At 38.0% G+C, this 131,998-nt stretch overlaps 1 protein-coding gene across 6 annotated transcripts; it reads right to left on the bottom strand.

Moving 5' to 3' along the window:
* Nucleotides 1-19,473: 19,473 nt before the first annotated feature.
* On the bottom strand, nt 19,474-112,151 carry ANO5 (anoctamin 5). Of its 6 annotated transcripts, none has more exons than XM_023239650.2 (22): nt 111,680-112,151; nt 99,406-99,452; nt 95,830-95,880; nt 87,660-87,701; nt 84,603-84,716; nt 81,972-82,040; nt 80,380-80,664; nt 75,103-75,216; nt 71,925-72,040; nt 56,677-56,811; nt 56,222-56,327; nt 56,064-56,124; nt 42,127-42,278; nt 39,835-39,909; nt 37,730-37,952; nt 35,780-35,949; nt 35,007-35,104; nt 31,207-31,337; nt 28,769-28,974; nt 26,190-26,368; nt 24,575-24,680; nt 19,474-21,601 (listed from the first exon to the last, which is right to left on the bottom strand). In XM_023239650.2, exons 1-22 carry the CDS (start codon nt 111,717-111,719, stop codon nt 21,380-21,382), a joined length of 2,742 nt encoding a protein of 913 aa, XP_023095418.1. In that variant the 5' UTR covers nt 111,720-112,151; the 3' UTR covers nt 19,474-21,379. The 6 variants fall into 6 exon arrangements, with proteins under 6 accessions (XP_023095418.1, XP_023095419.1, XP_006937205.3 ...); XM_023239651.2 differs by having other exon boundaries at nt 95,830-95,877; XM_006937143.5 differs by lacking the exon at nt 111,680-112,151 and adding an exon at nt 108,832-109,168.
* Between the last annotated feature and the right edge of the window lie 19,847 nt (nt 112,152-131,998).

The following is a 131,998-nucleotide window of genomic DNA, read 5'->3' as shown; positions in this document are numbered from 1 at the left end:
AAGGGCTTTTAACTCTCTTTAAACTCTCAAAAATATTTTCTTAAAGTAAAAGTGTGATTGTATAAAAGAATATTGGGAGAAATTAGGACAGAAAAGAAATGCGACTTGTAAAGAGAATAAAGGAAATAAGCACTTCAATATAAAGAAGACCAAGGCAGAGATCACCATGACTCAAGATATTTTACAGATAAATAAAGAGATTAAGTGATGAGTGATATATAACATTCTTAGAGTCTGATGAAATCTTACCTAATTGAAATGTCTTTCTCTCTCTCTGGATCCTATAGGGATCATCAGCCTAGGTTACTGATTCCCTCCCTTTGAATACCATATGTTTGTCATTCTAGATTGTGGAATATTATCTTCCTTCAAGGAAAGCATCTAACATTATTGATATCTTCCACGTGGCTTCAAACATCTAGATATTTTGTTTTTAAATTATTCATATTTTCTAAGTGACTTAAGCTAACAGAGGCAGAAGGTAGGGGAATTTCACTTCTAGAATATGTAGAGTGACATTTTCCAAAATAAGGATATGAGTACACAGTTTTTAATAGGACAGAATATTTAAAATACAGAATATTTCATTGTTGTAAGCATACCCTATCACAAGTTTGGAGAAGTAAAAACAACAGCAATAACAATAGCAACAGAAATGTAAAGAAATACAGTGGGGGCTATTTTTCTAAGCTCTGCCCTCTAGTGGTGAAAAAGAAAAAGATTTCTTTGAGTTAAAAAGGCTAACCTAAAGCATGCTGATTTAAATTATTTTAAAGTCAGCCGGTAAACATGTCTTAAATAACATTAATAGTATTTGTGTGGGGGTTTTCCCTAGTACAAAGAGTAAAATGGCACCGATTAGCTAGCACTGAAAAATTGTGTCACAACTTAAACAACATTTTTATGTCAGCCTATGGAAATATGGTGATGGTAAAGACACTATTATGCTGTGGTGAGGACGGTGGTGAGTAGATCTTATTGTGTAAAAAGAAGAGGCTACAGTCATTTGCTGACACTTTGGATATTCAGTGCTGATCCCTTTGCTCATTCATTGTGGAGAAACAGAGTCAGAGATCTGATCAAACCACACCTGAAGCTTACTCTCTATGTAGACCGACTTTCCAAAATTTGGAGCCACTGAGTTCCCTTTAATTAATATTTAAGCCAGTTTGAATTGGGGTTTTCATTACTTATAACTGAGAGAATACAGTTTAAGATTTATCACCTTAAAAGTACTTCATAGATAGATAAATAGATGAATAGGAAAAAAAAGGATGAATAGATTTGAGGTCTAGAATATAAATAAAAACACTGGAATGAGAAAGGGGTCATATAAAAGTAATTAGAGAACAACATATTAGAAAGGCAGAATAGGGTCGGCTTTAGCTCAAGCGGTTACTTCGCATGTGGTTACTAGAAAGGCAGAATAGGATAAGACAAAAAAGTCTCGCGTTTCAAGTTAATTCCATTACATTTTTTTTCAATATTTCTAAGTTATGATTATGTGCTAGGTCTTTTGCTGGATACCAGGGAAGTGGAAAAATAATACACAGATCTTGCTCTCAGAGAACTCAGATTTTAATTTAAAAATTTGTGTTTTTTTTTCTTATAAATAACCAGGGTAACATTCTTAGAAGTTTAATCAGGCAATGATGTGGTAAGCTGTGGAGGGAAGATGCAAGTAGCATTCTCAGTTCAGAAAACAATATTGCAATAGTGTATCTGGTGAAATATTCTAAAAATTAGTCTTTTTTTTCCCATAGCATGATCCAGCTGTTACTAAAAATAATAGCAGCCAATATTAATACTTTCAGAAGGCTGTTACTATTTTTAGTTTCCTCTTTGTCTTTGTTTTTCTGTTAATTTCCTCTTTTTCACTCTGTTTTAGACTCTTTTAGACTCTTTCCTTAAACAGCTAAGGGTCACCAGTGGTCCACTTGTATCCAAAAGTAAGGCACTGTGGGTATGGGGCTTACCAACTGAGTTCACACAAAACCTCCCCCCTTCAGTTGTGGGTTCTGGATAGCAACAATATGCCTTTTTTCTTGCTTCCATGAGCTTCTCTATATAGGAGTCCTCCAATATTTTTCCTAAAGAAGATTACACATCTGGCAACCAGTATTCTAGAAGCTGAGTAGACAAAGGAGACAGATATAGAGTCTTGTTATTCAGTATGCAAACTTTCATCTTCCTCCTGATTTTTGTAAGACATTTCACCTCAGATCTCAGCTGTGCCTGCCTTCACTGAGGCCCAATTCATACTGCAGAGATAAATTTCCATATTCTGAACAGGTGAGGTATATTTGCCTATCTGTACAGGCTGCGGTAGGTCTATATCCTCTTTATATGGAATTGCAGCAAACCATCTATTTTTTTTTCAACGTTTTTTTATTTATTTTTGGGACAGAGAGACAGAGCATGAACGGGGGAGGGGCAGAGAGAGAGGGAGACACAGAATCGGAAACAGGCTCCAGGCTCCGAGCCATCAGCCCAGAGCCTGACGCGGGGCTCGAACTCACGGACTGCGAGATCGTGACCTGGCTGAAGTCGGACGCTTAACCGACTGCGCCATCCAGGCGCCCCCAAACCATCTATTTTTAACCCTAGGCCCAAAATCCTGCTTTCAGAGTTACCTGGTCACTCCAATTCCCAAGTTTTTTCCAGGGTTTGCCTCCTGTTGGCTTCCCAGGGAAAGGCATTTAAACTTCATCTTTCCCCACTATCTGGACCACTTTCCAATTGTCCATCAGCTTTCCATCTTCTAAAATCTTGTTAATATCCCCTAACTATCAGAATTTCATGTTTCCTTCTCCTTCTCCTTGGACACCTTTAAAAAAATGCTTTACTATCATTTCAGAGAAATCCTAGGAAAAAGTGGACATAAGCTATATGTTCAACCATCTAGACTTAAACGGAAATCAGTGTCTATTTTATAGTTTTTAAAAACTCAATTGGAAACTTATGTCCACACAAAAACCTACACATGGATGTTTATTGCAGTGCAATTTATAATTGCCCAAACTTGGAAGCAACTGAGATGCCTATAGTGGGTGAATGGATCACCAAACTGTGATAACATTCAGACAACAGAGTATTATTCAGAACTTACAAAAGAAATGAACTATCAAGCCGTGAAAAGACATGGGGGCACTTTAAGTGCATATTACTAAGTGAAAGAAGCCAGTCTGGAAAAACCACATGCTGTATGATTCCAATTATATGACATTCTGGAAAAGGCCAAATTATGAAGAGAGTGAAAAGATCAGTGGTTGCCAGGGGTTGTGGGGGGTGCAGGGCAGGGAGGGGAGGGATGAATAGGTGGGTCGTGGAAGATTTTTCAGGCAGTGGAAATATGATACCACACTGATGGATACATGTCATTATACATTTGTCTAAATGCACAGAATGCGCAAGAGCAAGAGTCAACTCTAACATCAACTACAGACTTTGGGGTATTATGAGGTGTCCATGTAGGTCAGTTATAACAAATGCACTCCTCTGGTTGGGGTTGTTGATATCTGCTGTGGGGAATGGGGGCATACACGAGATCTCTGTATTTTTCCTCAATTTTGCTCTGAACCTTAAACTTCTCTTAAAAAAATAGGTCTTAATTTTTTTTAAAGAGACTATAGTGTAAACCTTGAAGCAGGTCTCATGTTTCTCTTGTTCAGGAATAGAAAAAACATATTTATCATGGAAAAAACTCTAATATTTCAACTTACACCATTCTGATCAAGATTAGCTGAATCTTCCCCAGTGAAGCCTGTCTCTCAACCTTCATCTTAACTAATCTCATTCTTGTTCTATATGCACCATGAACATAGTGTAACACAAGTTACATAAGTCCGTTTTTGTCTTAGGGACTATTCACTGGCTTACTATCATATTATCTTTTTTTAAAATTCTCTTCATTCCTGATCATATCACTACCAAAAGCTATCTTACTTAATTTTCTGCTTACTCTCTGTGTTTTTTTTAGTTCCCTATTACCACCATAACAAGTGACCATAAGCTTAGTGGCTTACAACAGCACACATTTATTATCTTAGAGATCTGTAGCTGGAAGTCTGACACAGGTTTCACTAAGCCAAACTCAAGGTGTTAGGAGAGTGGCATTCTGGACACTATAGGGGAGAAGGCATTCCTTGTCTTCTCTAGCTTCTAAAAGAAAACATATTAACAAGTTCTGTGGATTTTGACAAGAACATCTTTCAATTGGCCTGTCATAGTATCCACTGGTTCTTTGTTTTGTGTTTTGTTGTACCTTTCTAAGCCAGCTAGAGAAAACTCCTAAATGGCAGAAACTGTGCCTATTTTATTTTCAATTCTATTCCTGGCAACCAAAATACTCCTGCCACAAAGAAGGTCCTCAATAGGTTTTTTTGTTGTTCTTGTTATCCATTGTTTTTAAAAAACATGTTTAGTTGGCGAGGATGCGGAGAAAGAGGATCTCTTTTGCATTGTTGGTGGGAATGCAAGCTGGTGCAGCCACTCTGGAAAACAGTATGGAGGTTCCTCAAAAAACTAAAAACAGAACCACCCTACGACCCAGCAATTGCACTACAGGCATTTATCCAAGGGATACAGGAATGCTGTTTCGAACGGGCACATGCACACCAATGTTTATAGCAGCACTGTCAACAATAGCCAAAGTATGGAAAGACCCCACATGTCCATCTATGGATGGAATGGATAAAGATGTGGTATATACATGAGTAATACATATATATATATATATATATATATATATATGAGTAATACTCCATTGTGTATTATGTGTATATATATGTGTATAATATAATATATATGTGTACATGTGTATATATATGTGTGTATAATATATGTGTATAATATAATGTGCATAATATAATAATATATATATTATGTGTATACACATACACACACACACACACACAATGGAGTAATACTCGGCAATCAAAAAGAATGAAATCTTGCCATGTGCAGCTACGTGGATGGAACTAGAGGGTATTATGCTAAATGAAATTAGTCAGAGAAAGACAAATATCATATGACTTCACTCATCTGAGGACTTTAAGATACAAAACAGATGAACACAAGGGAAGGGAAACAAAAATAATACAAAAACAGGGAGGGGGGACAGAATATAAGAGACTCTTAAATATGGAGAACAAACAGAGGGTTACTGGAGGGGTTGGGGAGGGGAGATGGGCTAAATGGGTAAGGGGCATTAAGGAATCTATTCCTGAAATCATTGTTGCACTATATGCTAACTAACTTGGATGTAAATTTAAAACAATAAATAAATAAAGAGAAAGGAAAAAAACAACAGCATTTATATTCAGTCAACCACATTTTTATTTTTCTGCATTAGAGCCTATGGAAGAACAGCTTAAGACCACACAGTGCTGTCCATATCCATTCAGTGGCCTACAGACCAGTTCCCAGTGGCAGGCTGAACACTCCAGTCCTCACCAGGGAACTGCTTGATAGGCACAGAGGGCACCTGGATGCCTTTAGACCTTGGGTTGAATAGCAGTAAACTCAGGAGCTGGAGAAGCACACTCACCCTGAACTTCCTCCTTGGGCATAGCCTTTTTAGCAACAACTTGATCTTCCTTTTCAATCTCTTCAGGATACATGTAGAAGTAGGGATCAGGCATGACCTCCCATGGGTTCTCACAGGGCACTACATGTACTTGGAATTTCCTGGGTCAGCATTCCCCACATCAGAACTTCTGTTGTTGCACAGAATGGCATGTCCACATAGTGCAGAGGGTCGTCTATGTTGCATAGAGTGATGTAGACACGTTGGCATACACATGTCTTTGAGAAGGTGGTGGTCATCCCTGGGATCAGTAACCATCAAGACGACTTATCTCCTGGAAGGCTGCCTAGATCTGGTTTGTGAGGTTCCAGAAGCCAAGCAGCCAACAGTAGAGTGGCTGCGGTAGCAGCAGCAAACTTCAGCCCATCCCCCTGGCCAGTATTCCTGGAGGATGTGACACCAACATCAGCCGGATTTTCAATGGCAACAAAGTCGAAAGCAGACCTGTTTCCAGGTCCTCTTCAGATTTATGATATAGATACCATCACATCACGTCATGAATTTCTTTCCATAGATGTATGGTTATTGGAAGTCAACATTGGTGCCACTGGAGTGGGCTCCTGGGGCAAGAAATTTGAGGACATCCTTCTTCACTCATAAGCTATCTGGGCTCCACACATTGTGAACATTTCCCTTTAAGTGGGGACGGAAACCCAGGACATTGCCATATAGACAGAGTGCTGTTTGGATAGCACAGAAAGATTCAGCCAGTATTTTTGAATAAGTGAGTAAATGGTGTTTGAACTTAGAGTTGTTTTCTGAGGAATATGAATGGATTCTGCCCTCTCTTATACAATGGCTCCTAAATGGATCCTTGGTCACTATTCTTTCTCGGTCTCCACTCCATTTTTCACACTCCTATGGGACTTACCTGCCTGAAGCAACACTCAGAGCTTTCCACCTGTTTTAGCAAAGTCTTTCAGAACTTCAATTTCTTTTAAAAATCATTTCATAGTTCCTCCTGAAATTTGCTCATTAGTCAATAGCTGGTCTGAATCTGCCTTTCCAAACTGATTTCTCACTTTTCCTTTTTAGTGTTCTACACACTCCAACAAATTGAAGCCCGCTATTACCCACAAGAGCCCCACTGCCTGCTCTTCTGGCTATATGCTCACTCCCACTCACTCATAATGCCATTTCCCTTGTCTCCATTCACCAGTTGCCCAGCATGGTTCATCATTCCGTACCCAGATCAAATGCATGCTTTTTAATGAAGTTCTTCCTTTCTCCCCTAACTGGCAAGTGAGATCCAGCCCTGTCATTGGAAGAAATGAACAACCTCGGAGAAGGCAATTAAAACTCATCAAGCCTTGGGGTGCCTGGGTGACTCAGTCAGTTAAGCATCCGACTTTGGCTTAGGTCATGATCTCTCACTCTGTGAGATCGAGCCCCACATTGGGCAATCTCGCAGTCTGTGAGTTTGAGCCCCACATCGGGCTCTGTGCTGACAGCTAGGAGCCTGGAACCTGCTTCAGATTTTGTGTCTTCCTCTCTCTCTGCCCCTCTCCCGCTTGCACTCTGTCTCTCTCTCTCAAAAATAAATAAATACTAAAAAAATAAAAAAAAACTCATCAAGCCTCGGTTTCGTTATCTTTCAAATGGAATGAGCTATACCTGCCTTTTGTAAGTGAAATTAAATAATTCATGTAAGCCATCTCTCACAGCACCTGGCACATGAAAGTATTTATTAATATGGTGATGATGATGTTGTTGATGATGATGATTTATCTAAAACTCTTATATGAAATGTCATTTTCAACCCTGCAGTCTTTTGAAAATGGAGCTCATATTTGCATTATATGCATTTTCCATAACTCTTGCCACACAGGCAAACAGTAGACAAGGTTGAATAAACACATACTCCTAAACTTTATTACTAGGTTCTGCTTGTGGCAAAGGTACTATATTAGTTTTCTGGGGCTGTCATAACAAAGTACCACATACTGAGGGGCTTAAAATTCCAAAAATTTATTCTCTTACAGTTTAGGAAGCTAGAAGTCCAAATTCAAGGTGTCAACAGGATTGGATCCTTCTGTGAGGGAGAAATCATCTCGTGTCTGTCTCCTAGCTTCTAGTCGTTGGTGGCAATCCTTGTACTTTCTTAGCGTGTAGATGGGTCACTCCAATCTCTGCCTCTGTCTTCACAGTGCTTTCTTCTCTATGTCTCTGTGTCCTCTCTTCTCACGAGGACTTTGGTCATTGGATTTAGGGCCTACCCTGAAGTCAGAATGATTCATCTTAAGGCCCAAATAAGGTCACAGTCTGAGGTTCAGGTAGACTTGAATTCAGAGGAGACACTATTCAATCCATCACAAGTATGTTCAAGTCTCATTCTTTTTTATAACAAATTTTAGAACCATGCTGCATTGGCACAGGCCCTGTCCTTTATGGGATATGTGGCTTTGGTTACATTACTTAGCTATGCCAAGTCTCATTTTCTATATAAGTGAAATGAGGATAATAATAATATCTATATTAAAGAGTTTCTGTGTGGAATAAAATAAAGAATCCTTACAAAGGGCTTAATATAGTCTGGTTGTCATTAATCAATCAATAAATGTTTGCTTCTTATTTTACTGATCTATTCTTTTAGTTTTATAGGGCATGTCTCTGCCTGGAAGGCTCAACCACCTTGCCACTTTCTACCTAACTTCTAAACACTCATGTCTCAGCTTAAGGTTTACTTCCATGGGGAGGCAACCTCTAACATCCTCAATGGAATTCAATAGCCCTCCTTTTCTCAGACCTTATTACAATTTATAATGATTGACTATTACAAACAATAGTTGAATGCACTTTAGGGAATTAACATTTGATAGCTGGCTCCCCTTGGAGGTATATGCTCCACAGAGACAAGAACTCTGTCTAGTTTGATAGGGCCTCAGATTGCCTGAGATAAAGATCTGGCCCCTTCACTCTTCCTTCTTGGCCAAGCTCTTCCATCTGCCCAAGTGTTTCCTCACATGAAATGACTTTAACAACATGAATCACCTCAAGTAATTGTTGTTGTGAGGTTTCAGTGAGATGCTGTATGTAAAACACATAGTTTATATGCTAGGTGCTTAAAAATTGCTAATCAGTATTTTGTTTTTTCAGCTTCTGGCATTTAGTTAAATGAAAGAATGAGCCATGAGCCAAGTCATTCATCAAATCTAGGAATACAATCTGTGCCACAGAATAGTGTGGCAATTCAATAGTTTCCAGTGACCTTGTCTTCATTAGAGATTTTCTCTAACCAAAGGAGCTAGAAAGCCCAAGGGAAGGGCTGCCTAACATCACTGCCCTCAAATAATTTCCTCTCTTATAGCCTTCACAATCCCATTTAGAACCAGAATTAAAAAAAAAATGTTCAGAGAATCCAATTTCTTTCTAGCCCTAGGGTGGTCTTTTGGAGGTGGAGCAAGGCCTCTGGAAGGGCAGTGAAAACTCAGGGTAAAGCAAGCCTAAAGCCTAGTTCCTTATCAGGTGAAGGGAGGCTGGAGGCAGCAATGCTTTAGAGTAAGGAGGAACAGAAACCCATCAGGACCTTGCAGCTTTTAATGTGCTTCTCTATAGTCTAGGAAAACAACAATGCTGTGTGAACGTAAAAAGGCAGCTTTAAAGTTTTAAATAAGAGTAGTCACTACCCTAAGAAGAAATTGGCCTTTCTCAATGGATATGCCCATTGAAGAGTATGCAGTATTATTTTTGCCTTGCCTTTACAGCAGTGGAGACAATTTAGTGGTACAGCTTTGCCATCAGACTGGCCTGGTTTAAAACTCTGATGGAAATGTCACTTTTTTTTTTTAAGTGAGTCATGAATCACACAGGTTTTAAATCTACTTTTTAGGGGCTGACAGTTTGAAGGCTGAAGTCATTTATATTTCCTTAAATAGAGGGAGCTGAAACAATGACAATTCTTTTTGCTGAGAAATGTAATTTTAGAACTTGAAGATTGTTTAGTCATTTTCCAACCATTCATTAAAATGTATTTTTATGTTCTGACTTTAAATGCTATGACCTTTGCTAAATTCAAGTATTAATTTGTTGACTTTTTTGCATATTCATTAAGTTGTTCTACATACACAATCATGCCACTGACAAATAAATATAGTTTTATTATTTACTTTCCAATCTCTATTTTCTTTATTTCTTTTTGATTGCCTTATACACTGATTAGGATCTTCAGCACAACGCTGAATAGAAGTAGATTAAAGCAAAAACCCTGGTTTTGTTCCCAAAATTTTTCCCAAGTTTGATGTTAGTGTAGTTTTTTTGTTGATTCCCTTTATCAAGTTGTAAAAATTCTCTTTTGTTACCAGTGTGCCGAGTGTTTTTGTCATGAATACATATTGAATTGTCACTTTTTCCCCTCCAAAATTTTAAATAACACGATTGCCTGATTTTTCTCCTTTATTATTTAAATGTGACCCATTATTGTAATTAAGTATCAAATATGAAACCAAATTTGCTTTGTCTCTTTGGGATAAACCCCATTTGGTCTAACATCAATTTAAAGATTTTTGTGTTTAGCTTCATGAAGAATATATGCTTGTGCTTTTACTTTCTTGTGATATTGCCTTTTGATTTTGGTATCAGAGTAACGTTGGCCTCATAATGAGTTGGAAGCAGACTCTCCTTTAAGTCCTCGGATGGATGGATGGATGGATGAATAGATAGATAGATAGATTAATGATAGATGGATATAGATAGATAGAGAGAGGGATGGATAGATACTACAGATATTAGCCATTATAAAGTCAATAACCAATAATTTAATCATCTGCATCATTTCTGCTTCTGTTTCTGTTGACTAGGTTGACTTTTGTTATGGATCATGGTTTCCCACTTCATTACATGTCTGATCATTTTTTATTACATGCTGAGCTTTGTAAATGTTACACTGTTGAATGTCTAGATTCTTCTTTCTTCCTTTATACAGTGTCTTTGAAATGCAGTTATTATAAATCCATGTGATTCTTTCATGACTTATTTTTAAGCATTGTTAAGTTGGCTTAAGAGTAGCCTATAATCTAGGGCTAATTTAAATCTGTCTCACATGAGACAGCTCTAAGGCATCCTAGGATCTCTACTGATTGCCACAGGTGTTCACAAATTCTTTCCACCCTACACAGAACTCTGCTATCTCTCATGCCAACATGAGCTTTGAGAACTGTTCAGTTTGCAGTTGTCTGGTAATTATTTGCCTGATCTCACACACAATTTTGAAGTTGGCAACAGAATCAAGCGAGTTCCGGTACAGATTTCTGAAACTCTCCTACATAAATCCTTCATTTCCAGTATTACATCCTACAAATATCAGCCTCCCAAGCTCCCTGGCCCCATGTGTTGCCTCCAATCAATAAGCCAGGCCCTGCTTGGGCTTCCTTTTCCTATTATTCAGCTGTGTAAGTGCCTCTGGGTGGACAGCCCAAGTGATGGGAGGGTTGTCTCTATTCCTTCCTCTTCTAGTGAAGGCAGTGAAGTCTAGTTGTTTACTGTTTGCAGACAAGTCAAGGACCCGTTACTCTGATCTGCCAGAAGCAGAAGTGCACCGCATAGGGTCTTAATTATATGTGAGTATTACATTGGAATTTAATACTCACATGTGTGAGTCTTCTAGCATAAAGTCATGAATGGTGGTGTTGATAATTACTGTTCTCCCTCACCTGCCCACCTTTCAGTTTGCCGTGGTAATAATTCAATGTTTAGCAAATTATTCAGTCATCATATATCTGTGAATGTACTAAAAAGCACCGAACTGTACACTTAAACGAGTTGTATACTATATATTTATATTTCAATAAAACTGTTTTTTTAAAAAAATAAACACATTTGTCTTCATCGGCAAACCAAGAGCTAAGCTTAGAGGTGTCACCCATAGAGTTCTTCTAGTGCAAAGAAAAAAGTCTCTGTTTGCTATTTTAAAAAATCTTCGACAAGAATCGATTTAGAACTGGGGAAAGGCAAGGTATGACAGGTGGGAAATCTCACTGCTTTGGAGGATCGTGACAAAAGGACGAAATCAGAAGAAGGAAAGCATATAAATCAGACATGAATTTCAATTTCCTCTTCCTAGGCTTCAGTCCAGAGAGGAAAATTATCCTAATAAAGTGAAGGGATGCAAGCAGGTGCCGCTGGTACCCCACCCACTGTTCCTCACTCACCTACAGTTTACCTGCAGCTTCAGTGGACAATTTCCATATTGTTGGCATCGCACCCCCAATGTCTGCATCTCTTTACTTTTTTCAGAATGATTTTCCTAGCTGCAGGAGTGTTCTCGGCTTGCAGGGGCAGGTAGAACTTCGTAAGAGTTATTTCTAGAAGTAACCTTTAATCAACGAGCGATGGGAGTTGGTAGAGAAAGACCCCATCTCGTCCCTCCCTCAGTGTAACAATTCTGAGCTTTGTTTTCAACGGTCTGAGGATTCTCAGTGAGTCTGAACTCTGGTTTCTCATAATGGTAGCCCACTGATAAACATATGCTTTATCCCCAGTCTTATCATCTCACTCCCTCGAATCACATCCTAAAGACAGTACGTCACCCAAATCCTTATTGCATTCTCTGCAATAAGCAGGGGAACATTGAAAGCAGGAAGTGCTTGCCCCGATAGCCAGAGTCTCCAGGAGGAAACTAGGAAGTTATATAGTGGACTCTGCCCTAATGTGGACCAGCCCAACATAATAACCAAGAGTGGATGAACGTGATCAGACAGCTGTCCTCCTCAAGCCTCCCTCATTTGTTATGTATAGTGGATCCTAAGCTGAGAATCTGTGAAGCTGCCATGTAGTGCACCTGGAAGACTGAGGGCACTATCCAGCAGAGGTTAGTGGGCCCCTGGGCCAGGATCTAGAGGGCACTATGACAGAAACTGAGAGGCAGCCAGCAAAACCTGAGAGCAAACAGAGCTGGCAAGTGTAAGATAGTTGCTCCTCCTGAGGTGTATTATACAAGCCAATATCACAGGTTTACTTGCCATAGGATGCCACCAGTGCTCCCAGGGGCCAGACCTATGAGGTTTATTTGCCAAAAGACAGTAGAGAGCAGCACACACACTCCAAAATCAGTGTGAGACCAGAGACACTTCTCCCATGCCACATTTCCTTCCAAGAACAAACTGGGACACCATCTTTGCTGTAGAAATAAGAGGGGAAGACAGGCTCCCTGAGAGGCTGAGCATTTTTATCCAGGAATTACTGAGACTCACCTAAAGGTACTGTTTACTTCTTTGGATCCAACTAAGTTGGAAACTGGATACTGGTTAAAAATTCTATTTCTCATTGCTACCAGCAGGTGGCGATCAAGCTAAGAGTAATTACAGACAAAAACCATATTCTTGTTGCTTACCTCAGCTTCTAATGTGACTCAAATTGTGAACTCAACTGTATAAAATGAAAATACTGTTTTGTAGAATCTCCATATTAGTTTTAATATAAATACTGTGCTATATCCCATAATGTTAACTCATTTAATCTTTACTAACTACTTTCAGGTTATTTCTAATTTTTGCCTCTCATAAACAGTGAATTATATTATCACATTATATTTCCCAGTGAAAAGAATATACTTGAACTATCAACTTTCGAAAAAATTTCTCTCTCTGCAGTTTACAATTTTTTTGTTTTGTTATTTCTGTACATAAATTTCTAGAGTTAAGTTGCTGGCTGGACAGTTTGTAGTTTGTTGTTTTTGACTGTTAATTGTGAAAATTTTTCAGATATATACCAAAGCAGAAAGAAGAGCTCTCAAAACATGTATGTTCTCACACCTGGCAATCTTGTTTTACTTATATCTCCTCCCATTCAACTTCCCCTCCCCCATCAAGGATTATTTTGAAGGATATAATAATTATGTCATTTCACCCACAAATATTTAGGATATTTCTCTAAAGAATATATACTCTCAAAATTATAGAAGTAATATCATTATCATGCCATATCATCCATTTTAAGATGAAAAAGGTTTTCTGAAACTTTTTATTATGAATGGGTATTGGATTTCATCAAATGCTTTTTCTGCATCTATTGATATGATTATGTCATTTTTCTTCATTAACCTGTTGATCTGAAGTGATGGATTAACTAATTGTTTGTGAAGATTGAACCAGTCTGGCATTCCTGGGACGAGTCCCACTTGGTTGTGGTGTACACAATTTGCATCCTAATTTTCCTGCATAATAATGAAGTTGAGCACTTTGCCACGTGTTTATTGGCCACTTGAAGATTCTTTTTATATGTTCAAGCCTCTTCACCATTTTCAATAACAGGTTGTCTGTCTTTCTCTTATAAATTTGTAGCAGTTTCCCAAACTATTGTGGATATGTCTTTGTCAGAAATGTATGTTGTAAATATCTTTTCCCATTCCATGGTTACAATTTCAATTTTTTTTATTGACGTATAATATTCATAGAATACAGTGAACAAGTATATACAGCTTAATGAATTCACAGTTATGTATACACCTGTGTAACCACAACCGCAACCACAATTACAACCACAGGTGTACTCTGTATGTACCTGTGTAACCACAACTCGAATGAAAATAGAACACATTTTCAGTAGCACCGGAAGTTTCTTCATGCATCTTCCCAAATGACACCTCCCCCCAAAAGTGACCATTATTCTGAACTTTCTATCACAGGTTCATTTTACCATATTTTTAAACTTTATGTACATCAAAAACATGTCCATTAGACATGCAAGTGTGCTCCTTTTGGTTAAGCTTCTTTTAAGCTCTGTGAAATCTAATCAATGATACTGCATTATTTCATTGTTGTTAGTATTCTATTTAATTAATACAGCATAGCTTAATTCTCCATTGCATTGAAGATTTTCAGATTATAGCTAGTTTGGAATACAATGAATAAGGCTGCTGTTGGCATTCTTTACATGTCCTTTGATAGACAGAAGTGTTTAAAAATTGTTCAGTCATAGGGTAAGTCATAGCGTAATGCTTATAAGGTTTAATCGCTCATGCTGAACAATTTTCAAAGTGTTGGTAATAATTTTCAGTCCCATCAGCAATAGATGAGAATTCCACTTGCTCCTCTCCTTTCTAACACTTGTATTATCAGTCATTTCATATTTGCCATCAGGTATGGGTGTACTAGCGTTTCTGGAATTTCTCTTATGACCAACAATGCTGTTCACCTTTCTATAGTTTATTGGTAATTTGGACTTCTTTTGTAAAATGTCTGTTTACAGTGCTTTGCCCACTTTTAAAATAGGGCTGTGTTTTAATTTCATTTACAGAACTTATTTATATATTCTGGGTATGAGTCATTTTGGAACTACTTTCTCTTTATCTGTGGCATATGTTTTCACACTCTTAATGTTGTCTTTTATTGAATAGAATTTCCTAATTTTGAAGAAGTTAATGTATCTATCATTTCTTTAATGGTTATTGTTTTGCCTAGCCTGAGTCATGAAGATACTCTCCTGAGTTTGGTAATTTGTGATTTCTTTTTTTCTTTATCATTTCTTGCAAGGTAGTTATCAATTTTGTTAGCTTTTTCAAAGAACAGACTTTTGTCTTTGTTAGTTTTCTCTATTGTATGGTTGCTTTCTATTTAACTTTTGTTATTTTCTCTTTCCTCCATTCTTTGGGTTTATGTTGCTTATTTTCTTCCTATATATTTGAGATAGAAGCTTAATTGATTTTTATAATTTTGTCTAATGTATGCATTACAATCCATATATTTTTTTCTTAAAGCAGTGGTTTAGCTGCCTCCCACAAATCATGAAATGTCAATATTTTCATTTAAAAATGTTATCTAATATCCATTGAGTTTTTTTCCCCTAATCCATATGGCATTGAGAACTATGTTGTTTAATTTCCAGATATTTTTAAAATTTCCTCAAGGAGAAAAATCACCACAAAAGCAGGCTTACGTCTCCTAAATACTGATTCTAGAAGGCTGCAAGTCCCCCTCTGCTTTGCAATTTTCTGATATTTTCAATTTTTTAAACATTTTACCCAATTTTTCTGGTTGTTCTCAGAGTTTCAATGACTTGAACAAAACCCAGGCTATTATTACTGGAAGTGTAATTTCTTGTTGCTGAATATAAAAGGGGTGAGTCTAACATGTTCCCATTAATAAATGTTTTCTGTTAAGTTTTTCATTAATTTCTCCACTTAAATTCCTTTTCCTTTCTTTTTTGTTTATATTGCCATTCTCTAACTTCTTTGGATGCTTAGCTTATATTCCTTTGTTCTTTTTGAATAGCCAAATGAAGACTATACATTTCCCCTAAAAGCAACCGACAAAACGGGAGCTTGGGTGGCTCAATCCATTAAACTCATGATTCCTGGATTGGAGGCCTGCTTTGGGTTCTGTGCTGACAGTGCTGAGCCTGCTTTGGATTCTCTTTCTCTCCACCTCTCTGCCCCTCCCCCACTCCCCTGGTGCTCTCTCTCCCTCTCAGAACTAAACTTAAAAAAAAAAAAAAAAAGAATTGGGGCACCTGGGTGGCTCAGTGGGTTAAGTGTCCAACTCTTGATCTTGACTCAAGTCATGATCTCACAGTTCATGAGTTCAAGCCCTGCATCAGGCTCTGTGCTGATGGCTGGAAGCCTGCTTGGGATTCTCTCCTTCTCCCTGGCCCTCCCCTGCTTGTGCATGCTTTTTCACTCTCTCTCAAAATAAATAAATAACTTAAAAAAAAAAAAAAAGAACCCATAAGAAGTATTTAGTGTACTCACAAAATGTGAGCTGCACAGTACTTTTGGTTCCATGTAATTAGAATTATCTTCTGAAATCAACTTTGATAAATTTTTGGATCCATAGTTATTTGAAAATTTCTTATTTTAATGTCCTTGTATTTGGTCAGATTTTGTAAGAGTTTAGAATGTTCCTGAGAAAAGATTCCTATTCTTAGTTATTGAATACAACATTTTATGAAGGCAAATTGGCTCTATTCTTTAACCACATTGTTCAAATGATCAATAGTTTCATTAATTTTGGTTTTTTTTTATTATTTTTTTTTAATTTTTTTTTCAACGTTTATTTATTTTTGGGACAGAGAGAGACAGAACATGAACGGGGGAGGGGCAGAGAGAGAGGGAGACACAGAATCGGAAACAGGCTCCAGGCTCTGAGCCATCAGCCCAGAGCCTGACGCGGGGCTCGAACTCACGGACCACGAGATCGTGACCTGGCTGAAGTCGGACGCTTAACCGACTGCGCCACCCAGGCGCCCCATAGTTTCATTAATTTTGTAAAATTTTGTTTATATGGTAGTTTTGGTTAAGCTGGAACTGTATTTCCCAGAAATTTTCTTTTTTCCTTATAGGGTGTCAGGTTCTATTTGCAGAAGAGGCAAACATAAGTGAAGCAGCAGCTAATTCTCTGTGGAGGTCTTTGCAGCCAGATATATGGACACACAGACGGGGCTCCAGTTGGGCTTGTCCTCACTCTGTTCCACTTCATTTCCAGATCTTCCTGACCAGCGGTGAAACTTGGTTGCAAACTCACAGAAGTAGCTATACAGAAGCAATAGCCTTCTATAGACTTCTTCATGAGTCTTCCTGCCTAGTCTCATTTCCGCCCTTGAATATCCATATGTGCTCCAGTTTTCCACCTATGGCAGTGTTTCAGGAGAGGTGAATAGTGCCTTTCTCTGACCCTTCAGCCCTTCCAGACCATGACTTCCCAGTTTCTTCCAGTTTCAAAGGCCTATTTCCTATAACACACCCTTTATTCTACAATATTCATAGTTTTGCTGTCCTGATTAAACCCTGAAAATCTGTTTATTCTTTCAACCTAGAATGTGTCTTTCACATACAGAATGTGATGTATTCATCTCAATCTCTGGCCAGCATGCACTTTTGTTTTCTTGAATATGTTAGTAAAAGCAAATATATCTCTCTCACTCTCTCTCTCTTTTTTTTTTTTAATTAAATAGAAACTATAAGTCTAGGGCTCTTAGGGTATAAGATTTCAGTTACCTCTGCACACTGCAGAATTAGGACAGTTCTACACATTTGGAAATCCTGAGTTCACATACCCTGACATACTTCCCTCATGGGTTGAAATGATAAGTTTGAGAGTTAGTATGAAAATGCTTCAGGCTAGGAATTTGGCATTCTTAGGAAATTGTCAATTCTTATACCCACCAAAACATTACTTGGGAGATTTCACCTTTATCACCTCCCAAAGGAGAAAAAAAAATAAACAGACAAAACAAAAAAAGTACCACCTTCTCCAAATTTTCTGGACCATAACAGCCTCTTAGTTTAAGGAATTTGCATCTCTAAATGTGACAAACATGGAATTTTGTGAAGTAATCACTTTACATGTAATGCATCTTAAGGATTCTAAACAAAAACAAGACTTAAAAATCTCTTAGGGTACTCAAATTCAGAGGAATCATATCAATGTTTTACTGGAAGAATAAATTGAGTTCATGTCAAAGTATTTATTCATTGCATGAGTTTGAATCTCTTGAGATTGATGTACAGGTTACTTAAGAGCAACTTTTCCTGTATACCTCCATTCCTACCTCCTCGGGGGAGGGAAAACAACAGACAAAAGAAAAGAAAAAGGAGTACTCATTTGCTTGGTTAACACCATGGCACAGAATCACTCACAGGAAAGATATGCTAGTCAAATATGGGGGTGGGGGAGTTGAAGCTAGAATCTCATATACTTTGAACTATGCTATTCTTTTTAATATTCTTATGAATTTTTGCTATTCTTTTTAATACTCCCATGAATTTTTACATAATGCTGGACTAGCTGACATACCTGAATTATCATACATAAAGCAGAAGAGTAAAAATCTGTCCAGAAAAAGAATAACATAATAGTTATAGTCAATGACGGTGGCAGACTTCAAAGTCTAGTCAATGGTACTCTGGCAATGCTCTGTTCCCTATTAACATTCTTTGATAACATAATAACTGTTGCTAATTAAAAACAACTATTATAGAGAGGTTCTTTCAAAACAAACAGACTCCCTTGTTGAATGAGTGATACAAACTCCTCACCCTCAACTGGAGTCCATCAACAGAGATCCAGGGCTACCCATAGCAGCTGATGCTACACAGGCACTTTGGAATCCCAAGTTTTACTCTTGACACCTAGTAGTTTTCAGCTTGAAACTTCTTTGGCTTTTCTCTCATCCTCACTGAGATGGCTTAGGAGAGACATTCCTCTCACTACCCACAGCTGCACCATGCTGCCTCACTGCGCCTCTCCCCATGGAAGCATGCACAGCTTCATAAGGAGAGAACACTATTTTATCTCCTTCTTCCTCTGTCCCTCCTCTTCATTATCATCTTCTTTGCATCTTCTCCTTGATAAGCTGCTTAATGGCTTAGCTGAGAGAAGAATGTTAAAGCCAAGAGAAATCATGAGATGCAACAAAGATAAGACAGCAGCCCATTTAATTAAGATACTCCCTTCTTGATGGATTCCTCTAAAATAAATGTTTTGAGGTGGATTTTGCTTCTTGTGTGCAAAGAAAAACTGATGAAGGCAAGGATTAGAGATGACATTTGAGAAGAGTTATGTAATTTTTTGGCTTTTGCACTTAAAATTATTTCAAATAAAATCTCAAGTGTTTCCTGGAACATTTCTGGAAAAAAATAAAGTTTGGGTTTGACTGGATGATAAAAACATCAGCCATGCTGATAAATCTCAACCTACACTTGGTAGTCTCTAAATTCAGCCCTCCATTAATAACACAATGATTCTACCAATCATTGGAACTATTCACTTGTCTTCAAATGATTTCCTCTCTTGCTAGTTTCTCCATACATTCTAGAAACCTGACACTTGAGTTGATTTTGTTTTAAGATTGCAGTGTACAGATAATTTTACGAGTTTGATTTGTCTTTATTTAACACTCTAGATCTATAAATACTGTTAAGCCATACAAACTAAAACTTATATCCAAGAAACCAATTTCCACACTCTTCCTTATTTTTATTAGCACCTGGAAGAAAGCAATATGTATGAGCTGTGCACAAGGGACAACACTGTAGTAACAAAGAGTTTGATTTCACAAGCCAAAGATACTGCATCTGTGGCTTATTTCATAGTAACATTGACTGGTGTTCTCAAGCAAAAAATAGGTCTCCTCTTCTTATGAAATCATTTTTTCAATAATGAGATCATTTTAAATTACACAAAAATGTTTTTTTTATAAAATATACCCAGTGGATGCCAAATCATTATTGCCAATATTGGGGTAACTGTCTCATGGTTTTATAAAATTCATAATCCTCATTTCTAAATGCTTAATACTGAACACCAGTTAATACCACCTGCCATATACTTAATATTGGCAATTCTACAAAAATGTATTAGGATCAAATAATGAAATACTACCTAAAAAAATCTTGTGATAAAGTTTCTCCTTTTGTATACAATTTAAAAAAACACCATTTTTTTGGAACTGAAGTGTAATTTGAAGCTACGGACGTAAATACTATATAACTGAACTGTATCTCTCACTCTATAATGTTAAAAATATGGATGAAGTATTTTTAAGAGAAAGAAGAACAGGTGTACATGTGCCATAGGCCTACATATGAGAGAAATCATTCAATTAATTTTTTCTCACTTAGCTATCAAATCCATCACCCCCTTCTTCCTTGGTTGATCTTTTGGTGTTAAACTCCATGAATAATGTTAAATTGACAATTTCTCTAAAAGAAGCTAACATTTGAGATGTTACATCACATCAGATGAACAGCACAACCACTTCTTGTGTGTCAAAGGCATAGGGACAAGGCACTGAGCACTCTATGGAGCAATGAATGCATCAATAGAAAACAGTGTAAACCCATTAAAAGACTTGAGATCGCTTTAAACAGAGAGATCAAATTTCATAAACAACTTGTACCTAACTTATACAAAGAGCTAATGCTCAAACAGGTTTCATGATGCAAAATACACATTGTAGAAGAAAAATGATTTTAAAAAATTCAACGATTTTTTATAGATTAAGCTCAACAAATTAATCAATATTCATTGTCTTGTGTTTGTTAACTAGTAAGAAGACACATTTACTTCTCTACAATATCTTTCATTTACTTAAAGAACTGAAGCAATCTAACAACTTAATGCTGTTTTCCAGATAACAATCCACACCTGAAATTGCCGTTACCAAAATGTCGTCTTTAAAGAACTGAGATGTTAGACTTTTGTTGAAACCCAAATGTCCAGTCTCTTGAAAAATCAATTCTGCATTGACCTGGAAGGGCTATCTGGGATTCTGATGGAAGTTTACCTTATTCAGGATGATTTCAAAAACAAATCCCTGCCATGATATTTACTCAACGCATTTAATAAGTGAGTTTTCTTAAGTCGTTTAATTTGGGGGTTTCATTCACATGGTCGAAGATGGCAGGATATAGATGGCTCAGTCGGCCTCTTCACTTCTTTTCTCCATGTCCCAACATTTTTCTTGATGGGAAGAAGTTATAAAACAACCCAATAGGAGACCATGAAAATGTGCAGATGCACTGGAACATGATGGGATAGCCCAAGTCCAGTGTTTAATTCTAAACTGCAACATCCCATGATTTTCCACTATTCTGATTTGATATGCACTCTTAACAATCATTTCTAGAACTCCAGAAAACAATATCTGCAGAGGGCTCAGTCAATGAAGCAGACAAGTGGTATTCTTCCAACCTCACAAAGTTGGCCTCTGTAAAAGGGTACAGAAAACTCTCAGTTAAAAAAGAAGAAGGAAGAGGAGGAGGCAGGGTGAAACTGACATGTGGCTTCTGGCCTCTGGCCTGAAAACCCACGGAAAATTGTGAAGCCTAACAGGCAACCAGTGGCTTGTTCATTATGTTGATTAGACTGTTGATTTAGCCAGTTGTGTTTTGTTTTCCTGAATCAGGACTTCTTTGGCAAGTTCACTTGAATTAGCTCTCAAGTTCTCTTTTAATTTGTTAAGCTCAAAGTCATGGAGAATCTTGATAGTCATTAACTTTTCTCTCTTGATTCTCTCCAGAACATCTTTTGGAACATCAGGAATCATCCAGGCCAACAAAAATTTAACTAAAAACACAACGTGCTGGAGGAAAAATAAAAGAAAATCAAGGACATTAGAATTGTCAAATGTTCAGCAGGAAGTTCTTACAAACCACTTTAATCATTCAATAAACTGTGCTCAACACAGAAGTATGAGGAAAAGGCAAAAGATACGGTCGTTGTCCCAGAACTTTCCCAGAAAGACAAACCTTAAGCAAATGAATATATACTAAAATGTATAATTATAGACATTTAATTTGATCATGGTTATTGAATATACTTTTTTCTATGCTCACTCCTGAAAACCCAATACATATTTGTAAAGGAATTTTGAAAAATGGTGTAACTCACAAAGACAAAAAAAAAAAAAAAAAAAAAAAAAAAAGGAGGAAACAGTAGGAACAGATTCCAGAGATGGAAGAAAGCTGGCACTTAAACTTGCAATTGGTGATATGGTGATGATAAAAACCAAGAAGACAAAAGCCAACTTTATTTTAGATCTTCAATAAATATCAGGAAAGATGGTCTTATGGACTTGGAAAGCATGCATGTGGGTGGAGTTGAAAACAAGAGGATTAGCCAAAATTTGGTATAAGGAGGAGCAGGTGAATTTTCAGGACCTCTCTCCCACCTTCATCCAGGTACTACTTCTCTCCAACCTCACCCTGGCAGCAGTTGAGTAATTTACTTTCTGTAGAAATCAAAACAGAAAGCTGTGAACTCAGAAGCACCAGAGACACCAGAGAATGGAGAAGTGGCAGCGTTCTGAAAACAGGGCAACTAAGTGAAATTCAGTGAATCCTAAGATCCCTAGTCTTCTTCTGTCTTGCTCAGCTCTCAGAATACAGGTAGCCATAAAATAGCTCAACAGAAAAGAGTTCAGAGGATTTTTCTTTGGGGAGGGTAACCAGTCTGTGAAATTAGAATGGTAGATATCAAAATTTTGTAGGCTTCAAATGAAAAGGTCCCCCTCCCTAACTCATCACCCTATAGTGAAACCCACCAAGTGACATTCTTCTTGTATGCACACAAAGCTTATAATCAGCTCTCATTTATTCACTCTTAAGTATGAGCAGGTTGGCAAGAATCACCCATTATGTAAGAAAGTCTCTAATGTAAAAGAAAAAGTTTGAAACAGGCAAATGGGAACTAAGAGGCAACAGAAATAATGAAGGAACAAAAGAACAGAACAAAAAGACAAAAAATAGGAGACCAACTACTTATAGGAGAGAAATAATAAGAATTTCAAAACATAAAGCATAACACCTGAGTAACAGAAGTTCCAGAAAGACAGAACAGAGAAAAGAAAGAAAGAATAAAAAATAATAATAATACATACAAGCAAATTTTCTCACCCTGAAGGGTAAGTATGTTTTCAGATTTATAGAGTCCAGCAAAGTGTCCAGAAAAATGAATCCTGTCCAATAACAAGAAGCTGTCTTGTAATGTTTCATAGAAGAGGACTAATGGGAGAATCCTTAAAGCTTATTGATCTTAATAAAAGATCAGAAACAAAGGCTGGGGAATTGGAATGCTGACAATGAAACTGACAGAAAATGGTGCAATGTCTCCAAAAATGTCAGGAATACCTGGGGTGCCTGGGTGGCTCAGTTGGTTAAGCAGCCACCTCTTGGTTTCGGCTCAGTCACAATCATGGTCATGAGATAGAGCCCCACGTCAGGCTTCATGTTGTGAGAGCACAGCCTGCTTGGGATTGTCTCTCTCCCTCTTTATCTGCACCTCCCATACGTGCGTGCTCTCTCTTTCTCTTTCTCAAATAATAAATAAATTTTTTTTAAAAGTGTCAGGAATACCTAAATAAAGTTGGTTGAAAATTTTTCAGGGAAATAACTTTCAGTCTTGAATTCTATACCACTTAGTCATCTGTGTGGAAAGAAAAGAAATTTTCAATATTCAAGGTCTCAAAAATTGACCACCCATAATTTTCCTCAGAAAATTACTAAAAAATGTACTTCACCTAAATAAGCTAGTAAACCAAGAATGGGAGAAACATAGACTGCAGATAATGTAGCATATAGCATTCAATACAAGAGAAGGTGAAAAGAAGTCCCAGGATGATGGTGAGTCAGAGCTCACCAGATTAAAAACTGGTCATCAGAGCTGGATGATTAAAAACATTAATAAGAATAATAAATAAACAAAACTCAAAAATGAAAAAAAATCCTGGTGCAAATGACCAGACTGAATGGTGAGCTAAACTGATGATGTAAAATATGGGAATGAAACAGTGATAAAGTCATAAAGAACTGAGAGAAAGAGAAGAAAAACATGGGGAGGGATACACATAAGACTGCTCTCTTTTTTATCATGTAGAATCTGTGTCTGCTTGCATTAGACTTGTGTATTACTAGATTTCACAACAGAGTGAAAAAGTGCCTCACCTTTATTTCTCTCCCTTATTGGCCTTCACATCTTATGATGTAGAACACTCAATATGTAACTTACCCAAATCCCCCCTCTGTATTTGTTCTCTTTGAATGCATGCCTTATATCCATAACAAGAATGGATAATCCACAAAGGGGGAAACATAATACAGTGGACAGAGCAGATGCTTGGCAGTGATATAGCTGGCAATGAAACTCAGCTCCAATATTAGCTGATTATCTTTAAAACCACTGCTAATTCTGCTGAGTCTCAGATTTATTTCTCAAGAGTCACTAATAAAGTCTAACTTACAGGGTTATTATTATAGTGTCTGGAATCACTATATAATAGATACTCAGAAACATCAATGAGTTCTCTGTCTTTTTATCGACCTTGAAAGAAGAGGCCACATTTTTTCTTTTTTTCTTTTATGTCACCTTGATATCTTCAACAATAGTAGGTGAATAATAGGGCAACCCATTGTACTGAAAATATCCCTAAGTTGCTTTTTAGGACAACAAATACTTCCTTCAAAATAATTTCCTGAGATAATTTTTTGCTGAGCAGACACCTTTAGAAACCTGAAGGCAGAAGACAGACTAGCTGGAATGCAAGTTAAGAAAGGCTTACTTCCATAACAATGATGAAAGTCATCTTGGCAGCAAGGACGTGCCAGTACTGCATATTATGAAAATATTTCTGGTCATGATCAGGTGGATATCTGTAATCCCTGTACCTGAAAAACAGAAGTAAATGCCAAAAAAATTAGGTATGATTTCCAATAGAGACCTAGCATAAATTCTTACTATTTCTCTTAAGAGACATTTTTAATTGACTACAAAAGTCAAGTCATTGGAAGATAACTCCTGTTATGAAATGTTTCTTTTTAGCACAGATAAAAATCATGGCCACATGTTACTTGTATCTAGTTTGGTGTAGCAGAAGACACAAGTGAAGCTTCTCACCTGACTTTCAAAGTCAAATTTCTCAAAAGAGTTACCAAAATGATGCTGTCTCTGTTCCCCCTCTTCCTGCTCTTTAATGCAGTTCTATGCACCACTTCCCTGAAATGCATTGTCTCCTATCCTTAAACTGAAGAAACACGCTAATCCTCATCTTTTTTGATCTTTAGACAGTAGGACTTGACATTGTTGACCATTTCTATTTTTTGAAACTCTATTTTCTTTTGGCTTATTTGACACTGCATTGTTTTTGTTTTTCTTACTATTCTTCTGGACTTTTCTTAGTGCTCAACCTTGGGGGCTCATTGTTTTCTACAAAGTTGCTAGAGATTGATGTTCTTCAAAGATTTAGTCCAACTAGGAAGTGATGAAATCAAGAAAACTGACCCACATCTATGCTCTTAAACAGTATACTATGATTCCTCTATATGCAAATCTAAAATATAACAATGGTTTTGTCTACTGTTCTATCAACATTTTGCTGTTTCTTTGTTGGAATCCCAGATGAAGTAGCTGGCTTAAGGTTTAAGTTAAGTGGGGGGTGTGTGTGTGCGTGCGTGTGTGTATGTATACGTATATATGTATGTATTATATGTATATATATATATATGTATATATTATATACATATATATGTATATGTTATATATATACATATATGTATATATGTATACATATGTATATACGTATATATACATATGTATACATATGTATATATTTATATATATATATATACGTTTATGTCATATATATTTATTATATATAATCTTTAATTCATAGGGTAAAAAGACCCTTACAGTACATGAGACACTGAATGTGGAAATACATTCACAAATCTAATTTCATGCTTCCTACATGGAAGAAACCCTTAAAGTGGGATGGATGGTGAACTTATATTATTTCTCCCTTTCTCACTCTCTTTTTAAGGACACATAGTTAAATTCAAGTAGGTTAAATGCATATATAATATGATCATGCTGTATGATCTATAGATACTACATTTTGGGACCAAGATGTATTTGTTGGTCAGAAGTCTTTCCAATAAATTAAAAAAATAAGAAACAATTCAAAATTGATATCTTTACCCATGATATTCTTTTACTTTTGGACATTCTACTTTTCCAAACCAGATTCATATGATGAGTGAATTCCAAAATTGACGCACTTTACCCAGGATTTTTATTGCCCCAAATAAATCCTTCACATTGTAAGACAGGAAGAAAATGGAGAATTTAAAAAATACATTTAAAAAGCAAAATTAAAAGCTAAGAACGTAAGAAGGAACCTGCAAGTGGTGAAGTCTCGTTTCTCCCAAGGTGCAGTGTGGTTTGGAAAATCAGCTATCAGGAATGTTGACAGGCTGTCATTGACATATCCTTTCATGGGTGCAGTGGCATCCTTTGAGTAGGCATAGTAGTAAACTAAACGGGGAATGATGTCCGAGGTAAATGCAACAATAAAAGCCTAAAGAACAAAGTAAGAGGGAGATTTTGAGCTAACAATTTCGTTTTAAGAATGTCTGATTTGCATATGTCTCAGTTCTATATGGATACAAACGATTAAAATGTCATTACAAATCATGTTAATAAATGAGTCTTTGGCCTAAAACATGAAATAGGCCTTTTAAAGCATATGATTAGTATTCCAAGATTTCACAGCTAGAAAGTGGCTAAGGTGAAAAGTGAACCTAAATGCATCTAGCTCCAAAAACCATGCTCTTTCCACAATGCCTTGTTATTTCTTCCATTTATTTCACAGCATAGTTCTACTGTCCCTAACCAAATTCATTTGGCTGAATCAACTCTGTAAGCTAGGACAGTGTGTGTGCCTACATCGGTGTGAGTTTGCACACATGTGTGCACTATTGGTGGCTGGTGGGAAGCAAAGGAGAGATAGAAGACCATGTGATGGTAAATTGCCCAAAGTTCAGTGTAATTAATCTTAGTATTTAATTCTATAGGAATGGTATTTTCCCATTCTTACCTAAGCTCTGGAATTCCTGTTTCTTTTAGGTTAGGTAAGTCCATTTAAAACCATCTGGCTCTGCCATCTACATTGTTAGTGTAGATGCTTAAAAAAACTTTAGTTAGTTAGTTAGTTAGTTAGCTAGTTACCTATGTTTATTTATTTTTGAGAGAGAGAGAGAGAGAGAGACAGAGAGAGAGAGACAGAGAGAGAGAGACAGAGAGAGAGAGAGACAAAGCACAAGTGGAGGGCAAAGAGAGAGGAGACACAGAATCTGAAGCAGGCTCCAGGCTCTGAGCTGTCAGCACAGAGCCTGATGTGGGGCTCGAATTCATGAACCAAGAGATCATGACCTGAGCTCAAGTCTGTCAACTGAGCCACCCAGGTGCCCCTAAAAACTTTTAATATTACTTCTATAGCTACTGGTCCATTCAGGTTTTCTACCACTTACTGAATAAACTTTGGCAGTTTTTATTTCCTAAAAAGGTGACAATTTCAAATAGATTTTATAATTTATTTGAATAAAGGCACATATATAACCATTTCACAATTTTCTTACCTGTATCTTATAACTTTTTTCTTGTTTGAGATTGTCAGAGTTTTATATGTCTTTTCAATGAAGCAGCTCTTGATTCACATAGGAATTATATTGCTTTTTTAATTTATTTTCTATTTTGATTATTTCTGATTGCATCTCTATAAACTCTTTCCTATTACTTTTTGTTGATTAGTTTTATGTTTTTCTTTAGTTTCTGAAATTATGTGCTCAGCTTATGCTTTCAAGTCTTCTTTTTTAATAATAAAAGCATTCAGGGGTACCTGGGTGGCTCAGGCAGTTAAGTGTCTGACTCTTGACTTTGGCTCAGGTCATGGTCTCGTGGTTCAAGAGATTGAGCCTGACATTGGGCTGCACACTGACAGCACAGAGTCTGCTTGGGATTCTCTCTTTCTTCCAATCTCTCTCTGCCCCTCCCCTGCTCACACACATATTCTTTCAATCTCTCTCTCTCAAAATAAACTTAAAAAAATAACAAAAGCATTTATTGCTATGAATTTTTCTGTAACTATAGTTTTAGCTAATTCCTATAGGGTTTCATTTTAATTAAGCTCTCTATAATTTGAATTTTGCTTCCATTTTATACAATAAAGCTTACTTGGGAGTGTGAACGTTAGGTAGTTAGATTTTTTTTTAAATTATCTTTATTATCGACTTCAATTTTTATAACATTATTATATACAAATAAGTGTTATAAAATTTCTGCTTTGGAGAATTTAGTTTCATTATCATTAAAAAAATGTTTTTAATGTTTATTTATTTTTGAGAGACAGAGTACGAGCGGGGGAAGGGCAGAGAGAGAAGGAAACAGAATATGAAGCAGGCTCCAGGCTCTGAGCTGTCAGCACAGAGCCCCATGCAGGGCTTGAACTTGCGAACCGTGAGATCATGACCTGAGCTGAAGTTGGAAACAACTGACTGGGCCACACAGGAGCCCCTTATTATCATTTTTTAATAAGTGCTCCATAAGCAAAACACATTAATGTTTTATATTCTCTATTTGTAGTATACAACTCCTTGTATAATTAAGCTTTAATTGTGTTATTCAAATCTTTTATACCATTACATATTTTCTGTCTACTCTGTCACATGCTATGAAACTATATCATGGTATTTTAAGGACAGTGGTTTTTCAATTTTCTTTGTATTTCTAAGAGTTTGCATGTCATAAATTTCTCTATGTTGTTCAGTGCATAAAAGTGTAGGGATGGTTTATCATTATGGACTGTCACCATGATGAAAGCAACATAAATAAATATTGAGTTAAGCATCATTCACATCTCCCCAACCCCAAGAAAACGAAATAAAATACGAAGCCGTCCAACCAAAATGGGTCCACTTACATTAGTTGCAACAGAAAGGACAGCCATTCCATAAAGAATGTCTTGCCAAACACCTATGCTATGAGCTTTAGCAGCTACCGGTCTCCTGTACTGAGTTGTAAGTTTCCAGGCATCTACTCGGATCTCTATAATATTATTCAAGAGAGCAAGAAGAGGAGCCAAAGGAAAAGAGGCCACAAATAATGTGACAAATCCAAATTGGATAACTGTAGGGGAAAAAAAAATAGTGAAGTCATTATTATGAAAGAGAAAAAAGGGAACATTCTGCCCAATACCTCCAACTCCCTCCTTTTAGAGGGATCTACACCAGCAAAACCCTCCAGGCCTCTTTCCATCTGCCCACTCCTTCCTCCTCATTGGAAGCCTAGTGACTTGTTTGCTTACTAGAAGAGAAAGGAGAAACTGAGCATACAACTCAGTTCTGTCCTGGCTGTTTCTTTTGACATCTGCTTCGCTGAAGAAAGCATTTCCTCTTGTCAGATAAGAGATTCTCTTTATTCTTTTTAAACATAGCCTTTTATTTTGGGCTATGTTTATGCCTATGCTGGCCCAGCCTTTACACTGGTATTGGCACATTAGTGGGGTAATCAAGTTTTTCTATCTTGCTAAATCTGTGAGATCAGGGATAAGGACTGATTCATTTATACGCTTCCAAGAGCCAGCATGTGTTGGGTATATAAACATACTCAACTATAATAAGCCTTATGAATGAATACATTATTTAAGGTTGGTTAAGGTCCTGATCCTCTATACTATCTTGACATGTTTCTAAATAAATTTTATTCTCTTTTCTCATTAAGACTTAGCATCTATGTAAGTTAGCTTCTCTTCCTATTTTTGTTTGCTTCCAACAACGATTAAGGTACAAGAATCCATTCAACTGGCAGTTTGGGCTTCCCGTGAGTGAAAAATGTAATAAGAGAACAGGAATGGCTTTCCACTAAAGGGAAAAAAAAAGTCTCTTCCACGAGTACTCTATTTTTAGATGAATCCCAAGTGTTTCTGAATTTCAACTTTTCTCACAAAAAATTCTCAAAATAATCAGTCTTGCCATTTACTAAATCTACTGAACACCTCTACTGAACTAAGAGACAGAAAATTCAGAGGAAGTGTTATGTAGAAACAGCTTGAATTTTCTGGGTTCAAATCCCAGGTTTTTACCTAAAATCTTTCAGCCCATAACACAAATTAACCTATCCAAATTTCAGTATCCTCTAAAACAAAATGCAGTGAATAATGACTCCTCTGTAGAACGTTTCAAGATTAGGGATAATGTTCATTAAACAACCAGAATAAACTAACTCTTAGCTGTGTCTCAATAAATGGCAGTTAATTTTCTTATGACACCTTGATTTCATTTTTTTAAAATTGCAGTGATAATCCCTAACGCATCTATGCACAAATGCATTTGATACTTACAAATTTAATTAAAAATTACAGCCTCATCACCCCTAAAGCAAGGACTGCCCAATTTTACAGTCAGCTATATGAAACAGACTTCTCTCAATTTGTCTTAAATTTACCTATTCCAATCCAGGTATCATGTGTATGTATCACAGTGGAGAATCAATAACAATTTCACGTCATTTTTTCATTCTATCGTTATGGGATTAGAGAGTAAATGAAGAATATTATTCCACCAGAGAAGCAGAGAGGGTAACTTGAGAGGAAACACTCAGAGGTTAGAGTGGGAGAGAGCCAAAGCATAAGAGACTCTTAAAAACTGAGAACAAACTGAGGGCTGACGGGAGGTGGAAGGGACGGGAGGGTGGGTGATGGGTATTGAGGAGGGCACCTGTTGGGATGAACACTGGGTGTTGTATGGAAACCAATTTGACAATAAACTTCATATATTTAAAAAAAGAGGGGAAACACTCAAGTAGACTTTATAAGTAGTCCTCAGCAATCATCCTTCCTAAAATTTCACCTCAAAATCTCTTCTCTGTTCAATCCTTAGCATTTTTATGCATTCTTGTATTCAATGTGAGCTTCCCTTGCACAACTGTTTTTAGCCTGCTTCTTTTCAGCCTGAAATAAAGAACTTACCTAAATGTACGTCAGACTCTGGAAACATCTTTCAACTTATTCTCTCTCTGGGCTGTCAGTGTGGCAAACAGGACAGCCATGCAAGCTAATCTGAGATAGGAATTTAAAAGTAATCTATACTTTATGTGGTTCAACAATCTTAATGTTCAATTGATAGGAAAAACATCTCTACCATTGGTGTTTTGAAATTAAACTTCATTCTGCATTCTATTTGGTAAGGATATAAATACCGAACCAATCTTTTCCATTTCCATCCATGTGTCTTTTAACCTACCATCCAATAATTTTTTGGACACCTACCATGTGCAAGGCAGGAAGAAATATAAAGAGCTGGAAAAACACTTACTCTACTCAACCTGACTCTATGTTTCAAGACAGTGGTTAAAAATTACCTGTTTCTAAGTACTCATAGAACAGCCCAAGAGATCCAAAAGTTTCAAGGTCATGATCCTGCTCCCATCGACTGTATAGCTTTTCGGAATTGGTCCGAGCTTTTCGACGTCTCCACCAATTCAGAACCATACTGTTGGAAGTGATAAAAGTAAATACATGATTAGAATTTAAAAGTAAGGGGTCAGAGAATAAGGGCGTTAGATCTAGAAATTGGCAGTAAGACAGGGTAGGTAACTTAAGATCACAGAGCAAGAAGAGATGACCATAGCTAAAGTTGAAATAAAAATCTAGAGTTCTTTTCATAACACATGCTGCAGTCAAAGTTCTTTATTGGGGTGATAAAGAAAATAAGACAACCCTGACTCTCCCCTATGAAAATATATTTACTCAGAGACAGTTCTGTTAAAGAGCATGTGGACAAGAGGGTCACCATAGCACCTTTTTTTTTTCCATTTAATTTATTAACCTTTACGTTGTCATGAAGAATGCTCAAGGAAATGAGAAATTGGTTACATATATGACAAAGGAAACAAAGAGGCTTATCTAATATGTGAAAATAAATGCAATAATCCCAAACAAAATATTGCCTAACTAAATTCCATATTATTTACAAAATAATATATTATGATGTTAGATTACTTTAAGGAACAAAAGGGCCTTTTATTAGAAAATCAATCAATGTAATAAGTCACATTAGCAGATTTGAGTAGAAAAAGATAAAATCACGTTGACAAATGCAGAAAAATTCATTTGATACATTTCAAGCACCTATTAAAACCTCTCTATGACAGAAAAGTAGGAAAAGAAGGAAATTACTTCAATTGGATCAAAAGCATCTACCAAAATCCTGGGGTGAACATCATCCTGAATAAGGGAAAGTCACAGCAAAGGAAACAACTAACAAACCAAAAGACAACCTACTGAATAGGAGAGGATATGCATATGGCTTATCTGATAAAGGGATAAAGATACCACAATATCTTTTTTATTTTTAAATGAGGTGTGAGGTCTACATTGTTCCAGCAGCTTCTTCAATGAACTGCTTTTGCACCTTTGTCAAAAATTAAATGGCTACATTTGCATGGATTTATTTCTGCAATCTCTACTCAGTTCCACTGATCCATACATGCATTCCTTCACCAATCTCACCATCTTGATTAATATAGTTTCATAATAAGCCTTAAAATCGAGTGGTGCAATTCTTCCAACTTTATTTTTTATCAGAGTTGTTTGGCCTGTTTTAGTTCCTTTGCCCTCTATATCAATTTTAGAATCTGCTTGTCTATAACTATAGAAATTCTGCTGATATTTTGATTGGAATAACAAATCTATATATCAATTTGGGGATAACTGGCGTCATTACTAATTTGAGTCTTCCAATCTGTGAGCACATTTCTCCCCAAATAATTTTTTTTCCACCAGGATCTGTAGTTTTCCGCATATAAATCCCATATATTTTAAAAATGTGTACCAGTTGTTTCATTTTATTTTGGTGCTTACTCTTTCTGTACTGATCGATGATTCTTGCTTCCCATACTTTGATTTTGTGCTCTTTTCTTGCTCAACTACATCTTTCAGTAGTTCTTCCATTGAGGGTCTATAAATGTAAATTCTTGTTTTTATGTCTAAAAGTGTCTTTATTTCACCTGCACTTGATAAAACAGTTAAACTGGTTCTAGAAATCTAAGGTGTGCATTAATTTTACTCCAAATCTTGAAATGACTCTATCGTCCTCTGTATCCAGTGCTATGAGTAAAAAATCTGTTGTCAGTGTAGATGATACTCTTTTTTCTTCTGGAAGATTTTTTTTTTTTTCAACGTTTATTTTTTATTTTTGGGACAGAGAGAGACAGAGCATGAACGGGGGAGGGGCAGAGAGAGAGGGAGACACAGAATCGGAAGCAGGCTCCAGGCTCTGAGCCATCAGCCCAGAGCCCGACGCGGGGCTCGAACTCACGGACCGCGAGATCGTGACCTGGCTGAAGTCGGACGCTTAACCGACTGCGCCACCCAGGCGCCCCTCTTCTGGAAGATTTTAAGATTGTTTACCTCTCATGTTCTGGAGTTTCACCATAGCATATCTGGGTGTGAATTTAATTTTATTTATCTTACTTCATACTCCGAATTTGTTTTCATTTCTGAAACTCATGTTTTCCTTCAGTTTTGGAAAATTATCAGCAATTACCTAGTCAAAGAATTTTTCCCTCCCACCATTTACCCATTCTCTTTTTTCTGGAACTACTACTAAGTTGATGTGGAAGCCTCCTAATATAGTCTGTCACTTTATTTTTTTAATTTCATTGCCACTCTATTGCCATTTGTATAACGTGGGAGTGTCTCAGTACTATTTTCCAATTCATTAATTCACTCTTCAGTTGTGTCCAGTCTGCAATTGATGTCACCTATTGTACTCTTTATTTAAAGTACAATTTTTTTCATTTATGTATAATTGATTCTTTTTACTGTCAATTTATTCTTGTTTCATTTATATGTTTTTATTTAAATTCTTTCCTGATCCTTCTAAATGACAGTATCACTTCCTTTTATGCTTTTAGGCTTTGCCAGAAGCTTCTAGCTAGAGTTAAGTTCACTTTCTAAAACTTGATTTTGTTAGCAGTCTCTGTAGCATTAAATTTTATCATAAGTTATGGAATTTTGGTTTCTGTAGGTTTAATTTTACTTTTTTCTTTTTTCTTTTACTTCCTTGTGTGTCTGTCTCCTTTCCTCTCTGTATTTATTCTCCTCTTGTGTTTGGTTTAGGGGTTATCCCCATTCTGCCCTCCAGATCTCAGTTTACAGCTAGGACTTAAAAGAGCAGCTTAGAGTTATTTCCCTGGGGAATTGGGATGCAGTGCATCAAATACTGTTTGAAAAGATAAGTCTATGTTCTCCCTTTGTCAGCACATGAAATAGAACCCCAGGAGTGCTACAGAACTGTAGGGAGAAGTAGGAGCAGAAGGGGAGGGTGTTTTCAACTTTTTCATAAAGAAGTGAGAATAAACCCAATCCCTAAGTACAAGCCCTAGTCCTAAGTGGGGCACTTTAGTCCACTTGACACTATAGGTGTTAACCTTGGCACTGTCATTTCCTAACTGAGAGACCTGCAAGATTACAGGCCTATGATTCTTTCTCTTTTTATCCATGGAAACTTTCAACTTATATTTGAGATCAACTGTCATTCTGGTTTTCTCTTTTGATAATGTATTCATTATTGCTATGCTTTTGGACTAGGGAGCAATTCCTTCATATACTAAAACTTCATTCATGACCAATTTTTGTGCCTGAGTGTGTCCATGTCACAAGGTTTATTTATTTATTTTGTGGGGGAGGGAGGGAAAAGAGAGAGGGAAAGAGAGAGAGCCTGACATAAGGCTTGAACTCATGAACCATGAAATCATGACCCGAGCAAAAATCAAGAGTGGGACACTTAACTGACTGAGCCACTCAGGTGCCCCTCACATGGATATTTTTAATAGAGTTCAACATTTAGTAATCTTGAGAAATAATATGTGACATACAGAATAATATACAGAGGATACAATATTTAGATTTCCCAATGGAATCTCCACAGGAGAGAGAGATAATACATTTCCCTCAACTTCACTCAAGCAATAAAAATCCATATTTAAAAGCTCGTGTTACCTAAACGCATTACTATTGATTAAAAGTGAGTTTTTGTTGTTGTTGTTGTTGACTTAAGCATTTGCTAACAAAGATACCATGATAATCAAAGAATTCCATCTTCTTCCAGAAGAAAGCTCTTATGGTTATTTAGGAAAAACTTGTAAGTCATACATACGGATAAATGGCTTCTTTAATGTTTCCAAAGATCTGTTTCCCAGTCATTATGATGGTCAACTGGGTCGTCAATTCTATTAGACAGCCTCCAGGATCACACTAGTCAGAGGCAAGAAGAAAAAAGAGTGAATGATGAAAGATAGACTTTTGCAAAAAAAAAAAAAAAAAAAAAAAATCTCAAACCAAAAGACTACAATCTAAAGATTTTAATGGGAATGGATATTAAAGGGGGTATAAAGAGATATTTAGCTCAACAGTTTCAAGCATGTTCATTAACCAGTTATGAGATGGCTGAATTAGATTCAGATTTCTGGTCTTACTCTTAGAAGATTCTTTATATATTTATATCTGAATCTTTATATTTGTATTGGGGCTGGAAGTTGTTATTTTCTCCACATGATTTAGATACACAACCACATATGGAAACCACCTACTGGTCTAACTCTGTAACCCATGGTGGAGCCATTTCTGCTGTACTCGTGGAACACTCATTCATTCCTTTGCAGGAAATCTTCAGGAATATAAAACATACTTATCCCATTTTATAGCTCATATTTACTACTAAACAATAGGTACAATATCACTTCTTGCCCAAAAGGAATTGGAAAGTCTATCAGATGACAGGATTGTGAGACCAATACTCTCTGTGGAGAGAGTTGGTGTCTTAGACTTCTCTTAAATCCTGATAAAATCTGAGTTAGTGCTGGACACACAAAAAGTATGTAGTTAATTATTGAGTTACTAAAGCCACAAACCTCTCAAGAGAATTCCTACCTCTTCACTTCTCCACACATTAAACAAATATGTGTATTTTCCGGGATAGCCCACGAACTTCCCTTTAAAGAAAGCTACATAGAAGCAGGACGAGTAAAAATTTACAAACTGAAACAGGAACATTTTCAAGGTAAGACTGCTCTCATATTCCTGGTAAGTTCGAGGAATTTCTGTTAAGAAATAAAACACCAAGGTTAAATTATGTGCCTTCCTGTTTCTCTTTAAATTCTGTATTCCCTGGTTCAAGTCATATTATTAGTCACATTATTCAGAGAACCTGTTGAAATGTGACCCACTCTTCATTCTAACAGACCAATATCAAGATTTGTGCTCAGCTTTTTTTTTTTTAATTTTTTTTTAACGTTTATTTATTTTTGAGACAGAGAGAGACACAGCATGAACGGGGGAGGGTCAGAGAGAGAGGGAGACACAGAATCTGAAGCAGGCTCCAGGCTCTGAGCTGTCGGCACAGAGCCCAACACAGGGCTCGAACTCATGGACCATGAGATCATGACCTGAGCCAAAGTTGGACACTTAACCGACTGAGCCACCCAGGCACCCCTTGTGTTCAGCTTTCTATCAGAGACTTTGTATTAATCTAATCACTGGAGAAGCCTAGGAAGCAGTCATTACTTTATTTAGATGGGTAAAATACTTGCCTGGAATCACACAGTCAGAATATGGCATTTAAACCCTTATCAGAACGGCGAGCATAAGCCCCCTTATATATCATATATCCTGAATTCCAAAGATAAATAAATATATATACATACATATATACATGTATATATATATATATATATATATATAAAATATATATACGTATATATACATATACGTATTTATATATATATAAAATTCCCTTCACACCACAGAGAAGCATCAGTAGGTGTAAAAGAGTCAGGGAGCATGTTTTTCTGAGCAGATTATCTCCCAACAGGATGAGCTGTTCCAGCCAAATTGGTGACAGCTTCAATAATACTGAAATAGTAACACATATTATTCTAAAGACACAGATAATTCCTCTGCATTGCTAAAAAATCTCTAATATGAACACAAGTAATTTTTCTCACTGAAAACTGATTTTTTAGATGCTTTGTTTTTAAGTGCTATCTGCTAGATATTTTGTTGTTGTTGTTAGCAGAAAAAAAGCAGTAAAATTGAGAAAGAACTACAAATTTGAGGATAGCATTTAATTAAAGTTGCTTCCTAGTGCGTACTCCGGTGCTCGGTGAATACTGTGCTCTTTCTGGTTATTGTTGCGCACAGTGATGGTGTCCTGACTTAGAGGAGGGAGCTGAGTGCACAGGGGAAAAGCTGAGGTCTGGAGAGGGGTCTCCAATCTCATTTCCAACTTGCTGGGGGGCAAGACCAGAAACAACTGTGCTCTGTACTCCTCTTCTGGACTAAATCTCCATTTCACCTGTGACACCTTTACCATCCCTCACAGTTGTGGGAGGACTTTTAATCATTTAAAAGGAGAATAATCCAGGATCTAAGACACGGCAACTGAAAAGAACAGCACTACGTGTAAGATTTACTCAGGAAAAGCGGACTGTTCTGTTTTTCCTATAATGGTTTTCAAAATCAAATACCTTCTAAAAACCATACACAGGAAATAAAAATAACCTGTGTCTTGAGGAAAGTGAGGATTTTACTTAAAATTCAACTAGTCCCCTCAAGGGAGGATTAAGACAAAAATACTCAAAAAAGATCTACAGAGTCCTAATTCTTCTGTCTAGTTCTTTTTCTTGCTTTCACTACGATGGGCCTAAGTATGACTGTTGGGGGTTCTGAGTACCAGCCTATGCATCTACCTGTAGAACAAAATTGCTTTAGAACTTTAAGAACTGCCTTAAATATGAACACCCCAGGGGATGATCCACAGTGGATATATACCACTGGCGGGAATACTTTTTCAGTGTTACACAGATGATCTGGCCAGCTTACCCATTTTTGTAATCCACGCAGATATCTTTTCATAAAAGAAATTCAAGATCAAGATGACGATAAAGTTTAAGCAGGATCCACTGAGTGATGTAGTTATCTGGGGAGTGAGGAAACTTTTGACGTGCTTAAAGGATGCTTCGCTTTCCATAAAGCTAGCAAATGTAGCAAAGACTGACAGGCGGTACACAATCACAGCTACCATACAGGCAATGACAAGAGCCATCTGGAAATGGGAAAGAAGGAATCAGTCACTGGGTCTCTGCATCTCTGCAATGGGTACACATCTGAAACATAACTAGTCTCTTCATCTCGTCATGTTAAGGTTAGTGCCTCTGACATGGAAAGCAGACCAAGCCAGGCTCTCTCACGACAGGTGGCAGTAAAAGAACACTGCCAAGAAGAAAGGGCTGGAGATACGACAGGACTTACAGTAGCAGCAGTTGGGGGAGCCTAAAACAGAAAAGTAGCCATTGCTCATCTTTTAGGCCCATCCTCTACCAAGCACTAGAAAACTATCCGGAAGACCAAATCCTGCCCACGGACTTACTTATTCTTAAATGATTCTTGAGTTAAAAATGTCTTGTTTTGTTTTGTTTTTGCTTTTTTTTTTTTAAAGATTATAAGAAAATCTATAAGAAATAGCCAGGGACTATTTGTACAAGGCTCACAAAGCCTAAAATACATCTGGCCCCTTGACAGAAAACATTTGCCAACCTCTGCTCCAAACAGGTGGTGTGAAAACCATGTGCTTTCCCAAGAAGAACACAGTTACAGATTCTATTTCATTACCCCTCAGAGTGTTGCCATCAGTAGTCTGATATGCCTGGTCATTGAGATATTTGTATAGATTCTGCATAAATTTTAAACACTTCCCATATTGGAAAAACACAAAGATGTAGGGATGCCTTTACCTCAATGATCAGAAAATTTGATTCTGAAAATTGAGGGACTGAATCAAGTTGAATGAGTACTAGAAATAAAGGTTAGAACAATCTTTCTGAGACCATATTCTATATTACTTCTTTTTTTTTAACGTTTATTTATTTTTGAGACAGAGAGAGACAGAGCATGAACGGGGGAGGGGCAGAGAGAGAGGGAGACACAGAATTGGAAGCAGGCTCCAGGCTCTGAGCCATCCACCCAGAGCCTGACGCGGGGCTCGAACCCACGGACCGCGAGATTGTGACCTGAGCTGAAGTCGGACGCTTAACCGACTGAGCCACCCGGGCACCCCTATATTATTTCTTAAGTAGTGCCCTGAATTGATTATTGCCCCCTCCATTTACTCTATCATTTCTCCTCAGTGACTGTTATATCATCTAAGAAAACATACATTTAAAACAGAAAAATCAATTCCTTTAACTAGAAATGTTAAAATATTATGGGATAATATGCACTGGTAAGGTTAAACTATAGTCTACAGCTGCTAATTATTTATATTTCAACAATGCTAGACTCTCAGGGGGTAACATTTCTTCTTTTCCTAAAGTTAAAGGCCAACTGTAAGAGGGCACAGATTTGGAGAGTGGAGGGCAGGAAATAAATTGTGGTGATGGAGGAATGAATCTATTAGTTCAAAAGCATGGAGAAAACCTGACTCCCTCACAATGGGATATGCTAATTAAATTTTTCAAACAGAAGTAATACTTTCTTCTATTTATTTCAGCAAGAAAATAAATTTCAATAGTATATGCTTTTTGTTTGCATTTTGTGTAGCTATTTTAAGTGGAGATAAAGATAAATTAATGATTAAAACCAAAACACTAACCAAAGAGTCTGCAGACTGTAAGTTTGTTATACTGTTGAGGTTTCAAGTTATCACCTAATTAATGAAGTGCTAGGAGAGGGGGAAGGACAGTTTCTGAGATGAAGCCTCGCTGTCTCCCCCCAGCTCTTTTCCCAAGGTTCAATTATTCCCAAGGTTCAATTATGGCACCTCCACACAGATCACACTTTATTTTATATAGAAGCTGTATTCAAGATAAAAGGACAGGGGACGGGGAGGAAGGAGAGGGACTCAAGAGTCACTGCAGATGAAACTGCTAGGATAATCTTCCTACGACTGCACGTCAATGACATGAGAGCAGTTGTAAAAGAATGCTCACCCATAACGTCACCGTAGCTCCTGATAAAAAGTACCATGGAAGGCGACTATATAGAGGCATATAAGGTTCCATCTCCTGTAATTTAGAAGAAATCACAGCAATATCAAAATCTACCCACAAAGTTGGGACTCCAAAAAGCAGTCAAAACCACAAAACCCAGTGAAAGTAGAAACCTCCCCCAGAGAATCCGCTACAGCTCATGGGAAGCTACATTCTAGCATTGGTTCCTTCCCTTTAAGTAGAAGCCTTCTACTACTCTTAGTTGACAGATTTTATACATAATAAGAGCCACAATGGATACACACTATTTCCTCAGTGTTGAAATGGAGTGATATTCAGGCCTGACAAGTCTGAGGGCTGCTGTTTAATTTGAAATGCTTTAATGATATTACAGTTTTATTCTAACTGAATTCAATCAAACTGCATCGCTCCATAATTGCTATGTATGATATTAAACAGGGTGCCTTCTTTACCCTTAACAGGATACTGTTTTTCCACACAGTTCACGGGCCCAGTCTTTTCTACCTTCATGTTTTTAAGTTATTAATGGAAGATATTAATTATATCAGCTGAAAATTCTCTCCTATATCAAGAGGTAGTTAGATCTTATCCAAAAAAAAAAAAAAAAAAACTGCCATGTAATAAAAGAATAGCTGTCAGCAGAAATCTAAATTTTGTAATCCTATCTAAAGGATAGGATTTTTAGGGAGGATTTTTACATCTTGAGGATTTTTAGGGAAGACTGAATGCAAACAGAACTCAACAGGCAAAGTAGCCCTCCAAGGGCTCTACTGAAACCCCGGATGTGTGTGCATGTGTGCATGCAGGTGACTATGTACATGTGTGTGCATGTGTGTCCAATACGTTTGCGTCTGTGTATGCATATTTGTTTGTGCCCATGTGTGTGTCCATGCATACAAATATGTGTTCCCAGTACAGACTCAAATGTGAGGGTTCTGGTTGTACTTAACCACTGAAGCACTGCAAGGGAGTAAAAAATCCCTTGATTTCAAAACCATTAAAGTGGGTGATTCACAGTGGATCAATCCACACTGTTTTTCAGCTGGTTTCAAATGTAAATGAACATTCAGTACATATTGTTTTTATGTCAGTAATTTTAGGCCTGCTTTTAGTTTTTTTACACCATAAAATAGGAACAGATACACTTCATGTCATTAGGACAATGTCTCTTTTAATATATTTTCTTAATGTCATACAGCCATCCAAGTTGTTAATGTATTTTCTGAAGTGTTTTTCCCCTTTGCTCATTTACCAAATTTTTTGCAATGTCTCAATAAAAGTTAATAAGTGTTTTGTGAATGCCTAAACTGTGAAAATAATTTTGAGTATTATACCACAAGAATAGTGTCCTGAACAAAGTAGGAAAATCTACTTTTCTGGTTGTGTTAGAGACATATTGTGTTTTGGGATTGTGTTAGAGACATATGCTATTCACCTTTAACAGCATCACGCAACGCAGTAATTATAGATTATGGAAAGGTAGGGACGCTAAGAATATGCAGCCAGGAGTCTGGTCTTTGAAGGCAAAATACCTTCTATTTTCCCATTAAAAAAAAAAAAAGAATTACCAAGAAGTCAGATTACTCAGTCAGCAACATACAGGTGATTTGCCAGTTAAGGATCCCCAAATCTAGACTTTACTGCCCAAACACTACTGCAATGATCTTCCCATTATGATAAATTGAAAAGGACTAGATGAATAAAATGTGGTCTAATAAAACAATCACTCATAAGTCCACTATCTTATTACAATACTATTTAAATTTTTGCATATTAACTTAGTATCATATCCATGTGTATATATATACCATATATATATACACACATATACATATATACATGTATATGTACACATATATATATATACACACACATATATATATATATATATATATATATAGCCACACAGCAGACACATTATTTCCCATTTTCCTTTTACATCATTTATTTACAAACCCATGCTATTTCATGACACGATGCCTTGTATTTGCTGCAAAATAATCTAGTTGCAGGGAGGAACAAGTGTAAATGAATCAAGATTGTCCGCGAATTAATATGAATTGAAGCTGGGTGATGGGTCCATCCTGGGGTTCATTATGCTTGTCTATCTACTTTTTTTTTGTATATATTTGAAATACATATTAGAAACAACTAAAGAAGTTTATAAGATTTATATGTTGGAGAATATTTTAAAGGCAAATTAAAATATGCATAATTATTTGGGAGGTATGTCCATTGAGATACGCTGCCCATTTCAGTTTCCTAATCTACCTTAGTTACTGCATTTATTTTCCTGTGTTTACACATAGCTTCAAATTCAGGTCTCAGCTGAAGCTGCTGCTGTTCCTCTTCAAAGTCCACCAGGTCCCACTCATATTCCATTCTGGCTTGTCGCTGTTTCCAAAACTCCAAAAACAATGTGACTGTAGGCAAAGAAATGTATAAGAACAAATATAATCAAGAGATAGGGAAATCAAGTGAATAAAAAAGAACCCGATGCTTTTCTCTACTTTAAAAAACCATTTTGGTTGAATGATGGCTCTCTGTCACTACTCTAATGACAAAATTATAGAATTACAAATGTTGTCTTAATACTACGTAGAAACACTGAAACAACTCCTAGATAAAAATTCAAGTTAATTTCTCAGCAATCCCTGCAAGGAAGAAAAAAATTCAGGCACATTACTCTCTCTTCATTCAGATAATCTGAAAGAATGTTTAAACTTAACCTTTTATTAACACCTAGATTTTGTTTGCATGCTTTTTACTGAAATCATTCAATGTACATATGTATGTATAATTTTAATAAACTTTCTTTTTTTTTTTAATTTTTTTTTCAACGTTTTTTATTTATTTTTGGGACAGAGAGAGACAGAGCATGAACGGGGGAGGGGCAGAGAGAGAGGGAGACACAGAATCGGAAACAGGCTCCAGGCTCTGAGCCATCAGCCCAGAGCCCGACGCGGGGCTCAAACCCACGGACCGTGAGATCGTGACCTGGCTGAAGTCAGACGCTTAACTGACTGCGCCACCCAGGCGCCCCAATTTTAATAAACTTTCAATTGAAGCATAACATATTTACAGAAAAGTACATAAAACACAACTGTAGAATTTAAAGAATTTTCACAAAATAAACACTCTCGTGGAATCAGCAACTGTATCAAAAAGTAGAACATGACCAGCACCCCAGAAACACTCCCTTATGACTCTTCTAAGACGTAAGTGTAATATCCTGACTTCTAATATTATAGGATAGTTTGGCCTGTCTTTGAACTTTACATAAATCGTGTCATACACCATACACAGGTAGTTTTTGTGTTAGGTTTTGTTTTGGTTCAACTTTGCTTGTAAACTCAACCTATATTGCTGTGTGAAGCAAAAGTTCACTTATTTTCATTGCTACATAGTATTGCATTATGTGATAAATCACAATTTTGTTTATTATTGGGTTCATGGACATTTGTGCTACTGCCAGGTTTTTTGCCATTATAGCATTGCTGTGAATATTCTTGCACGTGTCTTTTGGTGGGCATATATCTAAGAATGGAATACTAACACAATATTAACTTATAATTTTATCACCTGTGAAAAATTCAAATTTTAATGTTTTATCTGACTCATTCTCTACCTTTTAAATAATTATAAGGAATTATGAATTCTATCTGTACATTTTTACAGTCTTAATTATATCCTCCCTTAAGTATCCTTATAGTCATCTAACTGATCTCTCTGCTTCCGATATCCCTTTTTTTCAATATAAATATATCCCCTGACTACTAAAGAGTTTTATTTGTTTATTTGCTCATGTATACATTCGTTTATGTATTTTTTCCTCATTTTTTAAAAAAATTGTTTTATCGTAAGAACACTTAACCTGCTTAACAAATTTTAAGTCCACAATACCTTTATGTTGACTATAGGCACAATGTCATACAGCAGATTTCTAGGGCTTTTTTATCTTATTTAACAGAGACTATATGTCCACTGATTAGTTACTCCCCTTTTCCCTCACCTCCCTTAACTCCCAACAACCTCCATTCCACTCTCTAATTCCATAAATTTGACTATTTTAGATATTTAATGTAAATGGGATCATTAAGGATTTCTCTGTCTGTGACTGGCATGTTACACTGACCATAATGTCTTCAAGGTTCATCCATGTTGTCACATATTGCAGAATTCCCTTCTTTTCAAGGGTGAACTGTATATCATATGTATATATCAACAGTGTGTGTGTGTGTCTGTGTCTGTATGTGTGTGTGTGTGTGTGTGTGTGTGTGTGTGTGTGTGTGTATGGTGTACATATATACCACAGTTTCTTTGTCTATCCATCAATGGACAATTAGGTAGTTTCTACATCTTGCTTATTATGGCTAGTGCTGCAATAAACATAGGAGTGCCAACATCTCGAGATCCTGATTTCAATGATGTGGAATAAATACTCATAAAGTGATATTGCTGGATCATATAGTAGTTCTATTTTTAGTTTTTTTTTGAGGAGTTTCCATACTGTTTTCCAGCTGCACCATTTAGCATTCCCACTAACAATGTACAAAAATTCATTAGAATTCTCCACATCCTCACCAGCTCTTGTCTTTTGTTGTTTTGGTATTAGCCATCCTGACAGGTGCAAGATGATATCTCATTGTGGTTTTGATTTACATTTCCCTGGTAACTAGTTACACTAAGAATGTTTTTCATATACCTGTTGGCCATTTATATATATTATTTGGAGAATGTCTGTTTGAGTCCTTTGTCCATTTTTAATAAGGTTATTAGGGTTTTCTTTTTGTTTTGTTTTTTGTTTTTTGTTTGTTTGTTTTTTTTTTTTTGCTATTGAGTTGCAGGAGTTCCTTATGTATTTTGGACATTAACCACTTAGCAGATAAATGATTTGCAAATATTTTCTGCCATTCCATGGGTTGTCTTTTCACTCTGCTGTTTTCTGTGCTGCAAGAAACTTTTTAGCTGATGTAGTCAAACTTGTTTTTTGTTTTTGTTCTCTGAGCTTTGATGTTATGCCCAGGAAATCAATGCCAAGACCAATGTAATGAAGTTTTCCCTTATATTTTCTTCTAGGAGTTTTATATAGTTTCAGGTTCTACATTTAAGATTTTACACAATGCTGAGGTGATTGAGTATAGGATAAAGACTCAATTTCACTCTTTTGCATGTGGATGTCCAGATTTCTCAGCACCATTTGTTGAAGAGATTATTCCTTCCCCATTGTGTATTCTTGGAACTCTTGTTGAAGATTAGTTAACGATATATGTTGATTTCTGAACTTTATTCTGTTCCACTGGTCTGTATATCTGTCTTTATGCCAGTGCCATACTGATTTGATTATTGTTGCTTTGCAATATATTTTGAAATCAAGAAGTCTGATGTCTCCAGCTTTGTTCTTTCTCAAGATTTACCTGGCTATTTCAAGACTTTTGTGATCCCAGGGGCACCTGGGTGGCTCAGTCAGGCAAGCATCTGACTCTTTAATTTCAGCAGGTCGGCCAAGCATCTGACTCTTAATTTTTGCTCAGGTCATGATCTCACAGTTCATGGGATCCATGGGATCCAGAGCCATCCTGCACTGCATGCTGACAATACAGAGCCCAACTGTGATTGTCTCTCTCCCTCTCTCTCTGCCCCTCCTCTGTTCTCCCCCTCTTTCCTTCAAAATAAATAAATAGAAACATCTTTAAAAATTAAAAAAGGGGGGGCTCCTGGGTGGCTCAGTTGGATAAGTGTCTGACTTTGGCTTAGGTCATGATCTCGCGGTTCATGAGTTCAAGCCCCACGTCAGGCTCTGTGCTGACAGCTAAGAGCCTGGACCCTGCTTTGGATTCTGTGTCTCCCCCATCTCTGTTCCTCCCCCACTTGCTCTCTCTCTCTCAAAAATAAATACAGATTAAAAAAATTTAAAAAAAGACTTTTGTCATTTCATGTGAATTTTTTCAGTTGTTTTTCCTATTTCTGGTAAAAAAAAAAATGCCACTGGGACTTTGATAGAGATCATATTGAATATTTAGGTCACTTTGGGTACTATAGAAAAAGTAATAATATTAAGTCTTCCAATCCATTAGTATGGGATGGCTTAATATATTATTCCTCCAGGGGCACCTGGGTGGCTCAGTCAGTTAGGCATCTAACTTTGGCTCAGGTCATGATCTCATGGTTTATGGTTTCAAGCCCCATGTTGGCCTCTGTGCTGACAGCTCAAAGCCTGGAGCCTGCTTCGGATTCTGTGTCTCCCTCTCTCTCTGCTCCTCCCCCACTCACTCTCTCTCTCTCTCTCTCTCTCTCTCTCTCTCTCTCTCTCTCAAAAATAAATAAACATTAAAAAAATTTATATTATTCCTCCAAATATTTAGAAGTATAATATTGCTTGCTTTGCATTGATTTCAGTTTCCATGGGTTAGTTACATAACACCAGTCCCCCAACATGACTCAAATTTCAGGTACCACAGTATATTAACTATGAACTGTTGCATAAAGTACAAATTTTGCTGTTAGTTCCTCAAACCACAAATCACTATATAAATAGCAGACGTGTATCATGATTAGTGACCAATCACATCACTTTAAATGCCGCTGGTGTTTGAACACTGCATATTTGTAGTCAATTAATGTGCAGACAGCAAAGCATGTCTTTGTGTTTCCTCCTTGCCTTCCACGTGGCATTTTACAAAAATGGGTATTAAAAAATAGAACTGATGAACAAAGATGTAAGTACATCAAACAAATGGAAAATGAAAACAAAACATAAATGGAGTTATGGAAGAATAGAAGACTGAGAATATTGACATTGTTGCCATTTGAGAGACTCTGTACATATACAACCAGAGGAACTTAGCAAAGGCAAATCTGCTGACATAAATGAAGAAAGCAGTTGTGAGGAAGAGGGATGTCCCATAGGAAACGGTGTTGGCAAAAACTTCAGCTTAAAGGAACTCTCGGTGATAGTTCATTACAATGAAAACACAGAGGGTAAGTTAATGCTCACACCAGAATGTTCTATCCTTGGGATACCTTTGCCACCTGTTTTCCCTTTCAAAATCCTATTTTAAAAAATCCAAATCAAATTGCAGGTCTTCTATAAAAGTCATCTCAATTCCTCTAGTCAAGAAGTAATTCCTTCCTCCTCTGTACTTCTTCAGCACTTAAAATTTAATGACAGTATGTATTAGATTCTGGCCCAATTAGATTGTGACCTTCTTAAAAACATGTTATATTTCACTCATTTATTTATTCATTTTTAAATTTAGTATTAACTGAATTTCATGAGGCAGAAAATTTTATTCATTTATTCATTTCTTTACTCATGTATTTGGTAGATACACTGCTACTAGTAGAAAAAAGTTTTAAGAGCACAGTATAATTAAGCAGTCTTTTAATATTCCAATGCTTTCCTGAAGGGATCTACTTGTATACTTAAAAGCTGCTTCCTGAAGGTCTGGCTTCCAATTAGCCTGAACCAGGTGCTAACTCAGATCCTCCCCTTTGGGACACTGACAGGTCTTAGCATACTCCCAAATACTGGGAGCCACCAAGAACATAGAAGGCAGTGGGGACAATCATAGAGGTTTGCGAAACAATTCACACTGGATTCATCAAAAAGATTCATCTCCTATGCCAGATCACACAGTCATTACTGGGAGAGGTAGCTAATTTATCTAATGTGCAGAAATCAATACAGAGAGACAAAGTAAATGAAGAAACACAGGAATATGTTCCAAACAACAGCAACAAAACAAAAAGCAAATACATAAATAAGCCTCAGTAACTGACCTTAATGAAAATAAGATAAATGATTTACCTCATAAAAAGTTCAAAATCAGGGTACCTGGGTGGTTCAGTAAGTTAAGCGTCTGACTTCAGTTCAGGTCATGACCTCACAGCTTGTGGGTTCGAGCCCTGCATTGGGCTCTGTGCCAACAGCTCAGAGCCTGGAGTCTGCTTCAGATTCTGTGTCTCCCTGTCTCTCTCTGCCCCTACCCCTCTTGTGCTCTCTCTCTCTCTCTCTCTTTCTCTCTCAAAAATAAAACATTAAAAAAATTTTTTAGGGGTGCCTGGGTGGCTCAGTTGGTTAAACATCTGACTTTGGCTCAGGTCATGATCTCACAGTTTGTGGGTTCCAGCCCCGCATCGGGCTCTGTGCTGACGGCTCAGAGCCTGGAGCCTGTTTCAGATTCTGTATTTCCCTCTCTCTCTGCCCCTCCCCTGTTCACGCTCTGTTTCTGTCTCAAGAATAAATAAACATTAAAATTTTTTTTCTCATTTTCTCTCTCTCTCTCTCTAAAATAAATTAAAACATTAAAAAACATTTTTAAGTTCAAAATAATAGTCATAAAGACATTTACCAAGGGCAGAAGAATGTTGCATGACCAAAGTGAGAATGTACTAGGAGACAGAAAACATAGAAAAGTAATAAACACAAATCAGAGAGCTGAAGAATGCAATACTGCACCAAAAATTTCAATGGAGATATTCCACAGCAGATTAGATCAAGTGAAGAAAGATAAGCAAAATTGAAGACACAGTATTGTACTTCATTTAGAGGAGCAAAAAGATGAAAGAGTGAGGTTAGCTTAAGGGACTATGAGACAATATGAAGCTGACCAACATTCACATTAATAGGCTCGCCAAAGAAGAAAACAGTAAGAAAGGGGCAGAAAACTTACGCAAAGATATAGTGGTTGAAAACTTCCCTAACATGGGGAGAAAAATATATCAAATCTGAGAAGCCCAAAGTGTCCCAAAGGAGTCCTAAAAGACTCACACTAAGACACATTATAATTAAATTTTCAAAAGTTATATACAAAAAGAGAATCTTACATGCAGCAACAGAAAAACAACTTGTTATGTACAAGGGACAGCCTCATAAGACTATCAGCAGATTTTCACAGCAGAAACTTTTCCAGGCCAGGGGGACTGGCATGGTATAGTCAAAGTACTGAAGGACAAAAACTGCCAGCCATGAATATTCTATCTGACAAGCTGTCTTTCAGAACTGAAGAACAGATAGAGTTTTCCAGAATACAAAAGTTAAAGGAGTTCATCACCACTAGAATGGTCTGTCTGGCCTTATAAGAAGTATTAAAGAGACTTCTTTGATATAAAATAAAAGGATGCTAGTTAGCAGCATGCAAACATGTGAAAATATAAATGTCACTAGTTAAATTCAGAATACTCTAATGTTGTAATGGTAATGGCTAAATCATTTATAAAATTAGTATGAAGGTTAAAAGACAAAAAAGTAGTAAAAATAACTATACAATAACTGGTTAATAGATACAAGATAAAAAGATGTAAATCGTGACATCAGAAGCATAAAACATGGAGGGGAGAGTAAAAATATAGAACCTTAGTATGTATCTGAAGTTAATTCGTCTTAGCTTACCAGAGACTATAAGATGTTTTATATAAGCCTCATTGTACTCACAAAGCAAAACTTATAATAGATACACAGACGATAAAAAGAAAGGAATATAAACATATGTTAGAAAAAATTATCAGGAGGACAAGACAGGAAGAAAGGAACAAAGAAATTATAAAATAGCCAGAAAAAAATTAACAAAATGACAAAAGGAAGTCTACACCTAACAATTATTACTTTAATGTAAATAAGCTAAGTTCTCTAATCAAAAATCTTGGAGTGGCTGAATGAATAAAAAACAAGACCCAACTGTCTGTGAATTGCAGGAGCCTCACTACAGCTTTAAGGACACACATACTGAAAATGAAAGGATGAAAAAATATATGGAAACCAAAAGAAGGCAAGGTTAGTTACATCAGAAAAAAACAGACTTTAGACAAAGGCTGTAGTAAGGGGCAAAGAAAATCATTACATAATGATAAAGAGGTCAATCAAGCAACAGGATATAATACTTGTAAATATTTCTGCATCCAACAGCAGAACACATAAAGAAATAATATGAATATTAATAGACTTGAAGACAGAAACAGACAGCAATATAATAATAGTAGGGAGGGGTGCCTCGGTGGCTCAGTCAGTTAAGTGTCTGACTTCAGCTCAGGCCATGACTCAATGGTTCATGGGTTCAAGCCCCGCATCAGGCTCTGTGGTGACAGCTCAGAGCTTGGAGCCTGCTTTGAATTCTGTGTCTCTGTCTCTCTCTGCCCCTCTCTCGCTCATTCTCTGTCTCCATCTCTGTCTCTATCTCTCAAAGATAATCATGAAAAAAAATTAAAAAATAATAGCGGGGAAATTCAATAGCCCCACTTTCAACAATGGATAGATTATTCAGACAGAAAAATCAATAAGGAATCATTCAACTTAAATTACATGTTAGACAAGATAGATTTAACAGAGGCCTACAGCACTTTCCACCCAACAGTGGCAGAATACACATTATTCTCAAGTGTGCATGGAATGTTCCCTAGGAAAGATCAAATGTTAGATCAATGCTTCTGAACAAGCAATGTCTCAAAACGAAATCAAAAGAGAAACAAAAATATCTGGAAACAAATGAAAATAGAAATATGACATATAAAAACTTATGGGCTGCAGCAACAGAAGTTCTAGGAGGCAAGTTCATAGTAATAAATGCATATATTAAGACATAAGAGAAACCTGGCACAAAAACAGACACATAGACCAATGGAATAGAATAGAAACCCCAGAACTAGACCCACAAACGTATGGCCAACTCATCTTTGACAAAGCAGGAAAGAACATCCAATGGAAAAAAGACAGCCTCTTTAACAAATGGTGCTGGGAGAACTGGACAGCAACATGCAGAAGGTTGAAACTAGACCACTTTCTCACACCATTCACAAAAATAAACTCAAAATGGATAAAGGACCTAAATGTGAGACAGGAGACCATCAAAACCTTAGAGGAGAAAGCAGGAAAAGACCTCTCTGACCTCAGCCGTAGCAATCTCTTACTCGACGCATCCCCAAAGGCAAGGGAATTAAAAGCAAAAGTGAATTACTGGGACCTTATGAAGATAAAAAGCTTCTGCACAGCAAAGGAAACAACCAACAAAACTAAAAGGCAACCAACGGAATGGGAAAAGATATTCGCAAATGACATATCGGACAAAGGGCTAGTATCCAAAATCTATAAAGAGCTCACCAAACTCCACACCCGAAAAACAAATAACCCAGTGAAGAAATGGGCAGAAAACATGAATAGACACTTCTCTAAAGAAGACATCCAGATGGCCAACAGGCACATGAAAAGATGTTCAGCGTCGCTCCTTATCAGGGAAATACAAATCAAAACCACACTCAGGTATCACCTCACGCCAGTCAGAGTGGCCAAAATGAACAAATCAGGAGACTATAGATGCTGGAGAGGATGCTGGAGAGAGACGGGAACCCTCTTGCACTGTTGGTGGGAATGCAAATTGGTGCAGCCGCTCTGGAAAGCAGTGTGGAGGTTCCTCAGAAAATTAAAAATAGACCTACCCTATGACCCAGCAATAGCACTGCTAGGAATTTATCCAAGGGATACAGGAGTACTGATGCATAGGGCCACTTGTACCCCAATGTTCATAGCAGCACTCTCAACAATAGCCAAATTATGGAAAGAGCCTAAATGTCCATCAACTGATGAATGGATAAAGAAATTGTGGTTTATATACACAATGGAATATTATGTGGCAATGAGAAAAAATGAAATATGGCCTTTTGTAGCAATGTGGATGGAACTGGAGAGTGTGATGCTAAGTGAAATAAGCCATACAGAGAAAGACAGATACCATATGGTTTCACTCTTATGTGGATCCTGAGAAACTTAACAGGAACCCATGGGGGAGGGGAAGGAAAAAAACAAAACAAAACAGGTTAGAGTGGGAGAGAGCCAAAGCATAAGAGACTCTTAAAAACTGAGAACAAACTGAGGGTTGATGGGGGGTGGGAGGGGGGAGAGGGTGGGTGATGGGTATTGAGGAGGGCACCTTTTGGGATGAGCACTGGGTGTTGTATGGAAACCAATTTGTCAATAAATTTCATATAAAAAAAAAAGACATAAGAGAAACCTTAAATAAACAACTGAACTTTAGACTACCTGGAATGAGAAAAAAAAAGAACAAAGTAAACACAAAGCTAGTAGAAAGAAGGAAGTAACAATGATCAGTGTGCAAATAAATAAAATAGAGACTAACAAGACAATACAAAAGGTCAATGAAAGTAAGAGCTGTTTTTCTTCTTCAAAAGATAAACAAATTACATAAGCCTTTAGCTAGACTTGCCAAGAAAAAAGAGAGAGGACCCAAATAAATAAAATTAGAAATGAAAGAGAACACATGACAACTGATACCACAGAAATACAAATAATCATAAAAGACTACTATTAACAAGTATACGCCAACAAATTGGGAAAGCTAGAAGAAAAAATAAATTCCTATAAACACACAACATACTGAGGCTGAATCATGAAGAAATAGAAATTCTGAACAAATGACTAGTAAAGATCTTGAATCAGTAATCAAACACCTCCCCACAAAGAAAAATCCAGGAGATGTCTTCACTCATGCATTCTACTAAACATTTAAATAATTAATGCCAACCTTTCTCAACTCTTGCCAAAATTATAAGAGAAGGGAAGATTTTCAAACTCGTCTTAGGAAGCAGCATTTCTGTGATACCAAAGCCAGGCAAGAAAATTACAAGAAAAGTTATTACAGGCAAATGTCCTTGATGAACACAGATGCAAAAAACCTGAATAAAATAGCAGCAAATAAAATTCAACAATACATTAAAAGGTTCATACACCATGACAAAGTAAAATTCATTCCAGGGATACAAGGATGGTCTATATGCACAATCAATGCAGTATATTACATTAATAACAAAAATGATAAAAAAAACTTATGATCATCTCACCTGATACAGCAAAAGCACTTGACAGAATTCTTGATAAAAATTCTCAACAACATGAGTATGGAGGGAATGTACCTCAATATAATAAGAGTCATATGGGACAAGCCCACAGCTAATAGCATTCTCAGTGGTGAAAAGCTAAAAGCTTTTCCTGTATGATTAGTAACAAGACAAGGATGCCCATTCTTGCTACTTTTTTTCAAAGATTACTGAAAGTCCTAGCCAGAGCAATCAGCCAAGAAAAAGAAATAAATGGAATACAATTTGGAAAGGAAAAAAATAAAACTGACAAAACTGTCTCTATTTGCAGATGGTATTAAATTATGTATAGAAAGTCCTAAAGATTCCACCAAAAACAGAATAAAGGAATTCAGTAAAGTTTGAGGATAAAACTTAATATACAAAAGTTAGTTGTTTCTATACACTAACCACATACTATCAGAAAGAAAAATAAAGAAAACAATCCCATTTCTAATGGAATCAAAAGGAATAAAATATCTAGTAATAAATAGAACTCAGGAAGTGAAAGATATGTACACTGAATACTACAAGATATTGATAAAAGAAACTCAAGATGACACAAATAAATGGAAAGATATTCCATGCTTACGGACTACAAGAATCATATTGTAGAAATGTCCATACTACCCAAGCAATCTTCAGATTCAATGCAATCCCTATCAAAATTCCAATGACATTTTTCAGGGAAATAGAACAAACAATACTAAAATTTGTATGGAACCACAAAAGACCTGGAATAGGCAGAGCAGTCTTCAGAAAGAACAAAGCAGTAGACATCACACTTCCTGATTTCAAAGCTATCATAATTACACTTTATAAACTATATTACAAAGCTATAGTAATCAAAACAAGATGATAGTGGCATAAAAACAGACACATAGACCTACAGATCATAATCAAGAGCTCAGATATAAATCCATGCATGTATGATAAACGAGTATTTCACAGAGGAGCCAAGAATATTCAATGTGGGAAGGATTGTTTCTTCAGTAAATGGTTTCGTGAAAACTAGATATTCATTTGCCAAGGAACAAAGCCAAATCCCTGTCTTAGACCATATACCAAAATCAACTCAAAATAGATTACAGACTGATTGAGCCTAAGATCTGAAACCATAAAACTCCCAGAAGAAAACATAGTGCGTAAGTTCCTTGACATTGGTCAAAGCAATGATTTGTTGGATTTAACGTAAAGGCTAAGGCAACAAAAGCAAAAATAAACAAGTAGGACTTTCAACAAACTAGAAAGCACAGGAAAGGAAACCATTAACAAAATAAAAAGGCAACTTACAGAATGTAAGAAAATATTTGCAAATTATGTATTTGATAAGGGGTTAATATCATTTTTTATATATCTGAAGAAATCATACAACTCAACAGCAAAAAAAAAAAACAAAACAAAAAAAAAAAAAAAACAAAACTAATCCGATTAGAAAATGGACACAGTGGGGCATCTGGGTCAGTTAAGCCTCTGACTTCTGCTCAGGTCATGATTGTGGGTTCAAGCCCCATGTGGGGCTCTGTGCTGACAGCTCAGAGCCTGAAGCCTGCTTTGGATTCTGTGTCTCTCTCTCTGCCCCTCCCTTGCTCTCTCTCTCTCTCAATAATAAACATTACAAGAAAATTTTTTAAGGCAATTCCATTCAGTCATAAATACACACACACACATATACACACACATTCACATATCTGTTACCCTGGAAGGAGTCTCGTCACTCAGTTTTTAATAAAAATATAGATTTAAAACTATGTATATCAGTTATGTAAAATTATATTTATACACATGCCCACACACATGGAAAAAAAGATTCTGAAAAACTATGGCCATGATAATGTTTCCATTTCTAGTAACTTTAACATTATTTTCTCCCTGCTTTTATATACTACTTAAGTTTCCTATGATGAGTATGTATTTTCATTATGAACAAAAAGTTTAAAAAAATAAAAAGCATTTCCTATCTGCCACTACAAAGCATAGGAAGCATTATTTTCACGTCTCAACCTCTTGAACTAGTGTTATTCCTTTAACCAAGAATGTTGTTTTCTTCACATCTATTCTGCCAACGCATCCTTTGATTCGGCTTAATGATTTATTAGTGGCTGTACTAAAATAAATATTTCTAAAGTTCTGCTTTCCTAGAATTCGGCCACGAGCCTCAAAAACCAAAGGTAAACCAATTCATTATTAACGTAAACTTTTCTGAAAGAACCGATGGTAACACCTCGTCAAAATACTTCAAGTGTCTGGGTGTTCTGCATATGGCTGTGTCTCTGTTTGCGATGAAGTATGAGGTTGGTGTTGGTACACCATCTCTCTATGTGCAAACAACCAAAAACCACTATATTTGCTGTAATTTGTGTACCGCTTGTTCACTGCTGATTCCAAGTAATGATCGAGGAAAAATTTGGCAGCTACGTGATAAAGATGTATTTGTACTTAACAACGTCGGGGTTATTAGAGAACTGCTGGTAAGATTTGACTATTCTCTGTTCTTTGAATCGAAGCCACTGTCTTCAGAGCAGAGCAGCCAAGCACAAGTGGTGGAAACCCATAAATCTTCACGCACATCCACAAATTTTGGTGTCTTTTTCCCTGGATTGAGCTACCCTTGCTCCCTTGCCCAGTTTTTAAATACACATATTTGTGATTATTAAATAATTTTTTTAATTGGAAAGAAAAAATCTATTTCTTCCCAGAGTCCCCTGAAATTTGGGACATGTTTTGGAAGTCTTTAGGTTTCCTCCTGCTGAGTTAGTCTTTACGTAAAATATTTTCCTGACAGCAGGAACAAGATGAAAAAAAAGAAGAAAAAAGATGAAACACTGGGACATTTCCAAAATTAAGGGCAATTCTACTTTATATGGAAGATTTCTAACAAATATAACTGGAAGCTGGAACCAGAATTATACACAGGGAATTTGGACTCAAACATTGATTTAACAGCCCTCAACAGTTGTTGATTCTTGTTCAACTTTGTATCTATGATTCAGTATTTTCCAGCCAGCAAATATTTATGTGTACTCTCTCCTGAATTACATACTTATTGAATTGTTTTTTTATCATAGCACTGGGAGACGGTGTGAGCTGAATATATACAAAGTTTCAAAAACTATATTATCTCTCAGAGAAATAAACAGATGATGAATAAAGACCTTTTTTGGACCAAAGACCAAGGAATACAGACCACTGATGTAGACTCTATCAGTGTACTGATGTTAGTTAGCAAACACACAAAGATCCCAAGTCACCTTTGGTATATAAGATATGCCATCAGTATATGTTATATGACCATATAACACATAACATGGAAAGAGTTGTTTTTTATGTGGCCATTTACTCACCCCAAATTCCCATGAATATTGCAAAGAACACTGTGGACTCGTTATCAAACAAATGCGAGATCTGCAAAAACAGTAACATCACAAAAGACTATTTAGTATCAAACGCAATACAAAAAGAGAAATCCAAAGTCTTTTCCCATACCACAATACATACATACCTTTGAAGCCAAACACGTAGTATTTAGTCTCCAATAATCACACACTAGATCACAGAGCGGGCACATGATAATCTGCCCTCCAATCTTAGGGTCACAGATTTCAGTGCTGCAGAGGGGACAGCAAAGTGATTTTAAAAGTGATGTGCTTTTAGGTGACAGAACAACAGTTTACACAGCTTCTCAAATATGGCAGAAGGGACAATAAAGCAGCAATCTCTGTAGTAGGTCAAGTCATGCTTTGAGAAACAGAATCTTTAGAGCTGATCATTTATAGATTGTCTGTAAAGCACTAGGTGAGGGCAGCCATTACATTTGGGTTTTTATCAGAAATATCAATTATCTGCTGCCACCAGGAGACACTCTGAAACAAATGCCAGGGAAATAATAAGAGCAGTTGTTGCAGTTAGTATGACATCAAGATGTTTTCTCTGTTTGGGCAATTCAGTTGCACGTACCTGCTTGAGTTATTATCCATTGATAATAAGCCGTAAATGAAACAAGCTAAGCCAACGACAGCCGCAAAGGACAGCATTTCCGTGTAAAATCCAAGAAAGACAAAATACATGCCAATCTTTTCTCCATAATAATCCCTATGAAAGAAGGTAAAAAATAGTATCAAAGTTTAAGAGAAAGATACAATCCAGAGACCCTTGGTTTTGTATTCAGAAGAGACATGTATTCCTGGCTCCACTGCTTTCTAGCCCTGTCATTTTGGTAGAGTTACTAAACTTACTGAACTCTGGTTTCCACGTCCTAAAATATAAGACGATGCTTATCCAAAGAAGTGGTGCAAGGACCAAAAGAGTTAACACATATAAATAGGAAGCCAACTGAATGTAAGTTAACTTTTGATTTTGAAATAATAACTATAAATTTGAAGAGCTTCCAATGTTTCAGGAGACTTTAATGTACTAAAATGTAGAACATTCTGCGATGTAACTTCTAGCAATTAACAAATCAAAATCACATTCCTAATCTGCATGGAGTTTCGCTTTATTTCTCTTTCTAATATAGAAGAAGGTACTCTCACCACATTCATCAAGAGTGGTTATATGTATAAAGTTGCATCTCCCTCCCATTTTGGATCTCTGATAGATGTTTATAGAATTGTGATAGAGGTAGCAAACTAAGGAATTAAAAAGGGCTGCTTAAGAAAAATTCCATAAAGGGGAGCCTGGGTGGTTCAGTCGGTTAAGCATCCGACTTTGAGGTCATGATCTCTCAATTCATCAGGTAAAGCCCTGGGTCGGGCTCTGCGCTGAGAGCTCAGAGCCTGGAGCCTACTTTGGATTCTGTGTCTCCCTCTCTCTCTTTCTCAAAAATAAATAAACATTTAAAAAAAGGTCCATAAAATATGCAATTCAGCTCTTGCTTTACAAAGAGTTGAAAAATTATAGCATTACTTGTCACAAATGTTCAAGTCTTAAACAAAGTTTGGTTCTATTTTAATTTTAACTTTGCATTTTCTTCCTTCCAAGATTTTACTTAAATTCAAGTTAGTTTAGATATGGTGGAATATTGGTTTCAGGAGTAGAATCCAGTGATGAATCACTTACAGATGATACTCAGTCCCTATCCCACCAAGTGCCCTTCTTAATGTCCATCATCCACTTAGTCCATCCCTCAACCACCTCCCCTCCAGCAGCCCTGTTTGTTGTCTACATTTAAGAGTCTCTGATGGTTTGCCTCCCTCTCAGTTTTTATCTTACTTTCCCTTCTCTTTCCCTATGTTCATCTGTTGTGTTTCCTAAATAGTACATGAGTGAAATCATATGATATTTATCTTTCTCTGACTGACTTATTTTAAAGTCTCCCTTACAGGAATCTCTTAAGGAAGCAAAGAAGATAGTTTTCTCTGTCTCAGAAAATCACATTAAAAACAAAACAAAACAAAACTGGAAGGCCTGAGTGGCTCAGTTGGTTACACGTCCAACTTTGGTTCAGGTCATGATCTCACAGTCTGTGAGTTCAAGCCCTACATCAGGCTCGGTGCTGACAGCTCAGAGCCTGGAGCCTGCTTCGGATTCTGTGTCTCCCTCTCTATCTGCCCCTCCCCTGCTTATGCTATGTCTCTCTCTCTGTCTCTCAAAAATGAATAAATGTTAAAAAAAAACAGATTAATCTTCGTAATTCATATAGAGCTCAGGTTACTAAATCTGTGAAGCCTTTCCGCAGTTTCCAAGGTAGATAGATATGATCCTTTTGGCTTCTAATAGCATGCTGTATATAAATCTATTACATCACTTAATATTAAATTACAACCTCCATGCATGCTCAGAAAAAAGGCAACTCGGAACATAAAGGTACAAACTTAATTTCCTAATATTTAAATATTTTCTCATATTCAATACTAATTTTATTGAGCCTCATATTCTTCAGTTTTCAAAATTCCTAATCTTCTAATTAAATAGGCATCTTTATGCTTATACCATTTTTCATTATTTTCACTGATTATAAACATTTTGCACTGTTGTTTTCTCTTGTTCTGCTCCTCAAATCACTACAAACTTGAAATTAAATTATAATCCCATCTTCTTCCCTTGTTAATTTGCCACTCACAACTTCCTTAGCTTCACTTACACTTAGGATACATGAACTCATTTTTTCTTTTTTTCTTTTTGTTTGCTGAAAAATATAGCAATTACTGCAATACTGCATAACATCAAACTCTTTTAATAAAGGATAAAAATATTTGATTTTGTGGAATTTACTATTTACCATATGTATTTCCAATTGGTGTTTTAAAATTACAAAACCATGGGGCGCCTGGGTGGCTCAGTCGGTTAAGCGATCGACTTCAGCCAGGTCACGATCTCGTGGTCCGTGAGTTCGAGCCCCGCGTCAGGCTCTGGGCTGATGGCTCAGAGCCTGGAGCCTGCTTCCAATTCTGTGTCTCCCTCTCTCTCTGACCCTCCCCCATTCATACTCTTTCTCTCTCTGTCTCAAAAATAAATAAACTTAAAAAAAATTAAAAAAATAAAATAAAATAAAATAAAAATAAAAATTACAAAACTAATAATTTTTTGAAGTTAAGACATCAATATTACTGCTACAGATTTAACCTAAAATTGTTTGGGAATTCATAAAGAAACTGAATATTTCAACAACCTATTTTTTTTTAATTTTTTGTTTTTAAAGTTTATTTTTGAGACAGAGAGAGACAGAGCATGAACGGCGGAGGGGCAGAGAGAGAGGGAGACACAAAATCGGAAGCAGCCTCCAGACTCTGAGCCATCAGCCCAGAGCCCAACACGGGGCTTGAACTCACGGACCACGAGATCGTGACCTGAGTTGAAGTCGGAGCTTAACCGACTGAGCCACCCAGGCGCCCCACAACAACCTATTTTTAAAGAACTACATTTTTCTTCCTTTCAAATATCAAGAATCTTATTCCTTGAGAATGAAAAAAAAAAGGCTTCAAGAACTCTAGATCTTTATTTGTATTAAAAAATTCTTTAAAATTTATAGAAATTTTCAGATGAGGATTTATTATACATGGAGTCATAGAAATTATTTTACTAAACCATGGATTTGGGAAGCTTAACAATCAGATTAACAACTAAACCATCTCCTAAGAGTGTAAAAAAGCAAAAGACATATCTTAGATGTATATTATGGTAAAAATGCACACAGTATTGAAATAACATTTAAGGGGCGCCTGGGTGGCTCAGTCGGTGAAGCGTCCGACTTCAGCTCAGGTCATGACCTCACAGTCTGTGAGCTCGAGCCCCACGTTGGGCTCCGCGCTGACAGTTCGGAGCCTGGAGCCTGCTTCCGATTCTGTGTCTCCCTCTCTCTCCGCCCCTCCCCTGCTCACACTCTGTCTCTGTCTCTCTCTCTCTCAAAAATAAATAAACATTAAAAAAATTTTTTGAAATAACATTTAAGATGTTAAATTATCTCACTATTCATAACAATTAAATGAGAGAAATCTAATAACATGAGACACTCTATAAAGACTCAAATTTAAAGGGAACTCTTTTTTTAAGTACTTATTTTTAGAAAAATGTGCCTTATATTCACACTTAGGGCATTTCTTAACCTGTTTTACTTACTAGACTTTGAATACATCTGTGGCCCCATATCATCTAAATAGCACATGACAGGTAGAAGACATTCATTGTGAGATTTTGTGAGAAAGCATTGGTCTAATATTGGATTCCCAAGACTTAGTCTGAGACACAGCAAATAATCAAAAGAATGATGATAAAATTTAACTGAATATAGGCTTGAGGAATGAACAAACAAATGCAAACATTTGATCTAAAGTGATTCATTAAAAAAAAATAAAACTACAGTGATTCATTTTTATAGTGAGTTAATGAACATCTGAGACACTTAGCTGTTACATTTAATAGCATTTTAATAGCACCATTGTATTTACTGTAAATATACTTATATTCTAAGCTATTTACTATATAGCTACATATCAAATATTAAGCCACTCAAAACAGGGGTTATCGAAAGAAAAAATATAGAGAGCTCTTAAATTGGCAAGATAAAATAGGATTGGAGGGCATATAAAAATGAAGACTGGGGTGCCTTGGTGGCTGTAGTCAGTAAAGCGTACGACCTCAGCTCAGGTCATGATCTCATGGTTTGTGAGTTCAAGCCCCACATCAGGCTCTGTGCAGACAGCTCAGAGCCTGGAGCCTGCTTTGGATCCTGTGTCTCTCCCTCTCTCTGCCCCTCCCATGCTCATGTTCTGTCTCGGTCTCTCAATAACAAATAAATGTTACCAAAAAATTAAAATTGAAGACTGATAATCCAATGATAGCAACCTTGGTATTCCCATTTTTTTCTTTGAAAATATAATCTAATATGACAAAATGGTAAGTCCCCAAAAGACAGAAAAACTATTTACAAATATTTCAATATGGAACTTAAGTTTCATGTAGAGGTAACACGGAATATGTGAAATCCAGAAAATCGGACTCCTAAATTCTAAATCTCTCCCTAGAGGCACCTGGGTGGCTCAGTTGGTTAAGCGCCTGACTCTTGATTTCAGCTCAGGTCATGATCAAGCCTTGCTTTGGGCTCTTCACGGACAGCATGGAGCCTGCTACCCTGCCTGGGATTCTCTCTCTCTCTCTCTCTCTCCCCCTCCCTCCTTCCTTCTCTTCCCCTCTCCCACTTAAGTGCATGTGCAAGCACTCTCTCAAACTTTTAAATAAATAAATAAATAAATAAATAAACAAACAAACAAACAAACAGACAATCTCTTTCTAGCTATCCGAAGTCATTATGTCTTTTTTTTCTAATCTTCCACACCCAGCCATCTACAAAGTGCAACAAATTTTGCCACAAAAATCTTTTGTTAATCCATAGTTTCCCCTATTTTCTATTAGCAATACCTTGGATATGATTGTCAGTACCTGTCACTGAAAATTTGTAATAGCCTCCTTACTTCCCTGACTTCAGTCTTGCATCCCTCTCAACTGTCTCCTTATTTCCAATGTAGTGATGGTCTTAAAGCAAAAAACTGAACCTGCCCTCTTCCTCCTTCAATGGTTTTATCCCTTCTTTTAGCAGTGTCCTGCATGACATTGCTGATAAACATTCAGTTTCACCTGCTTCTACTCCTACACGAAGAACTAAATGTGCAATGTTCTTTCTTAGCCCAGCACTCTGTACTTCTCTCTGTCTGAGACCTTCTTACCCCCACTTGCTTACTTAGCAACTTGCTACTTACCTTTCAAGAGGCAGCTCAAGAATCAGTGCTGTGAAATTTTCCCTGAGCTTGTCATAAAAGTGGGTGCTTTTTCCTCTATGCTGTTCTTCCATGAGTACCATTCTGTTATAATTATACGTTTCTGTGTCTTCCTGGGAATATATTCATACTAGGAAATGATGTTCTGATTATCTTTGTAGCCCTACTCTCTTGCTTGATATCCAGTGATGTTTAATAAATGTTCACTCAGGGAATTTGTGTGGAGCACCTGGGTGGCTCAGTCAATTAAGTGTATGATTCTTGATTTCGGTTCAGGTCATGATCTCACAGTTCATGGGTTCAAGCTCCGTGCTGACGGTACAGAGCCTGCCTGGGATTCTTGCTCTCCCTCTCTCTGCCCCTCTCCTGCTCTCTCTTTCTCAAAAATAGTAACTTAAAAAAAATTAAAGGAATTTGTGCATTGTAATCATGCATCTATGGACAATTCCCTTCTCTTCTTAAGGATGTTTTTATTTTTATCCTCTTGCTATCAAGTGCCATCAAATCTCTAAAACTTTTCCTAAAAACCATAAAGTCAACAAGGAGAGGAAATAAAACCACACCTGATACAGGCCTTCAGCATCATGACAAAGAACACCATGATCATCAAATTACCTATAGGTAAAAAAATAAACCCATATCCAACAGACCACCTGCCACTTGCTGCCACAAATCTGAAGCACCAAAGAGCAGTGAAGATGATGCTTGAGAAATTCTAATTAAAAAAAAAAAAAACGTAAAGTAAGGTGGAGACATTAGACAAATACACACAAAATCACTCGCTGGGGGGAAAAAACTAAATCAACACTGAACCTATCTGCGACACGGCAATTCATAGTCCTGGGCAAAAGGAGGGGATCTGAAAATAAGCAACAGTTGGAAGAGTCCGTCTCAGAGAAGCGATATTTTGGGGGAATAATCAGCTATAAAGGGTGGTACTTCTTAAAGCTGTTGCAGTAAAGAGAAAGAAAATAAGAGAGGTAGTTAGGATCCTGTAGAAATGAGAGAAATAGCACATGGTAAGCACATACCATCACCCATAAAAGAAACGCATGGAATAGGAAAGAACTAGGAGAAGAGTGCCCTCTAATGCTAGAAACTCTTTATGTGTGTTAAATATAGACAGACAAAAGCAGACCATAGCCATACAAATCTATGTTACAAAAACTGAAAATGTTAAACAAATAATTTCAGCTAATGAATATTCTCCCAGAAGAACAAAAGAAATAGTGTAATAAAGCACTACAAACTGAATTAAAATGTCCTCAAACAAATATTTGAAGATACAAGAAAATACCAGGAATAGAAAATTAACAGTGGGAGGAAATGAAATAAATAGAGGAAACTCCATAAAGAGAGGAAAAAGTAAAATCATATACTGTAATATCAGAATTGATGCTGAAATTATGAGGCATTCAAGAGAGAGAAGAAAGGGAGGGTTCAGTGAAAATCTAATAAAGGATGATAAGAAAAACAGGAAACCTTTCAAAAGTATGAAAATAACACACAGAAGTAAACAGAATCTCAGAGAAATTACTTGGTATGAAGACAGGCAAAAAAGACCAAACATACAATGAATTGGAATCCAAAGAAAATTAAAATACTTGAAAAGAACTAACGTTTTAGAACTATAACCCAAGAACATTTTCCAGAAACACACACACAAACACACACAAAAACACAAAAATAGAAGGTACGCATTAAAGGATCCAGGTGGAACCAGGAAAAACTGACTTAGAATAATCAACTCCAAAACATAATGTGTTAAAACAATCAAACTTTATTAACTTTTTTTTTTAATTTTTTTTTCAACGTTTATTTTTATTTTTGGGACAGAGAGAGGCAGAGCATGAATGGGGGAGGGGCAGAGGGAGAGAGGGAGACACAGAATCGGAAACAGGCTCCAGGCTCTGAGCCATCAGCCCAGAGCCTGACGCGGGGCTCGAACCCACGGACCGCGAGATCGTGACCTGGCTGAAGTTGGACGCTTAACTGACTGCGCCACCCAGGCGCCCCAAAACAATCAAACTTTAAAACAAACAAGCAAAAGGGGCACCTGGGTGGCTCAGTTGGTTGAGCGTCTGACTTCGGCTCAGGTCATGATCTCACGGTTTGTGAGTTCAAGCCCCGCATCGGGCTCTGTGCTGACAGCTCAGGGCATGGTCGGATTCTGTGTCTCCCTCTCTCCCTGCCCCTCTCCTGCTCACACTCTGTCTCTGTCTCTGTCTCTGTCTCTCTCTCAAGAATAAAGAAACATTAAAAAAAAAAGAAACTCTTGAAGCTTCCTAGCAAAGTGATAAAGCAATGGACAAGGCCAAAATAATGTTCTACTTATGAGGACACACTGGAAACATTCCACAAGGCAAGGATACCCACTATCCATTACTATTTAAGATGTTCTGGAATTACTAGCCAATGCAACTGAACAAAAGAAAATAACTGGAGACCTAACAATTGGTAAAGAAAAAGTAAACTCCTTCTACTTAAAAATGACATGGCAGGGTGCCTGGGTGGCTCAATCAGTTAAGTGTCCAAGTATTGATTTTGACTCAGGTCATGATCTCAAGGTTCTGAGATCAAACCAGAGTCAAGCTCTGAGATGGATGTGAGTGGAGCCTACTTAAGATTCTCTCTTTCCCTCTCCTTCCTCCCCTCCTCCACTCACTCTCACACATGCTCTCTCTCTCTCTCTCTCGCTCTCTCAAAAAAAAAAAATGACATGGTAATATACCCGGATAACCTTAAAGAATCAATGATAAAACTAGTTCAATGAAAAATTAAGGCATCAGAATATAAAATTATGATGCAAAAATTATAGCATTCAATATATAATATGTTAAAAGATATATTATAAGAGAATACATAATTTATAAAGCAACAAAAGTATAGAATACTTCAGATTAAATTCAGGACAGTTTCCTAATGTATACAAAGAAAAGTCTGTAACACTCTTGAAAAAGCCAAAAGTAGGTTTGGACAAAGACCTATCTTTTCCTTCACATGGCTTTTCCTTGGTTAGAATGACTGAATTATCAGGCCAGTTTAAGTTAAACTATAAACTTCATGCGATCCCTTATAAATACCAGTGATCTTTTTCTTTTTAGTAAAGCACTAGACAAGTTGATAATAAAGTTTATATGGAGGAATAAACATGCAGAATGTACAAAGAAACACTGAGAGTAAAAGCCATGATGAGGTTTATTAGCCCAAACAGACTTTAAAACATACTCAAAGACACTACATAGTAAAACATACTACAGCCAAAGTGCTATAATTAAAACAGCCTGGTACTGATGCATGAGTAGTTAGCTAGATCAAAGGAATAAAACAGGACATTCAGATAAACTCAACTGCATATAGAAATCTAGTATAAGATGAAGGGAGTACCAGGGTGCCTGGGTGGTTCAGTTGGTTAAGCATCCAACTCTTTTTTTTTCTTAATGTTATTTATTTTTTGAAAGAGAGACAGAGCACTAGTCAGGGAAGGGCAAAGAGAGAGGAAGACAGAATTCGAAGCAGGCTCCAGACTCTGAGTTGTCAGTATAGAGCCTGACTCGGGGCTCAAACTCACAAGCTGTGAGATCATGACCTGAGCCAAAGTCAGATGCTTGATTTTGGCTCAAGTCATGATCTCATGGTTTGTGAGTACGAACCCCAAGTCGGGCTCCACGCAGACAACCCAGAGCCTGCTTAGGATCTCTCTCTCCCTCTATCTGCCCCTCCCTCTCTCTCGCTCTCAAAATAAATAATTTTTTTTAAAAGAAACTTGAAGATACGTGGCACCTGATGACTCGGTTGAGCGTCAGACTTCCGCTCAGGTCATGATCTCACAGTTCGTGAGTTTGAGCCCACTGCCATCAGCACAGAGCCTGCTTTGTGTCCTCTGTCCTCCTCTCTCTCTGTGCCCCTCCCCCTCTCACACTCGCTCTCAAAAATAAATCAAACATTATTAAAAAAAACCTTGAAGATATAGGTCATACCTCAAATTACTGCAACATCAATAAACTTAATAAATGGTGTTGGGACAAGTAGATAAAATTAGATATACTCCTCACAAAATATGTAAGAATAAATTTTAAATGGATCAGGAATCTAAACATTAAAATTGAAACTATTCAAGTAAAACAAATGTAGGTGAAATCCTCTATATCTTGAGTGTATAGAAAGGCATTCTGTCTCTAAAAATCCAAATGTAATAAAAATTTTGATAAACTTGACTTCATGAAAAAATGAGAAAATACTTCTACATAGCAAGAACCAAATAAAGTTAAAAAAAACATAAGCAAAGTCAAAATGCAAATGGAAAACTTGAAGAAAATACTAAGAATACATACTACAGATAAAGGGTAATAAAACCTCAGTATATTAAAAACTTAAAAACATTGAGAAAGAAGGCAAAAATCCTATAGAAAAAATAGACAAAAGATACGAATATACTATTCATTTAAAAAGCTACAAAAGGGGCGCCTGGGTGGCGCAGTCGGTTAAGCGTCCGACTTCAGCCAGGTCACGATCTCGCAGTCCGTGAGTTCGAGCCCGGCGTCAGGCTCTGGGCTGATGGCTCGGAGCCTGGAGCCTGGAGCCTGTTTCCGATTCTGTGTCTCCCTCTCTCTCTGCCCCTCCCCCGTTCATGCTCTGTCTCTCTCTGTCCCAAAAATAAATTAAAAACGTTGAAAAAAAAAATTAAAAAAAAAAAAAGGAACAAAAATATCCCTTAACATACAAAACGATGTTCAATTGTGTACATAATAAGGGAAGTACAGATTAAAGCTACACTAAAACACTGGCAAGAATTAGAAAACTTAATCGTGCACTCTGCACTTCCATATACTGTTGGTGGGAATTCCCAATGGTCCCGTCCCAGTGAAGGGAAATTTGGCGATATGTAACACAACTACATACGCACTTACCCTGCAACCCAATGATCTCATACATACGGATTTACCCTGAAAACACACTCTCAACAATACAAAAATACACAGGTACATTTTTACTCATGGAAACACTTTGTAATCATGAAATCCGGGGGGCTACCTCAATGTCCAAGTACACATAATGGTGTACCAGAAAGCTGAAAAATGGATGAGGGTGTCTCAATGAATGCATATGGATTGATCTTCAGACTGTATTAAGTGAAAATAGCAAATTGCTGAAGAGTCTATATAGAATGCCACTTAAAAATGAAAAAGAAAGTTCAGAAAATACATATATCTGCTTCTTTTCATAAAGATAAATCAGAAAATGGAGAAGTCGGCCAGTTATAAGGGATAATATATAAGAAAAGAGGGCAAGGAATGGGATGAAAGGGATCAGCGATAGAGTGCCACTTCCCTGGGTTTTCACTAAAACTGAAAACAAACTGAAATAAATCTTACGTGTGAAGTGAGTGGGGTAGAGTTCTGGTGAGGAAAAAGGAGCGATGTTATAAAGACATAGAATCCAGCTCCCAGGGCTCCTGATGGAAGTTGGGTAAAAGGATGCTGAGTGACAGCAATTAAACAAGGAAGGAGTAATACAGTTGGAAACTCACGTTGCAACCAAAACAGTGAATATTGGTTCAGGTGAGAACCATTCTATATGCTGTGTCTAGGGAGAAATTTTAATGAGTAGCCGAACTTCCCACAGATTGTTTATTACTAAGCAGAGTGAAAACAGTGGAGAAATCAAACAAGATTTGTAGCTGGATAATCAAAATTCATATAAAAAATGAGGGACTTATTAGAAGCAAGGAAGAAAACATAAACTATAGAGTTGAGAAACAGGATCACACTTTGGATGCACACTTTGGGGCTCCACGGAGCTGAATGTCATCTCAGAAGAAGCTGTTCATAGTCGGCTGTTGGTGTCTCTAAAGTCACGGGGTGGGGCGGGGGGGGGGGGCAGCGGGGCTGGGACCCAGGTCTCTGAGAAGGAGGTCCTGGCAGGCTCGTGCTGGAACCTCAGAGCAGGTCAGACGGGGTCTGCAAGGGTCGGGAAAACTGTACGCGGCGTGCAGCCTCAGCAACAGGAAGGCACTGCCCCATCCAGGACTAGGAGCGTTGCTGGGGAATCGCTCGCTCACAGGAAGCAAACGGGAAACCCACAAAAAACAACAGAAACAGATCCTTGTTTCCTCCTCCAGTGCTCCCTGCTGGCAGAGTCCCAGTGAGCCAAGTGGCAACGCATACTCATGATTTTGAGAGTTCCAGCCTCAATTTCATGAAGCAGCTGAGGAACCACAGCTTAAGGACTGGTACACCGTATCAATGAGATCACGTCGCGTTCGTTGACGATTCCACTATTCAACTGCCACTTCCTACCTGTACAACTGCAGGCCTTGGCCCCCCGTCTCCCGCGTCATTTCCTTTCCAGCGTCCCCGGAGTCCCCCAGATATGTCTCACGTATACTGGGAATATCTTTGGGAGTCAGCATCCCACACCATTTCCAGGCCACTGTGTAAGGACTCCAGCTCCTCCAGGCCAACGGTGCTCATCTCTCCAAGGAGGAATCCACCAAACCCTAGCTCACCCTCTATCCCAGAAAGTTAATCCTTTAAGAGGAGTGGTGTTTCTTTCTTTTTGTTTTTTAATCAAATTGATTGGGGTGCGTACACCTAAGTGCATAATTTGGTAAATTCAGACGCATGCGCTCAGGTAACCACTACCAGAGTCAACACATAGAGCGTTTCCATCATCTCAGATGATGGAACCTAAGGTTCCCTTAGGGTTCTTTGCAGTTAACCCTTTCCCCAAACCCCAGATCTGGGCAACCACTACTTTCATTTAGGTCCCTATAGTTTTGCCTCTTCCAGAATGCTTTATAAATGGAAACCTAAGACTATGCAGCCTTCCATGGCCTGCTTCTTTTCCTTAGCGTAATGCTTTTAAGATTCATCCTTTGATGTTGCATCTATCTGTAATTTCTCTCAGAGGAAAAAAACAAAAAAACAAAAAACCATTGTATGAATATATGATAATTTGTTTATCCATTTACCCATTGGCGGGCCTTTGGTTGTTTCCAGTTTTTTCTTACTATGCAATAATCTGCTATAAACATTCAATCGGTGGTGTTTCTGTGGATATATACGCTCCATTTGTCGTGGGCAAAGACTTAGTAGCGGAATTGCCTGGTCATACACAAAGTGCGTATTTAACTTGATGAGAAAGTGTCAAATTTTTTATACAGTTGCTACTCCATTTGGCATTCTAGCAGCACTTTGAGTCTTCAAGTTGTTCCATACCCCTGTCAGCTCTTATTGTTGCCAATCTTTTAGATTTTAGCTATTATAGTGGGTGGTGTGGTGGTATCTCAATGGCAAACATTTTAACTCTTATTCCTCTAATGAATACAGATGTTATGCATCTTTTGATGTACTAATTGGCCATCCATAAATATCTTTCTTTGGTGCAGTATCTGTTATAATATTTTGTCCATTTTTAAAAATTTTGTCTCATTATTGAATTCTAAGAGTTCCTTCAATGTTCTAGATGTCCTTTACTGATAGGTATGTTGCAAGTATTTTCTCCAGTCTGTGGTTTGCCTTTTTATTTTTAGAACGGTGTCTTTTAAAGAGCAGACATTTTCAATGTCACTTAAATCCAATTTATGAATTTTTAAATTGGGCTTTTTATGTCTTTTGTGAAAAGTTCATGCCTAATCTCAGGCCATATGAATTTTTCTCCTAAATATTCTTCTAGAAGTTTTGTATTTTTAGCCCTTACACTAAGTTCCCTGATCCATTCAAGTTAGTTTAAATTTCTGTATAGGAAAGGATCAAGATTCATGTTTTGCATGTGGCCGACTTCGGCTCAGGTCATGATTTCACTGCTCCTGAGTTCAAGCCCCGTGTTGGGCTCTGGGCTGACAGCTCAGAGCGTGGAGCCTGCTTCAGATTCTGTATCTCCCTCTCTCTCTGCCCCTTTCCCAAACCTGCTGTGTCTCTCCCTCTCTCAAAATTAAATAAACAATAAGATTTTTTTAAATAAATAAATAAAAATATTATTTCACTATTGAATCAGAAAAGGCAGTATAACTTGCTATAAATTATAAGTTATTATAAGAAAATGAAAAACTTAAAACTTCTTAAATTTCAGCTAGACACTGTCATCTGATTAAATACTTGAGCTTCCACTTTGTTTAAAAGGAAATTAGCAAGGGCTAACGAAGTATTACAGCTACACTGGCACTGACCCAAGATGTAATGTGTTTGTGTGTATCTAGGGTTATAAATACAAACCTTTGGGGAATACTCATAGCAGAAACACCTGTTGATAGTTTTAAAATGTCAAATGAATACATATTTTAAATATATTTTGAACAATGTAAAACTATGTAAACCTTCATTCTGATTACTTTGCTTCTTTGAAAATATGCTATGAAAACATCCTCCAAGGGCACAATGTCTGCAAACTGTTCTTAGCAACACGTTTGTAACAGTGAAAAATCTGGGACAACCTGTTTTTCAATTAAACACCAGATAAATGAATTATGCAAAATTTATAATATGGCACTCTGTGTTCTCTTAAAAAGCATGAGATAGAACTGTATGTATTCACAGGAGGAGTACCAATAATATATTATTTAGTGCAAACAGAAAATTGCAGCTGAAAGGTAAATAAAGATGTCATTGTTTTTTCTAAGGAAAAAATATGATTGTGTATGCATTTTATTATGTACATAAAAATAGAACTGAATGGATATACCACATCAACAGCAGTCACTTCTGCAAAGTTCAATAGAGGTAGAATTTCACTTAAAACTCTGCACATCTTGGGGTGCCTGGGTGGCTCAGTCAATTGAGTATCCGACTCTTGGTTTTGTTTCAGGTCATGATCTCGCAGTTCGTGGCTTGAGCCCTGCATGGAGCTCTGTGCTGGCAGTGCAGAGCCTGCTTGGGATTTTCTCTCTGCCTCTCTCTCTGAAACTACCCTGCTTATGCTCGCACACATCTGCATGCATGGTCTCTCAAAATTAAACTTAAAAAAAAAAAAGCTTTGCACATCTGTTTATTATTTGAATTTTTGATAAACGTGTGCTACTTTCATCATTTAAAAAATGAAATGATCATTATTCAAAACAAAACATCCATCGAATAAAGAGTTCAGACAATGATTTACCAAAAGTACCAGCTTATATATGCTATCTGCCTTTCATTTATTCTTAAAAATTTCCCTTCTTATTTGCCTTAAACAAACCTGTTGAGATAATCGTTCACCTGTTTGGATGTATGCATCCAAATCAGTCTCATAAAAAGGATACTGTGATGTTGTGCAAACACAGTACTACAAATATAAATCACTGAGTAAAAAACAGGGTCTGTAACAACCAGGGGTCTAATCTGATCGTTCCTTTACTGAAATCATAGCAGGAGTCTCCTAACATCCTGTATGTATGTAGTATTGTTATGGTGCAAAGCAGGAACTTGCTACTGCAGTCTTCTTGCTTAGCCAATGAAACTGTCTAAAGAATTGAGGTCACAGGACAAACGCCTTCCCAGATCTCTGAGATCTACACATGCACACACACACAGACGTCCATACACAACCTTTCTGCTATCTTCTAAATTCCTGAACTCAGAGAAAAACAAAACAAAACAAAACAAAGCTAATACGCGTTAAGCACTAAGTGCTGACCCTGTGCTAAAAAATATACATTATCTCATTTTATTATTAAGTAGCCCCATAAGGAAAGCACCACTGTTATTCCCATTTTACTGATGAGCCTCACAGAAGTTAAATAATTTGACCAACTTGGATCTGAACCCAGCCCACCCTACACACCAAGGCCCAACCTCTGAACTACTGAGCTACTTCTGTATGGTGATGAAGCGCATTCCACCGACAGCATTCTGCTCACAAATGAATGACTAAGTGATAGTGTGGGTACAAAACTGGGGACATGTGACATGTGGTGGGTGAAAACAGTGGTGAAAAGAATGGAATATGATACCACTGTGAATAAAAATCACATCATCAAGTTTTAATCCGTTTGATAGTGTTTAATAAGGAACTTACCTAATCAAATCTAAAGGCTGCTCCTTGTAAAAATAGGAAAACCGAGCCCAATTCTGGCAAAGTGTGTACCTCTCGTTGACAGGGTTAGGAGGTTCTGATGGCTTCCAATATTGACCCTACAGATAGTCAAAATGAAAGTACTTGAATGACGAAGCAAAAGATGAGGGTGAAGCAAATAAACACTGTTTTATAGGAAGTTTAGTGAATGAAGCAAATGTTCTCTTTAACTTTTAGATTTGGATTTTCATATCCCATTGATGTGCAATTATCTCTCCAAAACTACAATAAACGATGACACAAGGGATTCATTAAATTCTCGCACCCAGTTACTTAAAAATACAAGTTAAAGTCTGAACCTTTGGCTTTCCTCAAGCTGCTCTTTCACGTCGAAAGCCCTTTCTTTACTCAAATTATACTAGAATAGTCACAGCTCAGGGATTAATATAACTACGTAACTGGCTGGGACATTAGAAATAGGCTAACACTTTTACTTCACATATAGAAAAGTTAGACCAGGGGCGCCTGGGTGGCGCAGTCGGTTAAGCATCCAACTTCAGCCAGGTCACGATCTCGCGGTCTGTGAGTTCGAGCCCCGCGTCAGGCTCTGGGCTGATGGCTCGGAGCCTGTTTCCGATTCTGTGTCTCCCTCTCTCTCTGCCCCTCCCCCGTTCATGCTCTGTCTCTCTCTGTCCCAAAAATAAATAAACGTTGAAAAAAAAATTTAAAAAAAAGAAAAATTAGACCCAAGCAACGTCCAGTGAATGATCCAAAGTCATCCTGCTATGACAGGAATCTCCTCCAGAAAACTCATCTGGTCCTCACTGGCAATCACTGCCACCATTTCCCAGAAAACTTGAAATATGTATCATAAACTTTACACCAAAGAACCTCAGTATTGTTTCATGCCTAAGATTTTCCCCATTGTTAGCCTACTGAATAGCTTTATTAATACCCCTTCACAACAGAGCTACAGACAGAGCTAGTGCTGTCTACACATGGCAGTTCAACACCTTCTTTCAACTGCTGGTCCAGACAAACGAACTGCTAGAGACAGCATGAATGAATGTCCAATCTAAATTAAGCACATGTGAAAATCTCTATGTGATAAGATAGAAGATTTTCTATCACGTAGATTCCGTCTTGTTTTCTTCTTCTGTCACTAATCCTACTGAATCTTGAGAAACAAAATAATAAAAAGGCAGCCTATTTGGGTATCTTGAAAAACCATTCTTTAAAGCACATAAGGGAAAATCTAGCACCTAAACTTACATTCAGGATAGAAAGCAAAGAAAAAAAAGTAGAATTAATGGTAAGTTACATCTATCTCTAACAGCTAAGGTTTCTAGTGATCATAAAGCACCCTGCTTGCTGGAAGGTTTGATTTATGGATTAAAGTTGCTGCTGACTGAGGATATTAGTTTGGTTTAATGACCTGGTAATAGTAAAAAGAGAATGAATGCCCTAAAAGGAAATAATTCTCAAAATCTTCAAAAGGACTTTTTTTCTGTGAAAACTGACAGAGAATGCATTGTGAAGTGTTTTATTAACCCACTATATAGCTCTCTCTCTCTACTAAATGGCCATGGCATTATTTTGAATCTATAATCACCTAGAAATTCTTTTGCCCAAGGGGAAAAAAATGTGTGTACAGGGAGAGGGAGAGTTGGGGAAGGAGGATGATTTCTCTAACACTTAAATTAAATTCACTTGAATTGATACTCCTGTTAAACACTGCCACCCATTTAGGGCACCTGGATGGCTTAGTCAGAGAAGCAGCTGACTTCGGCTCAGGTCATGATCTCACGGTTTGTGGGTTTGGGCCCCATGTCAGGCTCTGTGCTGACAGCTTGGAACCTGGAGCCTGCTTTGGATTCTGTCTCCCTCTCTCTCTGCCCCTCCCCCACTTGCACTTTGTCTCTCTTTCTCTCTTTTAAAAATAAACATTAAAATAATAACAATAATAATAAAAACCTGTCACCCATTTTGGAAAATTCTGCTTAATCAGCTTGACAGTTGTTGAAGAGACCCAGTTCATTAAAAGGCATCTCACCTTACAGAGAAATCATTTGTGAAAGGAAGAATCAAATCGATGTAGCAAACTTGACTGTCTTATTTTAACAAATTGCCACAGACACCCCAATCTTCAGCAGTTTCCAGCTGTCCAGAAGCAAGACCCTCCACCAGCAAGATTACAATTCGCTGAAGGCTCAGATGATGGTTAGCATTTTTAGTAATAAATTATTTTTTTAATTAAGGTGTACATTGGTCTTTTTTAGACATAATGCTATTGCGCACTTAACAGACTACAGTATTGTGTAAACAATTTTATATATGCAGTGGGAAACCAAAAAACTCATGTCTCAAAAAAACAAGACATGAGGGGCACCTAGGTGGCTCAGTTGGTTAAGCATCCGACTTCGGCTCAGGTCATGATCTCGTGGTCTGTGGGTTTAAGCCCTGCATCGGGCTCTGTGCGGACAGCTCAGAGCCTGGAGCCTGCTTTGGATTCTGTGTCTCCCTCTCTCTCTTCCCCTCCCTCACTCGCACTCAGTCTCTCTCTCACTCTCTCAAAAATAAATAATCATTAAAAATTTTTTTTAAATAAATAAGAAACATGAAATATACAAATGTTGTTGGAAAAATGGTACCAATGGACTTCTTCAACACAGGGTTGCCACAAACCTTCAATTTGTAAACACACACACACACACACACACACACAAGAAAATGCCTGTCATTAAAATCAATTATGTATCTAATAAATGAACACATTAATGCACATAATTCAAGACCTTTATGGATTCAAAACTTTATAAATTAGAAAAGATCTGATGGATTCAGATAGAAATTTCCACATACTCTGTAATGTTCTTTTAATAAAACCACTATTTTCAATATGAGTTCTAAAGAAAATTCACACACAAATGTAATATTTTTTTAAAATAAATTTCCATTAAAACCTCAATGTAAAGATGTATAAACTATGTGCTTCAGCATAGCTGTTAAAGTTCTCAGCTTGGAACTAGGGAGTTTGAGGGATTTTCCCAACGTGAGAAAGAATTAAGCAACCTGTCTTAAAGAGGAAGCAAAGGGAAGATTCTCTCTCGCAACAAGGCAACCTCTGAATGTGGGAGAGGAAAAAATGGATTCAGGATTTCAAAACCAAGCTTATACTTACATCATGGAGTGGATAGGCAGATGAATAGGTATTAGAAGTTAGCAGTCTTTCAATCCCAAACTTTTTCTTCCCATCTTCTACGCCAAAAGGACACCGTGAGAGAATATAATAAACCTATGACGTAATTTGAAGGAAGCATTAGACAACACATTTCTGAACTTCATGCTTTCCACATTTTGTTTCCATCACAATTTAACAATGTCCAACTTTGTCTGAATGTAGACACAGGCTCTGAACCTTCCCTTTGTTGTCTGAAGGAAGATGTAGAAGGTGGGGTGGTGTAGTTTGCACACACAAACTCTGCCCCTCCCCTTCCCCACCACGCATGTGTGTGCTCTGTCTCAAAATAAATAAATAAACATTAAAAACAAAAAGCAAGAGGGGGAGGAAAACTATTGCAAGAGCGATATCTGCAGACATCTGAAAAGTCAGGCAGAAAGGGTCTTTTCATTCATTCATTCATTCATTCATTCGGGAGAGGCAAGACAGTTTCAGAGAGCATCTTTCTTTGTGTTAAGGCAGGACTGTTACACCTGCCAGTGTCGGCTTGGGTTAAAGGTACATCAAAGGTTAAGGTCCTGTGGGAGCCAAGTTTAATAAAAATTTGGTCAGTTTAGCTAACAAATACTTTGATGGGTCAGTGCAGATAAATAGTTCAGCTAGCCATTTATCCAACAAAGAGCGGGCATGTGGAAGGCCTGTGTCTGACTCTTATTACCACAAACTAATAACAAAAGGGAGAAATTATAAGGCTAGGTGTGAATCTAAATTTCCCTGGAGCCACAAGGGAAAGGGATTTCCTCCATCTCTCTCTTCTTAGAGTATTTCTTTACAGAACTTATAAATTTTTTCTCCATCCCTTTGAGATTTATATAAATCTGTAAAAATCTACTAGATAAGCCTCTTGACAGTTTTACAATGCAGGAGTGTGTTTCTTAAGTTTTCTAGGACCCATCTCTTCTAAATGTAAACATCAAGAAAGACAGCGTCACTACCTCCCTGTCTCTATGGCAGTGTAGCCCGGGCAACTGGCTCCAACTTGTAACTACTCGCTTGCCATAGAGACATGAGAAGCTTAATTTTTTTTCTTGGTATAAAGACAACTAACACAAATGGACACGCCAATGACCAGGAGAATTTAGGATGAACTATGTGGCAAATGGTGCTCTCAAGTCAAATTGGGAGATGGGGGTGGTGGTTATCTATGAATATTCTTTTTTTTTTTTTTAATTTTTTTTTCAACGTTTATTTATTTTTGCGACAGAGAGAGACAGAGCATGAACGGGGGAGGGGCAGAGAGAGAGGGAGACACAGAATCGGAAACAGGCTCCAGGCTCCGAGCCATCAGCCCAGAGCCTGACGCGGGGCTCAAACTCACGGACCGCGAGATCGTGACCTGGCTGAAGTCGGACGCTTAACCGACTGCGCCACCCAGGCGCCCCTATGAATATTCTTTAAGTCATGTGGTGAAGGGCGATCCTTTACAGTTTCCCAGAATGAGAAGAGTGGGCGATTTCTGTAACTGTCCCTGTTTTCCACGACTACAGAACTCATGTAAAGTTCAACATTTCCAGTATCGATGCAAGAATGGACAAAAAAGGTCAAAGCTGCAGAACACGGCCCAGAAGTAGGCCTATGAATGTATAGATACACGAGTTATGACAAAGGTAAAACTGAAAAATGGTGAAAAGTTGAATGTTTTCAACAATTGTTGCAAACCGATGACCACATATATGGTGGGAAAACTGCACCATGCACAAAAATTAATTCCAGGTGGACAGTAGTCCTCAATGGGGAAAGTAAAGTAATACAACTTCAAAAAAATAATATAGGAAATTAACTTCATGGTCTTGGTGGTAAAGATTAAGAGCATGATTCATAAAGTAAAGGCTTGAGGAATTGGACTACATTAAAATTAAAAACATCTGTTGAGGGGCGCCTGGGTGGCGCAGTTGGTTAAGCGTCCGACTTTAGCCAGGTCACGATCTCGCGGTCCGTGAGTTCGAGCCCCGCGTCAGGCTCTGGGCTGATGGCTCGGAGCCTGGAGCCTGTTTCCAATTCTGTGTCTCCCTCTCTCTCTGCCCCTCCCCCGTTCATGCTCTGTCTCTCTCTGTCCCAAAAATAAATAAAAACGTTGAAGAAAAAAAAAAAAAAAAAAACATCTGTTGAGCAAAAGAAACCATTAGAAAAAGGAAGCAAGAAGTAAGGAAAGATCAGTAAACATATATAATGAACAAAGGGCTCATAAAAGGAATATATAAACAATTCCTACCAATCAACAAGTAAAGAAAAGACCTAATTGAAAAACAGACAAAAGACTTTAGCAGGGACTTCATAAAAGTGCATATCTAAATAAGCAATAAACATATACAAGGAGAATCAATCCCATTTATATCAGTGAAAGGCAAATAATGACGGAGGCGCCTGGGTAGCTCAGTTGAGCGTCAACTTTTGATGTCAGCTCAGGTAATGATCTCAGGGACATGAGATTGAGCACAGCATTGGGTTCTGCACTGAGTGTGGAGCCTGCTTAAGATTCTCTCTCCCTCTGTTCCTCTCCCCCACTCACGTGCTCGCTCGCTCTCTCTCAACAAAACAAAACAACCATCATGACACATACACAAATAAATTTCAAAACCAAGTAATGAAAATGAATACACAGTAACTCATATAAGAGCTAAATTAATCACACAAATAAATGTTAAGCCAAAGAAGCCATACTCAAAAAAGAATATATACGGCATGATTCCGTTTTTGTGAAGTGTAAAAACAGTGTAATCTTTGCTGTTGGAAGTTAAAGCCCACCTCTACTGAGGATGATGGAATAGTGATTGGAAGGAGGCAGCAGGGTCTCTGGGGAGCTAGCAAAGTCTTCTCCTTGACATGGGTGGTGGTTACATGGCCGTGTTTGTTTTGTGTTGTTTCAGTGTGCTGTACATTATGACTTGTGGGCCTATCTCTATTCATGTTATGCTACAATTACAAAAGAAAGAAAAAGAAAGCTTTGTAAATACTAGTGTCAAGAATGCTATGGAGCACTGAGCACTCCATCTGTTGTTACTAGGACCCTAAATTAGTACATCTTTTTGCCAAGAGTGATAGTGTAACATAAATATTTTTTAATGTTTATCTTTTTTTATTTTGAGAGAGAGAGAGAGAGAGAGAGAGAGAGTGAGCGAGCAGGGGAAGGGCAGAAAGAGGAAGGGAGAGAATCCCAAGTAGGCTCCTTGCTGTCAACACAGAACCTAATGCAGGGCTTTGATCCCATAAACCATGAGATTGTGACTTGAGCTGAAATCAAGAGTCATATGCTTAACTGACTGAGCCACCCAGGCGCCCCATGCAATATAAAATTTTAAACTATTAAATTATTAAAATTGTTGTGTTTTAATGTTGAATTAATCTAAGGTATTGGCACTCTTTACACAGAAGCAGTAAAAATAAATGGATACTAGTATTTCTATACTTAATCTAGTTCCTAATTTGGTCTGGTTCGCCGGCCTTTTGGTAGCTACTTTTTAACGTAGTAAGTCTATCTAAAGTATTTTACAATTTGCAGAGTGCTTCACACACATTCTTTCATTTGGTTTTGACAGAAATGCCAGTGTTGACCATCATTATCTCTGTTTTAAGAGAGGTTGTTTTATTTATAGAGCAGCAGAGTTATGACTTGAAACCAGGTCTTCTGATTCCATGTCATAGGCTCTTTACTCCCTTTTTAGAGATTGCCCCTTAGGTTGTAGTTGTGGTGGTGGTGGTGGGTTTTTATTGCTGGAAAGAAAAGGGAGAATATTTTTAGTTTGTAGGTTCATATTTTTATATGCAAATTCTAGGCATTGTATTGTATGTAATATTCCTGTCCGTGAATTTAAAAAAAAAAATGAGAGGGGCGCCTGGGTGGCGCAGTCGGTTAAGCGTCCGACTTCAGCCAGGTCACGATCTCGCGGTCCGTGAGTTCGAGCCCCGCGTCAGGCTCTGGGCTGATGGCTCAGAGCCTGGAGCCTGTTTCCGATTCTGTGTCTCCCTCTCTCTCTGCCCCTCCCCTGTTCATGCTCTGTCTCTCTCTGTCCCAAAAATAAAATAAACGTTGAAAAAAAAAATTAAAAAAAAAAAAAAAGTACAACTGACTTAAAAAAAAAAAAGGTTCTTTTAAAAAAAAAAGAGAGAAACTAGAAAAAATGATGATTTCAAAATCCTTAGTCACTGAAGAGTGCTGAACCTAAAAGAAATAAGTCTCAAGTTGGGAAAGGCAGTAAGTGATCATTAAGACCCTGTGATCACATTAGTAGGCAACAGGGAGGAGGGTCAGAGCAAAAAGGAACATTACTTTTTTCCCCCGCTCAAGTCAGGTCAATAATAATAATAACACCTAACACTTACTGAGCACCTAGTATATTCCAGGTATCGAAGCCTTTCATACCTTAACTCATTTAATTTTCTAGGCAAACCTAGACTTTATTCCTATTTTAACATGAAGAAGCAGTGACTCAGAAAGCATGATTCTTTACAGAGAGGCTCTTCATGGGAAACTTAAAGGTCTTATTGACTACAAATGGGGAGGTAATATTATCCATGATTGAAAATGGTTTTAAATGAAAGGAAAAAGTTTTGAGGTTTCTCAAATGCTATCAATATACAAAGAAATTTTAAAATTCCATTTCCATTTGGAATGACCAATATTCCTCTTGCTATGCACTGAATTTATAAAACCATTCTAGGGGCGCCTGAGTGGCTCAGTCGGTTGAGCGTCTGACTTCGGCTCAGGTCACGATCTCACGGTCTGTGAGTTCGAGCCCCGCGTCGGGCTCTGTGCTGACAGCTCAGAGCCTGGAGCCTGTTTCCGATTCTGTGTCTCCCTCTCTCTCTGACCCTCCCCTGTTCATGCTCTGTCTCTCTCTGTCCCAAAAATAAATAAATGTTAAAAAAAAAAATTAAAAAAAAAAATTAAACCACTCTAAGATTATAAAACCATTTTGCAAAGAACCAATAAAACCAAAGCCCTGGCTCTTCGTTAAGAACTTTTCCCAATATTGCACAAAGCATCCGTCTTGACTGTGCCCACACTGTCACCCTTTCACGTGTAAACAACAGTTTGAGAAGTCCGTAGGTGAACAGGTTTAAGCAGTCCAGGTGGACCTTCGAACCTGCTCAACAGCACCCAGTACTTATCAAAATGTATGCACAAACCCGGTGCAGACATAGCATTGATGTATACTAGCACGTGCAGATACACAAGCCTCACTTGAAGGGATGTGCTCAAAGGTCTTCTCTACCTACAATTCTGTTTCTTGATGAGGATGGAAAGAAGCTTGATTTGTCTTCAATGAGGAAGAGTTCCTGCCGATGTCTGGTGAACTGGGCAGTGAAATATTCAGGATGAGGGTGCTTCACATTCTTTGGGAGCTTCAGAGGCTCAAGCATACAGCTGAATGGGATATTCTCAGGCAGAGGAATATCGCTCTCCTTAATAGGCATCTTGATTCCCAACACTTCAGCATAAGTAACTAGGACCTCCCAAGGGGCGTGGATCTTGACAAAATACGTCTTTCCATCTTCAGAGTTCTGTAGAAAAAGAAGGCAAAGATAACAGGAAGCATACCGATTTACTTGTTACCGAACTGAGTAAAGACACAAAGTTTTATGACAACTCGAACAAATCACAGATGTCACAGCACTTTCAATTTATTGAAACTTTTCAGCAAAATTTTCAGAGGAACAAATGCTCGAAACGTGTATCTGTATTATTACACTTACATATGTGTATGTATGTATATGTATACATGGTGTGTGTGTGTGTGTGTGTGTGTGTGTGTGTGTGTGCACGCACGCATGTGTGTGATAGAGACAAAGAATATTTTTAACAATAAAATTCAGGGGGTGCCTGGATGGCTCAGTTGGTGAAGCGTCCAACTTCAGCTCCAGTCATGATCTCACAGTTCGTGAGTTCAGGCCCCACATTGGGCTCTGTGCTGACAGTGTGGAGCCTGTTTTGGATTCTCTCTCTCCCTCTCTCTCTGCCCTTCCCCTGCTTGTGCACACTCTCTTGTTCTCCCTCCTGCTCTTTCTCAAAATAATAATAATAATAATAATAATAAGCTTAAAAAATTAAAAAAAACATTTTGAAGGAAATTCTAGAAAACCAATAGATGGCAAGACATTAAAAATAAATAAATAAAAGAATCTGCCATATTCATGACCAAAGAAAGTTGTCTTGGCTTAAGTAGTGGGTATGCAGATGATGGCCAGGTTAACTAGTTAGAGTGCCAGATTACGGACAGCCTTCAAAATGAGAGATATGATTCTCAGGATCCACATAAGAGTGAAAACATATGGTATCTGTCTTTCTCTGTATGACTTATTTCACTTAGCATAACACTCTCTAGACCATGGGAGAGGGGAAGGAAAAAAAAAAAAGTTAGAGAGGGAGGGAGCCAAACCATAAGAGACTCTTAAAAAATGAGAATAAACTGAGGGTTGATGGGAGGGTGGGAGGGAGGGGAAAGTGGGTGATGGGCATTGAGGAGGGCACCTGTTGGGATGCACACTGGGTGTTGTATGGAAACCAATTTGACAATAAATTTCATATTAAAAAAAATGAGAGATAGGAAACAAGAACCGTATCTTCACTTTCTTTGTATCCTGAATGGAATTATGTCTATTTTTTTCAGTGTCTGCTCATTGTCTTATATTCATATCCTTGACCTACTTCTTTACCAGGAAGACCATATGCCCTACCATCCAGATAACAGTAACCAAAAAAACTATTGTATTGCTCTCAAACACAAAGTCTATTTGGTCAAAGGCCGTAACAGAAGAAAACAATTGCTTAAAACACCAAGACTCTGGTACAAATTAACAGCTACACTTACCCTTTTGTCTTCAATTTCCAACTCAAGACCTGTTTTTCTGAGATTTTGTTCAAATTCTTTTCTCCTTTCCTAAGGGAAAAAAAAAATCGGTAGAATTTCACAGAACACTTTTATTTGCCCCGTGATAAACAGACTCGTTATTCCAGATGGTGCTCTGCCCCTCCCATGCTTGTATATAAAAGTCCTTTATACATTACCCCCATCTCAGCACCATGTCCTGCTTTTCGTCTGTACTAAAATTCACAATATAACTATAAAAATCCAAAATATTTAGGAATAATTTCCAGGAAATGTGCAGGACTGCTATTTGAAAGTATGTATAGAACTTTACTAAATAACAGTTTAAAAAACTAGATAAATAGAGAGACCTGCCATGCCCTTGGTCGGGAAGATTCGGTATTAGGAACACATCAACACTCTTAAAAAGAAAGGATATATTTAATTCAAATTTAAGCCAAAATATCATTGTGAGTTTTTATTTTGATTTTATCTTTTGAGAGAGAGAGAGAGAAGAGAGAGAGTGTGTGTGAGCAGGGGAAAGGGGCAGAGGAAGAGAGAGAGAGAGAGAGAGAGAGAGAGAGAGAATCCCAAGCAGACCCCATGCTCAGCGTGGAGTCCGACACAGGGCTTGATCTCACAACTATTGAGATCATGACCTGAGCCGAAATCAAGAGTAGGCCGCTCAACTGTCTAAGCCACCCACATGCCCCTCATTATAACTTTCTAATGCTGAAGAAAAGAATAGCTTCACTTAGAAAAAAAAAAAATTAATTTAATTAAATTAGATTAAGTTAAAACAATCATTACTTGTGGGCTTTAAAAGAATGCATTGATTGTTGAAATTTTTTTTTTTTTGGCTTTCATTGTTACCTAAGTCTGAAGAATTTTATAGTAAATGAAATTTTAAAATATTTTATTATGGTATTATAGAATGCCTATCTTCAAATGGATAGGTCTACCTTGATATATCTTAAAGTTTAGAAGAAAGAGTAAAAGATAATTGAAGGTGTTTTTCCCCTACTTCCAAAGTTTGCCACATATGAGCACAGGCCTATGACAGTGGTACAGATTTTCCTTTCATAATTGCCCTTCTTTCACATTACCAGAGGAAGGCAGACTGCAAACTTCCAGAAAACCAAAAAAAAAGGACTTAGGCATTCAAATTACTGTTATCTCTTATCAGAATTGAGAAAGTGAACCACTCTTTTCATTATAGTAACAAATGCTTTTGCAAGTAACATGACTGCCAAAACTGAAGAGCTAATAGGATTACTAGGTGATGGGTCATTAAACACTACTTTTATGATACATCACTGTAATTTGGGGATATAACTCAGGTGTCTAAAAAAGATTAAAACTGCATAAACGATAATCTTTCTATTCCAATCTACTCATTTTTCTGAACAAGCTTAATTGACACAGCCATAAAAAAACAAGAGAGGGGTATAGTTGAACCTGAACCACATCATTCTAGCAAAAACTCTAATTCATTCAAAAATATTTTTGCAGTTATCAATAATGACAAGTTCTAGGGAAGTGAATGGCTGAGCAAGAAACTAAGATAAATGGAAAGGGGAGTTCAAGAAAGAGAGCCAGGATGCTAGAATAGTCACTGGGGCGCCTGGGTGGCTCAGTCAGCTAAGTGTCTGACTTCGGCTCAGGTCATGAACTTGCTTTTGTGAGTTCAAGCCCCACGTCGGCTCTGTGCTGACAGCTCAGAACCTGGAAACTGCTTCAGAATCTGCATCTCCCTCTCTCTCTGCTCCTCCCCTTCTCGTGCTCTGTCTCTCCCTCTCTCTCTCTCTCTCTCTCTCTCTCAAAAATAAACAGATTTTAAAAAAATTTTGTAAATAAAATAGTCATCGATGTATGAATTGCAATAATCAATAATTTAAGGAGTATTGGTGAAGAGAATGGTAATGAACCAAGGGCTCAAACTGTTGAGAAAGGAAGACCCAGGGACACATTAATGACAGCAGTAAAGCAGGGCAATAATTAATGTGCGAAGAATAAAAGCTCAGGAATTTTAGGGATGAGGTAGGGAGAGCTGCCTGTAATCAACAATGAGATATAAGGAGGGCGGAGCAGGTATTTGCCTATCTCCAGAAAAAGGCAACCATCACCTGAGAGGACACTTGGCGAATGCAGGGAACTCAGTGAAGACCCCAGTTACAGGCGGACATTCAGAGAAAAAGAAAATGATGACAAATGAGTGAATTTCAGGGGCTTGATGGAAGGGTTTCCAGGGAAAGTGTGGAAGAAAGGGACAGGGTTTTATGGGGATAATATCTGTTGTTCTTTTATTTTCATTTTATATGACATTTATTTCCTAGGTAAGTATGTTAGTAAATGTGTGTGTACACACACATATGGATTAATGTATTAATTCATTATTTCAAATATAATTATTTCTTGAGCATCCACTATGCTGCAACCACACTGTTTTAGGCATTTGGGTACACAGCAGTGAACAGGACAAAGTCCTTGGTCTCATGAACTTTCAGTCTTAGCTTTCAATAACACTTCAGAGGCCTCTGACCTCTACAGCTTAATTCAATGGGAACAACCCTGATGAACTGCAGGAAGTGTTTCTTTTAAGGATTCCCAGTTTCTCTTCCCTTAAGTACTTACCGCCTTGGGGTCTGCTTCTTTCTTTAAATCATCAACATAGGAGAGCACAAAATCAATTTGCCTAATCCCATCTCGGAAGAAGATAGAATCTTTGCTTTGTTCATCTTTTTTAAACTGTAGGAGACAGAAATGACACAACTTTCCAGTTTTATTTTCAAATGGCAAAAACATGAAACGAATTAGCTGACATTTGGTCTAATTTGTTTCAACCCTGAATTGGCGGGTAAAGACAAATAGCCAGAGTTTTCACCAACAGAAGATTATGCTCATTTTGGAAAGTGAACTTCCATAGGGAAGATATATACATATACCAGGAAGGCTCAAGATGAAGGTAAGCATTTAACTACATGCACACACAACAAAAATGGTGCAATTATACCAATATATAAAATGAACACATGGATACATGGATCCCAAAATGCATATTCAGAGAGAGACTTGTTAGCTTCATTAAATAACATGCCAATGAGTCGGACAAATAATTCATGTTCACACACTGCTTTGGGGTGGAATTAATTACCAACCAATTAATGAATCTCATTCTAAGAAAATTAACTTATGACTAATGCTTCTCTGTTTTCATAAAATTGCCACTTTCTAATTCAACTTCTGAAGGGTTAAAGTAAAATCAAAGTGCAGTTAAAAATCAGAAAGCAGATAGCTTGCCAGCTGGGTTTACTGCACGTAAATGCTCATGCAGATCTCCTTTCAATTCTGATTCCTACGTGAGCCCGAGTCCATCTTTGGTTAAAATCGGATGTTATCAATTCTCTCAGTGGAATAGTCAAACTGACAAATTCAGCATTCACATGTTGTATATTTCATTAATTTCTTTCCTTTCAGAACTACAAAAACACTAGACAGCTTTAGAAGAAGAGATTTCACGTTTGACTGATGTGGCCTTCCTCAGAGTTTATATGTAATGTGTAATACGTAATATTTCAAATAGCCCAGATATATCTAATACTTAGACTGACGCAAACAGATGATGTAGTGGATGTTAGTGATCTCTCTAACCCTGTGAGGCAGTTATAACTTAACACTGGCAACTTTCCAATTGCTTCCGCTAACCTGTGAATGGAGAACGGGATGTTTTGTTTTTGTAACTGCTATTTGTGTTAGTTTATGAGTTTCTGTTATGGTATTCTATGCTGTTTTTCACCCAACTCAAGCCAGGGAGACCTCCCCTAAAAAAGAATAGATGTACAACAGTCATGTATAATAAGACAAAAATCTCATGTTTGAAGTGTGTTCTATGAAAAATAGAACTGTATTTTATCTATGTGAAGGCATAGCTGATATGTTTCAGGAAGAAGCAGCTCCTAATGCACAGAAAGAAATGAGTGGGAAAATGAGCAAAAAAACAAAACACATCCAGGGAGTCTAGAAAGTAAATATAGAAAATAGTAATTCAAATACTATGTCTGAGTTCTCTGCATCTAACCAAAAGATGCATAATCATCTCCTTTTGCCTAAAACAAAGTAAAAGAACCTGAGAAAACTCAAACTATTTTCCTGTTACCCCTTGATTTACAACTCACTACAAAAAGAAAAAGGAAACAAAATTAAAAAAAGTCATTTGAGCTCTTGTAAATCATCATAATATTAACATAGTTTATGAAATTCACCAAAACTCATGGACTTGGGGCAGGAAATAAAAGACTAATTAGACTAAATATAATCAAAGCAAAAAATTAGAGGTAAAAATCCTAATAATCCTTTTGTTCTCAAAGCAAAATCTGTGACAGCCAAAATTTGCATGGTTTTTTAAGTAGGCTCACAGCCCAGAGATCAAGGGTTGCATGTTCCATCCACTGTGGCATCCAGGTGCCCCTGGGAGAGATTATTTTTAAAACAATATACATTTACAAGTGTTTTTATTGTTTGGGCAAGCTAAATCTAAGTCCACAAAGAGAAGTTCTGATGACAGAAGTCATGCACATTGAAGTCAACAAAAAATCACACGCAGAGTATTTGACTCTTAGTAAACAAAGTAACCCCCAAAACAATTAGTTTTCTCAGTGTTCAGTCAAAATGGGTATATATACTTCTGAAAGCCAGATGCTACCTAGGAAAACCCAAACTTCTCTCATTATGCTGTGTCCTAATATAAAGAGTAAATTGCTTAAAAATATGGAGAAATTGGCTTGCCTGGGTGGCTCAGTCGGTTAAGTATCCAACTTCAGCTCAGGTCATGATCTCATGGTTCATGAGTTTGAGCCCCACATCAGGCTCTCTGCTGTCAGCTCAGAGCCCACTTCCTAAATTCTTTCCCCCACCCTCTCCGCCCCTACCCCACTCTCTCTCCCTCTCAAAAATAAACAAACATTTTAAAACAGATGGAGAAATCACTGGTAACCTTTGTAGATCACCATGACGTACCTGTCTTAGTACTGTTAACAAAAAACTGATTGAAGCAAATGAGGGGAGAAAAACTTGATAACTCTGTTACATATAACTGAAGGCTATTAAAAAACATCATTCTTTTGTTTTGTTCAAGGCATGACATAAAGATAACATTTTGCCATGTGTGTATGTGTCTGTGTTTATATTTGATTTGCTCTTAGAAATTCCAGTGTATAATGGGTGAACATCTGGGTGGATTTTCTTTGAATGAGGTAGTTATTCTGAGGTTCATAGTCCAGGATTCCCACTAAGAGTTCATAAATTCTAAAACTGTAGGTAAATTGTCTGTATATGTGTGTATATGTATGTAATATATATGTGTGTTTGTATGCAAATATAAAAAATATATTATATATCAAATATATATATTACATATATGTAATATATATGTATACACAGCAAATATATATAATATATATAAATTATATGTATATAGATAGACACACATATACATTTTTTAGAAAGAGCATCTACAGCTTTAATCAGATCCAAACAGAATTAAGAATCACCATTCTAAAATCTCAATTGCCTGGAGACTGGGAATCAGTGACAAAGTCCCCACAAATCAATAGTATACACTGGAATAAAAAGGACTGGGGCTACTACTGCAGCCATCCAAAGCGTAAGCAGCAGCATTCAGCGCTTTTTTACCAAAAGACGTCGCTTCAGGAACAAATTGTATCGCTTTGCAGACTGTGAAACAATCAACAGAAAGTTAGCAAATCCTGCCAGAGTAAAGAAAAGATTTCCAAAAAACAGACACACAAAGACACAAATCTTCAGTATGATTACTCAGGGGTGTGTGTGTGTGTGTGTGTGTGTGATATTTACAGTTGCAGGGTGGGAGAAGCTGGCAAGAAGGAAAGAAGAACGAATATAGGAAGAAAACAATGAAGAATAAAGGAAAGGGGAATAAAAGAGACTTCAAAGTAAATTTCCCTAAGTTCTTTATACCGTAACGTTAAGTGGAACTGAATTAAGGAAGAAAGGAGAGAGAAAAAAATAATGAAGGAAAACATGAGAAAAGGGGAAATGTAAAGTAAAATATGTAATCAGTTAAGTATGCCCATATACATCAGGAGAAGAAAATTACTACTAAAATTACTACAATTATACTGAATGGTATAGAAGGTTCACCTAATAGCAGACAATATTTCCCAGCCTCCCAAAATACTGGGGGAAGGAAAGGGGAGCTCATTCAGTTAAATGCTAAGCTGTCTTCAATCTTCAGTTACGGTGACCATTATTTTTAAGACACCCAAGGCAAGTACCGAAAAACATCTGGGAAAATCAATAATATTCGAAAGAAAACCAAAGAATGCCACAAAAAGGCAAGTACTGTGTGTATTTTATACTATAATGAAATGATAAATAACCTAATAAAATTATCAACTAAAAGTTTTAGTTCCTGTCATGGAAAGTTTTGCTGAACCTGTTGTTTTCATAAAATAAGCTAGAGCCCTAAGCAGTGGTGACTACTGGATGAAAAATCCCTGCTCCATAACCTGAGAACCTACTCTGCGTAGACGAGTTAATACTGCTGTTGCTTAGAGCAAACAGACACAAGATGGATGTTGGTCACTGCATAAAGTGTATGTTACACTGTATTTTTCTCCTGGGCTGAAATTTTTCATCTTAGCACTTTGATTTTCTTGGAATCTTTCATGAGGTCCACAAGTTACTGTTATTCTCAGATGTTTTTCCTCAGTTCATTACAGAATCATTAAGGGAAAAGGAAAGAGTTATACACTAAGGGGCCAAGAAGGTCCACATTATGACTTTCATGGGTTCTGTCTGGCCTATTTGCTTTCTGTGTGCTCCTTTCTCCATTAAATTGTTTTTATCAATTTAAAAAGAAATAAATGAATATATATATTCATACACACACACACTATTATACTTATGGGGTGGGTTTTTTTTGTTTCTTTAATTTTGATTTTAAAAGAAATTAAAATTAAAACATTTCCATGGGCTTCAAAAAGTATCCTGGGTCCTAGAAGGCACTGTGCTTACTGTGCCTAAAGAATAAGTTGGCCATAGGGTCATGAATTAACTAGATACCATATATTCAAGAGCTATTAAGAGTGTAGGGTTAAAAAGTTACTTAGATGAGTGCTAAAAAGCCTTCTGTAATCAATACATCTAATATCAAGTTAGTTTGCAGCTTTCCAAAATCATATGATATCTTCATGATATAAGAGCCAATGGGATCAGGGTGCCTGGGTGGCTCAGTTGGTTAAGTGTCTGACTCTTGGTTTCAGCTCAGGTCATGATTTCCCAGTTTGTGAGTCCGAGCCCTGCGCTGGGCTCTGCGCTGACAATATGCAGAACTGATCGTCTCTCTCTTCTCTGTCCCTCCCCCTCCTCGATAAATAAACTTCAAAAAAATATTTGAAAAACAAAAAAACCAATGGGATCAATACCAGCAGCTGGTCGTGAAACATACTGACTCAATATTTAATATTTTTTAAACTTGATTTTAAACATGTTAAAAGATCAATAAGCCACCAAAGGATTGATTACAAAAAGATAAAATTAACATTCTACCGACTAAAATTATAGAATAGCTTTATTAAATATTTCCATCACGTGCTAAATTGTTTGCTTTTTATTAAAATATGGATAACACCTGGGGTGCCTGGGTGGCTCAGTCAGTTAAGCAGCCAACTCAGTTTTAGCTCAGGTCATGGTCTCACAGTTCATGAGTTCAAGCCCCGCATTGGGTTCGGTACTAATTGTGCAGAGGCTGCTTGGGATTCTCTCTCTCACTGTCTTTGCCCCTTCTTGCTCTCTCTCTCTCTCTCTCTCTCTCTCAAAATAAATTTTAAAAAAAATAACATAAATAAATAAATAAACATAAATAAAACGTGGGCAACGCTGAAAGTAATGAATAGGTATTTTTATAATCATTGCTATTTCCTTGTTATCTTAGTAACTATTTGGTGTATTTATTTCTGGTTTTCTCTAAGCACTGACTGAATTTTTTAGTATAGTAAATCATTAATTTTAATATACATTTTCTTGCCTTTTTCATAATACTACAATATTAAAATAAATTTTCATATATTATAAACTTTTCGTAAAAACAGTTTTCTCCATGTAATATCAATTCATTAAATGTAAACTAATTTTGGAGCACCTGGGTGGTTCAGTCAGTTGAGCATCCGACTTCGGCTCAGGTCATGATCTCATGGTCTGTGAGTTTGAGCCCCGTGTCAGGCTCTGTGCTGACAGTTCAGAGCCTGGAGCCTGCTTCAGATTCTGTGTCTCCCTCTCTCTCTGCCCCTCCCCCTCTCATACACTGTCTCTCTCTGTCAAAACTAAATAAACATTAAATTTTTTTTTTAATTATTTGTAAGAAGACATTTTAGAATCCTTTCTCTAGGAAGAGAGTTGTTCACCTATATTATTATGCCACATAGTAGGGGGTGTCAATAGCATCTTCCTCTCATCATACATAATTTGTATCACACATCTGTAGTCCTCTTTATGTATTTCTTTCTTCTCGTACTCCTCCTTGGCCATTTTTGAATATCATCAACAGACCAGCCACTGACCAATATGCACACTACTTAGTGTGCTAGAGAGGGCAGCACTTCTGAGATTGCTGGCTCCAGCTCCCGTCTCAGCTACTAGATCATTGGTGAGACAGCAGGGTGGGGTGTGGGGGGGGGGGGGGGGGGGGGGGGGGGGGAGGGGAATCCAATATCATAGACATTTCTAGAATATATATTGTAAGAGAATGAAAATCAATATAATTCATGGAGTTGTAATACCACAAGCCATTCAATGCTGTGAACTTCTAAGCAAGAAAAAGTCCAGTTGCTCTTGGGACTTCGATTTCACATTAAAAACTACATTAACCCTCGATGTTAAGGATGTAGATACTCAATCTACAAACTGTAAAACTTACTTACTGAGTGGACCCTACAGAAGTCCTAAATTTAAACAGAACCACAGCAATTAAACAGTAGCTAGCATACCTTGATTTCTTTGTGCCAAATACTGTGTACTCATATCTTTAATGTTATCAGGTAGATCCTGTTAATTATCAGCAAAAGGTACTAAAGACATACAACTGGCTAAGTACACAAAAGGCTGGCTAGTAAGTGCTGTGCAACCTTGAAGCCAGCAACCATAAAATAATAAAAGCAATAAAAGTCAACTACCAGCAATTTCTTAAGACACTGGTAAAATACTCCTTCTTGAAAAATATGTTTGTCTCAATCTTCAACGAATGTTGAGCTTCTGTTGCATTTTAATATTCTAGATGTAAGTTTCAATTTAGTAAATGGAAGTTAATTTGGAAAATCCCCAGTTATACGTAACCACATCTGGATAAGATTGCTTGGAGTGCGTTTCATATTCCCAGCCTCTGTGGTCTACATATTCCTATGTTTAAACTATAGCTTCAAAATAAACAAAAACAGCCATGTAAAACTTTCCTATTTTTCTAGTTTAAAGTAGCAGATGGATTAATCAGACACAGAAATATTTGTAAATAGTTGCAGTGGACCTTAAGGATGTACAGTGAAACACCAAGCTTTAAGACTGTTCCTTGAAGACCAGGCACATAGAAATCACAGAGAAACAACTAGTTATGCAGCAAAAAATTAAAGGAAATGGATATTTGCACATAGAAAGAGAACCCAATTTATGAGAACACTAGGAAAAACGACAAAAGATGACAGTCTTACATGGCCAGGAAAAAATCAAAATTTCAATGTCTGAATTTCTCAGTCAGTTTCACCAAGGAGTAGACACTCCCTTCTACAGTAATGGGATAAATAATGTCACTGTTCACCCCTCATTTAGTCATTTTCTTTGTTTTTAGTTTTGCTTTTAGTTTTGGGGGGTTTTTCTGAGAAAAACTTTGGAAGTTTTTACCAAACATAATAGAATTTAAAATATGTTAAGATATTTTTAAGTAAATGAAAAGTAAAGTCACAGACTGGAAGAAAATATTTGCAATGAAAACAGCTGACAAGGGTCTCACATTCAGACCTTAACTTTTAAAAATACACAAAGATTTGAACAGATAGTTTACAGAAGAAGATATATGAATGGCCAACAAGCCCAAGAAAGGATGTGTAACATCATCATTTATCAGGGAAATGAGAATTGAAATCACGAGATACCACTACTTTCCATTAGATTACTAAATTTGAGGGTGGAGAGGGTTCCAGTGAGGTTAGAGAGAAGTAGAATTCTCATACATTACTGGTAGGAAAGAAAAGTGGTAGAACCACTCTCCAAAATAGTTCAGCCATCTCATATAAGGTTATACATACGCTTTCATATGATCCAGAAATTTTATCCTTAGCAAATTAACCAAGATTAATTAAAATATACATCTATTCAAACTATATTATGTCTTACATGTATATTCATAACAGCTTTACTTATAATGGTCCCCAATCAGAAAACAACATAAATATCCATCAACAGGTGAATCGATAAACAAATTTTGGCATATCCATACATTGGAATACTATTTAGCAATAAAACAAAATAAATCAAAGAAAAAAACTATAGATATGTTCAAAAACATTCAATATATCAGTATCATTTAAGCTCTGGATGCATCTCAGCAACATTATGCTAAACAAAAGAAGCCAGACACAAAATAGCGTATAGAGTCTGATTCCATTCACATACTACTTTAGAAACAAATAAAAAAAACAAATCATTGGTTGCCCAGAACAGAGGTGAAACAGCAGGTAATAGAAATCTGTATCTTGACTGTTGTGGTTTGTTAAAACTCATCAAACCATACACTTAAAATAGTGCGTTTCATTGTATGTAATGTATAAAAATAAAGATAATAATTTTTAAAAAAGTGTTTGGCTTGAACAACTAGAAGGTTGGACTGTGTGGAGCTGGAATATGAAACACTTCACCAGGGAGATTTTTTTTACGAGAAAGAAAAAAATTACATTTCAGACACAGTAATCTTGAAACATCTTTTGATATCCAAGTGCATATGACGGGAAAGCACTTGGATATTTCAGTCTTAAGTTCAGGAGAGATGTCTATTGAGAAACTTAAATTTGAGAGTTTACAGTGTATCAATGGTATTTAAAGCCAGGATAGCAAATTAAATGTCTGAGCCCTGGAGTAACCATATCTAAATATATACATTGACTAATTATAAATATTATGCCATATTTATACTGTCTGGTTCTGGTCCATTTATTCAAAGGTAGCTTCTGTGCCATATAAGTTGTTAAATATCTGTAATATCATTCCTGAGGTTAAAGACCCAGACCCCTTCAGAACCTGTGAATGGCATGTATACTATTTCTAAAGCATGCCCCTAGTGTGACTTTCTAATTCCATCCATCCCTCATTAAACTCTGAATACTTATTAAATTATACCCCCAAGCACAGATGGTATTTGCTTTGGGACAAGTTTTATTAGGTATGGCTTTTCCAATTTTTCTGAATTTCTGAATTTTCCTATTTAATGGCTTTAGGGTCCTTCTAGTATCTTCTAGCAATTCAGCTAGCCTCTTAGCTAGCCACTCAACCAAATCCACTGTTGACCACTTCATTTCAAGTAAAATGTAAAATTATGTTAATTCTTCTATATTTATAGAATCATTAATAGTGTAAAAGAAAACATGTACTCTGCTGGATATTTTTGGTTCATCCCAGCAGATGCTCTCTTTAGCTCTCTACCTGGCTTTTTCTTGTGAGGATGGCTGGTATAGATAGATATGAAAGAGCTCCCCAGACCTCTAGTTTCCCAAATATGATTAGAGAGAAGGAAGAGAGTGAGTGACTTCCTTCTGGAGGCCAGATTCAGGAAGGCTGTATCCCTCCACTGAAGGTCATTGAGCCTCTCAAGGTCTTCAGTACATGATGCTCTCTTTCTATTCCCTCAGTTCTATAGATGACAACAGACTCATGGTTACTAGTGTATACGTAGCAGGATTCTTCAGCACCCCATATTTATAAGTTTTTCATTAAGCTCTCCCCAAACTATCCTACTCTGAAAATGGCCAATAGGACCCTGATTGAAACAAATTGTTCTTTTGTGACATATCTGTGACATGAAAAGAAAAATTTCCCTGGAGAAATAGTTGATTCCAGGACTGATGCAGGGAAAGTATAAAATGAGCTGAGAGCACCTTGCAGTGCTAAAATAAAAAGTTTATTTAAGAAAGAAGCTTACTGTTTAATTTTAACAACTTATTGCTTAACCAAAGACAATGTCATCATAAAAGAAGAAATATCATAAATCACTTTAAAATCATTTGGAATCTCAAATTTTAATTACTAGCATACGACATAATTGGGAAAGTATTTGCAACTCATATCTCAGGCAAGGGGATAACAATAAATATGTAAACATCTCCAAAAAAAAAAAAAACGAAAAAAAAACTAACAGTTTGACAAGAAAATAGATACGATAAATAAACAGATTTATCCAGAAAAATAAATTAAAATGACCACCAACGTAGGAAAAGGTGAATATCTCACTCATTGAGAGAAATACAAATTTAAACCACACTAAGATACATGGCAAACTCAAAGAGCTCCCAACAGCCACTAGCTATCTTACTATCAGATGGGCAAAAATTTAAACTCAAGACAACATGCTGTTGATGAGGCTGTAGGCAAATAGGTATTCTCCTACACTTGTTAGAAATGCAAAACAGAGGGGAATTTGGCTATCTATGGCAAAATAACATATGTATTTATTCTTTAATACCGAAATCCTAGCTATAAAGATAGCACTGGCCAAAATATTGTTAGACTGATTCCCTAGGTATATATGATAACAATATTTGTAATAACAAAAGATTAAAAACAACTCAAATATACATCAATAAAGGGACTGAATGAATACACCATGCTAAACACCCAGAATATAATATTATGCAACATACAAATGAATGGGAATAAAATCTATGTATAATATCGCATGAACTCTGGGTTATGTTTTTAAATCCTGAAAACCAAGGAACAGACCAGTACATATAGTATGATGCCTTTAGTGTAAACAAGCAGGAGGAATATAAATTTACACATGTATCTTTATACACACCACACACACACACACACACACACACACACACACACACGGAAAAGTAAAGGACACCTTTTAATGTTTTAAACTTTGACATCATATGTTTCACATGATCAAAAAAAAGAAAACCTAACAAAGGTTCAATTATTTCAATTGGTCAGCCCACAACCTTCATTCTGAAAGATTAAAGATCAGTATGCTAGCAAAAAGCAAAATATCACCTATGTTAAAATTGTCAGCGTAAGAATATAACTCTATTTTCCCATGTTCCCAAACAGCATCTTTTTTTTTTACTAAGAAATTAGTGAAAAATTTTAAATCCCTTTACTGACCTCTTAGTTGATATTCAAATTTGATTTTTAAATAAACTATACTTCATGATTATTCTTAGGCATGTACTTACAGGTAAAAGAAATGAGGTATGAAGAGAGAATACTGAACTAGAATTCAGAAACTCAAGTTCTAGCCCAGGATCTGCCTCTAAACATATGGATAATTTTAATCAAGTCATTAAACCTCTCAGACCCTTCATTTTTCCTCATTTGTAAGACTGAGAAATTAAAATGCAAGCAAATGGCCATGCTTTGTCATTCTCATTAATGTCTTATGTTACTTTTTTTCCCCATAAGAAACTGTTTTTTTCCCAAAGTAATTGACCCTCAAATTTCATATATGAGGACCTGAAAAATAACTGTAACCTGGGAAACAGAGCATCTCCATCTTTGACTACAAAATAATACCCCATTTGTGTCCAGGCAAGAAAGTATAGTACCGATTGATGCTTACCGCTGGTTCTTCACTGATGAGAAAGCTGGTCTCTCTGCTGCTCAGGGACTGCTAACAGTACCATGGGGAAGATATAATGCCATTAATAATAATGCAAATGGGGAGCATATAACTTTCAACAACAAAAATCCTAGGTTCTCAATATACAAATACTAAACCTGCAATTCAGAGGACTTATAAAACATTTGAAAATGAATGCAAAACTGTGGGTATATATGTGTATACATGTGCATGTGTGTTCATGCTCATGTGTGCTTGCATGTGTGTGTGCATGTGTGTGTGTCTGTGTGTGTGTGTGCGTGTGTGTATGGAGAGAGACAGCCTGAGAGAGAATGAAACTTTTGGAGGTAGTTTTATCAAATCATAAAAAAAAATCTGAGATGCAAGAAATGATTAAGAACTACTACATACAGAGAAATAACAAGGTACACCACTGTTTTAATGACACGGAGCCCTGAACAGGACCACAGTGAAATGTAGAATCAATTGGCTATTTTAGGCCTTTCAGCATTTGTTTGGAATTATTAAAGTGAATACTTCAGGAAATGCAATACCAGAATTTCTAAGGATCTGTACTTACAACCCAAGAGAAAAGCCATGCATGGATATAAAGACACACAAAACACCTGTAATTAAAGCAGTAGCGATGCCTCCCTTGGCATATGGTGGATTTTAAATCCTCATGTTCCACGACAGATTGCACACCACAGCACGTGCTCCTGAGACCGCTCCCCATCACTTCTCAGCAGTCTCTAGTGATTGGTAGAGCAGGGTGGCCTGGAGAGGCAGTAGCCAGCAAAAATGACCTGAAACTCATGTCTAGACTGAGAATTCATTTACCTGGCTCTTGGAAAATCACAAACAGCATCTCATTTATACCCAGGTGATGTTGGGCAGACCAGTTCTGAAAACAGGAGATATAAAGTACTATCGACATAGTTTTGAAAAATAACTGGGTTTTGCTGTTTATTTTTTTAATTTCTTTTAATGTTCATTTATTTTTGAAGGAGAGAGAGACAGAGCATGAATGGGGGGGGGGGGGAGGGAAGGCGGGCAGAGAGAGAGGGAGACACAGAATCCAAAGCAGGACCCAGGCTCTGAGCTGTTGGCACAGAGCCCAACGTGGGGCGCAAACTCACAAGCTGTGAGATCATGACCTGAGCTGAAGTTGGACGTCCAGCTGACTGAGCCACCCAGGCTCCCCTTGCTGTTTCTTTATAATGCCACAGACATAGGATGTGCAAATATTTTCTCCAGGTCTATAGCTTGTTTGCTCCTCTTAACAGGATCTTTCATAGATCAAAAGTTCTTAAATTTTAAAAAGTCCAATTTATCAATTTTTCTTTTATGGATCATGCTTTTGTGTCATGTCTAATAACTCTTCACTAAGACCTACTTTCCAAAGGTTTTCTCCTATGTTTTTCTTCAAAAAGTTTTGGGCGCCTGGGTGGCTCAGTCAGTTAAGCTTCCGACTCAGGCTCAGGTCATGATCTTGTAGTTTGTGAGCTTGAGCCCCGCATCAGGCTCTGTGCCGACAGTTCAGAGCCTGGGTCCCGCTTCAGATTCTGTGTCTCCCTGTCTCTCTGCCTTCCCTCACCTGCACTCTGTCTCTCTCTCTCTCTCTCTTAAAAATAAATTCTCCTAAAATTGAATCAATTCCCCTTTCACTTGTTGCTTTCCAACAAAAGTAAAGTTTATATAGAATCAGAACTAAAAATTAAAACATATGGTATTTCTAAAATACTATAACTTAAAGTTAATTGAATACATTTCTCAGTGTGTCAAGCCAAACATAAAGCCTTAAAAATTTAAGCAAAATTGTTTCAAATGAAGACCTATCCAAGGTTGAAGGCATGGAAGCAATATCATTGCTTTTTAAATGTGCAAAGGGAAGGACACCCAGGTGGTTCAGTTGGTTAAGCGTCCGGTTTCAGCTCAGGTCATAATCTCGAGGCTCATGAGTTTGAGCCCCACATTGGGCTCTGTACTGACAGCTCAGAGCCTGGAGCCTGCTTTGGATTCTGTGTCTCCCTCTCTCTCTGACCCTCCCCTGCTCACTCGCTCTCTCTCGAAAATAAATAAACATTTAAAAAAATGTGCAAAGGGTTAGGGAATAGAACAAATATGACTTGATGAAATTGTTCTTCTCTTATAGAAGTTTAGGGTATATATAAATATGAAAGACACATAGAGAAGCAAAGAATATGAACTGTAGTTCAAGTTGCTCAAGTTAACTTGAGCAATACATATAGAGATCTGTGAGGAGTATATTACTATTATGTCGATGTGAACAAAATGAAAATGACAATGTTTTATCATTTAAACTGAATCAGTCAATCTCACACAATAACTTTCTTCCGTCTACTCCAAAGACATACAAACTTTAATTTTTCACGTTGTTTTTTACACAGTTACCTTGATTCACTTATTCATTTAATGAATACATACTCTGTACCACATTACATCACTCTAGTTGTGGAGATTCTGCTTTATGACAGTGGTTTTCAAACTTTAGGAGCAATAAAAATCACCTGGGGTGTTATTTTTAAATCATGACTCCATAACCTTATTCCCCAACAATGCGATTAAGTGTGTAAGGTTGGGCCCAGGAGTCTGCATTTTTAAGAAATTTTTAATATAATTGTCATTCAGGCAGTCTACAAATTGCATTGTAAAAATTACTGGACTAAATGATTTTCATTGTCCCCTTGGTTCTCATAGTCTATTTCTCTCAGCATTTTGGTCACAGGTTTTAAAGGAATCCAAAAACTTCTGGGAATCTTAGGCAACCAGCTTACCCAGCCAGTCTATCCAGCCAGCTAGGACGGGCCAACCTATTCTGGTGGGTTGTGTTTCCCAGGGTGGGAATTTCAGTCATTCCTAAAAAACTAATTTTAAAGAATTTTTTTCTATCCAGCTGGTCACCTGTAACCTGATTCAAGGAAATCTACCTCCGTGACTAGTGTTGTGTCACCTGGAGCCCTACCAGAAAGATTATTTATTTGATCCAAAATATCTTTAGAATGCTTACTCTCTGTATACAAGAAATCTAAAATTTTAGTAACTTTTACTAAATAAGGCCTTTAGTTAAGAGAATTTTTTTATTTTTATAAGTTGTATTTAATTTTATTATTTATTATTTCATTTAATATATTTTGTTGTGTTGAGTCACTTGAAGTAATAAGTACTCATCACATACTAGTAATGGTAACATCAAAGACTGTCACATATCCTCCCTGCATTATCCTCTAGCAAAGTTTTAAGCCCAATACTATTCTCTTGCACAGCAAGACTCAGCATATCTGAGTTTGTTCACAGGGAGCCTCAAAACAAATTCATACTTCTATTTGCTCCCTTATCATACCTAGCAAGATAGAATATTAAATCTGCAGGAAACTTGGAATTTGTTTTCTTTACCAAAAACATGAATACATCAGAAGACAAAATAAAGTTAATAGAGTATAAGTAAATAACTGAAGTACAAAGACTTAAGTGTTCATACAAAGTACATTCCTAACCTTGTCTCAATTTTTTGTGCTGACTTATAGGAAACTAATACATATACATTTGACTTACCTCATTCATTCCAAAAATATATTCTGCTTCTCTATTGGATATTCTCTCTAAATTAAATAAGAAAGAAAAAAAAAAACATGTCAGAATGGCCAATTGATCAGAACAGGTTAAAAGTCTGCATGAGGAGAAAATAGAAATTCTAAAATGAAACCAAAAATTCAAAGAAAAAATACGGGAGGGTCTTAGATGCCCTTCCTGGAGCTAAGTTGTTCAAAATAGCTGCCAGTGGAAGTCAGCACCAAAAACTGTCTATGATGTAGGGGAAAAGCAAATACTGATGTGTAGGATATAATCTCCCCCACTAAGAAATAAAATTAACCCTGACAAATGCAGTTATTAATCCATAGCCATGAAACTGCAGAGAGGAAGACATCCAAGAGGGATATCCATGGTTACATCTTAGTTCTCACTGTGTGAGATTTAATATTCTGTCAGCATGTTTTCTTGGAACTGAACCAAACTGTCTGCAAGGAAAGCACTAACAAACAGGCACTACCAGTTCTAAATAGGCCAAATTACTTTCCTCACACACAAGCATCTCCATGATAGCTATCTGTTGAGTCATTTGGACTAAAATACATCTTCAAATAAGTTTCTGACACTACAAAAAGTTAAACATAGAAGATTCTTATTCTCCATTGCCTCTGACATGGAAAAACACTGAGAAATATTTCTCCAGTCAAAAACTTCCCATATAAAAACATTTCTTTGGAGAAAATCACAGTGGGAGTGAAATAAAGGACCATCCACAGTAATTGTAATTTTAGGAAATGTTAGAACATATGCTGAAAATATAGAAAATATAAACCTGCCATTCATATAGCTTTTTCTTTTCCTTTCTTTTTTCCTTTCTTTCTTTATTCCTTCCTTCCTTTCTTTTTTGCTGTTCTTTCCCCACTTTTTTTATTGTGGTAAAATACACATAACATAAACTTGACCATCCTAACCATTTTTAAGTGCACAGTTGAAAGGTATTAAATACAGTCATAATATTGAGCAAACATCACCACCATCTATCTCCAGAACTCTTACGTCTCGTAAAGCTGAAGCACAATACTCATTAACTCCTCATTCTCCTCTCCTCCAGTCTGAGGCAACCACCATTCTACTTTGTGTCTCTATAATTTTTGACTCCTGTATGTACCTCCTATAAGTGGAATCATACAGTGTTTGTCATTGTGTGAGTGGCTTACTTCACATAGCATAATGTCTTCAAGGTTCATTAGTATTGTACCATATGTCCTACTTTTTAAGGCTGCATAATATTCTATTGTACATGTATACCACATTATATTTATCCATTCATATGTTAATGAACATTTGGGTTACTTTCACATTTTAGCTATTGTGAATTATGCTGCTATCAATATGGCTATAAAAATTTCTCTTCAAGACCCTCCTTTCAACTATTTGGGGTATACACCTAAAAGTGGAATTACTGGACCATCTGGTAATTCTATTTTTAATTTTCTGAGGCACTGCCATATTGTTTTCCACAGCAGCTATACCATTATACACTCTCACCAACAGTGCACAAGGATTCCAATTACTCCACATCCTCACCAACTCTGGTGTTTGGGGTTTTTGACGGTAGCCATTTTAATGGGTTTGAGGTGGTATCTCATTTTAGTTTTGACTTGCATTTACCCAATGATTATGTTGTTGAACATCTTTTCAGCTTCTTATTGGTCATTTTTATATCTTCTTAGAGAAATGTCTATCCAAGTCCCTTGCCCATTTTTTAATCAGATTTTTTTTTATTGTTGAGTTTTGGGAGTTCTCTAAATATGCTGGATCACATATATGATTTGGAAACATTTTATCCCATTCTGTGGTTTGCCTTTTAACTCTGTTTATGTTGCTTTTGATGTACATTTTTAAATATTCATGAGGTCATTTTGTCTACTTTTATTGTTTTACATGTGTATTTGGTGTCATATCCAAGGAACCACTGCCAAATCTAACATCATGAACCTGTTGCTCTGTGTTTTCTTCTAAGAAGTTGATAGTTTCAGGTCTTACATTTAGGTCTTTGGTCCATTTTGAGTTAATTTTTGTATATGGTGGTAGGTAAGGGTCCGATTTCATTCTTTTGGCATGTGGGTATCCAAATTTTCCAGCACCATTTGTCGAAAAGACTGTCCTTTCCCCCATTGAATGGTCTTGGTGCCCTTGTAAAGAAGTCACTTGACCATATGTGTGAAGGTTTATTTCTGGACTCTCTCTTCTATTCCATTGGTTTATATGTCTGTCTCCATTCCAGTACTCCACGGTTTCAATTACTGAAGCTTTGTAATAAGTTTTGAAATCAGGAAGTGTAAGTCCTCAGCTTGGTTCTTCTGTTTTAAGATTGATCGTCTATTCAGCAGTCCCTCAAGAGTTCGTATGAATTTTAGGATGGTTTTTTTCTATTTCTGCAAAAAACATCATTGGAATTTTGATAGAGGCTGCATTGAATCTATACATCACTTTGGGTAGTATGGAGATCTTAACAGTATTAAGTCTTCCAATCTATAAACATGGGGTATGTTTTCATTTAAATGTTGTTTTTTTAATTTTTTTTCAGCCATGTTTTGTAGTTTTATTTGTACAAGTCTTTCACATCCTTGGCTAATTTTTAAAGATCTTATTCTTTATTTTTAAGTTTTATCTTAATTCCAGTTAGTTAACCTACGGTGTTATATTAGTTTCAAGTGTACAATATAGTAATTCAACAGTTCTATACATCACTCAGCGCTCATCACAATAAGCGCACTCCTAGATTAAAGACCTAAATGTGAGACATGAAACCATAAAAATCCTAGAAGAGAACACAAGCAGTAACTTGCTTGACATTAGCCATAGCAACCTTTTTCTAGATATGTCTCTTATTCTATAAATAGAATTGTTTTCTCAATTTCCTTTCAGAGTGTTCATTGTTAGTGTGCAAAAATGCAACTGGTTTTCGTGTACTGACTTCGTATTCTACTTTAATGAATGCATTTATAGATTCTAAAGGTTTTTTTTTTACTGGACTTTTTAGGTTTTCCTACATAAAAGATCATATCATCTGTTAATAAAGATATTTAATTCTTGTTTTCCAATGAGGATGCCTTTTATTTCTTTTTCTTGCCCAAGTAGTTTGGCTAGAACTCCCAGTATTATTTTTAATAGAAGGGGTAAAAGTGGATATCCTTGGTAAATAACAATAGCCATAACTCATATAAATAAAAGTTATTTGAGGTTCTTAATAATTGTTTAAAGTATAGAGAAGTCCTGAGATAAAAAAAAAAAAAAAAAGTTTGAGAAGTACCACCTTACACATAAACAATAGAAATACATGCATTCTGGGGATGTACAAGAGTGTTCATAAAAGTATTGCTGGGAATAACCAGGAAACCGAAATCATCTCAAATACCCACAAACAGTAAAATGGGTACATACAATGTAGTATAATAATACCACATATTATACCTAGCAACAAAGTTAAATGAATTTCAATTACATGCAAAAATATGGATAAGTCTCCAAAGAATATTATTTACCAAAAACAAAACAAAAACAAGAAGAAACTTTAATACTTCACTTACATAAAGTTAATTACGCAAAACCAAAATATGTTACTTAGGAATCGATACTTAAAGGTAGTTACTGTTTGGAGATAATTCTCCTTTGGTCTCTCACGTTTCTGTACATCTTGCAAGTGAGACACTGACTGCAAGTCTTTTCAAGGATCTTGGTTGTGTGAACACCCTTGGAAGATCTCGAGTCTCCTTCTGTAGCAAAGGACAGGTTTGCACACAGTCTAGGAATATCAGAGTAATGTCTTCCTCCAGAGCAAATGGAAGGCATAATTGCTGACTAATATAAAAGACTTCAAGTTCCTTAAGTTCAGATTGCTCTCCTGTATTGCAACCCACCACACACACAGGTATTATCTGGCCCTCTTTGCATTGAGTTGTGGCAACTTGGGTTCAAGAAACGGGCACAAATACTGCCACTCTGGCTGGCTACTGTTAATGCTGTGAGTAATACACTGTCCTTTGTCTTTGATCTATGTATCTTATGTCTTCTACCAGTATCCATAAAACTGTAAAAGGATATTCTGTTAACTACCAAGTACAGTAAAATCTCAGACCTTTTGCAGTTCTTGATATTGATCATTAATATAACAATGATAATAATGTGATAATGGTTAACATTTATTGATTCTCTATTGTTAAGAAGTTTGCAGTACTGTAGTGGAAGCAGACCAAAGCTTGAGATAAATGCTATAAACAGAGCTGGGGGTGGGGAAGTTTAGATATGAAGAAATCAGAAAATCTCTCTGAGGCAAGTAATACATATACTGAGATCTGAAAGTTGAGGGCACTCAATCCATGTGAGAATACACAAAGGCTGTAAGACAGGAACAGTTTTGAGGTGTTCAAAGAAATGAAAGCCAAGCTAGAGATGAGAAGGTAAATGGCAGAGTGACATGACATGATGTTGGAGAGGGAAGGAGCGGGGGATAGTTTGTGGAAGACTTTGTATACCCGTTTTTGTTTTTGTTTTTTCTTTCCTAAATGAAATGGCAAGCCACATAAAAGCTTTTAAGTCAGTTTTACATTTACATTTTATGAAAAGCACTGGTCCCTCAGTGAAGAATGAGCTAAAAGGGAAGTGGTGGGGGGCAGGGAGGGGGGTGCCTGGTTGGCTCAGCAGGTTAAGTGTCCAACTCTTGATTTCAGCAACAAAGGATCTCACAGTTCATGGGTTCAAGCCCAGTGTCAGGCTCTGAGCTCACTGAACACAGTCTGCTTCGGATCCTCTGTTTCCCTCTTTCTCGCCCTTCCTGGCGCGCGCGCTCTCTCTCCCTCTCTCTCTCTCTCTCTCTCTCTCTTTCTCTCTCAAAAATAAATAAACATTAGAAAAAAAATAGGAACCAAAGAAGAAAGAAAGGAAGAGGGAATGGAGCAAAGAGACATTAGGAGGCTGTGGCAGTGAACCACAAGGGAGATCTGGCTGTCTGGAAGGCAGTGGGGGCAGTGCGTGTGAAGGAATGTCCATGGATTACTGATATCTGCATAAACATTTGAAATAAACTGCTGTCAAATTTCAGATGTGCAAGTTGAGGGACAAAGACTGAGTGAGAACTCTCCTAGGCTTGAGCAGTTTGGGAAGATCCTATGTAAAAAAATAGGTAGGATTACTAATGGTGGGCAAATACAGGAGAGGCTGCCACTGGCTGTCCTCAAGTATCCTTTCTCCTCCTTCCTCTTTACTAACAAAACCCTAATTAGGTGAAGTGATGTGCTCCAGCAAAAAACCAAAACACAAAACAAAACAAAAACAAAAACAAAACAAAACAAAAACAAAAACACATTTCCCAGCCTTCCTTGCAACTGGAGAATAAGACATAAATTGAAAGCTTTCAAGTGTCATATAAATGGCATTGATGTCTATGTCATCAGGTTTGTGCAAGCATTTCAATGAGACAATTCATGTAAATGCTTCATGCAGCACTGAGGTCAGTCAATGTTAGTTATTTTTGATGATATTATTGTTGTTAGGATATATTCTATTGTTAATTTTCAAAACTTAAATTCTTTGAGGGGCACCTGGGAGGGCTCAGTCGGTTAAGCATCAGGCTCTTGGTTTCGGCTTGGGTTATGATCTCATGGTTCAGGAGTTCGAGCCCTGTATCAGGCTCCACACTGACAGTGCAGAGCCTGCTTGGGATTCTCTCTCTCTCTGCCTTTCTCCTGCTCATTCTCTCTCTCTCTCTCTCTTTCTCTCTCTTTCTCAAAATAAATAAATAAACTTTAGAATTTTTTTAAACGTAAATTCTTTGAGATAAATTTGAAAGTGTCAGAATAAAGATGAAAGAATTTATTTTGTATTCAGATCTTTTTGTTGCAGGATCTGCGATTAAAAACTGGAATAGTGGGGCACCTGGATGGCTCAGTTGGTTAAGTGTCTGACTTTGGCTCATGTCATGATCTTGCAGTTCATGAGTTCGAGCCCCACGTCAGACCGTGCTGACAGCTCAGAGCCTGGAAACTGCTTTGGAGTCTGTGTCTCCCTCTCTCTGCCCCTGCCCTGCTTGCACTATGTATCTCTTTCCCTTTCTCTCTCTCTCAAAGAGAAATAAATGTTAAAAAATTTAAGAAAAGAATTGTTAAAAGAAAGTTAATAGTCATCTTAAGCAAAGCAAAACTATGGCTAATAGCTATATTACTCAACTTTTCTGAGTGCAGGCTTTCTCATCTAAAAGACTATAAATAGAAGTAAAAATTACTTGAAAAATATAAAACATGGTCCAGTACCATCATCAAAGTGTTTTACCCAGGAATACTGTCTACATTTACAACTCAAAACTGCACAATGTTGCAACCATCTCATTGGAATGTTGAATGTGAAGAAAACCAATCTTGCAAAGTCTTATAATGAGTACATAAAGAACAGGATTCTAAGGAATACACGCTTTATCTCTCAATGTATGGTACTTGAACGCTGACTTAGGGGAGGCTTTTATTTTCTTGAGAACAAAAACAGTCATTATGCTGAAGAACTGTTCCAAGTACGGGGTGAAGATGTGCACGCCTCAAGCTAGAATTATAGAGTATTTTATAATTCTGGTTTTGGAAAAACTGTAAGCACTAACCCTTCCTTCCCCTAATTATTTTTCCTGCATGTAGCTTAAAGAACATGTAGCATTGAAAGAACATTTGCAAATTGCTATCGGAGTTTGATGCAGTGTGTTTATTTGAGAACGTGGAAAGGGAAAAAATAGTTCCTCCATATTATCTCCTATCCCTACTAGTTCTTTCTTACCCTCTTCCCTTTCAACTTGCTGCCTCCTTTCCCTAGAACTAACAACTGTTTTCTTCCTTGGCTAACTACTGTTTCTTTTTCACACTGTATCACTTCTGACACCTTCCTTTCAATGTTGACCAGAAACCTCCTCAACAGCCTCCTACGTTAGCGTCCTGCTTTCATACCATCCTGAATAATGGAGCCCTCTCTGGGTCCCCAGCCCAAGAATATCACCCTTCAGGAAAGGGCAAGGGCCCTCCCTCCCCACCCCCACTGCGGATCACCAGGGTGGGACACACTTTGTAAATTCTATCCTTTTCTGAAAAGCAGAAAGATTTAGAAAAAATAGATGTATTTCCTCACACACTATGCTCCCCTTCACACATAGTGCTCACTAGCTCTCTCTATCTCTCTGACACACACGTGCACAATCAGATGCTTGCACATGTCAGAGATATAGACAAACTGTCACACTTGGTCACAGAGTATGAGGCTGGCATCACTACACATAATCACCAAACCTCTGTCAAAACAGAAACGTATCTGAGGAGGCAAGATTTGAAGCCAACAACTTTAACGGCTTCTTGTCATCCCTCCAGCATCCTCGAAGCCCCATGGAAATGACTATACTCTTTCTGTGCACTAGAAACCAGAGATAGGAAGGGTTTAATACTGATTGCTATGGAGATCATAAAATGCGAGCTAAAAGTAAAGCCAGCCCAAAGACTGAGCTTTGAGTTTTCAACTGAAAGCAAGTTGCTAAGAATATATACTCCAACAAACCCTGGGCCCAAAAATAGCTCTTGCATTTACCAGATGATCTTCTCAGTTTACACCCCTTCCAGCAGCATAAAATAAAATACATGCAATCAAATAAATATCCACATTCCCAAAGGAAGGGTGGTTTAGTTAAATACAATGCTTAATGCAGTTGTAAAGATTCAAGACACTTTTCTTTCAACTGTAAAAGTGCCTTTTCCAATGCTAAACCCTTAAAGTGTCATTTCCCATGCTGAATGAGTCATAAATCAGCCTAAGAATGAATACGTCAAATCAAGACTTCCTTACAATGTCAACCAGTCAATAGTTCAACTTCAGCACTGATATTTTACTAGCAGTGTTTGTTTACATAATTATTTAAATATTCTGCTACACTTTGCCTTTACAATTTCCTTTTAAAAATCACTAGATAGTGGGAAAAGAGCTAACTGGAGAAGATTGCTTATGTGTTCAGTATTGAAGAAAATAAATTGAGAAAACCTAACAAATGCTAGGAATACCTTGTTAACTATTACGTCTAAAAGGTAAAATGTTAGCATTCTCTCTCTGGGAAAAAAAAAATCTCATCACATATAACTCAGCCATTTAACTTTCTCCTATTTACTCTTCAAAGACGATTTAGGAAATACATTAATAAGCAAGATCCAGGCTTACCTGTATCAGTAAATTTACTCAAAGAAATCCATTTATATTTTAAAACACGAAATTGAAAGTAGCTCCTAAAAATGGATGCTGTGGAACCCAGTCATTTTCAGCCTCCTTCAACCAACCCTTCAGTTTTTGTAACTATATCATTAAACTCCAGGAAGAAACATATATATTTAGGATATTTAGAATGGCTTCTGAAAACCCCTTGGATTGCTGATGTTAAAAAATACCCCCTCCAGAAGACATGAATAGACACTTTTCCAAAGAAGACATCCAGATGGCTAATAGACACAAGAAAAGATGCTCAACGTCACTCATCATCAGGGAAATACAAATCAAAGCCACAATGAGATACCACCTCACACCGGTCAGAGTGGCTAAAATGAACAAATCAGGAGACTATAGATGCTGAAGAGGATGTGGAGAAACGGGAACCCTCTTGCACTGTTGGTTGGAATGCAAACTGGTACACCCACTCTGGAAAACAGTATGGAGGTTCCTCAAAAAATTAAAAATAGAACTACCCTATGACCCAGCAATAGCACTACTAGGCATTTACCCAAGGGATACAGGAGTGCTGATTCATAGGGGCACATGTACCCTAATGTTTATAGCAGCACTTTTAACAACAGCCAAATTATGGAAAGGGCCTAAATGTCCATCAACTGACAAATGGATAAAGATGTGGTATATATATACAATGGAATACTACTTGGCAATGAGAAAGAATGAAATCCTGCCATTGGTAGCAACATGAATGGAACCGGAAGGTATTATGTTGAGTGAAATAAGTCAGTCAGAGGACAGATATCATATGTTTTCACTCATATTGTGGATCTTGAGAAGCTTAACAGAAGACCGTGGGGGGTGGGGGGAGGGAAACTAGTTACGAACAGAGAGGGAGGGAGACAAACCACAAGAGACTCTTAAATACAGAGAACAAACTGAGGGTGGATGGGGGAGGGGAAGAGGGGAAAATGGGTGATGGGCATGGAGGAGGGCACCTGTTGAGATGAGCATTGGGTGTTGTATGTAAGCCAATTTGACAATACATTATATTTTAAAAATACACCGTCATTTTAATGCACTTTTCATACAACTACAGTAATAACACAGGTCTCAGTAACGGGCAGTAAAACCAACACAGCAAAACACCTGACATATTGAAAAAACATTTAGAAAACTAAGAGTCCTCTGAGTAGCCTCAGGCTTTACTCTCACCAGTACCCCGCTCCTCCCCTGTTTGGATGCTGGATCTATGAACAAATCGGGAACGGGAACTTGGGCTGGATGTGGTCATCACCCTCATCCATCAGATACATGGTGTTCCATATCAACCTCCTTTCCGCTACCTAGGCCCAAAACAGAGGCAAAGCTTCAATCACAGTAAGAGGGAGTATAGACAAGTTACAAAGGTCTTTGCCAAGTAAAGGGAAAACAAATTAGCTTGGGAAAAGTTCTAAAATCTTCCTGAGATAGGGGCACCTGGGTGGCTCAGTCGGTTGACCGTCCGACTTCGGCCCAGGTCATGATCTCACAGTCTGTGGGTTCAAGCCCTACATCGGGCTCTGTGCTGACATCTCAGAGCCTGGGGCCTACTTTGGATTCTGTGTCTCCCTCTCTCTCTCTGCCCCTCCCCCACCCATGCTCTGTCTGTCTGTCTCTCTCTCTCTGTCAAAAATAAATAAACATTAAAAAAGCATTTTTTTAATCTTCCTTAGATGGACTCAAGCTGCAATCTGACCTCACGGCTGAAGTTATACTAATTTAACTATACATTCTAGTAAGCAGAATTATCCTGTGGCTAAATTAGATCACACTTCTAATATCTGAAAAAGAATAATGGTCAATGTCTGTAATGCCGCACTGGTAGATTTTTTTCTTCATTATGCACAGAAAGTTACATACTCCACATTTTTCCTTCCTCTCTTCCCTCAATGAGAAATACTATTTCTGTACCTTCTCATAACTTTACTTTAGAAGGACTGATTATAAAGAATTACTGAATGTTTCAAGTGGAAAAAAATCTATTAAGACCTTCAGATTATTGAAATTACAACTGAAAAGTAATTCTCGGCAACAGAGGAAACCATTAAGTATAGAAAAGGGCTTTTAATTTTAGACACCTAAAAGTCATTTCACTTTGTACACTGAACCACTCATTTTCACTAACAAATAAATTCACTGTATCATTTAGCAGAGCCATTAGGCAAAGTTTAAAGTTTTCAATAGTCACATTTCCTTCTACCTTCAAATGTTTTTTAAGAAAGGGGGAATTGCTTTAAGTGACACCATCAAGAACAGGGAAAGACAACTCACAGAGTGGGAGAAAATATTTGCAAATCATATATACAGAATATGTAAAGAACTCTTACAACGCAATAATAAGACAAATGATTTAACTTCTAAATGAGCAAAGGACTTAAATGTGTATTTCACCAAAGAAGATATATGAATGGCCAATAAGCTGTGGGAAAGATACTTGATTGGGAAATCACTGGGAAAATGCAAGTCAAAACCACACAGATACCACTTCCAACCACTAGATGGCTATAAATAAAAAAGATAGACAATAACAAATGTTAGCAAGGATGTAGAGACACTGCAACATTTACATATTGTTGGTTGCGATATAAAATGCCACAGACACGTGGAAAACAGTTTGACAGTTTCTCAAAAGTGTTTAATATAAAGCTGCCATATGATCATATAATTCCATTCCTAGGGATATACCCAAGAAAAACGAAAAGCCGTTCATACAAAAATCTGTACATGGATGTTCAGACCAGCATTATTTGTGGCAGTGAAAACTGGCAACAACCCATATGTCCACCAATTGATGACTGGATGAAATGTGGTTTATCTTTAACAATGGAGTATTAGGTGGCAATCAAAAGGAAGCATGCGAATTACAACACGGATGAACTTCAAAAACGTTACTGTAAGAGAAAGAAGACAGTTACCAAAGACCACATATTGTAGGAGTCAGTTTACAGGAAGTTTCCAGAATAGGTACATCTGCAGAGTAAATACATTAGTAACTGCCTAGAGCTAAGGGTAGGCAATGGGGGTGTGACTGCTAAGGTTTCTATTTTATGGTGATGAAAATTACATCGTGGTGATGATTGCAAAACTCTGTAAATACACTAAAAGGCACTGAATTGCACACTTTAAACGGGTGACATGGTATCTAAAGTGTACCTCAATAAAGCTGTTTAGAAGAGAGAGGAGGATGCAGTAACGCGTTGCATTTCCTAGCGCCTCTCAAGACTGGATCATAAGACTACTTTGACCTTTTATCGCCTAAAAACACTGTTGCCATGTTTAAATCTAATACCACACAAGACATGAAAACAGAGTGTCGCGGAGGGAACTGAGTATCGCTGAGAGTCCTGGAGATAGTCCCAGAAACATACGTGCATTCTCCGGAACATGTGTGTACCAAAACAGACCCACAGAACATAGGTCTGTGCAACGGCCTTGGCAAACAATGAACAGACATTTCTCCACGGAACTAAAGATTGCATGAAAGCTGGTGAAACAGCAGCGTTCCCAGGTGCACCAGAATCCCAAGCTGATCGATCTTAGAGCCTGGCGCTCGCATAATTAACAGGGATCTCAAAGCTTGGCCAGTAATCGGCAAATGGAGAGAGGCAGAGGGACTCAGGGGCCAGCTCCCCCACCCATGGCACCGCCGTCACGCACCCCAAGCTGCGGCTCTCGGTGGGAGGCCGGAGCGCCTCAGCGCACGCGGCCAGCGCGCTCGCCTCGCTCCCTACAATAGTCAACCGCTCGGCGGCGCACACAGGAGCGAGGAGGGCGGCCTCAGAACCGCAGGGGTCACAGGACACAGGTCCCCGGCTTGCTCGAGTAGCAGAGGAAACACAGCGCGCCGTCACCCAGCCACCCGCCGGGGCAGGGGCTGTTCATCTTGCAGCCCCTGTCTCGCGCAGAGCACGCCACCCCGAGAACGTCCCCGGGATCCAGGCCGCAGGGCCGCCAACGTCCCCCGGGGTCCCCGCGCCCGGGGCCGCCCTCCCCCCGCGCCACCGAGTCCGCCGGCTCCTACCTTCCTCCTGCACCATTTCCAGGACGTCTGGGTCGCCCATCTGCGCCAGCTCGTTAATGACACTGACCGAGGTGTGGCAGAGCGAGGACCACTGCGACTGGCGGCGAGGTTTGGGGGAGAGGCTGATTTGGATGGTGGGCGGCCGTCGTCGCTGCTCCGACAACCAGCAGGGACAGGCTTCGCTCGTCTCCCCCTTCAAGACCACGTTCTTCTGGGTCTCCGCCTGCCTCCGCTCCTGCGGGAGGTTGGGCTTCTTCTCCAGCCGGTACTTACTCTCGACCTGCTTCGTGCGCTTGGCCCTGCGCTTCACCTTCCTCTCCCGGTGGCGCTCCCGGGAGCCCTCCCAGTACCCTCCCCGGAGCGTGCCGGACCCCGGGGCGCCCTGGCTCCCCGCCTGCTGCCGAGCCTCGCTTCTACTCCTGCTCTCCCCGGCCGGCCCCTCCCCGTCGCTCTGGTCCTGCTCTCCCCGCCCCTCTCCGCCCCTCCCGCCCTCCAGACCCGCCGCCACCCCTCCCTCGGGGGCCGCCCTTTCCCCGCCCCCTGGCCCGGCGGGCTCCCAGCCCGCCCGCCCCTCTCCGCTCCGGCCGCCCGGTACCCCCGGCTCCGGCTCCGGCTCCGCCGCCTCCTCAGGGCCCGCCGCCTCCCGGCTCTCCCGGCCGCTCAGCCCCATCAACAGGTCTTGCTGGTCCCATTCCACCCGGTTGTCCCAAGCCCGAGACGGCTGGCCTTCCCCCGCTGTCTCCTCCCCTCTCTCCAAACCCTCCTCTTCTGATCTCTGCCGAGCGGCCTGGTCCTCGTCCATCAGCCTAGCCTTCCGCCTTCCGCGGGTGGCACTCGGACGGAACCCCCTCCCAGTTGGGGAGTTATTTTTTGTCGGGTGAGAAAAAGCCCCCCTTCCTTAAGGCGACCCCTGCTTTAAGGCCGGCGCGTGGGCGTGTCTCCGAGGTTCCTGCAGCCTCCCCCTCCTGCCTCTGCCACCTGCCGCGGGGGTCTCAGCTTTTCTCCAGACCGGGCCTCCCTCCTGGGCGCTGAACCGGATCTCTCTCTAACACATCTGGGGACGACTCATACATTTTTGGCCTGAGTTCGAATTCAAGCAATGCCTCTTAAAAGTTGGATGGCATTGGGCGAGTTTCTATAAGCTTTAGGTGCCTCGTCTTAAAAATAAGAACACAGCACCCACCACCCAGGGGTGTAGTGAGTATAGAGTGATGGCATACTGCACTAAAATCTCGCTGCTCTCAGAGAACTCACCCATATTACGTTGAGCCCTGCCTCTAAGTGTCCCTTAGTGCCTTGAGCAGAGTGAACGGCCCCACTCTTCACAGGCTCCTCTGAACTGGTTCTGTGTTGTTGAGACCCTTCCAACCGCCAGCTCCCCAACGTTGGGAGATGAGGTCAATTACTGTCTAAGATGGGGGAACAGATGAATGACAGTGTACTGAGGGTGAAGCAGTGGTCTGAGCTGAAGGCCTTGATGGTGCTCAGGAGGTAGTGACTGAGTTTGGGGCAGGGATGCAGTGATTTAAGAATAAGGAGGAGATGACCAGGGAAGACTTGACCTTTCTTCATTTTTATGCTATTCTTTCTTTTCCCCTTTCTATTGACATTTTGGAACTGAGAATTACCTTTTTCAGATGAGTAAACAGGCCTAGAAAATATTTTGGTGAAGGTCATCGTTAACTGTGGAACTAAAAACTGTCTTCTTTTTCTCCTTTTCTTTCTTTCTTTCTTTCTTTCTTTCTTTCTTTCTTTCTTCCTTCCTTCCTTCCTTCCTTCCTTCCTTCCTTCCTTCCTTCCTTCCTCCCTCCCTCCCTCCCTCCCTCCCTCCCTCCCTTCCTTCCTTCCTTCCTTCCTTCCTTCCTTCCATCCTTCCATCCTTCCTAGAGATCTCTATACCTTGCTATCTGTTCCCTATTTAAACTTCTAGGAGTACATCAGTGCTGGTCAAGCAATTTGAGACTGTAGGCAATTCCTTACTTGATATGCTTTGGAACTGTGTTTGAAATGTGAATGTATGTAAGTCAAGCGATAGTCTTAAATGTGATTAAAATAAATCACTAGTTGTGATACGGTGTTTGGTTTTTCCGATTGAATATTAATCATTGTTTGATTCTAATAAGCTGTTTACAACATGATTTGTTTCATGTTCTTCCTGTATACCAGAACTCTGGTAGGTACTGTGGATATGTCATTGAACAGATGACTACAATCTTTGTTTTACATAGATTAAACAAAAATACATGCAATAAAATTATTTTTCTATAATTTTATAAAATCATGTTTTATATTCCTTGGTTCTGTACCATATTGAAAGTGACATATATGAGCAGACATTTAATGTTGATGATTTTGCACAAAAGTAAATGGAATTTTTGATGGTATATTTGCTGATATTTTATCAACTTTCTGTAAACTTTGTTACCAAAAAGTTGAAGGCTTCTTTTGTTCCTTTGTAAAGGTCTGTATCTTACCCACAACTCTTGGAGCTCTTAAGGAATTTTCTCTGTATTCTTATCACTGAAATATTTTATGTTGCTTATCCATTTACAGTTTTAAGATCTGTTTATTTCCTCCATTGCTACATCCTGCATCTTTCAACAGAATCATCGACCATACATTTCCAGAATTATTTTCTGAATAATGAATACATGTTCTTCTAATGTAATTGAATATACAGTTAAGTATTGAGTTGAGATAAAAAATTTATCTTAAAAAAAAAAACACTCTTTTTTTAGCCTTTCAAATGAGTTCTCCCTTTGTTTCAAGATTATTTGGCCTTTGCTTCAATGTTAACTACAATCATCTGGTAGTGCCTTTTAAAAAAAAAATTGCCCTTTGTTGATGAGCATTAAGGAGTGCACTTGTCATGATGATTAAAATAAAAATTTTTAAACATTGCCTTATGTTTCCTAGACTAACAGTGGTATGCAAAAGTATTTAAATAATAATAGAAACATAGCTATAATGATATAAATGGTGACACTTTGAAAATCAAACTGTAAACTGGCAGATTGAAATAATTGCCAACTGAGAAGTAAAAGTATGAAGGTGCTATGGGAAAGACACTTTAGGGGCACCTGGGTGGCTCAGTCGGGTGAGATTCCAACTCTGGATTTTGGCTCTGGTCATGACCCCAGGACAGAGCCTCAAATTGGGCTCAGTGCTGAGTCTGGAGCCTGCTTGGGATCCTCTCTTTTTCCTCCCTCTGCCACTCATCCCAGCTCGTGCTCTCTCTCTCACTCTCTGAAATAATAAAAAAAAAAAAAAAAAAGGGAAGACACTTAAGGAGTGTCAGTATATAATGTGTGAAAGCCTGAGCTGTATGGAAGTTAAATGTATACACTTGAGCAACACCTGCATGTGAGTAATGTTTTATTCTAGCAACCTGATTGAGTAGATGGATCTAACTCTGAAGAGGACAAGTTCATGAGCTAGATTCTGGAGGCCAGAAGGGCCTTGAGAAGTCATCTGATGAATCCTCCACCCTCTATCCTCCTGGTATTCAAAGAAAGGACATGGGACCTCCAGTCAATATTCCAGATCAGTTGGCTTTCTTGATTTCTCCTCATATCAAGGCTCTATCTCCTAGCATTAGTTTCCTCCTTTGGGGTCTAATAGGCATTTATTATTTTTTAACCCCTAAAAATTTCATTCACTCCATTTTCAGGTGACCCTGGAATGATGTGGGAGTTAGGGACACTGACCCCTGCACAGTCAAAAATCTGCATATAATTTTTGACTCCCCAGAACTTAACTACTGATAGCCTACTGTTGACCAGAAGCCTGGTGATTACATAAACATTATATTTTGTATGATTACACTAAAGTAAGCTAGACAAAAGTTTGTTAAAATCATAAGGAAGAGAAAATGCATTTATAGTACTATACTGTATTTATAAAAAGATTACCGTGCAAAAGTAGATCAAACCCTTGGGGTTCAAGGATCAACTATTTTTAACATCACTACAATCCTCAAAAAATCCACACCATGCTTTAAGGTGTGGAGCTTTGAACCAGGAATCAAAAGACATACATTCCATCCTTGTCTTTGTCCCTTGATAAGCTGAACAGCACAATGACCTTGAACAGATGACTTTGCTTTGTTGAGCCACAGATTTCCCCATCTGTGAATATTAAGGCTCTTACCTGTTCTGCCCATCTCTCAAAGTTGTTGTGAAAGTCAAACAAATCATAAGCATGAAAGGAGTTTGGAATCAATAAAAGAGTAACAAACAGGAGAAAGTTTTATTGACTGGCAGAGGTAAAGTCCTAGATTTACTAGTAGGTAGGAATACTAGTCGTGGGTGTTGTTTTTCCTCCACAAAATGCAGCTTCAACCATGTGTCTGGAATTTGCAGGTACTTTCTGACTCCATACAGATTCCTCATTCACTACTCCCTGGTTTCAAAAGACAGGCTGTATCTCTTTAGTTGCAAAATTTATCTCTCTGCATACTGACTTTTTTTTTCTTTCTTTCTTTCTTTTTTTTTTTTTTTTTTTTTTTTTAGGTGCTGGACCTTTACAATAAGCTCTAGTTCTGTCTACTGGCTTACCATCTCATATTCTTCCTCTTCTAAAAACAAACAAACAAACAAACAAAAAACCTCACTCAAAGGCTGGCACCTGGAACCACTGTGGTCATCAAACACTGATTTAATACTTGGCACTCATGGACATGTTGATAATTACCAAGATAAATGCCTAGGATAGCGTGTCAACTCTGCCCTGTTACTAGGGAAATGGCGTTGGTTCCCAGACTATACGGATCATGGGGCACTGTCTCAGCAAAGGATAAGTAAGGAACAAGGGTGTGTTACTCTCTCCTATGCCTGCTTAGGATGGCACCTAAGTTAGAAATGACACTCCACCACTTCCAATCTGCCAATGGCTTCTATCACATAGAAGGGAAAATTGAAATGTCTTTCTTGTCAGTAGGATTGCAATGCTACATTTCCATGATTTGGGCCTGGGTAAATCTATTATTTCCCACCTATCCCATTATGCTCCAGCTATGCTGTCTTGTTGCTGTTCCTCAAACACAAAAAGCACTTATCCATTACTTCCCTCAAGCACTTTGCCCATGCTAGTCCCCCGCCCCCCCCCCCCATAAAGATCTTCACACAGATGCTTAATGGCTAACTCTCTTACATCATTCAGTTTCTACGTAAATGTCACTTCCTCGGAAAGAATTTTGCTGACCACCCTAAGACAATAACCTCACATCACTCTACTCACCTTGTGTTACTTTTCTTCATAGCATTTATCTCTTTCTGACTCTAAATTTATTCGCTCGTGCGCATTTACTTGTGTATAAGCTCTACATAGAGGCTCAGGTTTTCCTGGTTCTTCACTGTGGTTTCTGTGGTGCTTAGAATGGTGCCTGACACAGAAAGACTCTCAAGAAATATTTCTTGAATGAATGATATAAACAAGGTTTATCACCAAATTTCCTATCTTTTAGTCTAGGCAGTAGCTAACTCCCCCAATGCCCCATGATTTCTAGCAGCTGGGAAAGTAATCTAATTCTGAAAAAAAGCTATAAAACTTCTATAAACAGTTTTAATAAAAAGCTAAAGAAGCTGGTAGAATCAGCAGAGATACAGACAGTAAATCAGGACTTCATCTCACCATCTGAGCACCAATCTCTTGGCTTCTCTTGGAACACAGATGCTGGATCTTTGGCAAACAACGGCAGCAAATAGCAAGAAGAAGCAAGTCAAGAGCCACCTATGCTTCAGTGCTACTGTCTTCCTGTATCAACAGTGTCCTTTAGATTTTTTTTAAATATTTATTTATGTTGGGGAGAGCACAGGCCAGGGAGGGGCAGAGAGAAGGGGACAGAGGATCTGAAGCTGGCTATGCACTGACAGGCTGACAGCAGTGAGCTCCATGTGGGGCTCAAACTCACAAACTATGAGATCATGATCTGAGCTGAAGTTGGACTCTCAACAGACTGAGCCACCCAGATGCCCCAACAAGTGTCCCTTAGTGTAAAGTAATCACATTTTCTTGTTTAAATGGCAGGTGTTTAGTATTACAATTTGTCTTTGGCATATACATAAATAGGGAATAAAAAATAAATGGTCTACACTGGCTGCATCAAATAAGAATCTGTATCTTGGGCCTTGAGTGGATATACCTATATTACTATAGTTCTCATTCATCTTTCACAGGTAAAGTTTTCCATCAGTGAGTCTATGTTCACTAACTTTATATTCTCTGTACCATCACATCCTTTTTTGAACCTTATTATAGCACTGAAGGGTCATCACACTACCCTTAGAGATTATCTTTACTGCTGTGTATCAGTCATTATATCAAGTGCCTCCTTCCAAATCCTTCCATTGGTCCTCAGGACCTATGCCATTCTGAGTCTCCATAATTCTCACTGTCCCACTCCAAAAGTGCACATTAGTCAGACTGTTTTGGATCTGGCAGACCCATCCCAGGTTTGAATGCTCCCTCAGACCCCTGGTAGCTGCACAACCGTGAGCTAGTGGCTTTACCTTGTTAAACCTTAATTCCTTCATCTATATCATGGAAACAGTTGTATCTACCAAATGGTGTGGTTATGAAGTCCTTGGCACATGGGAGGCATTAAATTAAATTAAAGGAAGTTTTCATCTTCCTTTAGTACACTCAATGATTTCCTTGGTTCTTTCATTTCTCTCAGCAAAATGTCCCTTTTATTCCCATTTACTGTTTTTCTCCACTAAATATCCTTCTTTAAGACTCTTTCTTGGGGCGCCTGGGTGGCTCAGTCGGTTGAATGCCCAACTTCGGCTCAGGTCATGGTCTCACAGTTCATGGGTTCAAGCCCCGCATCAGGCTCTGTGCTGACAGCTCAGAGCCTGGAGCCTGCTTTGGATTCTGTGTCTCCCTCTCTCTGGCCCTCCCCTGCTCATGCTCGGTCTCACTCTCTCTCTCAAAACTAAATAAACATTTAAAAAAAAAAAGACTCTTTCTCAAATATCCAGCTCCACACTTACTTCTCATTGAAAAATTCTAAATTTCTCATGAAATTTATGTCACTTGTATGTTCTAACATTACCTTAATTTGAACAAATCAATCTTCCTTCAGACTAGTTCAACTCCAGCTCTCCCACTTATTTCAAAGTTATTAGGGTTATCTCAAGCTACTGATTATAATAGCTAGGTAGGTACTATTATTATTATAGGTAGGTACTTATTATCAGATATCTTTTGTGTGTGTTGCACATCTTCTTGGTTCACCCTTTCTCTTAAAATCAACTTTATTGGGGTGTAATTTATAATAATTATGATTATACTAATAATTGAGTTCACCAATTTTAAGTGTGCAATTAGATAGATTTTGTGACATGTATATAAATACCACTTTCACCACATAGAACATTTCCCAAAACTATTGCATGCATTTGTAGTCAGTCCCCTTGCCCCACCCCCTGACCCCTGGCAATCACTGATATTCTGTCTATCACTAGTATTGGGGCTTACTGTCTTTCCATTCCAGTTTGTACTATTACAATCACTTGTCCACGTGTATAATTTGAAAGGATCTTGCCTCAACTCCCCTGAGGATCTCTTGCTTTCTGCCCTAGGGTCTCTCTACCATGACGAAGTGGGGTTGGTATATGTGACCACTCTGCTATTCTGACACGTGTGCAAACCTTTAAGGAGGAAGTTAGCACAACAGGAGATGGCTCTGACAATAGGGTTATTGCCATTCTTTGATGGGGCAATTCTGGGATGCATTTAACCTAGCTCTTCAAGGGTATAACAGAAGGACCATTCCCCATTTGCCCTTGGATCTGCTCCTCCTTCCTTTCCATGTTTGACACTTCCCAGTATTCCCTCCTTTCCACTCCACTTCCTTAAAATCACTTCCCAAAATAATTTTTCTGTGCAGAAGTCTTACCTCAGGTTACTAGGGGAAACCCACACTAAGGTAGAATCATTTTTTGTAACCCTATTTTTTAAAGCATTTAGGAAATTGAGGAAGGGGGGGGGAGGGAGGGAGGAAAAAAGGAAGAAAGGAAGAAATTAACTGCCCAGAATTGCATGGCTGTTAAAATACAGAGCAAAAGCTTGGATCCAGAACAGCCTGACTCCACATTTCATGCTTAATCACTATATTGCTTTTCAAGGTAGAAACTAAAATTAGCTTTGATTCTGCCCAATATGTTTATGATGTATATCTAAATTACCAGTGTTCTGTCATTTCTTCTTTTAAAATGCCTCACTCATCAGTTATTCACAATGCTTTCATCTAGTTGAAAACCACAATGGGTAATTTCTTACTGCTATCACTTTACAGCCTCCCTCTTAGATTCCTATGACAGCCTGATAGCTGGTTTTCTTCCTTGCCATCACGCAATATTATTTACAGATAAGTGTATTGGCTTTAGGGGTTGATAGCACTGATTCAAATCTTAATTCTCTCAGTTCTTAACTATGATATTTGGTGAGGCTTTTTCCATTTCTAAGCCTCAGTTCCCTTATTTATAAAATGGAGAAAGTAATTCCTAACTTACAGGGTTGTTTGGTGCAATAATATAATAATTCATATGTTTTCATTTGTTTAAGTATTAAACTATAGCATGCCATATCCATTTTATCACATTTGCTATTATTGTTGTTGAGCTGATTTTAAGTGGTAGAGTCCTGAAGAAGCTAGAGCCTTTTATTGTTAAATGTTTATTCATTCCTTTTGTGTGTGTGTGTGTGTGTGTGTGTGTGTGTGTGTGTGTGAAAGGATTTATTTTTACTAGTCTATATACTTCTACTAATCTATGAAGCAAGTCCAAAGATTTCTGGACTTTGAAATCAAGTGCATGACGCATAAAAATGTCAATATAAATATTGCTGGAAGCAATGGAAGGAACTCTTAAGACCCAGTGGACTCACATATTGATCAAAGTGCTCCATTATGTGGCATTCAGATGATCTTTTGTGCTGTGGCAATGAAATAAAAGCTTCTGAGAAATAGTAGGTTCCCATTAAAAGATGACTTAATGCTTGGATTCAAATATCCTTTAGCCAATTTGTAGTCCCTAAAATATATTATACCCAGTACCAAAATTTTAAGAAGTCCTTAAAACTGGGGTTAAATAGAAAACTAAACTCGATTGAAATACAGGAGCTTCAAGTTAGTCAAAGCGTACAATTACGTATGCTAAAATTGGTCAGGCCTTTTATAAGATATGTTCATGAAAACACAGTCTATTTTCAAAGTATCTAATTTGGTTACAATTTCAACCATGAGTACAAAGAAAATGTGATTAAAGAGTTTCATTGCCTCAGTGGTTACATCTGGGGTTTTATCTACCTTATTAAATCCTCCTTCATGTTCTCCACCCAGTGGCTACATGGTTTCCACTAGTAGCATAAAAGCATCAAGAATATACTTGACTCTCCCCAAATCATGAGCATACTTGCAACTGAACCCACTGTGGTTTGTAATTTCATGTTTAAGAGAAAGTTTAAGGAGAAAGTTTGTAATCACATTCTTTATTTAGTTCTCCCAAGCTGGATACTTATTTGTAGTTGCAAAGTCACAGGGAAAAAAAATGAGCCCACCAGACTTAATTACGTAGTTGCTTTACATTAAGGGGATGGTTCTAATTTGAATTGCCAGAAAGGTCAGTCTTCAGAAACAAAGAAATGGGAACCCATAAAATAAAAACAGGTCTGCTTCAAAAATTAATATACACTCCACTGAGGTCAGAGAAGTCCCTACAGTTGGACCCCAGGATAGAGTCTAAAGAACCACAACTTGTCCAGGTAAGGAGAGTGTTAGCTGAAAGAGAAAAGAACTGACGGGAACCCCAAGCATATTTTACGTCTGTGATGATCTAATTATTTGTTGACTATTCGTTCCTTCATTACTCCATGAGAACATGTACCATGTCTGTTTTACTCATCACTGCATCCACCAGAGGCTATAGGACAGGGCTTAACATAAGAATATTCAGGGATAGATAGCCAGATGAATTTCTTCTTCATTGTTTTTCTCTCTGCTAGTTTCTTTGGTGATTGTCTTCTCTCCCCAACTAGGTTGTAGTCATCTGAGAGCAGAGACCACACCTTAGATCCCTCCCAAATCCTTCCCAATAGTGTTTCATTCAAATTGGTGTCAATACCTACGGATTAAGCTGTCAAGGTGTCAATCTGAGAAAGTAAAAGATAGGGAAGCAAGAGTGGTAGCAAGGAGTTGTCATGATTTCTGCATAGCATACCTTTAAGCACACATTGAATTACGTGAAATTCCCAAATGTGTCCATTTTGACATAAAAATTCCATATTCATTTCCTATAGTTCCTTCTAACTACTGAAGAATGAGTTATAAGAGTTGAGAAACCAAGAAAAATCATGACATTTCGGGTGGGCAAAATGAACTTTAAATCATAATTCTGCTACTTACTAGCTTTATAATCTTGCACAAACTTCTAATTCTTGTTGGAGCTCAGATTCCTCAGTTATGAAATGGGCATAATGCCTTTTTTTGAAGAGTTATAGAGATTAGATGAGCCGAGAACTCTAAAATCTCTACCTGTTACAGATGCTCAGTAAAAATAGTTCCATTTCCCAATATTCTTGTGCAAGTATCTTAACATCTCCTTTTCTCAATGTGTTTATCTACAAAACAAGCAGACAAAGATAAGGAAATTAAGTATGGCTCAGAGCTCATGCTCAGAACTATACTATGTTATAGTCTTCATAATGGCATTAAAGTCAAATTGCATAAAAATTAACAATCTTTCAGACAAGTCTAAAAGACAAGGAAAAAAAGGTGTGTGTGTATGTGTGTGTGTGTGTGAGAGAGAGAGAGAGAGAGAGAGAGAGAGAGAGAGAGAGAGAGAGAGAGAGCAGAGAAAGAGAGAGAGGGTGGAGGGAGAAAATGATTCCAGATGCCCGTGTCTGGTTCAGGTCACCTATTTTTTCCTTCTCAATGCATGAATGAATGATTAGTATGTGTCACACTTCATAAATCTCCGGGTGCCTTCCCTTCATTTGTTAGGAGCTTGAAATGTTTATCTTCGAGTCAGAGTTTGCAAGTCTGCTCACACTATGAGTTCAGTTGTTTTGAATAATAGAAAGTTAATAGTACAAGAATATGTATCATTTTCTTCACATTTAGGGATATTCTTCTTAGTCATTTTAATGCACTGATTTCAATTCTATCTCTGGCACTGTTCTAAGGACTTTACATATATTAAGTCATTTAATCTTTTTAGCAACCTCGTATAACAGAGGCTATCCTCCCTCTTTTTCTGACGAGGAAACTGAGGCACAGAGGGTTTTTAATAACTTGCGCAAAGTCACATAGCCCATAACTGGCGGAAACAGAATTCTCATGGAGGTGAATAGACTCCAGCAATCACGCTCTCGGTCTCTGCTCTATTCTGCCTCCTAATGGGTTATTAATTTTGTACATTACAGCTGAAAACTCTTACTACCTAGCAGATGTGTTGTAGGTGAAAGCAATTACCAATCAATGTTATGGAGATGCCCCTGGGTGATGTGCTGACAAAGATAACTCTCTAACTGCATCTAAATGCACCATTAAAGTTTCATTTATATGAATCACAAGCTATGCCCTTTAAGATGGATGAGAACCTAAGGCTGGGCACAGGAGGAGAGAAGGAGAGAAATGAATCCTGGGGCATTGGAAAGCTGCAGAAAGGTCAGGACTGGATTTGGTGACTCAGTAACAGTAAGGCAGAGGGGACAGAAAGGGACTTCCCTGTTAGGTTAAACTATCACAACTGTGAGCTCACTACCATGAGTCCCTGTTTGTGAATGAGCAAACTAAACGACCGAGAGTTTAAGGTCTTACCCATGGTCACATAGCTGGTAAGCATCAGAGCATGGACTGGAAGTCATGTCTGACTGACAGCGTATTTATGTGCCATTTCCTCCATTACCCTGTGTACCTTCTAGGGAAAGAGAGACTAGTGGGGAGAGGTGTATCCAGAGTCCTACAAAGGGGAAGTGGAAGGGGTTGGAGATGAATAAGCCTCTTTCTAATTTCCTAAGATTGCCCTGTTTTGGCTTTTTCTTTATATTCTTTTATTATAAATTTATGTCAACTTGTTATCATCTCTACTTAACTTGACAGGACTTTATTGATTGGCTGTGATGTATAAAGTATGGTGCTTGCTGCTGTGTATTTTTGTGGTTGGCGGTGTCGGTAGAGTGGAGCGATAAATATTTTACCTTCTAAACCTTCAGGGAACTTAGGATCCAGTTAGAGAAATAATATGCACATTTTGTCCAGGATACAGCCCAAATTTCTGAGCCCAGCAGAAAAGGGTCTTCCCAACTGGACCATAGCCTTCCTTAGTGACCTCAAAACTCTCTCCTTCTCCTCATCTCGACCTCATTCCAAGGTCTTCCACATACTCACCATGCAGGTTCTTGCCTCTGTGCCTTGGTAACTACAGTTTCCTGGAATGTGTCTCTCATCTCTGGGTACTCCCCTCTCTCCTAGCAGATACTGATGGCGTTATGCCTAAGGAACATTCACATGACCTAGACTTTGCCAATCAGACACTCCTATTTGATTCTTTGGCTCTTGTGCAAACGGCACAAAAATAAAATATCTGAACTCATCCAACCATGGTGGCAGGTAGGACCTCACAGAGGGACCATGCTCAGGTATGTGATGTGGCAACAGCAAATCGAGGACGGCTGGGTATCCTGCCTAGACCATTTCTACCATAAGATGGTTATTGCCTCTCCTGTTCCTGGGCCCTTTGAAATGGCTTTGATTTCTGTCTCTTTCCCAAGTCCAGCCCTCTTGAGATATGTTGAATCTCTGAGCCCTGACAGTCTTTTGCCAAGTCTCCTTCTGTGGTTGCAGCCAAAACCAGCCAATTGTCCTCAAATTGCAAAAACTGTACCTCTCAAGCGTTTTCTGATATTGTGGATCCAAACTAAACATTCTCCTCTTTGTGAAATATGCCACTTACTACATGAGAACATTGAAAAATACAGGTAACTAATCTGAAAGAATATTATTCTTTAAGTATATAGTAAAGTGCATAGTAAGTCCTTTAACAGAACCAGGAAGGAGTAAACTCAGGACTTAACTAATTAAAAGTTTATGTAACAAGTGATCTTCCAAGGTTTTCTACCATATGTCTTTCTCTCCTTTTTTTCTCTCCCTCTTTTCTCTCCTCCCTCATTCTTTCAACAAATGTCACTGAGCATCTTCATTGTTGATTGGCATTATTCTGGGTTCTGGTGACACAAAAGTGGCCAAGACAAATAAGGTCCCTATTCTAAAGAAACTTCTGTGTCTGGGGAGAAAGAAATAAACAGGTAAGCAATTTTAAATGATTATTTCAAAGGGTTATAGGAACAGCAACAGAATAATGTTATCAAGAATTATTGGATTGGGTGCATGGGGGAGGTTACTTTGTTTGTAATTTATACAGGAATATCTAGGAAACCTTCTTTGGGAAGACGATACTTAAGCTGAGGCCCAAATCATGAAAAGAAGCTAATCTTACAAAGAATTAAAGAAGAGTAATCTAGGTAGAAAAAGTAGTATACACAAAGGCCCTGTGACATGTTCAAGTCCAGCCAAAGAGATCAAAGTGAAGGAAACCCAGCAAGTAAGATGTGGATGTTAGAAGAAGGGTAAGGAGGGAGTAGTAAGGGTTATTTCATTATGACATAATGGGTCACCAAAATAGTTAAATTTTATTCTTTCATTTTTGATGGAATTTCCTCCCTCACCCCTCCATTCTATTTCTCTGAATTTCAACCTTCCTGATTAGGAAAGATCTAATTGAATATTACTCATCATCTTAGTTGCTTGTATTAATCAAGTGTTCACTCCTGTGACAGATAACCCTCAAAATCTCTCTAACTTAATACTGAATGGAGGAGAAGTGTATTTCTTACTCCATTAAATTCCAAACTAGTGTCCCTGATCAGTGTTTATTTAATCTTTCATGAATCTAGATTAATAAAAGATTCACCATCATTAACATATAGCTTTCAAGTTTGCCCTGATATCCAGACTGGGGGTTGGTTAGGGAATTTGGGGAAAGAATGTGTGATCTCATGAGAGGTTGGATGGGCCAGCTGGAAGAAATACGAAGCACTTTTGCTCATGTCCCTTTGGGCAGAATTGAATTACCAAACTGCAAAGCAAAGTGGAAAATGTAGCCTTGATGGTGCCCAGGAATAAAGAGAAATAGTTCAATCAATCACAGCCTGTGTCGTGAATTGCCCGAGGCTGCCTTTCTTGATAGGTATCAGTGGAGCACAGTATAATTGGCAAGCATTTTGGGGCTTCTTACTCCATACAGATGGGAGGTGAGTAAAGACAGAATGTATGTTAAAAAATGAAATTCAAGTAAATAGGATTTTTTTTCCTGGAAAATGAAAAACACTAACGTTTTGGTCATGCAAACTATAGAAAATAAAGCTGGACAAAATGTTCAAACCTGATTGAGATCAGCAGAAAATACAGTGACTTTCAGAGGAAGGAACACTTCATTCGGCAGGGCAGTGTGGTGGGTTGAATAGTTTCTTCTCAAAGATATGTTCAAGCCCTTACCCTTGGTACCTGTGAATGTGAACTTATTTGAAAATAGGGTCTTTGTAGAAGTAACTAAGTTGATTACTACGGGATGAGGTCATCCTGGACTTAGAGTTCCCTCTACATGGAAACATGGAGTAAAAGGAAAGTAAATGCCCACCTTAAAATTGCCCCAGTCAGTACTTGCAATGTACCCCCACACTCCTTTGCCCAGCAAAGCATCTTCCTTCCCCCTTTTCAGGGATCTTTAATGAGCATGTAAAACATGCTCAGAATTCGGTCTCTCAGCTCAGCCTCAGCCAGCAAACTGCTGTGGAGCATTTGCTGTGTCTTGCTCAGGTTTCCCTTGTCAAAACCCAGGATTTCACAGCTGCTTGGAGGAACCTCAGCACGCCTGTGATAATACACGCAATCAGTCAAGCTTGAGCTCCTCATGCTCCGGGAGGTCAAAGTAGGGTATTTGTAGGAAAGGGAGGGGACAGATCCTCCCTTCAATTTCCTGGTGACTGGGTCCCATCACAGCATTGGAAGTTCCTAGACTCTCACCAGATCCCTCACAAAAGGGGTCCATCACACTCAGGTCCTAACTTCTCTCTTTCCCAGAAGCTCTCACATGACCCAAGGCGTTTGTTGGGCAGCAAACCTCATTTCATTGCCTCTGCTCTTTCCATCTCTTCCTTTGTCTTGGCACCTGTTTCTAAAAAAAGAGTTAAAAAAAAAAAAAGGAAATAAACTTTGTTCCTTTAGCCAAAGCAAAAGCCCCACCATGTATAACAACTTAAGTAAAAAGAACCCTTGGCAAAAGAGAGGAATATCGCCTAACTATGCACAGCTTCACTCCAGGTAACAGCCTCATTGCATAAGGAAAAAGAGAAGGAAAGGAGGTGATTGTTGGTATAGAGCAAGTCGAGGTTGTCAGAGGCAAACAGCTTCTCTCCCGTGGCTGAGCCTATTCTGCTGAGGAGACAGCAGAGACTTTGAACTTGTATTCCAGGTTCTGTGTGACTTTTTACTATTTCAAACACCCACCTAGGGGAAGAAGTTCACTCCTCCAAGTCTTGGTGGGATATTCGTTGATGAAAAGTTTATAAGGTGTTGCTTCCAGGCTTTGGTTCACTTCAACCACAGGATTTGGGTTGAGAATGGAAAGGATGGGATTTGGTGGTCCATTAGCCCTGTGTAAAAGGTCTCAGGAAAAGTGCCAACATCCATTTAGATCCATTGTGTACGCGTAGAAGCTAAAAGCAGGCCTAATAGAAGAGGTGCCAGTTGCAGCTAAGGAAAGAAGCCAAGAACAATAATAGAAAAGAAGGAGAATGATTATGTTTGAGGAATGAGTTCTGAGTCAGAAAAGAGAACAGGAAGGGAAATTAAGTGTGATATGTCAAAGATATATAGATGATATTGTATTTGTTTGCTAGGGTTGCCATAGCAAAATACCACTAATGGAGTGGCTTAACAGAAATTTATTTTCTCAAAGTTCCAGAGTCTGGAAGTCCAAGATCAAGGTGTCAGAAGTTCCCGTTTAGTTCAGTTCAGTTTCTCCTGAGGTTTGTGAATGATCATCTTTTCTCTGTATCCTGACATGGTCTCCACTCTGTGATGTGTCTCTTTGTGTCTCCAGATTTCTTCTTTTTTATTTTTATTTTTTGTAATTTTTTTTCAACGTTTATTCATTTTTGGGACAGAGAGAGACAGAGCATGAACGGGGGAGGGGCAGAGAGAGAGAGGGAGACACAGAATCGGAAACAGGCTCCAGGCTCTGAACCATCAGCCCAGAGCCTGACGCGGGGCTCGAACTCACGGACCGCGAGATCGTGACCTGGCTGAAGTCGGACGCTTAACCGACTGCGCCACCCAGGCGCCCCTAGATTTCTTCTTTTTTAAAGGATACTAATGATAATGGATTAGGGCCCATTTTATTGATCTCATTTTAACTTAATTCTTTTTTTAAGTTTAATTATTTATTTTAAGGGGGGTGGGGGGGGCACAGAAAGGGAGAGACAGAATCCCAAGCAGTCTCCAGGAGCTGTTAGCACAGAGCCCCATGATGCAGGCTTGAACTCACAAACCATGAGATCATCACCTCAGCCGAGATCAAGAGTCAGATGCTTAACCGACTGAGCCACCCAAGCACCCCAATTATTTCTTTAAATAAATACCTTACCTCTAAACTTAATTATCCCCCCCAAAACCCCACCTCCAAATACAGTCACATTAGAGATTAGAGCTTCAACATATGAACAGCTATCCATCCAGCCCATGGCAAGAACACAGGCATCTTGACTAGCCTGGATGGCTTTGTGATCTCAGTCACCTGCAAACATTACTGGATCCTTAGTGGTCGCCATCAATAAGTACTCTCTCCCTCAATTCCCCTGACCTGGGCAGATGCATCATTATTCCAAGTTGCTTATAGTTCATTTCCTTAGCCCCCAGGAATCCATTGGCTATATCCAGCTTCTTGCAGCTAGGGTTCATCTGCACTTTTAGATAGCTTTGCAGGCGAGGACCTAGGATAAACCAAATACCGTCCCTTGCTCCTGCATAGTTTATACCTGGTTCATGGGCAACTCTTTCCCTTACCTTCCTTCAATAAAGTCTGAGAGTTCATACCTATCCCAATGTAACTAGCTCCCTGTAGGTGGTCTGCTGTCATAGACTATGGTGGTATTCTCAGACATAAAATTTTCTCAAGTTTTCTCAATTTCAGAAACACAGTTTAATTCTTATGAGTGGTCCTATAAATATTACCCTGCCTTGATAAGCTTCAGGTAAAGGTTTATCCAACGCCTGGAGTAGCCAGGAGTGAGGACTCACAGTGTAGAAACAACTCTAAAGACACCTCTTTGCCAGTTCTTCTGCTTACTTTCCAATCCCTCTAAATTCTTGATTTGGTTGAGATTTTCAAGAGTCAGTTACAATTTCACATCTATTTTATTTTGGGATCCTGGTCAAATCACACATACACTGACCCAAATAGAGTCAGTGTATGTGAGAGGGAGAAAGAGGAGTGTACTAAAACTGTTGAAAACAATGGAGGTAGAAATAGACAGATAAGGATAAATAAGGAAGAGGAAAGAAGGGAAGGAGGATTGGGGGGAGAAAGAGAAAGAGAAATATGTTAAAAATATTAAAGGTGTTTATGCTGGAGTTTTGCTCTCCAAACATTTTGCTTTTTCCAAATAGTTTATATTGATCCTTAAAATAGACTTTTTATTGTAAAATAGTTTTAGATTTACAGAAGAATTGCAAAGGCAGTAGGGAGAGTTCCCATATACACCACAACCAGTTTTACTTATTAACACCGCACAATAAAATAGTACAATTGTTACATTAATGAGCCAAAGTTAATATACTGTCATTAACTAAAGTTCATACCTGTTTAAGTTTCCCTATATTTTACCTAATGCCCTATTTCTGTTCCAGGATCCCACCCAGACACCACATTACATTTAGTAGGTCGTGTCTCCATAGACTCCTTTGGCTGTGATATTTTCTCATTCATTCCTTATTTCGGATGGCTTTGACAGTTTTGAAGAATACTGGCCAGATATTTTGTAGAATGTCACTCAACTGGGATTTGTCTGGTGTTCTTCTCATGATTAGACATTATTTGAGCAGGAAGACCAGAGGTAAAGGGCCACTTTCCTCCCATCATATCAAGGTTAAGTACTATCAACATGGCTTATCACTAGTGATGTTAACCTTGGTTAATTGGATGACAGTGTTTGGTTTTATCTCTTTTTCATACTTTGGAAGGAAGTCACTTTTTTATCTCCTTTTCATTCTTTGGAAGGAAGTCACAATGTACAGCCCACACTAAGAGAGGAAAGAGTTATGCGCTACCTCCTTCAGGACAAAATAACTACATAAATTATTTGGAATTCTTCTACATGGAAGACTTATCTCTTGTTCCCTGTTTACTTATTCAATCATTTACTTGTATCAGTATGGGCTCATTGATATTTATTTTGTACTTTGGGTTATATGATGCTTTTCATCCTCAAAAATAGACATTGTAAAAATGAAAAGATTTCTAAATTGGCATTGCATGGAAATGCATCAACAAACCATAAGGACCTTCGATTTAACTTTTTCAAGTAAGGCAACCTTAATCAAATGTAATTATCTTTGAAAAAAATAATTTTTCAAATAACATAACCATAATGAAGAGGATAAAAGGACTAAACAAATAACGTTTAAAAACATTTTTAAAACTCAGATAACTTTTGAACTATATCTGTATTCTAAAGACGAAAAGAACTGTAAACTAAGCTTTCATTCTACTTGATAGATTTCACAGCAGTATGCGCATAGCAAATCTGATACTACTTTCTGTGTATTGCAGTATTGAGTGAATGAGTAAAGGCGCTGATGATGTTCGGAGCTAGGGTTTTCCCTGTTAGAGAAGGAAGATACAAATATGGAAGAGAGGAAGGATAGAAAGAACCCTGTACTTTTAGACTGGAATTTTCCATGGTTGAGACAGGAAAAGTACAAGATGACTTGGGAACATTCTGTGGTGCCACAAAGTAAGGAAGTGCTGAAAAAAAAAAAAAAAAAAAGCTGGTGGGGGCATGTCAGTAGGACAAAAGGCTCTCCTGAGGAAGCCTTTTTTTTTTTTTTTGTAAGGTCGGCCACCTGGGGCCTCCCAAAGGACCAGCGTCCCGGCACCCTTAGCACTAACCCTGACGCGACAGCTTTCACTTGGCAGACTATATTTTTTTGGGAAAAATAAAAACCATGTACCTCTTGGGTTGGAAAGGACCCACTGACAACAGGGCAAACACGTGTGAGCAATAAATATGCTTGTACATTCAAGTATGTGGGGGCCCGAGGGGGGCCCGTGTTCTGGCATCTGACCCCCCCCCCCCACCGGGCTCCCACCCACACCTTTCAGAGCATCAGAGCCCAGGGCCCCCAGGCCGTACTGCGGGGTGGGGGTCCGGCCGCCTCCCCTGCCAGGAGGGCCTCTGAGAAAGACGGAGGGAGCCCAGCTGGGGCACCGCCTGAGGAGGACGTGGCCACCTCACGCCCCGGGGGCCGCGGGGCTGTTGGGGGAGGGGGCTCTCCAGAAGTGCTGGTGGCGGGCCAAGGCAGGGGCCTTTCCTGCGCAATCCCGTGGGTGGGCTTGGCTGTGTGGGGGCTGGGCCCTCCCCATAGAAGGCAGTGATGTCACCTTCCCAGCTTGGGGCGCAGCGAGGGCTGGGTGCCCAGGGTTGGGCCGAGCTGAACCCCCCCCCCAGCTTTCGCCGCCGGCCCCCAGCCCTGCCGCTGTCCCTGTCCTGGCCTCGCTGCTCTGTCCCTGGGACTCGGAGCTTGGAGTTGAGGGGTGTCACGGCCAGTCCCCACCCATCCACTGCCCCTGCCTGCTCAAGACTGGGTGCCGGCTGGGGCTGGGGGGCTGAAATGCCAGGACCTGGCGGCTCTGTGGGGGGGCACCTGGCCTGCCTCCGCTGCTGTGTCAGGTTCCAGGCTGAGACCACCTCGCACCTTCTCCAGCCTGGGGGAGGTGGGAGGGCGGAAGGGCCGGAGTGACCCCTCCCTGTGGGAGAGCCACAGTGGTCCAATCTGGCACAGTTGGAATATCACAATTAAACATAGTAGTTATGGATTACAGCCCACTGACTAAAAAAAGAATCCATGTGCCTATACTGCTAATATGTATGAATAGAAAAGACAACTTTTTATAATAGAAGAATGAAAACTGTTGAAAGTCGAAGGAATGATGGTATTAAAAAATCATCTTGTGATCATCTTAGTAATAATTGATTCAG

Source organism: Felis catus, chromosome D1, assembly GCF_018350175.1.
Source record: "Felis catus isolate Fca126 chromosome D1, F.catus_Fca126_mat1.0, whole genome shotgun sequence".
NCBI lineage: Eukaryota > Metazoa > Chordata > Mammalia > Carnivora > Felidae > Felis > Felis catus.
Note: the sequence above shows the minus strand (reverse complement) of the source record. Positions and strands in the feature narration are given on the sequence as shown.

Excerpts from the sequence above, each read along its gene's own strand:
- ANO5 (XM_006937143.5), bottom strand. The coding sequence starts at position 108,919 with ATGAGGGTGATGACCACATCCAGCCCAAGTTCCCGTTCCCGATTTGTT. Across the intron at positions 56,125-56,221 it reads CTACGTGTTTGGCTTCAAAG|ATCTCGCATTTGTTTGATAA; the intron begins GTATGTATGTAT and ends CTGTTTTTGCAG. Across the intron at positions 24,681-26,189 it reads CGAGACTTCACCACTTGCAG|GTACAGGGATTACAGATATC; the intron begins GTTCCTTCTTAC and ends TCTGTTTTTCAG.